This window comes from Amblyomma mixtum, chromosome 3 (genome assembly GCF_055824585.1).
Source record: "Amblyomma mixtum isolate Tamu chromosome 3, ASM5582458v1, whole genome shotgun sequence".
NCBI lineage: Eukaryota > Metazoa > Arthropoda > Arachnida > Ixodida > Ixodidae > Amblyomma > Amblyomma mixtum.
In genome coordinates this window covers 54,408,776-54,545,950 of record NC_143014.1, presented here as the reverse complement: position 1 = coordinate 54,545,950, position 137,175 = coordinate 54,408,776, and the positions used below count along the sequence as shown (strand labels likewise).

At 46.8% G+C, this 137,175-nt stretch overlaps 3 protein-coding genes and 1 pseudogene across 5 annotated transcripts; 1 reads left to right on the top strand and 3 right to left on the bottom strand.

The window, feature by feature from the left end:
* Positions 1-27,718: 27,718 nt before the first annotated feature.
* LOC149350233 (MPN domain-containing protein) lies at positions 27,719-49,173 on the bottom strand. 3 transcript variants are annotated; one of them, XM_089579214.1, is made up of 15 exons: positions 49,119-49,173; positions 48,917-49,014; positions 48,109-48,294; positions 46,416-46,562; positions 43,923-43,991; positions 43,437-43,495; positions 43,319-43,338; positions 42,964-43,051; positions 42,739-42,835; positions 41,285-41,357; positions 40,618-40,694; positions 40,323-40,494; positions 37,325-37,395; positions 34,524-34,613; positions 27,719-29,376 (listed from the first exon to the last, which is right to left on the bottom strand). In XM_089579214.1, exons 3-15 carry the CDS (start codon positions 48,289-48,291, stop codon positions 29,167-29,169), a joined length of 1,356 nt encoding a protein of 451 aa, XP_089435340.1. In that variant the 5' UTR covers positions 48,292-48,294; positions 48,917-49,014; positions 49,119-49,173; the 3' UTR covers positions 27,719-29,166. The 3 variants fall into 3 exon arrangements, with proteins under 3 accessions (XP_089435340.1, XP_089435339.1, XP_089435341.1); XM_089579213.1 differs by having other exon boundaries at positions 48,917-49,032; positions 49,119-49,170; XM_089579215.1 differs by lacking the exon at positions 49,119-49,173 and having other exon boundaries at positions 48,917-49,112.
* Positions 49,174-54,193: 5,020 nt separating this feature from the next.
* LOC149350232 (COP9 signalosome complex subunit 8-like) lies at positions 54,194-61,491 on the top strand. The gene is made up of 7 exons (XM_089579212.1): positions 54,194-54,487; positions 55,128-55,198; positions 55,272-55,320; positions 56,218-56,347; positions 59,468-59,575; positions 59,799-59,861; positions 60,214-61,491. Exons 1-7 carry the CDS (start codon positions 54,401-54,403, stop codon positions 60,291-60,293), a joined length of 588 nt encoding a protein of 195 aa, XP_089435338.1. The 5' UTR covers positions 54,194-54,400; the 3' UTR covers positions 60,294-61,491.
* LOC149350231 (uncharacterized) lies at positions 60,564-106,162 on the bottom strand. Its single transcript, XM_089575517.1, has 10 exons — positions 105,994-106,162; positions 103,993-104,120; positions 86,275-86,428; positions 84,375-84,916; positions 83,775-83,901; positions 82,954-83,072; positions 80,397-80,552; positions 74,040-74,337; positions 69,734-69,883; positions 60,564-60,682 (listed from the first exon to the last, which is right to left on the bottom strand). Exons 1-10 carry the CDS (start codon positions 106,160-106,162, stop codon positions 60,564-60,566), a joined length of 1,962 nt encoding a protein of 653 aa, XP_089431643.1.
* Positions 106,163-123,192: 17,030 nt separating this feature from the next.
* LOC149350230 (uncharacterized) lies at positions 123,193-135,736 on the bottom strand (annotated as a pseudogene).
* Between the last annotated feature and the right edge of the window lie 1,439 nt (positions 135,737-137,175).

Here is a 137,175-nt window from a genome sequence, read left to right as displayed (position 1 = left end):
CAGGTTCTGTAAGATCATGAATGGCAGTTTACCAATATCCCTCAAAAGAAAAGTATACAACAGCTGCATCTTACCGGTACTCACCTATGGGGCAGAAACGTGGAGGCTAACAAGAGGGTTCAGCTTAAGTTAAAGACAACGCAGCGAGCTATGGAACGAAAAATGATAGGTGCAACGTTAAGAGACCGGAAGCGGGCGGAGTGGGTGAGGGAACAAACGCGGGTTAATGACATCCTAGTCGAAATTAAGAGGAAGCAATGGGCTTGGGGCGGGCATGTAATGCGAGTGGATTCCAAGAGAAGGCAAGCGTAGCAGAGGGCGGCATAAAGTTAGTTGGGTGGATGGTTGTGGTGGTGGTGTGACATTTTTATTCGAACATCCTTTCTATTAGGCGTTCAGTACATCCTGGGATAGGCGGGGGACTGGAAGGCTGCGTGGATGAGATTAAGAAGTGTGCGGGGACACGGTGGGCGCAGCTGGCAAAGTACAGGGTGTAAAGATCGTAGTACACGGGCCTGGAAAGAATTACTACCAGACGTGGGTCGTCGTTAAGCAAGGTACGGCGAAGGCTAAGCAGCGGCGGAAGCAGCCAGCACACATATGTATCCTGGGTGGCTTCTACTCGGCGACCGTTGCCCCAAGCCTGCCGTCATGGACCACACACGGGACCCAGGTGACAGCTGATTCCATTTACCGAGCCCTTCCCGGTCGGAGTACAGAACCATAAAGAAGGGGTTGAAGTTTTAGCAAAAACAGACCGCCTTTCCGAAGTCTCTTCAAGTGTCGCCGCTAGAGCACTGCACGGGCCTCAATCTGAGGCCCTAGCCCGGCCCGGGCCCGAGACCTGGAGCCCGGGCCCGGCCCAGGCCCGCCAAATTATCGCTCTAGCGAGCCCGGCCCGGCCCGTGAATCTCTGAGTGAAGCCCAGCCCGGGCGCGGCCCGGCCCATTTCACAGTAACGCTTGAGGTATGCTGCTCACTCTGAGCAAGTAGACTGCTACTAGACCGATAAGAAACTGGCCGACAAAGGTTCTGAAACCACAGTTTGGCGTACAGAAAGATTGTTCTTTTTAACCCAGAAGGAAGTGATTAAGAGTAGTGCTCGCCAGGCCCGTCTTTTGGACAGTGACGTCGTGTAGGTGCGCAAAGATAAATTCTGAGAGGATTCTGGTGTGGGCTAGTTGGTTCATGCTTAATAAACAGATTCACAACAGCGCTACGGAACGAGGACAGAAGGAACACAAAAAACACAGGACAGCGCCCGTCCTGTGTTTTTCGTGTTCCTTCTGTCCTCGTTCCGTAGCGCTGTTGTGAATCTGTTTCTTAAATAAATTCTGAAGTTATAAGAGCCAAATAAAAAGGGGTGCATACGCGCGTAATAGACTACTTTGCATTCCCCTATGATTTTAATCAGTTATATTTTGCCGCCGGGAAGTATAAACATTAAAGCTGCCTAGCAAGCAGTGGGATGACACTTGCTTAGTGAACGCGATCTTACAGGTTGAACTCATAGACGAACTGGTCGCCTTTCAGTAGAAACGAAAAGCTAAAAGGCTTGAGTATTTAATGGTGTGTGTTTTGTAGACTATAACCGTCCTAAACTAATGTGTTCTTCGCGAATGCATTTCTAATGGTGTATGGGTATGTTTTCGGATGACGAACTATCAATGGCCAATTAAGACCGGTTGAATCTCACTCTTACTGAGGGAGCAGAAGATAACGCGCGAACCACGTGATAACTTACAGGGCAAAACACTTGTCATGACTACCAGGCTGAAGAAGCGAGGAAGGATAGATATGGTTATGAGATGAGATTTACAAACTCTCGCAAGCTTTCGTGGCTATTTCGTTTACGAGACGTTCCCGTCAGCTGATCAAAAAGAAAACCAAACGCGCTTTAGTTTGTGAATTTTCTGGCATGAGAAAAATATAGCTATAACATAAAAGCTAAGTTTTGGGGGCTTAAGGGCCCAAGGGGAGTCAGGCTGTGAGAGGCACCGAAGCAGAGGGCTCCGGATCATTTGAACCACATGGGTTTGTTCAACGAGCAATGATACTACAAAGTACATGGCTGTCATGCTTGCCGCCTAAACGGGAATGCGGCCGCCGAGGCTTGGGGCAAACCCTAGTTCCCCGGCTCAGTAATCAAGCGCCTTGACCACTAAGACACCGCGGCGTGGAAATAAGGAAATAAATAAGTCAATGAATAAAGCATAGTTTTTTTCTCAGCGCGTACTATAAGCCATAGCTAATCCGTGTCGCTGCTCCAATGCCGCAGTTGTGTACTTCACTCTGCAATAGTGAATGAATAGTCGGACACCAGCCGCTTCTGTGTGGACCCAACCCGACTCGGGTCCGCAGTTTTAAGCCCGAGCCCGGCCCGGGCCCGCAACTTCAGGCCCGGGCCCGGCCCAGGCCCGGCAAAACAGACCATGTCCCGGCCCGGCCCGGCCCGCGGGCCGGGCCGGGCCCGGGCTTTCGGGCCGGCCCGAGCCCGTGCAGTGCACTAGTCGCCGCCGCCGCCGCCGCCGCGGGGAGACCGACGTTATCTTCCCCAATTGCTGTGAGCGTGCCGGGGGAACAAAGGGCTTCGTTTGCTGTGGCTCTTTGGCGTGCCAAGCACCACGACGAGCTGGCGGGCATCGTTCGAACATCTCCAAGGACAAGGGACCACTTTCTGGCCTTTTCGTGACCTCTTTGTTCCGGCCCCGAGCGGCGGGTATCATTTGAGGAACAACAGATGTCGGGACCCACAGAACCTTCGGCTAGCCAGAAACCATCACCTACCGCAGTCGACGCTTCCTCGACGGCAACCTTCTTTCCCTCGGATTCAACATGTGATGGGGGCGTGACTCTAAGTGCGGGGCTGTGTTTGTGCGCACAAGTGAAAGCTCTAGGCCCCTCCCACTCCGGCGTGGGCGTCCTCAACCTAGGGAATTTGGGGAACCAGAAGTGTATACAAGTCGACAACGAATGCGGCAGAATCGTCTCTCACTTCTCTTCACTCGTCCTGTAAAAAAATGTAAATAAACCTTTTCTCCTCGCGCCACCCTTCGAGCCTCTTCGCACGGCGGCACTCCTGTCCTGAACCCTCGACTTCAACAAGGGTTAATTGGAGAGACATGGGATAGGCCTTTGCCCTGCAGTGGGCGTAGTCGGGCTGATGATGATGATGACCAAGGGCCTCAAAACACGGGACGTTCAATCCAAGTTGCCGCGTTTTTTTCATGACTATATCATCCTTTTAGCGCAAGAAATGACATTACTCTCTAGAGCGAGGAATTTTATTCAGTCTCTGCAGCGCGCTGTTTACAAGATTGGCAGCTAATAAGGCCCTCCTTGATAGCGTTCATCACGATAATAATAAGTTTGGGCGCTTGTAGGCGGCCAAAAACTGCAACGAACGACATCCATATGTGTCAGTGACAACGCTGTTTCATATCGACGCCGTGCGCCTCAAATTTTCTACGTCAGTCCAGGGGCAAGGCAGCACCCGAAAGATGCAGTCACAGCTAAATGTGCTGATTTTTTCAGTAGAATTCACAGTTCTGGATAATTTAAGAGCGGTTCCATTTGTTTGGTCGTGCTGCCTTGCCCAGAAGTCATGTCTGAGTCCATTGCAAAGTGTTTTTACTCATTTTGCCCATTTGCACTTTTGCTAAGTGGAGACGTGGCGCGGAATCCTGGCCCAGGGATAGCGTGCAGGGCAACTCGAAGAAATTATCAAAAATCGAAAACCTTACGCATGAAAACTAAAGCCTACCCAAGTGAAGTTAGGCTCGTACATTTCTGCGACGAAATAATCTGGTCATTTACGGCATTCATGAGTCGGAAATTGAGACGGTAAATTCTCTTAGGGAACCTTCAATTGAACTCAAAGTACTTGAGCTCTACTTGAGTGTTTGAACTCAAAGTAGGGAGCCTTGAGCGGATACACCGCTTAGGGAGATCAGAAAATAAAACGCGCCCCGTGAATATGAGAGGTTGTTCGATTTCAACTAAAATGCGAAAGTTGTCATAGATACCGTGAAGCTGAAGAGAACTAAACTGTTTGTTCCTGAAGACTTCTCGCCTTGGGTGCGAAAAATTATAAAGCTGGTATTAGGGATACTGTTAAATATAAGCTGTTAAATATAACCACGAGGAGTGTGTATGGGACGAAGGGAGAAGCCACTGGCGTAAATTTGTCGGTGTCGGTTTACGTGACAGAGATCGCGGCTCTCGGTAATGCAGCCCTCTCATCGAAGATAGAGTTCAAATCGTCCGCGAAGAAAATATGCTAGTGTTTCTAATAACTGACAGGCGACAAACTTTAAATCACTACAGTTGATTTCTTTCAATGCCCAGGGTACTGTGAATCAAAATGAAAAAAAAAAGGATATAAAATAAGATAAACGCACCAAGTTCTCGCGTTTGTGTGTCAAGACCAACGCAAGAACCGTGCCATTTACTCGTGAGATCCTTGAACACTAGAGGCACAGTGAATCAAATCGATAGCCTAGATATTGCCGCGAATGTTTGTAGTGTTTGATTGTTCATACTTCAAAGCTGCCGGCATGCCGCTTTATCGCTTCGTTTGTGATGCAAGACGCGCCTAGATTTATCTCGATTGATCGCATACAGGTGTAGCCGATCCTACGTTGTTCCAGGACGTTCTAGTAACTTTCCAACCTTTATCACGAAAGTTTGCTATCAGAGAGCATGGCCGTGAGCGGACGGCATTCTGTTCGACCACCGCCGAGCACCCTTGTTGCTACGCCGCCGCCGAGTGATTCAGTTCTTTGCGGGCACAAGTCAGCCCAAATAAAGAGTTTCGTTTAAAAGCCATTCTCGCTGTTTTCCTGTTCGCCGGGCTGCAGTCACCACTACGTGAAAATATATTGCGTTTTTCTTACTATCCGAATCTACTGATGATCGTCGAGACCTGGTTGCACAGCGGTAATGGTGACAGCAATCGTGCCATCAGGCTGTCATATAGAGGCGTGGTCGTGGCTCAATTGGTGGAGGCGTTGCTGTGATTGCGAAGCGACAGGTCAACGTAACACTGCTTCAGCAAAAACTGATCAGCATGGAAGTTTAGTTCAGTTTTGGTTTATGGGGGTTTAACGTCCCAAAGCGACTCAGGCTATGAGGGACGCCGTAGTGGAGGTCTCCGGTTTATCTCGACCGCCTGGGGTTCTTTAACGTGCACTGACATCGCACAGTACACGGGTCTTCAGCATTTCGCCTCCATTGAAATGCGACCGCCGCGGCCAGGAATGAAACCGCGTCTTTCGGGTTAGTATCCGAGCGCCGTAACCCCTGAGCCACCGTGGCTGCTGATAGCGTGAAAGCTCGTCGTTGTACATTGACAGCATGTGATTTTACTTTCCTTTGTGATGTTTATCGTGCACCTGATGCCGCAGGCTCTTCTGTGTTTAATCTGTGGTCGTTTACTAGTCTATTAGAATTTAATTTTTACCGCAGATTTTAACTTCCTTGCCATCGATTGTGATCAACCGTCTTACGGCTAGTGTGTCTCAGGGATATTATTTTCGACATGATGTTTTCTTGAAACATTAAGCAAGCTATTCTTGAGTCTTCGGTTTAGGTATTTTCGTTGTTAGCAGAGTATTCTATAATAGAGTGCTTAGTGCTGAAACCAAACTCTAAGATCATCTTGCTTTATATTGTAGTGCTTCGCCAGCTGTTGGTTCTGGAAAGCGTCCTATTAAAATGATAAAGGACTATGAACATGCTATTGATGCTACTAGAATCAAAGTTGACGAGTTGTAAATTGTAAATTCTGGGGGTTAATCTCCCGAAGCAACACATGGGCTATGAGGGACACCGTAGTGGAGGGCTCCAGATCAATTTAGACCACCTGGAGTTCTCTAACACGCGCTGACATCGCACAGCACACGGGCCTCTAGTATTTCGCCTCCATCGAAATGCGACCGCCGTAGCCGGGATCGAACCCGCGGCTTGGGACAGAGTTAATGCGCATCCAGATAGTTAACTTCATAGCTTATGGCAACACTTCAAGGATACCGTGAAATATTATACTGAACGCTTTATCCCCTTCAGAACGGTGCACATAAACTGTCACAGTCGTTCAGTGGGTAAGAGGTGAAATCGTTCGTATGAAACGCAAACTGAAGAGGTGTAGGAAGAAAACTAGGTATTTTGCAGCATTTATATGACTTAAAAGAAAAGCTTGCCACCTAGTTAAGGCTAGAGAAAGTTTCGTTATTTTAACGCGACGCTGTCCTAAATCATCAGAAGTGATGTCCAAGAATTTTGGCGTTTCTAAGTGGAAAGGCGGAACAGATGAATAAAATTCGAATTAATACAGAACAGATGAATAAAATTCTAATTATTAATGACATTAAAACCAATGAAACAATAATAGCACATTCTTTTAATCAGTACCTTTAAAGCTTGTTTCTCACGGTACGGGAAACCGAAGCTAGAATGACGATTGAAGACCCTCGTAATGTGGCGGTTATGATTTCAGTGGATCCCTATCCCTGCCCGTACTGAGTAAATTCGGTGATAAAAAAAAATTGTAGCGCTAAGTTTACCGGCTCGGCACATGAATCAGCGAAAGCTGTTATAGCTTTGGTTTAGCCATGTAGACCTGCATTCTTCCGTGAAACCACCCTCATGCTGTACATTCTTCCCCCTTCATCATGACAGCCTCTTTCCACGGTAGCCACCCACTGGGTTCTTCCAGTGACAGCCACCTTCCGGTTGCGCATTCCTCCACTCTCGCTCCCACCCTATCTCTCTCTTCCCCTCTCGCAGTCCAATCTTCCTCCTCTCCCCTCTTTCCACTTTTCGGTTGGCAGGTGGCAGTTGAACTGAGCTAAATTGAATTAAATTAAATCCCATTAAGCAAATAAAAACAAATTGTTTCACTAAGTAATTAATGACGTACGGCTTACGCTGTAGATTTCACGGCGGAATGCAGGACTATATGGCTAAACCACAGCTACAACAGCTGTTGTTGTAGTATACTGTCCTGTCCCAGATAGGCTTCCAGATCCCTTTCTGAATCGTTCTGCAGCACAGTTATCTGAACTCTTAACCAAGATCTTTCAAGTTTCCTTACTTTCGGGTGATATACCGCAGTAGGGGAAACTTCTAGCCTGTGCCGGAGCAAGGCATGTATAATGCGAAGGCAAGGTCATTAAGGGTAACGGAGTGGATTCCAAGAGAAGGCGAGCGTAGCAGGGGGTGGCAGAAAGTTAGGTGGGCGGACAAGATTAAGAAGTTTGCGGGGTTAAGTGGCCGCGGCTGGCACAGGGTAGGGACAGTTGGAGAGGTACAGTCTTTGTCAAAAGTTTAGAGCCCAGGGGGTTTGCTTCTAAGCCTTGTAGTGGGACCCCTGAAGCATTCGTGGCAGCCCTACCCATTGGAGGAGGCAGGACCAGAAATCATCTTACCTTCAGGAAATTTGGAGCGCTGGAGATGCATTACGAACCACACAGTGTGGCGCAGAAGCAAACCCCCTGGGCTCCAAACTTTTGACAAAGGCTGTACGTATGGGAGAGGCCTTTGTCCTGCCGTGGGTGGTAGTTAGGCTGATGGTGATGATGATGATGTACCAATCCGTAAAGAGGACAACATTACTATTAACGCGATAGCGTTAAAGGCCCCGTTGTCCAGAAAATCCGGTGTCGACGCTGTCGGCGAAAAATCACGAGCCCATGGCTTTGGCAGGTGGTCCCCAGAAAGCAACCTGGGAGGCAGGTGGCCCACCAATGTCCCGTGACCTTGCGACGTCATCATAACCTGCCCACCGGATAGTGATCAAACTGCCCACCGTGTCAGGTGGCAGTTAAATTAACGATTGGTCGCTCGTAAAGAGCAACCTGTGCCGCACAAGGCCCCCGGCCCGCTGGGAGCACCTGCCATCGCAGGGCTGTGGCGCATCGCTGAACCGCTGCACCACTGCGCCCTGCAGGAGGGTTATGAGGACTCCCAGGGATCTACGAATGTAAAGTAGAGAATGACCTTGTGCATATATGGGAACTAACCCATTACGCTACCGCGTCATACCCTTAAGGCGTGGCTTAAATGTTCCCTCCAATTCTTTTTTAATAACCGACCAATATCTATCACTCCGCTCTGTTGCAAATTTCTTGAACACACTGTCGTAGGCACAGTATCTTAATTACTTTCTTGCTGAAAAAAAAAATATAAGTGTCACCTGTGCGACAAGCGTTCCGGAAGGCAATGTCGGCAGTTACGCAATTATGACAATGAATTCACAATTGTGCTTGATTAATCTGGCCATGTTAATGTACTACTTGTTTTAGATTTTCGCAAGGCGTTTGCCAAAGCGCCCCACAGTAAACTTTCCTGTAAACTCTAATGCATGCGTATCTTGTTAAATGGATTAATGCCTCATTCAGTCACAGTATGTTAGTGGCTGCATACATGAGGAGTTTCCTCTTACCTCGGCTGTATGCCCGAAGGGAGCATCTTAGGACCGCTTTTTTTTTTTTTTGGTATACGGTGTTAATGATTTGCCGGCTACTGGTTCTGAGCATGTGTCAGTCAGACGCTTCGCACATGAGCGCATTCTTTTTAAGAGTTTAAGCGTTGAAACTGACACTAACTTCTCCTCTCGCTGTTCATCACTGGTGCTTTCAGTGCGATATGGAATTAAACCTAGAAAAAAAAAAAGACGTCCTTTTGTGAGTAGTTAGCAAATTTGTTGTATTACGGAGGTTGAACATCATAAGTATTTTTGGGCCCGTAATGGGGATATTTGTTCCTCGGTCAAGTGGGTCTGGCCGCGAACAAGTGAATTTTGCTAGTGTTGACTAATTATCTAAGATGCTTTAATCGCTTTCTAATTAACATGCAATGATCAAATAAAATTAGACACCCCATATACATTTCCTCAGCCGAATCAGCTTTCATTTTTTTTTCTTAGAATGTTAGCCAAGTTCGAAATTCGCACTTCCCCCTTGGAGGAAGGAAGGAAAGGAAGTGGACAAAAAATGTGCTTGAAGACTCGTGTTTCCGCAAGGACTACTGGGAGTCTGCAGCCGATGGCGCAGTCAGTAGCGACGTTGGGCATAGAGGCTTCGTCTGCTGCATGGTCTGCTGCGCAAGCGCGCTGAGGCGGCGGCCAACTAGAGAGGGGGAGCCCTAACGTCCAGCTTCAAACAATGTAACTTAACGGCCTCTCCTGAATTCTTTTCTTCCTCCATGGACTACCCCCCTATTCCCAAATTGGCCGAAACACTCCTTGAGAAGCTCGAATAGGCAGTGGCACTTCTCTCAAAGTTGTTTTTAGAAACTCTGATCCCATGGAAAGCAGGGAAAGAGCGTGATCTCGGACGCACGAGTGTTCGTAGTTCTTTTCATCGGAAGCGCGTCAAGCGTTACCAGCGCTGCGCAGGCGCTGGGAATAGTTTGTAATCACTTCCGTCATTTTCATAAACGCGTCGAGCGTTCGCCGAAGTTGTGTCTTGGGCCGGGTGGCAAATGGCGAGTGAAATTCCTGCAGATGTCTACCCTGTAGAGACTTGTGATAATGCATGGGCACTGGTATGTTCTCCGGCACCGCTGAAAACAAAGAAGAGCCAAGACACGTTCCCATGCGGTCCTATAAGAAGGGCTCAAAGGATGAAAGCCATTGCTCGCTCATCTGCCGCAGCTGTGCAGTGGGCGGCTATGTCGTTCGCCTCGTGAGCACGATGTCGCGGGATCGAATCCCGGCCACCAAAGCCGCATTTCGACGGAAAAGAATGAATAATTTTTGTGTGAGGCTAGCACATGGGCTCCGTGAGATTGCGCACTTGCTCCGTTGGGTTCCGATGGTGACCCGCCGAATCGGAATGGATCCGAGCACTCTAGGAGGAAGTGGGAGCGCATGAGAGATCATCATCATCAGCCTAACTACCGCACACTGCAGGACAAAAACCTCTCCCACATCCCTTCAGTTAACCCTGTTCTGTGCCAGATAGGCCACGTTATCCCCGCAAACTTTCTAATTTCATTTGCCCACCTGACTTTCTGCCGCCCCTTGCCACGCTTGCCTTCTCTTTGAATCCACTCCGTTGCCCTATGAGACCATCGGTTATCTTGCCTTTGTCTTACAAGCCTCGCTCGTGCACACTTCTCCTTCTTGATCTCGACTACTGTACTCACGTTTACTCCCTGACCCACTATGCTCTCTTCCTGTCTCTATAACCTTACCCCTACATTTTCCTCAGGAAGATAGACCATAGCTCGCTGCGTTGTATTCAGTTTAAAATCAACCCTTTTCTTTAGCCTCCAAGTTTCTGCTGCGCAGGTAAGAACTGGCAAAATATAATAATAATAATAATAATAATAATAATAATAATAATAATAATAATAATAATAATAATAATAATAATAATAATAATAATAATAATAATAATAATAATAATAATAATAATAACAGTTTATTTACAAGTAACTGTACATGATAATAACCAAACCACTACAGCAATAATGCTGAGCGCGGCTGGGCAGTAGAGCATTACTGCATCAGGGCAGAGCCATGCACAAAATAAACATAATATTGGAAGCACACAGCATTCAAAGCAGAAATAAACACAGATTATGAAGCAGAACACATGCATGTCACGAAGCAGCGAGGCTCGAAACAAGGTATTAGGACATAGCGTCATAGAGTATATGAACAAGATTATATTTTCAGCATTATACACAAAAAAAAAAAACAGCAGAGGGCACTTGTAAAGATTAATGATCTTTTTAACACTGCTATAAAACAAGAGCAATTTACCGATGCATATTTTATCAATTCGGCAGCATAGGAAAAGCATATGGTTTCGTTCATTTGACTGTACAAATAACCGTATAAATTGCTTAAACTTTCGAACAGAGGTGAGTGTGGTATCGATTTCAAATTCGTAAAACTAAGGTACATAAAATGCGCGGGTTCTCTTTCCGTAATTAGTGTACACACGAGGAATAATAAATTTGTCTGTGTGGAGTAAGGGCGGTGTTTTTAAGTTTTTTCAGTTTGAAGGAACCAGAGCAGTAATTTTTATATAAAATATCAAATAAAAACTGCTTCTCTATAAATAACATATGAAAACGATTCATGCTAAGTGATGCATGTTAACTATGAAACTGTGTTCTGTACAAGAGGCTAGAGGCAATTTTCTTAGAATACTATTTATTACATTTAATTTGTATGTGGATGCGGAACCATAAATGGCAAGACCATGTCTTAGTATTGATTCGCCTAAGCTCTTATGCAGCATTTTTCGTATAGGTGCGTCACATAACAACCTCACGGAGTATAGATATGCACATACCGTTCATAGCTACTTTGCAACTTCCGCGATATGAATATTCCAAGATAGTGCGTTGTCGAATGTCATTCCTAGGTATTTTGCGCTGTCTACTAGTTCCACTGGAACACGCGAACAAATTCCCAGACCGAGTGTTGCGTAAGTAAATTGGCTTAGAATTTATTATGACTTTATGTGGATCATGGAAACATAAGGTTTGTTTCGGCTTTGTTAATGAGTATTACATTCAATGAAAACCAAGACAACACGCGTTCTATATCTGTTTGAAGTATACTCAAAGTTCGTTATAAGATATCCCAGGCAGTACAAGGGCAATATACAATATATACTTTCCTCTTGAGGGATAGCGGTAACCTATTTTTGACCTGAGAGTTCCGAATTTACTCGCGTATAGGCCGACCTGCTATTCCAAAATCGCGCTCTCCACATTCGGAGGTTGACAAATACACGAACCGCGGACGGGGTTCAGGTGCAAATCTGGCTGCAGACGTAGATAAGGAAGGAAAAACGACACCAACGTTGTTACCGGCGACAGCGACAGAGGCCTCTCGTAAAAACGAAGATTATAAAGTCATTCAGCCGCGCGGCGATCCAAGCCTCTTGAACACTGGTGACCGTTCTCGGCAGCGTTTACGGTGGGGGCCCCACTCCGGCAGCGCGAATGCTCAAATTAGTTTATTTTCGCGCCAGCTGCACAAGAGGTGACATTGCAGATGACGGATTCGGTAGGTCCGTTGTAATGACCTGCCCAAAGAAGTTTTCTGCAGAAACTACTTCACTTAGGACAGTTCCGTTTGGCCGACTTATAGAGGATTCTTGCGACGCTAAACGCGCACCGCAAAATGCTTCTATCGGGTAAACCACTATGTTATTCGCGTTGGAATTTGAAGCAAAGATGGCATACATCAGTCTTGCTTTCCCAATATCAAATTTAGATTATGTACTTTCCTGATTTCATCATAATTAATTGTAAATCCGCGTCGTCTGCAGCACTAAGTGATCCCACATATATAGTGCGTCTTCGCATAGTGCGCGTTTAGTATTGCAACAGTCTGTAGATGTTTATCTAGTATAAAATGGTATCAGAATTTTCGTTCGTTGAGTTGTATTTGATCGGTGGCCTTTTAAATTTGGATATTTTGGGCGCGAATATCTGCTGTGCATCGAGTTGCACAGCAGCAATATTTTTACCACTTGGGCAGACAGTATACATGGTGCAGTGTGAGAAGTTTAATCAACTTATAGTTTGTTGTTACTGCCTTTCCGATTTGAAGAACTCTGATCGTGAGGCAGTACTACGGAAATCTTCAAATTGGAATTAAAAACGAAATAATGAAGATAAGTTGATTGAACTTCGTAAAAAAATGGCTGAGGCTTAACTTGGTTAAGCCTGGAGAATGCGAAGCATCATCGTGTCGCGTAATTTGGAGGCGCACAACCACAGCGACGGCGCGAGGTGGGCCCCCGTTTCTCCACTGTCGTGACGTCATCGTGTCACGTGGTGTGACGTCATGTATCACGTGATTTGGAGGCGCACAACCACCGCGACGGCGCGAGGTGGGCCCCCGTTTCTCCAGTGTCGTGACGTCATCGTGCCACGTGGTGTGACGTCATGTATCACGTGATTTGGAGGCGCACAACCACAGCGACGGCGCGAGGTGGGCTCCCGTTTCTCCACTGTCGTGACGTCATGTATCACGTGATTTGGAGGCGCACAACCACAGCGACGGCCCGAGGTGGGGCCCCGTTTCTCTACTGTCCTGACGTCATCGTGTCACGTGGTGTGACGTCATGTATCACGTGATTTGGAGGCGCATAACCACGGTGAAGGGCTGAAGTGGTAGCTAAAGTAGTATGCTTCGCATAAAAACATGATTTGACAGAGAGCTTCAATGAAACGGAGTTTAACGGAGAGGCATTCTGTGAACTGTTGCGGAGTCCGCCTTCGTCTTGCAACTTATGGTTTATTTTCTTCATAAGCTGCCGGGAGGTTCCATGATAACGTAAGATTCCTGATGCTCAGTAAACACCTAATATAATAATTTTATCACACAGCGGTGAAAATTTTCGTTTAGTGCGCCAGCACTTATAGCGGCCATTCCCTTCATTTAGCCTTGAGTGTTTGTTCGCTTGAAGCCAGTTTTGTGGCAGGCTTCTCACCTGCCCAGGTGTGTGTGTGTGTGTGTGTATATATATATATATATATATATATATATATATATATATATATATATATATATATATATATATTGTAGCGTGCAACGCCAAAAAGAACACCCGCGCAGAGACGAAAAACCTGCGGCAGTCCCCCAGTGGTTCGAGCGCGCGCGAGAGAGCCAACTAACTTCTTCCTCTTCTAGCGCATGCACTACTTCTGTCTCTTCTTCGAATGCATGTATCACTGCCCCCCTCTTCTGCAGCATCGACACGATGCGGCTGGGAGAGAAAAGTCTGCGAAAGGGTAGAAGACAGCTGCAGTGGACCGCAGTTCAGTCAGGTAGCCGGTCGTGGTAAGGCTTCATGCGAACAACGTGTACGACTTCTGTTCGGTGCGACCGGCGCGATGAACAAGCTGTCGGGGCGGGAGCAACTGCATAAGTCACATCACTGATGCGGCGCACTACTTCGTAAGGGCCGAAGTATCGGCGCAGCAGCTTTTCAGAGAGCCCGCGGCGACGAACAGGTATCCAAATCCACACAAGGTCGCCGGGAGCATAACTGACGAAACGGCGTCCACAGTTGTACTTAGTGGCGTCAGCCTCCTGTTGACGGTGGATGCGCAGGCGGGCCAGTAGACGCGCTTCCTCAGCACGCTGAACGAAGGTATCTACGTCGATGTCAGCGTCAGAGTCGCAGTAAGGGTCGACGGGCAACATAGCATCCAACGGAGTGGTCACCTGGCGACCGAAGACAAGCTGAAAGGGGGTCAGTCGGGTTGTTTCCTGCAGGGCGGTGTTGTACGCAAACGTTACGTACGGCAGAATGGCGTCCCAAGTTCGATGCTCGACGTCAACGTACATTGATAGCATGTCGGCTAGTGTGCGGTTGAGTCGCTCTACCAACCCGTTTGTCTGCGGGTGATACGCCGTAGCACGTCGGTGGCTCGTGTGCGTCAGAGTCATCACGGACTGGGTTAAGCGGGCCGTGAAAGCAGTTCCCCGGTCAGTAACAACAACGGCGGGTGCTCCATGACGCAAAACAATGTTGTGGACGAAGAACTGCGCCACTTCAGCAGCAGTGCCTTTGGCAAGAGACGTGGTCTCAGCGTACCGTGTGAGGTAGTCAGTCGCAACGACTATCCAACGCTTTCCAGACGAAGACTTCGGAAATGGGCCAAGGAGGTCCATGCCCACTTGATGGAAAGGGGTCTTCGGTGGATCGACGGGGTGAAGAAATCCGGCCGGTTTCAATGGAGGAGTCTTCCGACGTTGGCATTCACGGCATGTTTTGACGTAGGCCCGCACCGATGGGAGTAACCTGGGCCAATAATACTTTTGTCTAATCCGCGCGAGTGTACGGCTGACTCCAAGATGGCCGGCGGATGGTGCATCATGACAGGCACTCAAGATCTCAGACCGCAGCTGTGATGGTACGACAAGTAGGAACACTTCTTCGCTGTTGGCAAAGTTGCGCTTGTAGAGAACACCAGACCGTAAAGTGAAGGTGTGAAGCCCTCAAAGAAAAACACGCGGAATGGGAGCTTCACTGCCTTCGAGGTAATCGATGAGCGGCGCCAACTCCGTGTCCGCCCTCTGAAGCTGCGCCATTTGGGTGGTACTAACAGAGCCCAGGAAAGGAAAATCATCGGTGGTTTCTTCGGTATTGATTGGGATAGGCGCGCGCGACAGACAATCCGCATCCTGATGCTTGCGGCCAGACTTGTAAACTACTGTTAAGTCGTATTCTTGCAAGCGTAAGCTCCATCTAGCCAAGCGTCCTGAGGGGTCTTTGAGGCTCGCCAGCCAGCATAAGGAGTGGTGGTCGCTTACCACACGGAAGGGTCGTCCGTAGAGGTACGGTCGGAACTTGCAGATGGCCCATATCACTGCAAGACATTCTTTCTCCGTCGTAGAATAATTGGTCTCGGAGCGCGTAAGTGTCCGACTAGCATAACTGATGACCCGTTCTGCACCGTCTTGCCACTGGATCAGTACTGCACCAAGGCCAACATTGCTGGCGTCAGTGTGGATGTCCGTGGCAGCATGCTCGTCGAAATGGCCGAGTATCGGAGTGCTTTGCAGACGGCTGCGAAGCTCGACAAATGCAGCCTCTTCGTCGGTCCCCCAGAGGAAGGGCGTGTCGTCACGGGTCAGTGCGTTCAGCGGTTCCGCGATTTTCGAGAAATCTTGAATGAAGCGCCAATAATAGGAGCACAGGCCTAAAAACCGGCGAACGGCCTTCTTGTCAGTTGGGCGTGGAAAACCTGAGACGGCAGCGGTCTTGTCAGGGTCCGGGCGAACACCTTGTGCGCTGACAACGTGACCAAGAAAGCGAAGTTCCTCAAAGCCAAAATGGCATTTCTCGGCTTTGATGGTGAGTTGCGCGGATTTGAGCGCTTGTAGCACAATGCGCAACCGCTCCAAGTGTTGGTCAAAGGTGGGCGAAAATATAACGACATCGTCCAGGTACACCAGGCAGGACTGCCATTTCAAGCCGGAGAGGACAGTGTCCATCATGCGTTGGAAAGTGGCCGGTGCTGAGCACAGACCAAATGGGAGCACTTTAAACTCATAGAGGCCGTCAGGCGTCACGAAAGCCGTCTTCTCCCGGTCTCTCTCGTCCACTTCGATTTGCCAGTACCCGCTTTTAAGATCCAATGACGAGAAGTATCTGGCGTTCCGCAATCGGTCGAGCGCGTCATCTATCCTGGGCAGCGGGTAAACGTCCTTTTTGGTCACGTTGTTAAGTTTCCTGTAGTCCACGCAGAAACGCAGAGTATTGTCCTTCTTTTTGACAAGAACCACAGGCGATGCCCACGGACTGGTGGACGGCTGAATGACATCGTCTGCAAGCATCTCGGCAACCTGATTCTGAATGGCTTCTCTCTCCACCGGGGAAACACGATATGGGCGCTGGCAGACGGGTCGCGTAGTCTCGTCAGTGATGATACGATGCTTGGCGAGTGGAGTTCGGCCAACCTTCGAGCACGTAGCGAAACAGTCCGCAAATTCTGCCAAGAGGGCCGACAGAAGATCCCTCTGAACCGACGGCAAGGCAGGATTTATTCTGACTGACTGAAGAACGTGATGTGGGCCAGCATACTCCGGAGAGGGACCTCCCACGGTGTACAAACCTGGAACCTCAGCAACGTCGTGGAGGAAGGCAATAGCCATGCCTTTGGCCAGGTGCTGATATTCGTTGGCAAAGTTAGTCAGGAGGACGTGGGTGCGGCCGTCACGTAGTTGGACGAGACCTCTTGCAACGGCAAGTCCCCGCTTAAGCAGCAGTGGACTATGGCTGTCCGCTAGGCCCTCGTAGTCATGAAAGAGGTCGTTCCGCACGAGCACCAGAACACTGCACCGCGGCGGCACCGTGACGTCGTTCTCGACAATGCGCAGAGCGTTGCTGCAGGGATCGCGGGAGTCAAAGCGCGCCACGGCCTGTTTGGTCGAGAACGTGACACGTGCCTCCTGAAAGTCAATCACAGCGCCGTTCGACTGCAGGAAGTCGAGGAGGAAGTATATATATATATATATATATATATATATATATATATATATATATATATATATATATATATATATATATATTGTGTCTTATATAAAAGACACAACGCACTTCCTTTCTGACATCATCGACCTGACTATTCCTCCGGAATCATTGCTCGTCACGCTCGACGTCACATCGCTCTACACGAACATTCCGCATGAAGATGGTATCCGGGCCGTAGTGACTGTCTATAATGAAGCTAGCATAGAAAAAACACTAGATAGTTGTACTTTGGCCACCTTACTGAAACTTATATTGCAGTTAAATAATTTTGAATTCGAAGGCAAACATTATGTCCAGACGAGTGGTACTTCAATGGGTACCCGTATAGGCCCAAATTATGCCAACATATTTATGGGGATGCTTCAAAAAAAATTTTTGGAAAGCCGGTCTTTAGTACCATTTCGCGATAGGCGTTACATCGATGATATTTTTTTCATTTGGCCCCATGGCGAAGCCGAACTCCTATCATTTATTGCCGATTTCAACAGCGTGCATCCTTGGATATCATTTTCCCATACGTATTCTAGATCTACAATCAATTTTCTTGACGTCACAGTCTCACTTCACGAAGAGCGCTTAACTACAACTGTGTACCGTAAACCTACTGACCGCCAACAGTATCTGCACTTTGACAGTAGCCATGTCAAGCATGTTAAAACCAGCATCCCCTACAGTCAAGTGGTCCGCTTCAAACGCATCTGCTCGGAACAACCTGATTTTGAACGCAACTGCGCTACACTTCGTAACTCGCTGACTAAGCAGAATTACCCACCACAACTGATAGATGACGCCATTAAGCGTGCTGATACACTACACCGAACGAGTCTACTTGCCAAAGATAAACCAACAGTTCAGCACTTTCATACCAACCTTGTCTTGACCCATTCTGCGTCTGCTCCAAAAATTTCAACAATCCTAAATAAGCACTATAACATTCTTATGCAAAGTGATCGCCTGAAGAACATATTTTTAGAGCCACCCAAAGTAGTTTACAGAAGGTCAAAAAACCTACGCGATATACTAACATCGTCAAAGACCAATTCCCCCGAACCCGTAGGCTGCCATCCATGTAACAAGAGTCGCTGTAAAGTATGTCTGCACATGACCACATCTTGTAGCGTCAATAGCACCGGTTCCCTCTTTCGTTTAAGCATTCGCGGTGATTTCAACTGCGATACTGCAAATGTCATCTACCTGCTGCAGTGTACCGTATGTAATTTGCAATATATAGGTGAGACTGAAACCCCCTCTAGATTACGCTTCAACAACCACAAAGCCCACGTTCAAGCCCTACCGAACTTACCGCTATCAAGGCATGTCCAACTCACTGGCCACTCATTTGATCAGATTTCTGCTACCATTCTGGAATCAGGCTTTAAAACTAATCATGACCGGGAAATTAGGGAGTCTTACCTTATCTATAAGTTCAATACAGTGTCTTCCGGTTTAAATGAAAGCACAGGAAAATTGAGTTCCATACCCTCTTAATGCCCAAATATTTCGCTTTTAGGTCAGTGTATTCTGGTTCATCAGTTTCTTTTCTAGATTTAGTAGTAGATATTCTTTCTACTGATTATGCTGTTCATCGCCTCCATGTGTTTCGTTGATCATGTGTAACTTCTTCCTTCTTCATTCTCGCTGTTCAAGATGGTGACTTGTTATCTTAGGACTGATTATAAGCAAACTGATTATAACTGATTATAAGCATGTTCATTATATGTAGAGCAGATAGACTAAATTTCGCACAGTAGCTGTTGTGTATTGTGGTTCATTTATCGTCTTGTGATTGACACTGTGATTCATTTATCGTTTTGTAGCCATGCGCCTGATGCTTTTTTTATCGAATTTTTTTGGGTCCATTATCCTGTGCGTTGTTCTTACCTACATATATTGTGCCATCACTTTCGATCCAGACATTCTGACGAAGGCCGTTCCACGGTCGAAACGTCAATAAATTGTTTCAAGCGTTTCAAACGTTGGTCTACGTTCTTACTATTACATACCGTGCCAAGATTTTCCCTTTTTTTGCATGTATATATATATATATATATATATATATATATATATATATATATATATATATATATATATATATATATATATATATATATATATATATATGAGAGAAGCCAACAGCCACTGTGGCTGTAGGCTTCTTTCATATTTATGAGCCCCCAATCCCCTTCCCTTGCTTTATATATATATATATATATAAAATGCCGCCCGGTAAAAATATGTGTTAATAGGAGAAATATAACCATGCAAAATGGAAGGAGCATGGATGGCATAGGCTACGCACCGCGAACAGCCGTTCCCGTAGTCCCGATTCCGAATTTCCTCAGTGGGGACGGCCTGGAGAAGTGTAGGGATATGTCGCGAATGCCCAAGGTGCATGCTGCAGTGAGCTATGAGCGGCGCGTAGCCGAGAAACACACTAAAGCTGTACGCAAACATTGAACAGAGAACACTGAAACAATAAATTGTGCCACGAAAAGCGACTGCAGAAATTCCGAGAGCACGAATGTATAGTTCCATAATGTACCTATATGGGGATTTCCTGGTGTGGATGGCGCATCTGGGGCATTTGGGTGTGGCTTGGTGTGTGGTGGTCGTGCGACGGCCGGTGCGAGTGTGTGTCGTTACAGCCTTCACAAGGAACGTTCACCACTGCTCGGGTACGGTGAATGCACTGTGGCGCACATTAAGGAGGATGCTTGCACTATTAGAGGCAGAGTTGACTTCCAGCGTTTCTTGATAAGGCTTCATGACGTTGCGCGTATGGCGATTCTTTGAGGGCCGTCCATTCGCGCACTGTTGTCGCTAACAGTCACAGCTTTCCCACCAAATTATATGAACCAATATGTGCAGGTGAACAGGAACTCGCGAATGGGCATTACTCCAAGTCTCGATCCTTGTTTACGGCTGTTTCTGGTAAGGGTATACTGTTCCGCTCAAAATGTGTTGTTGTAGGCTAATGAGAAATTAGGCGCATGGTCACCCACTTCAAGATATTATTTCCTGTTTTTTTTTTTTTTTTACTTAGTATTGCACCTTCTTCGTAGGCTGGTATGGCAATAACACGGTTTGGCTTATTGGATTGAGGGATCCGTTATGGACGACTGTGCTTCATTGTAGATCTCTCATCTGCTTCTCTGAATCCTGATGGCCTAGACATTGAATGGTTCATGCGGCCGACTGTTTCACCAGCATGTTGGCTTTTTTTCTTTTGTAAAATCCATGGGGTAAGTGGACCTTGTTGTAACTGCCGTTTGTGCTGATCAGATATCTTGTGTAAAGTGCTCTTCAAGCAACATTAATGAAGTGATCCTACTTCACTAATTATTTTTACTAATTGATACTTTTTAAAACCAGGGAAGCTTGAAGAATTTTCGCACTGTGTAACGATGATGGTATTTTCTAACACTTTCACCCAAATTTTTGAGGCTGCCATTATGGTTCATCATTACATTATTTAATCAAGGTTTGAATTCTTACTTATACCCCGAACACAAATGGGCATGACATGCCTTTTCTGTGCCCCACAAGTTGGAGCAGTATGTGAGTAATGTACAAACAGTCAGCCCAGTACGTGAACTCTTCAGCTTTTCAGTGCAAGCTTTACTATACCTTTTGTTTAAAATAGTCGCAGTGCTCGCAAATGACAAAATCTATGTGGTTTTTAAAAAAGGCTACTAAAGGGAACGTTTTTGGATTGCACAATACTTGATCTGTACTGGAACAGGGCGTCCTCACCCAGTGCTCCCCTTCGTCATGAATGCGCTGTGCACTAAACCTACTCACTGCTGCTGTGGGCTGCTCGTACTGCGCTTTGTTCCCCTTTGGTCTGATGGTGTCTGACTTCAACAGAAGCCGTTATATGCCTGCAGTGTGAAAGTGAGGTGTGCCAAGGAAACAGCAAGTGCTGCACTGGAAGTCTGAAGCAAGAAGTATAATCACAGAGTGCAGTGCTACGCTGTGTACATTTGAGGTGTTGTGTGTTTGTGAATGGAACTTCTCAACTGCAAACGGTGAAAACACCTAGGCAGTCCGATGCTTTGCTGGGTGAAGTCCTGTGGCTCAGGGCAATACAGTTCTCTCACTGATCAGTGTGGAAATATTAGTTTTTCTTGGGTATTTCAGTGGTGTCCTAGAAATATCTTGTGCAATACCAAAGGTAAGAGAATAATAAGCATCTTTTGGTATGCTCACACGGGATGATAGTGCTGTTACGATAAGCCTCTCAGGTGCAAACTGGCACTGATCTAAATAGAAGCAGCACAGAAAGGCCTGTATTTTTCAGTGGCATAACATGAAGAAATATCCACACTTGGTAGCATGCATGAAACAAAAGATTACAATAGAAGAGAACAACTGCAATCAGATACAATGTTAACATGGTGTAATAATTGCAATGGTATTTCAAATACTACACAAAATATGACCCCCCAAATCCCGACACCTTAAAACCTCTTTCTTGTTAGTTAGTCAAGGTAGGTAGGAACTAAGTGCCCTTAGGCATGTTCTGCAGCTATAAATGGGTTTTGGTGCAGAAATCATACCTGCGTGCAGAAGCCCAATTGAGCTAAAACAGATGCTGAGGTTAACAAAAGGCTCTTGATTTTTGAGTATTTTGAGGCGCTATTTTCTTCGACTTTAAACTTCAGTTATTGAACCATTTCATAATTCGACCTTTTCTGGGTTGTTTTTTCTAGCAAAAACAACTTAATGTTAGTATGCGTGTTTGTGTGGAAAGTAAACTGCTCTAGTTTGAGCTCACTATTTTCATAAACAACCCAGTTATGGCAGCTGCACCAAAAAACTGTTCATAAGTGAGTTTTTTTCCCTCTCATTTATTAGTTACTTCACCATCATGTACATTACCATCCCTATGTGCAGCACTTCAGCATGTGCTTGCTAGAAGAACAGAAAAACTGGACTTTGTTGATGATGATTCATGTTCATACAGCGCAAAAAACACTGACAAGAGGCAGAGGTGAACACAGCTACAAGTACAAGACAGTGAAATTGAAAATTGGTTGTTGAAGAAAGGGAATGGCACTGTAAGGGAAGGGAGGAAGGTGGGAGTGAATTAAGAGAGAAAGAGGTGCCGTGGTGGAGGACTCCGGAATAAGTTCAACCACCTGAGTCCTTTCACTACCGCACCTCTTTCTCTCTTGCCCGTGTTTTCTATGTTGCTTGAACACGAGTCAGTGCTAGCCCTGCCTGCCTGCCTTCGTATACTGCAGAAACATTCAACATCACAGCAACCATTTAAAAGGCCCAAAAGCCTTGGAGCAGGATATCATTGGCATGGGTAGCGTTTGATGCAGCATAATGCCAATAAAGTGTCCCTTCAGTAGCTGTGTTCTGGCCTCTCGCTTCCAAAAATATTTATTTCAAACTTATTCACAGATATGACAGAAGCCAACAGCCACAGAAACCAAGGGGCACAGGGGATTTTTTTAAAATTTATTTATTTATTTTGTGCTGTTGATCACTTTAGAATATTACTGAATACTATATTATCGCTTAAAGCTAATTGATTAGAAAAGCAGAAGAAAAAACAACCACATGCCGCCGGTGGGATCCGAACCCACGACAGATACTTATCCATGCTATGGATAACGAGCATTAAAAGAGATTTAAAATCATCTACAGTTAACTGAAAATACCCCTCTAGAATAAGTGCCAGACATCCGCTAGTTTCAGTACGGTGCCTTCTGCTTCGTTCACTTGGAAAATACACTTTCAGGTAGAAATCAGGTTGGACCTAATTGTTGAGAAACCTGACTGCGGTGGAACAATTAGGTGAAAGCAGGTTTTACCTTAAAATGAAGGGTCATTTTTCATTAACGTCACAAATACAAGAAATTTGGTATCCCCCCAACAAAAGCACGCGCATTAACATTACTGTTAAAATCGCCGCTGGAAAACTTGGGATGTATGTACAATCACCCGATTATCTGCATAATAAAAACAGAATAGGAATAAGTATGAAACGCTGATGATGGAATGCAATTACAAAAGATGGAGATGTGGTTGCCCACAGTTATTGTACCTTTAAATACCGTGGTTCTAAAGCAACTTTTCATGCATCATGTATGTAACTGGTCATTTTTTAGAGCACTTTGATTCACTTGACTACACAACAGGGGCGGATGTAACCATGGGTGACTCTTAGAGGGGGTTAGAGGGGTGGAGGCTTATTTGCACAGTACATATTTAGGACCTTCTGTGTCTAAAGAAAAATTCCTGCAAGAAAATGAATCTTCTAGGAACTGCTCCCCCTACCAATGAAAAAGAAAAGATTATGTCTCTGTGCAAGCATATCCGTAGTGTAATGCCTTACATCACTGGTGCAAGTGCTCCAGTTAAAAGCACGAAATGCTTTAGCCACTGCTTCAATGTTTTCCTCCTAAATAAGCCAAATTCAAGCTATGTGCATGGAACTATAGCCAGTAATAATATGAGAAGGGAGTCGCAAAGGTACCTGAGAGAAACAGTTCTCTAGATAGTGGTGAACGACGAGCCATGACAAACTTATTGCTTTCATAGTAGATGAGAGTACCACAGTAAAAAATGGTGAACATGGATCATGTAGGACAAAAACTCAATGCAAGATCTGAGGGTGAATGAGCCATAGGTTTAGGCAGGAAAAATGCTGACATCTGCTCTCTATGGCAACAGAAAACGTGGTTACGTGTGCCCATATGGCTAGTGATCCTTAGCCCATATGCTTGTGACTGCAGTAGCAACCTGAAAGCAGTTTTTGAATGGCCTAGTTTACCTTTTACAATGTACTCGGCACAATAAGCTCCAAGAATTTGTTTAAATGAGATCTGTCTGAAAGACACATACACTGGAATTCATGTTAGCTTGCAATTTTACACAATTGGCTAGCAGAGGGCAATTTCTCTACAGCTATGTTAACGGTACAAGGACCCGTGCTTCTTTGTAAATTCAATAAGTACCACCCCTGAGTCAGGTACATGCCATCATAACATACATGCACTTCACGCTGACTCTTTTGTGAAAACTTGTCAGCACTGCACAGCAGCCACCTGAACAGTCCAAGCAGCAAATGATACTGAGGTATACAACTCATCTTTATTCTAAACTGGCAGCGACAAATTTTTACACTTGAGGACTTCTAAAACACACATTACCCAGGCACGCTTCAAACACAAAAAGAAACTTCTATAGAGGATGTTATTTGCTTGCATCAGGAGGGGCTTGGAGGCTGTGCACTGGCCATGGATGGAACTTCTTTTACATTTTTGTCGATAACCATGCAGGCACAGTCACGAAACAGAACCAAAGACATAAGTGTCCTCGTTGCTTTGTGCCCAGGATATAAAATGCTCGCTCACTTTGAACCGAAGGGGAAAACAGAACAAGAAAATAGTACCCAATTTCAAATAAGTATTTTGTGCACTGCAGCCTGTGCCAGTGTGCACCGCAACTTGCACTACTCAGCCAAGCTGTGCATTTCAGCCACTGCATTGCTAGCGATCTCTGATCCATCACCTTTTGGCCCAAGGACACAGCAATTTGCTACAGGACAGTGGGAAAAAGGAGCATTGCAAAGCAATTAAGGCAACAGCCATCACAAGAGAACTGAAGAGAGCTTCAGTGAACAAATACAAAAGGCTTGGCTGTCATTTCAAAACCACGAAGGGAATATTTGATTCAGGTGCTCAGTGATGAAAGTATCCATTTACGACCCAAAGTTTATGCCATAAGAAAATAAAGCCATTTTTTTCCAGTAAAAAAAAAAAAGAGAAAGCATTCATTTCCTTCCCATATAAGTCCATTTTGAAGTAGTTATAAATGACACACAAGATGATATGTCACATTATTAAAGGTGCACTGAAGAGGATTCTGAACTTGTGTTTTTGCCACGGGAACTCGATCTACACGTTCCTAGCATTCTCAGAAACTGCGACTTATTGCCCTGTGTGCCCGATTTCCCTAATTAAATCGAATTAACGTCCGGCTCCCGCCTTTATTTTTTTAATTCTCCCTCGTACGGTGGGCGGAGTCGACCAACGCATGGAATGCCTTTCAGCCGCTCTGTGGAGGCTTTGCGTTCGTTTTATTTTGTTTTTTAGGTTTCCATGAATAAATAGTTTCATTCGCAGAAATATAGCCGCAAAATAAGCCCGCAGAAATAAAAATACGCGCGGACTATTTGCTACTACGGACTACTACGTATTACTCCGCCGATGGCAGAGCGGCAAGCCGCCACGGGACTGGCTGAAAGGCACTCCACGTGTTGGTCGACTCCGCCCATCGTACGAGGGAGAATTAAAAAAAAAAGGCGGGAGCCAGGCGTTAATTTGATTTAATTAGGGAAATAGGCCACACAGGGCAATAAATCGAGGTTTCTAAGAAAGCTCGGAACGTGTAGATCGAGTTCCTGTGGCAAAAAGACAAGTTCAGATTCCTCTTCAGTGCACCTTTAAGGAGCACTGCAGAAAAATTTTGCCACATGCTGTTCCACCAAGCTCGTGATAGCCGAGTGCCATCCTGCACATTAAACTGATGTTCTTGCAGAGGTTATCATATCATGTGTATGAACCAAGTAGAGGAAGAAAGATACTCTCACTTTTTTCCCTTGTCCAGGGCAAAGAAATGACCGCGACAGCTATACTGCACCCCTCCGAGGCCCACGTCAATCATAGCCACAGATGACACAGGCCCACGCAAACAACATCCTTAAGGCTTTTTGACTATGAAACAAGACAGTGACACCATTTGAGGAAGTCCCCTATGTTACGCAGTTAACAAAATGATTTTGTTGACTGTGCAAGTTTATTGAATCTTTATAAAATGACACAGACTAACGAAAACCTTTGCAGGGCACAAAGCCATGCTTCAGCATGTCAGACCAAAATATGGCAGTTTTAGTCGCCTTGAAAGTTTCCCCAATTTCCAACTGAACAAAATACATCACCGTGCTTTGTATCCTTGTATCTACCTCCGAGTCTTTCTAAGCTTGTTAAACAAGTCAGCAAAAATGCGTACCCAGGAGAAGCGTGTATAAAAAAATAACTTTCTGCTTCCCAGCAAATATTGTGCATCCAAAAAAACAATGACCTGGGAAAAGCTGCTGTGTGGGCAAGCAACTGCTAGAGCTTAATGACTCAGTTCAAAACTTAATTTTGAGTCAGTGTAGGGCATGGTGAGTGGAAACATATTTTCAGCATATGCGTGCAGTGCTCAATCTTTATAAAATAGAACCTCGTTAATTCGGAAGCCTGGATAAATCAGACTGGCGGCGTAGTCCTGGCAAGGTCCTGGAGAACGTCATGTATGTCTGTGGAATGAGACACTCATTAATTCGGACTAAAGCCCTATGGAGCGGTTTTAATTCTAGCAGGCTCACAAGGGGGACCGTGTCATGGCACGACTGACACAGCAATCAATTGCCCAATTATTGCTCAAGTCTGAATCGCGCAGTGCACTGATGCTCATGCACCTCTGACGTGCGCACAATGGCAGTCATGGAGACTATCGGATGTACCCTACGGAAGGCTCTTTAAGCTATGCCTCGAGATAGTCCGACCTAGTAGTTTCACTTTCCGAGCGTCGCTGCCAGCCCGTGGCGATGATGGCTATCAGCAGCACATCAGCCAGCCAGTAGAGCTGAGCTGCGTGCCGTTTTGGACGCAGACTGCCACATCGCTGCTCTGTTATTTTAATTTATTGGAGGTGTCTCGCTATTTTTGCACCAACGCGCTTTTCCCCACTTCCGTCTGCAACGTTCTCTCATTCTTCCAGTAAGCCAAAAGTGCGCACTTGTCACATGCTAATCGCGGTTTGTGCAGTGAAGCCTCCAGATGTGCGACAACAGCGTTTGTGCAGAAGCTTCGCAGCTGCCACATCACGCCGTGAAAGAAGCCGCAAAGGCCTGCACCATTTCGAAGCATTTCTGCATTGACGTTCCCGACAGTGTGCACGCATAGGACAGTTAACGGAACTGCGAAAAATCGCGTTGCTGCACAGTTCTAGTCTCAAAAACAAATCCTTTGTCAAATCTTTTTACCAAATAAATTTACTATGATGCGGACGGTTTTCGAAGCTTTTTTAGGGACATCATGATAATTCGGCCTTCAGATAATTTGGACAGTTTTTTACAGTTCCTTGCAGTCTGAATTGACGAGGTTTTACTGTATTAAGGCGGAAGCCTTTTAATGCCTCATCGTTGTCGACAGAAGGTTGTCAACAGAGGTGTCACGCTTTTTCTAGTCAGACCAGAAAGAAAATCATTGTGCATGATGGGATTTGAACCACCATCCTTCCGTTCCGCAGCTGAGCGTTCTAATGGCTACGCTACTTCCTGCCAACTCATATGTAGTTCTCCTTGTCTAGGACGCTGGAGAGTGTTTGCAGAAAGGCGTCAAATCAGATGGATGCCTCCCAAACGCCCTCCAGTGTCTCCAGCATTTAAGATTCACAAACAATTGTGTACTTAATTAACATCTTAACCACACATCAGTGACACAAGCAGCAACACCGCGCTTAAGGCTTTCGCCTCATCGCACCCCCCTGAATTTTTTTTTTCCTGGGACAAGCTTCGCTTTGCACTCTTGCATCATATTGAGCATCACCAAAACTCGTCATTTTTCCCAAACAAGGCTTTTGGTTTTCTCAATGCATACACATTATCCAAAGACAAAGAAAAGAAAAGAAAAAGCTACGAGTACATGGTATTTATTTTATTTATTTCAAAATACGGCAGGCTTATGTGGCCCAAGCAGGAGGGGCAAACAACCTAACAACACACACAAAAAAAACGAAAAACAACACACAGCATCATTCGGCGATAACAAAGGGAAGATAAAAAGAATAGCATTAAAAAATACAAAATGAGACAACTTAACCAAGGAAACGTTCTTCCAATGCGTTGCTAAAATTGCTATTTTGAAAAAGGGATTCTGGGAGCATGTTCCAATCGGAGATGGTTCGGGGGAAGAAGCTATACTTGAATGAATTTGTTCGTGCAAAGATAGGCTGCAGTGTATGTTCCTTAGTGTGTCGTGTACGTCTGGTGGCAGAAGGTTGGACGTATTGACACATCACTGCTCGTACTTTCACTTATGTAAGGTGCAACAAGCTTCCTTGTCTGAAACGAAAGTTCCATTAGGGCAACCTTTCTCATCACGACCTTCTTTTAGACAATTTAACATGTGAAATGCAAGCACAACATGCCTACCATTGTCACCAGAAAGAAAGCTCAAGCGAAGGTATTGCAAACAGAGGTCTGGAAATATTGCTCTCAAATGAAGCACAGTTCAACACTACGAAAAAATGACATACATGTAGCAAGTCATAGGCACCGTGATATAGCCCTGTCAAAAATCTAAAATATTTCAGCAAAAGGTTCCCACAAAAAAGTCCTAAAAAGGTTTCTACAAAAGATTTTTACAAAAGGTCTGTACAAGATTAAAATAAAAATAGAGAAAAAAGTAGGCGCGAGATAAAATGCATGTAAAATGCAGATAAAACATATATAAATGTGCAGTAAAGCATATAAGCAGCATAAATGATAAAAAGCTACAATACTCATGTGTTACATTGAACAATGTGGAAAGCTTCCTGCTCCACTGCTAAAAACAGCTGTTGTGAAGATACGCTATGCGTCAGTCATTCCACGTGTCCTCATGGTATGTATACTGCAGCGATGCCACACCAGTGACAAATGAAATGGATATAAGCTAAATCAGCCCTTGAAAAGTATTTACACTGACCAGCAAAATGGTACTCGCCCCTAAGCCACCCGGAGCCCTCCTGAGCTTCAAGGCAAGTCTCTGCAGTGAACAGATAGCACGGCACCATCTTTGTACACTAGAGTGAAATCAGTGGCCCACAGAGCGATAGCAGTGCAGTTACAGTGTGGTCACTCAATAGCATCAGGCCCGCTGCCTTTCACAGCAACTGTAAAAATGAACTGACTTGTCCCGGATGGTTGCACGCCTCCTCTGTAAAAACCTAACTACTCAATGAAGTCTCAAAGACTAAAAAATTATAGCTGCAATAGGCAGCAGATGGCGTATACAGCAGCTCACTGAAGGCTAAAAGTTTCAGCAAGTCGCAACACAAAGATGCAAAAAGCCAGCTGAAAAGGTCCCAGGGCCCTATCTTGCTACACTGGCATGATGAGGCCCTTCACGAATTCCCAGAAGTGATCAACTGCTTGCCCCTGTGTGTCTCCACTTGTGACCTGCAGATCACGAGGAAGCTTGGATGTGAGTGAGCGTTTCAGCTTCTCCCAGTAGCTCAAGTTGTGGGGCTCAAAGTCCTTGCAGAAGTTCAGTGCATCCGGCGATCCACGATAATATTCAGACAGCAGGCGCTGGAAAATAGAGGGAAGTAACTAAGTCCAGCAATTTCCCTCAGTGACAATTTTAGCTCTAATACATCAGAAAAAAAAAAAAGTAGCATGTTGTGATATCAACACAGCCGGCACTTTTTTTTTTTTTTTTTTCAGTTACAGGCACCTGACGAGTGGCATCAGCCTCCCATTCTTTTCTTTTCTTCTTAAGGTCCAGTAATGATTTGTTAACATTCGCATAATTTGAAATGCATAAGCCATAGCTGGCCGCAGTTGGTGCTCGCCCTGTCCACTGTGTTTTCGTCCTTGTTTTCTCGTGCCATTGCATTTCATGAGCTATGTCTTACTACTAACTAGCTTAAACCAGTCGCACTAGAATGCAAGCCTTCTAATCCAAAACACATGGAAAAGCCAAATTTGCACAATGTATATGAGAAAAAAAAAAAGGTGGTTGATTTGCACAATTAGGCCAAATGCGAATTCGTTGTGCTAGCAGTTCGGTTTTATCTTAAGTTCCGGTGTTCAGATCCAGGGTTCACGAATGGCAGATGTCCGGGTAGCGATAATGGGTTAATGCCTATATATGTGGAATCCGTCATTCTCTATTCATAGATCCCTGGGAGCCTTCCCGCCACCGGTGGGACTTTGGTTGCTTGGGTTGAGTTGTGACCTAGGTTGCTCTTCCACAGCAGCCTCTCACGATTAAATGAGCTGCTACCTCGCATGGTGGGCAGGTTGCTAGGCACATATATATATATACATATACCTGGGCAGGCTGCCCACCACCCGATAGGCAGGTGAGCAGCCTGCCACAAAACCGGCTTCAGACAAGCACACAACGGCTCAATGCGGGGAATGATCACCATAAGTGCTAGCGCACTAACAATAAAAAAGTCGCAGAATGGTGCTAAAATCAAATCGCACTGAAGGCAGCAAGGAACTGGCATTTAGTAGCCCTTTTAAGCATGTAAGTGGTTTAAGTCAAACCATTTTTGTAAAGTAGATGAGTGTGGCGCTCACAAAAGCATCTAATGCCCAAGGCTTTTGACATACTCAACATTTACACTGCAGTGTGGCTAAAGGAATGAACGAACCTTCCACTGTACCGAAAAAGTAGGCAAATATGTCTTCCAAATAAATGAGTTGCTGCTTGAACTGGAGGGCAACAAAGGTCCAAAAGTTGTCTATTTTGATACAGCCAGAAGATCTACTTTGTGCTGAGTGCCATCCAAAGTCAGAAATGAAAACAAGCAGCATTCGTACGCATTATGGGCTAATACTGACCGGCTGCATTCTGCAAGCCTCTGCGAAGCAACAATGCAGATAAGATAAAAACAAATTGTGTTTTGCTATGACAGGACAAAGAAAACATAAGCACAGCTGTTTGTAAGGTGTCAGTGCCATGAGAGGTGGGTAAGAGAGGGATGGGCATAGTTGATGACAAGGAGGCTGGCAAGACGGGAGGGAGGCCCCAAGAATTAAAAGACAATGGCAGCAGTGAGCTCCTAAGATGGTGAAACAGCAAGAATGAGGCAGCAGGAAGGAGATCGAACAGCAGGAGCAAATCTACTGTAGGTGTCAGTGCGATAGTATTTAGGCTGTCATCTCGCAAAAAATTTTCGGCTTCTCCACAACGAAATTTTCCGATCAGTCAATCAAGGTCATGTGAGCCCAGTAACTTGAAATTCCCCACGAAATAACTTCATTGGTCGAGAGTGACGGGACCTTGTGATCTTATCACAACCTGTCCACCGTGGAAGATGGCAACCTGCCCACTGCTGCCAAATTCAACGCAGTTGCCCACAGTGACGCTGCGCATGACCCTTTCTGGAGCTCGGGAAAAACAAACCGGGTATCGCAAGCCTCAACGGTAGCTGTTTATAAAACAGCCATCTGTTGGAGCAGTGGCACATCACTTAACCGCTCCACCACTGCGGCAGCCAGTAGGGGTATGAGAACTCCCTGTGACCTATGAATGCGATTGAGAGGGTCGTGACGTCCATCAACACCCTGCGACCACCAGTGGACTGATCATAGGGCACCACCAAAGTTGAAAAATGTGCAGACCCTAAGTGTGGAAGTTGATCCACTCCCCAAAATTCCTAAGTACCCCCAAAATTTTGGAAGTAGGCCAACGCCAGATAGTGAATTAAGGTGGATTAGTGGATCAGATTAGTACAGTCAACGACCGAAAATTCAGACGCCTGATTTTTCGGACATGCTTGATTATTCGGAAATTTTCCGCGGCACCGCGACATGGCCCATAGAGCCAATGTATAAGAGCGCTTGAAACTTCGGACGCACCGCAACTGAACACTTGATTTTTTGGACCTCGTTCGCACTCACCGCCAGTACCCAAGCCGCCATGTGTACAGTGGAACCTCATTAATTCAAACTGCAGGAGAGGTCGAAAACTTGATCAAACAAAACGAAATCCAAGCTTAAAGGGAGCCTCTTAACTTGCAACGGTGAAATTCTGCGCGAGTAGGCACATTGCGCTCACGTGTTTTTGAATTCGTACTGTTCTTGAATGTCTTCCGCCGCATGAACTTGAACCGTAGTCTGAGTTTACGGAACTCATCTGTGCTGAGTCTTTCGTCCTGAGTACGGAACGCGAATACGATTGCGGTGCGCTTGATCGCGGAGGCTACGCACGTGCCATGGCCTCCGCGATCCAAGCGCGTTTTTGGCACGCCACCAGAGCAGAATGCAGTGGTCGCGGCGCGCGCACAGGAGCTTCCATGTGCCGTCTATAGATGGCGCCCAAGGCCGTGATCATCATCATTTTTTTTCTCCACCGCAATTTTCCATTATTCACATCGGCATCAGTATCACCAGCTCCAGCCTTTTTTTTTGCGGCGTGTTAGCGCGTTTGCCGTAATAGTTGCAATTGCGGCTTTCGCGTGCTGCCGCCGAGCTTTGCAGTTTTAGCACGATGGGCAAGCACCTTAAGCTACACGGCTGGGAGTTAGCTCTCGAACACGGTAAGCGTGCGGCGGGCAGAAAATTCGACATGGCCGAGAAGTGCGTCCGATGATGGTGCAACCAAAAGAGGAACACAAGCTGCAAAAAGCGCGCTTTCCGAGGCAAGCCGTGTGAGCTTCCCGAACTGGAAGAAGAGCTGATCCTTTATGTGATTGAAGTGCGGAACAACGGCTACGCATTGACAGCGGACATGCTGCGCGGCTTCTTTTGGGATGAGCCGCCGCGGTGGCTCAGTGGCTATGGTGCTCGGCTGCTGACCCAAAAGACGCGGGTTCGATCCAGGCCGCGGCGGCTAGAATTTCTTTGGAGGAGAAATTCTAGAGGCCCGTGTACTGTGCGATGTCAGTGCACGTTAAAGAACCCCAGGTGGTCGAAATTTCCGGAGCCCTTCACTACGGCGTCTCTCATAGCCTTAGTCGCTTTGGGACGTTAAACCCCACAAAACCAAAACCAATCTTTTGGGATGAGCGTGCACCAGAGCACAGCACCAGCTCAAGAGTCAAAATAATCCGTGAGTGACAACTGAACGTAGAATAAATGTTGCTCATTGCCTGGTTGGTGTGTTTTTACTTAAAAAAAAATTTGCACATCGCATGTATGGGCTGCACCCCGAAAATTGGCCCTCGAATCTGAAAAAAAAAAAAAAGTGCGGCCCTTATACGCGTTTATACGGTATGTTGCGCGGCGAAATATAGTCATGAGGAGCTTTAGAATGCGTGCAATACAACTGGCCGCCTCCCCCGGCATATTGGTAATAAGTTCGTGATTTTTTCGGTGAAATTAGATTTTCCGGATTGCCCGATTTTTTGGCCATTTCCGCGGTAACTAGAGAGTCCGAAAAATCGGTCGTTGACTGTATAATCCCACAAGAAAATCTAATGGAAGGCACTGGAGCATTCTAGAAGATGATTAATCCTGCATACAATATAAAAGCAACAGAACCTGTTCCAACTGGAGTTTTGGTGGGAAAATCACAAGAACATTAGACAATCATTGTAGCCCCTACAGCCAGCAACCTAAACACTATTGTATTTTCTTCTTCAAGAATGTGGCTAAGAAGGCCCCTAGGTTTTTAAGCTGTGTAATCAAACAAATTTCACATAAATTTGTGCAAGTGTTCGAATAATGCAATCAGTGCAGCTGTGCTGCCTCAGTAGCAGTGGCTCAGTGGTTAGGACACTCCGCTACTGAGCCGGAGTACCCAGGCTCGAACTCGCCTGCAGCGGCCATGTTTTGATGGAGGCAAAATGCAAAAGACGCCCGTGTGCTGTACGATGTCAGTGCATGTTAAAGATCCCCAGGTGGTCAAAATTATTCCAGAGACCTCCACTATGGCATCCCTTTCTCTCTTTCTTCCTCCATTACCTTACAGCACGGTTGAGGTGTCCACTAAGTAGTGAGACTGTTACTGCGCATTTCCTTTCCCCAAAAATCACTAATCAGAAGCACAGCAAGAGTAACACCCCTGTCAAGCGGGCAAGTTAAGTGCACTTAAGGAGAGTGTACTTCGCTGTAAGTACACTTTGCCGCATCTAAACGACGCAAGTGGATTGTCACTCGCAGAAGGGTGCACTCCGCTGAGAGTGCGTTCACGGACCACACTTTGCTGGTCGAGTGCGTAGCCTCGACGCCAGCGGTTCCAATGTACAAAATTTATAGTGCATAAAAAGTACTTACAACTTTATTTTACGTGCTATAACACTGTTTTCAGAAAAAAAGTTCCTTGGTTATAGCTATAAGCGAAGCAACGAAACAAGTAAACGTGAACAGATGCAGCATTGCTGCCCGCCGCCACCTTGTTTGTTGTCAAAATTCTGGATAGTCTTGGCTGGTCTTGGCTTTTCTTCTATTTTCATTTTTTTCATCGCTAAAAACTGTTGAACCTCGTTTTATTTGCGCTATCACGTTAAGCAATCAAATATTATGAGTCTTTTTTCTTTTCCATTGTCCTGTTCAGAAATTCCGCTCATTTTCTGTCGCCATTTTTTTTTACTATGCTTTTCCGTTTAGCACCGCGTAGCCCAAAGTGTCACTCGGGATGCCGAAGCGCACTTCCCGTAAGTGCACTTAACTTGCCCGCTTGACAGGGGTATAAGCTGCTAAAACACTGAACAGCTGGGGTCCAATTATCTGGTGAACAAATGTCAATTTGTGTTCCACTGAGATGACATTACATAACTTACCATTTCCATTAACAAATCTTGAGTCAGGAAGGAGTCTTGGGCAACATTGTACATCATCTGCATCGGCCTCCCATATTCATTTGGCCTGTGCTGTAACCAAAGAAGAGCAAGATGAGCAAGAACAAAATGAACTGCTATTGACTGCAGCAAACAGCAGTATTTAAAATGCTTCCCTATTTTATCCATAACAGTTCAAGCATTTCACACATTATTTTGAAGACCTCTAGCTATGGCTGAACATTCTGCGAACAGTTCACACCACAGTGTGCTTTGCAACCAGTAAATACGCAGTTACCCCCCAAAATTTCCTTCCTTAACATTGTGTGTAATGCACCTACATCCCTTGCTAGTTTTTGGCCAGCATGTAAGCCACTGTACAAAAGAAATTTATTATTCTCATCACCTCTGTTCTAAGTGAGAGAGAATTTTCTTGCACAGAAAGTATTATATTTATTAATGAAAAGTTCTTGCTAAGCAAACGCTGGAATGGCCAGTTTTTATTTAAGGGGGGACACTGGTTTTTGAGACCAAAAAACTGATTTTCAAGAAATGACATTTGTGGAATCTACTCCTATTATTTTCCAACTGTACCAATTTTCTCCTTCAAGAAATCATCATTTTGAGCATAATATTAAATTCAGATCATCGTGTGGGCTGAATTTATGCAGGAGCAGACAATTTAATGGCATGGAAATTGTGGACAGCTGGCTGTCTTAGTATGTCGATATTTCAACATCTAGGACAGATAGAGATGTCACATTGTTTGTTAAGGGAAGCTGAAGGCATAGTATGTGCATTAAACGAAGCAGATTTGTTCAACTGCACTTCAAAAATTTAAAATTTCGCAGAGTTTATCGGTTCATTACATTCATACCTTGAACAGTGATATCCCAAGTGCTGTGAAATTACTAATGAGGGTAAAACGGAAAAGTGGTTTTGATTATTGCACTCTCTACTCACCATACTACGTAGCCATAGATTAAAAATAATTTTTTATTGAGGAGTTTTTTTTGCACAGAGGTACTGATGAATGACTAATTAAAATTAATAATCTTGTGAACCAACCAATTTATGAGAAAGGTAATTTCATTGTTGAAATCGGTATAAAAAACTGAGCAAGGTGGCACAGTTTCATTAGGATTAGACTAAAAATAAGGAAAATAGGTCTAAGACCAGTGTCCCCCCTTAAGAATGTAATGCTGGCAGCATAGAATCTTGTCAGAATTTTAGTGCATATAGATGAATAATAATTAAATAAACATTCTTATCGTGAAAATAATAGCATGGTAAATTAATGGCACAGTATTATAGGGTTTAATGTTCTGGAGCTACATGTGGGCTACAGAAGATGCTAGAGTGGGCAACTTTGGATCAATTTTAACCACTGGGGGTTCTTCAACATGTGCTGACATTAAACAGAATGTGGGCCTCCACTAAAATCCGCTCACTGTGGCGAGGATTTTATCCTGAAACCTTGGACTTGGCCAATGCCAAGGCTGCTGAGCCACTACAGAGGACTCCCAGCAAATTGAAATTGGTTGTTTTGCACCCCTGACATTACAGACATTACATTTGCAAACCCTGCCATTACAGATGTGGTGGCGACTGCCCGCAGCTACCACCACCTAGGTGGTAGGCAGTGGCATTAATGAGTGTGACATTAACTGAGATGCACTGGTTACATTAAAACCAAAGTTTAAAGCATGAAAGTGGTTTAAAAAAACCTGTAAGGCCAATGGTATCAGCCACAGATAACAGCAACCATTTTTTGCCAGTTGCAATGTCACTGTCAGCACAGTGACAGTCTGGCTTTTCAAAACATTTTATGAAATAACAAAAAAGCAGGCATAAACCATGCAAGGAATGATGAATAGTTGCAAGAGGAAAAAAATTTTGACGTTTGGAGTTTCCTTCAGCATGTATAACTTTCTACACTGTGTGAGAGAAGCCAACAGCCACAGAAACCAAGGGACCGAGAGGATTTCTTTTTTAATTTATTTATTTTGTGCTGTTGTTCGATTTAGAATATTACTGAATATCTCATCGCTTAAAGCTAATTGATTAGAAAAGCAGAAGAAAAAACAACCAGATGCCGCCGGTGGAATCCGAACCCACGACTTCCAAATTACGCGTCCAGTGCTCTACCTCTGAGCTACGGCGACGGCTGTCAAATCTTCTGCTTTCGGGGGTATTTATGTTTACAGATAACAAATAAATAATAAGAGTGTTCATCAGCGCCACCCACGTTCTTAAGCGGCGGACGTAGCACGTCCCGAGTTACCGCTGATGTGACGTAGAACGTCATCGAACGACGAGGGTGGAAGCTGTGTGAGAACCCTCTTATGCTTCCTATGGCGTCAAGGCTGCCAGAACCGAGGCCCTCGCTACACTGTGCTCACTCCTACTCATAAAGTGTAGTACATATCTACTCCAGGCAGTGCAGCCGGACTACATGGAGAGCTATGAAGTTTGAATACAGCACAGCATTGTCTTCAGCTCTGTCCCAACTTTCTTTGCCAATTTAAAACAAATTCCAGTAAAAACCTCCGGTTTTGCCCTTGTTACTGTCATCACAAGGAAAGATCAAATGCGGCAATATTTTTATACACGTCTCTTTAGCAACAGTAATATATAAATGCCAGGCACGGAAGCTCATGTTAGACATCCTACCTCTTGGTAGCAACTGATAGGTGTCCCAGTTACCTGTGATTCACCTCAAGAGTGCTCTGAAAGCCCATTACCAGTTTTTTTTTTTTGACAACCATTTCGGAAGCTTTTTAGCACAAGTGGTGACAACTTACATCTGGTGGAGGCATGACCCAGTATGCCAGGTACTTCGCATCTACACAGGACTCATCTTTCACATAGGGCGCTGAAATAAAGAACAAAAACTTATCAGCTGCTGCCCATGTACTTACTCATAACTTGTGTTATCCTGTTTTGAATATCGTCATTTCTCACAAACTACTTTTGTGGTTCGGGCAATAAATTCCCAATGGTCCAAAATTGGCATCATCCAAAGTAAAGAAAAAGAACATGGTGAGTGACCACTGGTACTTGACACCCACACTACTTTCTCCTATGAACAAAAAGAGTTGTTTTGGGGGAGTACAGTCCTGTTTAAGATGAGTTCCTCAGGCATATGCAACTATTTCGGTGATTGTCTCAAGTGTAAACCATGTTGTGCGCTAAATGTGCTCTGCATAAATATGGACTGCATTTAAACGAAATTTCAGACCAGAAATAACTCTTACTTCGGCGTACTTTTGGTACAATATTATCCAATGTTCTCTTTTCCCTTCCATGTAGTCATTGCACTTTTTTCATTCTGAACAGAGGTTTCGGAAGATTCTTATGAAAGAGGATTAACCAATACCCCATTAGAACAATGAGGTCGCCTCTTCCAGTGCTGTGTTTCTTAAAACAGTTCACCAAGCCTTGTGTTTTGAGTTTATTTGTAAGTAGTGAATGAAATGCACGTAATGAGTATAAGGCCGTTATGATTGAATTTTTTTTAGTCAGATTCTATTCTATTCACACTGACCACACATCCGAATGACTGATTCCAATGACAGTGACATAGGCAATAAGGGCAGAAACAATCTGAATGAAATTGAATCTGAATGAATCAAAATCACTCCTCTGCTCTTTATGAATAACAAAGGAACAATATAATGCCACACACGTGTCGTAATAAGGTCTGCCATTATAGAAACAGCATTGTTCCAAACCCTTCGCGCTTGATATGCGGCCGTTAATCATGCGTGCTCAGCGATGTTCGTTAAAGGAGGATAGACACCTAACTTTTGGATTTGTGTTTTCTTCTTTGTAATGAAGCGTAAGGCATTATTATATTGTAGATTACCACGTGGTATCCTCTTACGACTGCGAATTAATTTACAATCGAATTTGTTTCTCCTGCTCTTTCGGTTTCGTTTTCAACAGACGAATGATGATTGTGACGTCAAAGAGAGGTTACAGGTCATCACGTGAGGCATGAAAAACTGCACTATAATCGGTGCTTCTACATACGATGTCATTCCGGCCTCTTAAGGAAGACTGGCTTCAGCACTGTAGTTAATTAAAATGATGAAGCAGTGATTAAATTGCAGTTTTTCTATGCCTCATGTGACCTATAACCTCTCTTTGATGTCACAGCCATTGTTTGGCTATTGAAACCAAAACCGAAACAGCATGACAGAAAAATTCGATTAGAAGTTGTTTAGCAGTCGTAGGCGAATACCACATGGTGATTCATGCATATTAGTGTCTTCCGCATCATTGTACAGAAGAAAACATGTCACCAAAATTAGGTGCCTATACTCCTTTAACAAAGAGCACATATTTACATAAGGCATTTTAAATTGGACAAATCAACTTATATAAACTCAGTGCCTGACGTCATGGTCCTGGCAGGCAGCCTACTACAGCTGAAAACCTTCCTGTTTAATGTGCACTGACATTGCACAGCACAACATGTGTGCTGTGCAATGTCAGTGCAGGTTAAAGATCCCCAGGTGGTTGAAATTATTCTGGAGCCCTCCGCTAAGGCACCTTTTTCTTCTTTTACTCCCACCTTCCTCCCTTCCCTTAAAGCGTGGTTTGGGTGTCCATGTAACACAGCTCCAAAGATATTGTATTTTACAGCAAAACTCTGACATCTGAATGTGCTGGCAAACCACTAAAGCAACAGAGCATACGAAAGGGTTCTGTGTGTGCCAATAATTCATAGACTAGCTCGTGCTGCCACTGCAGCAAGGCGTGAAAATCACCAATAGATGCTTTGTAGCAAAAATAACACATCCAGTATACTTTGAATGCCCTCACAAGTCCAGTTTAAGCGCGGTCACTGTATGCCAATCCACGAAATACGACTTCATCATTACAAGTGATTTAATTTAGTTTGAACTCTAATTTAACTGAAACAATTTTCTGCCCTGAAAGTTCAAATTAGCGTCACTCTACAGTAAAAACAAACCAAGAGCTCTAAAACTGACGACTATACTATAACGAACATGAGGTCCCTGAAACCCGTGAAATCGAGCTATCAATTGTAATAAGCATTAAACCTCACTTGCAGTAATACATTCACCCAATGGGATGCTCGAAGGTGCTGCACAAAAGCCTGATAAATCTAGCAGGACCAATATTTAGCAACATTTAAGCCTATGAAAAGCAATGTTCTTTTAGCGTGTGTACTCGTGTTTGTTTCAGACAATGCTGGCAGTGTCGCCGAGGCAGATGTTTAAAAAACATACACATTGTGTAATAACTTTAGTTGCTAAAAGGCTAGAAAGCAAAACAGGGCAGGGCAGGGTTCCATTGGTCTTCTTTTTCGCCACGCATCAAGTGAAGAAACAAGAGTAATGTTTATGCACATTAGGCTACAGCCTCCGCCTTCTCACATTCATCTCGCGGTTCTTGCCTGATGGAACAGTATTTTAGTGCAACACTGGCGCAATTTCATCAAAAACCACCCATTTATAGCAGCATGCAGAAGGTTTAACCCGATGGCAATTGGCGCAACAGGCGCAGCATTCCCACCACTGAATGCATTAAAACTGTAATGAAAAAGCCATCATCATTGAAAAAAGACATACAAAAGCATTCATGACTTGCAGAGATGCAGATTTTAACTGATAATTAAAATAAATTTGCAGAATTTGCAGGAACTACTCCATGTCAGACTGACGTAAAGAGAAAATTTGCTTACACAAAGGCTTCTTTCCCCACATGTAATTCTATTATTTCAAAATTGAATGCTAAAAAATGCGCTTCGGTTTTCATAGGCACACCTACAGCATATGAGGCCAACACAGGGTGTGTACGAAGAGTCACTCTCGCCCTTCATGGTGATTTGGTAGTCCAGCTGACAGTTGCAGTCTCGCAAGCTTGGCTGTGGAGGAGCCTTTGGGTGGCTGTGGTACCAACCCACCACTGAGAGGTGGCGCTGCTCCAGTGACTCACGAATCTGAAAGCAAGCACAAAATGATGTGATCACATCTGCTGCTCTAAAAGCACAAGCTCTGACAGTCTCTGAAATATACAGAGGCAGAGGACCACTGAATGTTAATGTAAGAAGCACTGAAGGTACCTCCTCCTCAATGGCTGGAGCAGCTTCCTTGTCACCGAGTCTTCCTCTGCATGGGAATGCTTGGAGTATGGACAGGTCTGCATGAATGACATCACATAACAGAAAAGCACACAGCTGAGAAACGAGAAGCGCTAATTCATAATGAAGAATATGCCCAAAATGCACCACCACAATAATAGTAGAAACCTATGCTTCACTACATGGCATGCAGACAGCATGCGCAGAGAAAATCACCAAGGAAGTTTTGAGGAGCATGCTACGTGCCTCATCATATGCTATGGGTTGGAACATCTGAACCTTAATAAAAAACACAGTGAGACACCAGCAGCAAGACTCCCTGCTACACAATCACTCATGCCAATTAAAACAAGGCAATATATGATATGACGTTTCAACCACACACAACATACACCATGGCTCTCAAGGCTTTGACAAAATAATTAGCAGCAATAACTTGTACATACATGCCATACTGTCCCCTTTTCAATGAAACCATGAATATTTCTTATATCCTGGTTTCAATGACCTGCCACAGCAGTCAAACACATGTACAAACCTTCTCTGCACATACAAACAGGCTCACCTATGTGCACAGAAGCTAGTTCCAAAAAAGAAGAGGACAGCAAGAAGTCTCTCCTCCATAAAATTCTAAGGAAGAAATACTCACTGTGTGCGGCGATGTCCCATGTTCCTCCAAGGTACCCAACCACTTCACTCTCTGTCAGGTGACAGTGAAAGTCCTGCCATGCAAGAAATAAAACTCAGCATTACTTGCAACAGAACCTTTTAACAGCCTCCTAGTCCCCAAGATGAAAAACAAAGTATGTATGACATTAAAAAAAAAAAAAAACTAAATTCAGGGAGAAAACACCTCCCATGGGTCAAATGTTCGAATGACGATGCATCCAAAATTTACAATCCTTTGAATGCCAAAATTAATATGCCTATAGAAAAAGTGTAAGTGGTACATGCAGACCCTAAACAGATGTAGTCAGAACGTGCTATGAAAAAAAAATTCGGTCGAGACACTTATGACTGCTTATGTATGGGAATGCAAATGCATTAGTTTTTGCACAGCCGAGTTTCTTCCACAAAAGTTCGATGGTTCGTCTGCGTAGTTTGTTGTGCACAAAGACCGGCATATGTTCTGAGCTGCACGCAGTGACTCTAGTCAAGGCCAAGCACATTGCAGCACATAGCATAGATGAGAGGCCACGGAGAGAGAGGCCTTGCACACAGACGATCCCATCCTGGCTCCAACTCAGGTTGATTGATCAGACGATGTCACTATGTGCATGCTGCTTTTCCTCCTCACCTGTCGGCCTCCCCCACGATTCGGAGGCGGAGTGGAATCGCCCGCATGCCGAGTCAGAGCCGCGATGTCACCCTAATGCATGTGCCATCTATCAGCGCAACGCGTGAGAGCCTCGCTTGGAGACGGCTTAATGACGTCATTTTTTTGGAACCATCTCTCGGCCACAACGACAATGCTGGTCAGAGACGGAATTTCGCCTAATGGGGCTAATAATGTTTTCACATTAATAAACTGACATAACTAACACAAAAAGCTCCTCGCCATCACAATATTCCTTAAAGGGACGAAACACTCAATTTTAAGGACCCAATGCTGCATTTCGCAACGTTTTTATAGTATAAGCTGTAAGGAAACTTTCAGTGACCGAAATTTTAGTAGACTGGCTGCTGCTCCATCCAAGAAATTCAAAACATTGTGGTGCCATCTAGTAACAAAAGCTAAAAGCGCATGGTCATCGATGGAACACTGGAGAGAGTGTAAACTAGAATAAAACATAACGAACAATTCCAAAAAAATAAGACACTGAGCACTTAATATAACTTAGCGATATTATACCAAGATGTACGTGGTCACGTAGCGGACTACTTTGATATAGGCAGGTTTCGCCACAAGACGGCTTTTTATGCGATTTTTCAATTCCAATTAAAATTATAAATACTCCTTTCTTTGATATTGCAGTGCTCAATTCTTACAGTTTGAGGCACGCTTTTATCATTTCCGCCATAATATTATGACAAGTTTTGGCCAACGTCTGGTCCCTTTAACTCTAACCACCATTTTAGTACAACAGTGCAAACTATACTAACAATAAGCAGCAAGCAGTTTGTAGATATAGTCAGAGTGAACGGCTGAATCCTGTCCAGAACGCTGAATGGTGTGGAGATAACCAGCGTGTTCAAATCACTGAAAAAAAAAAGAAAGAAACATACAGCAGCAGTGAGTGTATTTGTTACTTCACAGAACCATATTGGAAAAAAAAAAAGAGACAGAAGACAGTGGTGCAATTCTCATATGCTTGAAATGAAACATACCAATCGACATTGCGAGTCCCGAGAGCTCCATGACTTAGAATAAGTGTCTCCTTTGGCACTGGTTGCTCTGGTGTATTCTGGTAGGCCACTAATAATAAATCAACAAAGATTTTGTTAATAACATGCAATGAAATGAATATCTACGATGCTAACATGGTTGAAGGCATGATATATCAACAATGCCATTTTTGGTCAAGGAAATGCTTCTTTTGTATAACCGCATAAACGGCTACTCATACACTAACGCTAAGTAAATACAGTATTGCCAGATCTCTTTTGCCACAAACTTTCCAGACTGCATATTATACAGTAATTTTTTTTATTAAAGGCATAACATAGTGGTGCAGGAACTTACAAGGCTTCTTGATCACGATCCTACAGAACAAGAAAAAAAATATACATTAGCACAATTCTCTTTTGCTCCCTAGTGCTTCAAAAGCAGCATGCAAAAGAAAAGTAATATGCAAAATTACCCTGACTTCGTCTTCTCCCCAGTTGGAACCTTGGCCCCCACGTTATTTTCTCTGTCATCCTACACAAAACATGCAAATTTATTCCAGCTTAGTCGCAAACCAGGAGCATTCTAGGTGTTTTGCTCCAAAATGTCACAAACTCGCACACCTCCTCTCTTGTAATCAGAAATGTGCTTGAAAGTTTTTACAGAGAGAAACAACATTGAAAACCATGCCTGTGCAAGACAACTAAGGTTTTTGCGAACAGCCCTGCGCAAAACTTGTCGACCTTGTTTTAATCTTAACTTTTTGTGTGTGGATATGAAGCGCACAATTATATATGCTTACCCTGGTTTACACTTGCTAAGTTTGTTCTTGTAATCCAACAAAACTTGACATAACCAAGAAAGTCAACAGTAAAAATAAAGTTTACGCCATCGCAGCAAATATGAATGAGCCACCACAGCAGAAAACCAGAGAAAGAAAAACAAGCTCGGCTCATCACACCTTTTTTATCCTCTGCTTCCTGAACCAAGTTGCCTTGTACCAGTCCAGCTTTTTTCCTTTATACCGGATCTGAAAGGAACATGTAGCAAAGAAAAGTTAAGCTTGAACAAGTCATTTTAAAACAGTCACAGTCACAACTGGCAACATCTCTCTTGCCACATTTCAGCAGACTAAATTATTTTGCAAAAAAATATACTAATTCAAAATTACTACGGCAATTAAATGAAGATACCAGTGTGTTTTCTTTCGCAAAGAAACATGAAAGGGGGACAAAGCCTGCACAGTACAGATGCCGTACTTGACTGTGACTCTCAATTAAATTATGCTGCAGGCACAACACCGCGAAAATCTCATCATGTTAGCCTTGGGCATAACAATGCACGCTCTGAAGAATCGTGCATGAAGTACACCAAAAACTGTGAAGAAAAGGCACAAACAATGGCTAAAAAATTGTGCCTGTTTCAGGCCTCGCTTGAAGTTTTCGCTATTGAATCTCGTGCAATGTACAGTCATGAGTAGAAAGAATAGTACTAGTGACGTGTTACCAGAGCGGCAGATAGCAACGCTAGGCGATGCGGTCACGAACACGCCTAGAACAGTGCCAGGTGTGTTCACAAAGCACAGCGCCGCGCCAGACGCATGGTGCAATTTTCGCTGCTCTGATGACGTCAACGTACCAATATATTTAACTCGGGACTGTACAGTAAATATAAAATAAAAAAAAAAAGAATTTTACAGCCTGCTCAAGCCAGATGATCAAAATTTATTTTAAAACAGCAGGAATGGCACATATGCCACAGCTCAAGCAATTGAAAGTGACAATACCAGCCAAAACCTTGCCATTGCAAAAACCGAAAATGGGCGGTCAAAGAATGCACGCAGAAAGCACAATGGCTACTGGCACTTTTTGGATGCCCAGCTTCGGTTTCAAACACCCACAAAATTCTTTGTATTGTAGCAGAAACATACTTGCATGATGTAAAAACTGATATGCCATTTACTAAAGTTTAAAACACTGACATGGCAAACTGAAGTCCAATAGTGAACAAGTAGATTTTAGTTAACAAGTTTACTAATTAATATGATTTACCCGTTTCCTGATATCAGCCACAATAAAAAGCAACTGTTAACCTCAAAAACATCATTTATAAATATTATATAAATTCTTCCACTTTAACATCCAGTACTGTGTATGCATGCACATGCAAATACATACAATGTGAGCAAGGGTGCATGTCGTAGATATTGTGCTTGCGGTTTTTTTTGAACAATCAGACATGATTTTTCACTTCATATCACCTCAGTTAAGTACTGCAAATAAATTAATCAACTTTTATCCACCTCACATATGCTAAAAAAGTTGTAGGACATCAAAAGAAACTCCAAAATACATTAATTTCATGATTTCTTGCAAGTGTTCTCTGCACTCGAAAGAAAGCATGGAAAATATTAATGCGATAGTTTTAAGGCTCCCGTTTTGCAGAAAATCCACTGTCGATGCCGTCGTCGACACTGTGAGTGAAAAATGCCACGGTGGCCATTAATTAATGACTGGTCGCAAGAGGCTAATTGGGAAGAGCAGCCTGGGTCTCATAGGCCCCACCGGTGGCTTTATTTAAAAAAGGCGCCCCCTGGCACTGTGGCGCATTGCTTAACTCCTGCACTACTGTGCCGAGAGTGATATGAAGACTCCCCGTGATCTATGAATGTACAGCAGAGGACTACCAATTCCGCATATACGGGCATGCAGGCAGAACCTAGGTGACAAAGAAAGAGCGGGAGGGATCTCTGATGCTATCATATTGTACTCTTAAGGGTAAGTTAAGCATTAAGTGATAGCGAAAGAAAGAACAGTGTCCGTGTCTGCCCTGTGAACTGATATGCAAAGAGGACCCCAGGCCATTGAAGGGATCCATTAATGCTACCACGTCGTACCCTTAAGGCGGAGCATAAGTGTCCCCTCAAGTTTTCAATTTTTGCGAAAGGCCTCCGAGTCACCCTCCTGTGCTGGCTGCTGACACACCTTGTCTAAGTTGCCACAGTGACGTTCAGCATGTGCGAGCTCCTGAAGCCTTGTGTGCCAGTGAGGATTAAGGTGCTTACTTAAAGTGCGGAAAAAATATTTCAAATGAATTTATCTTTCAGGCAACTGATTTACTTGTGGCCTCTTTGGTGCCATAAAGAGGTGATACTGAAAACGTTTGTGTGTTTAAAATAGCTTAGAAGATGAATAAACCAGCTTCGTTCAGGCAACAAGAACCACCTGTTAAACTCTAGGCTCAAATCAGATGAAAGACCGTGCACATATTTGCAGTACCTGCCTACACGTGCATGCATTCAGACAAATGCAGTGTACCTCTTTTTTTACTGCCCTTTTTAGCAAACTAACCTTCTGTGTAAACCAACTCACTGGTACAACTATGAAAACAACGCTGAATACAAGTACGTCAAGTGCACAAATATTGTTCAGTACAAGGAAGCAAGAGACATCACCGTGGACCAGCCACACCCGGACTTTTTGTCTGGATTCAGCAACTTCTTGCAATGAACTGCCCAGGAACTAGGGGAAGAGTACACTTCTTGGGTCTCTCGCCACTTGATCTTGCCGTCCTTCAGCAGATCACCAGTGAACCTTGACCCCTGCAAAAGGACCCAAGTGAACAAAATGACATCAAGAATACTCCAAACGGAACTAGACGACAAATAAATGTGTACTATATCAGAGGCACACAACCTGGTGAAAAAGGAGACATGCAGCCATGCCCACTGCTGCATTCTTATTACTTCCCTTCGTCTCGCACAGTATGCTACAAGTAAATCAAGGCCAGATACACTTTTTCTAGCAAAAATGTCAAAATAACTGACCAGGCACGTAAGGAAAAGCTAAAGCATCTAGAAGTGTTTTATGCATGAACCAAGATGTGCTAACCTGAGAAAGTAGTTATGGTTGTTTAATGTTAAAAGGAATAAATTGTATTTTGTATAAATACCCTCTTTTATTACTATACTAGTAGACCTGTCTTGCCATGAAAATATTCATCCAAGATGACAATTTGCCACTAATATAGTGGAGGACAGAAAGGTATGTGTGACAGTGTCCCTGTCTTGTCCTCTTTGTCTAGTCTTGTTATAGCACAGTTAAGACAAAGGCGTACATTGCTGTGTAGGGTAAAGAAAAACTTTTATGTTGCATTCTGTTACTTTCTGCTACCTGTATAATGCAGAAAAAGAAGCCCCAGAAGGACATGCAAACATGGCAATAGCATGAAAGTAGAGCACAGAAGGGTTCTTGGGGCTGTAGGCTGTTTAGTTTCAACTGTAACACCCTCACCCTCACACCCTCTTCACTTGCAGCTACAATGAACTACCAACATGGTTTGTATACTTTGCTCTATATCTGCTCTTTATGGCTGATGAAATTCAGCTATTAGATTGTCAACACATTTTAAACATTCACAAACTGCAACCAGTTAATCAACAAATAAATCAATAAACAGACTGCCTTCTGCATTTCCTTGTGGTGCTAAAAGGAAATGAGAGAGAGATATGAGCAATGTCTTTTATGCAAGTGCTGTCGATTGCAGATACCACTGCACTTGGAGCAGGTCGTGGAAAATCAGTCGTGGCAAAGGCTTACTCATTTATGAGCAAGTTTAAGTATCAACTTCGAGTCAACCCGTATTGTTAGCCTCTTTAGAGTGCTGAAGCAGTAAGTGGCAGCACCAAGCTTATATGCATCACTAATGACCATACACTACATCCTCTGCTAGCCTGCCATCATTGTTCATTTGGCACCCTTAGCTGTTCTTGTCCTGTCACCTCATCGCATAGCTGTTTTCGTCACTCATATGGCAGTTCCTGCTGAATGTGCACAAATACATGCCAGCGACTGCACCAACCAGACCGTTTCCATAAAATGCAGCAAAGGCATTTCACATACATAGATTGGTTGCGCAAAAGGCAGACTACCATGAAATATTTGCATGCTATCCTAAAAAGTTTCTAACAACCATAAGCCAAATTGTGTAATTGCATTTTCCTCTTGCCACCATCAAAATTCAGCTGTTGAGACCATAACTGAAACCAAAGTCACTGCAATGAGCAGCAAACCAACTTGACAGCCTTAACAGCCAAGGACAGAAGCACAGAGCAAATGGCAAATTGTCAAACAATATTTTCCACTTACAAGATAGTCAATGGATAAGACATTTTCACCGTGTTGGAGGACGCCATCTGACATGAGCATACTCAATGTAACACTCCTGCCTGTGTGAGCGCCCCGGCGTTTGGACAGGTTGCCCTCTTCGTCGTCTTCATCTCCCGACTGCTCACCAGCATCCAAGTCTTCATCCTCTATTTTTGTTGACATTGCCTGTAAAGCACAATGACACAGTAACACGTGATGGCACTGTTGAGACCTGCGTACTTCACGTGTTAGAAGGCAGGTATGCACAAAATGTTGCAACTTGATTAAAAACATCCGCACCTTTTTTTAGATCCTCAAAAGTGACTTGAAAAATGCAAGGGGCACCACTGCACTTACAATGATGAAACACGGTCGTTAGCCGCGCTATCCCATCCCGCTGTTACAGGCTCGTCAGATGTTTCAAGGCGCTTAACTTATTAATAAGCAAAAACAAGGAACAAAAAATAGGGGAACACGCCTACTCCTCCTAAACACTTTTTCAAGTCGTCGTCTTGGCAAGCGTAAACCGCGAGGTCAACTTGGCAGTTGGTCTTTACAATACCCAGAACTTTCTGCTACTTCATGCTGTTGTGCGCGAGCTGTACTAAATTGGCAGAGGAGCTTCATGTTGCGCATCTGAGCGATCGGTACTGCGCAACACTCGAAATTAAGACAGCCAAATACACTGAGATGACACCACAAAATTAAATACCCTAGCTTCAGAGATAAACACAAAGCGATTGGTTGGGGCCACTCACGTCCAATACACGTACCTACGTAGCGAAAATACACCGAAACGTCTACTCACCTTACAACAAAGAAAACTACAGATGGATGTGGGCTAACCATTGGCACTGTTTCATTCAAGCTCCCAAGACGAATAAGACGGTCATCTCCCACTTTTCCCTGCGCCGATCAAGACGTCTAAATAAAGAACACAATCAGATGCCTGCTCAAATAAGCTTTGTTAAAATCAGACAACACGAGTACACGCTTCGAAGCAGCCTTACCGGCAACGACCGCCACGGCAACCCGCCGGCAACGTTACAGCGGGCAACGGCAACAGCGCCTCCTCCGCTTTGTTCACTGCCTGCTATACTGTTATCCTCTCCACTCTATCTTGACACCGCGCCGCGGCGCTGCCTTACATTGTTTTGCTGACGCTGTGTTGTGTACGCTGTACGCAGGAGCCTCCTGCGCATGCTCTATCGTTGACAAACTGCTGGAAGTGCTCTACAGAAACAATTACTCGAAGCAATATTGAAGAAAATATAAAAATCTTCCATCGTCCGAGTGCGTTAGAAACGTTAGGTGGGTGAGGTTGCACTTGGTAACTGACTCTTGCAACTAGCAACTAATGAAAGCAACATCGGGCAGTTGCTGACGTTATACTGATGTAACAACTCCTTCAGTTTGCTGTAAGTAACATTGTTTCTAATTTATTTCATTTTCTTTCAGAATGCGTAGCAAAGTCCAACTCGTCCAACCATCGCTCGTGGACAGGGGGCGCCCCGAACGTGAGACAGAGAGAAGGCGGGAATTTCACATGACGGTCTGTAGGCCGATGTCTCCTCGCGCGCATTTATCCAGATCTTTACAACCCAAACTGCAAACACTGTGGCCAACGTGCTACCTACGATCACATCCTGTGGGACTGCAAAATAGAGCCACCTCCGGGTGATCTAGTTACAGCTCCTTCTCTCGAGCGGTGGGAGACCGTGCTGGCTAGCTCTGACCCCAGAACGCAAGTTTTGGCGGTGGAGTGGGCTGACAAAGTCGTCGAGGGCTATGTACTCTCGACCACTTAACGCGACCTCTTGCCAAGCTCTTCCCGGCGAATAAAATGTTTTACAATCAATCGTTCGTCATTCAGAAGGGCTTTAGGCATCCGCCCCAACTCCTCGACAGAGAAGCTTCTAGCTATGGGAACGCATAATACCTGGGAAGAGACTGCCAGAGTGGTCAAGGGGGCGCAGACCTGGCGGCTCAACTCCACTGTAGCGGGCCGAAAAATAATACAAGAACTACGGCTTCCGTCAGGACATCCACCCTATGCTGCTGAAACCCTGGAGCTTGAGACGCGGAAACTATTCAGAATTGCGCCGATTCCTAAGACTATGCACCCGATCCATGACAAGGAACGAATGGGGCATAGCGCAATATTTATTCAAAGCAAACTAATGAAAGACCCTCCTGCGGAATCAGCCTATTGCGGTGCTGCCTGCGGGCTAGAAGGGGCCGCGGTCATAGCAGTGGTAGATGAGAACCACTCCCAGCAGGTCATTAGATCCGTTAATACGCTTCACGCTTTAATAGCTGAATAGGCTGCGATAGCGATAGCATGTACAGGTGCTGGAGCAAAAACTATTATCTCAGACAATAAGGCGACTGTAAGGAACTTCGGCAAAGGCCTAATTTCCAAGCAGGCGGCCAGCCTACTGAGGAAGCACCCGCTAAACCGGAAGGTTTCAGTCATCTGGGTTCCAGCTCATGAGGGTCTGCCAGGCAATGAGGCTGCCCATCGCCTCGCTCGAGATGTATGTGTACCCGAGCGGCCGTAGAGACCCCGCTACCCGGAGACAAAGACCCTCTCATCACCTAAAAGGAGCTCTCTGAGACTCCCAGACTAGGCAGAAAGATCTCCATCACCAGATAGGTCCCTAACACCCTCGGAATGTAGGGCCTGGCGAAAAATTCAGGCCAATCGTTTCTTCCTTTATGTTACTCTGCATAATGAGCTTACAGGCGACCCAGAGGTTTGTATATCTCTGCAACGCACCTCTGAGTCAAGATCATCTAATCTGGCAATGCCCCGAATCTCTGGGAGCTAAACAGACTGATCCCCTTGATCAATTTGCCTGTGAGTCCTACATCCGCAGCCCAAATGCGGATGTATGAAAGATCGTCCTACGCCTGGCGGAGGAGGCTTATTCCAAGACCTTCTCTGCGGTCACGGCGCAGGAGAGCCGTCAAGAGGGAGAAACTCCCCCTGGCTGAGCCCCTGCCCCGAGGTCCACGTCGGTGTGAATAATGTCTTCTCTCTCGCTCGTCGATATCGTCTGTTCGTTGATGCAAGCTTTGTTCCGTAAATTGGACGACGCTACTCCAGCTGGTAGAAGATATTACCGCGTGTTCCATATTTATCTGTCTGGGCTGTAAAAAAATCACCTGTGCAAGCTAATGGCCTATTTGTGCACAATCACACACAAGGTAGCTTATGATAGTCTGCGTTTTTCGATAACTAATTTAACATCGAAGCTCGCGGTGGCGAAGTTTTTAGGACGCTCGGCTGCTGAGCTGGAGTGTCCGGGTTCGAACCCGACATCGGCGGCCCCGTTTCGATGGAGGTGAAACGCAAAAGGTGCGCCCGTTAGCTGTGCGATCTCAGTGCACGTTAAAGAACCCCACGCGGTCGAAATTACCCGCAGCCCTCCACTACGGCGTCCCTCATAGCCTGAGCTGCTCTGGGACGTTAAACCGGATGAAACCTAAAAAATGCAGTGCATCTTGGAGCGCCTCGTCAGCCATAACACGCATGATGCATCGCGCTGACCTGCCGTTGTCTACGGAACTATGCGCGTTGAATCGGCGCCTGATTCCATATTTGTTGTTGCGTTCCAGCGGTATTGAAGCTGAGCTTCTTGCAATCGACTTCTTGCGCCGAGAAGCTGCCCATGTAGCAGCGCTCCGTGGTTCGACTGCACCAGCTTTCTGGGGCATTCTATAATCCTTGTGAGGGGGATGTCATCCATGCCCATGCGCACGTCCATCTGGTGCGTTAATTTTCCCGGGACTACCTGCGAATGAAAATTTGTTTTGGAGGAAAGGAAAGACACAACTGTCTCACTTCTTGAAATGAGCCACTGAGCCACCGCGGTGAACATAATTTCCGGCCTGATGAGTGATAGCGATGGCGGGTGTATGAAAGCGTCTTCGTCGGCAACTTAGAGCGCTTCCCGGATTTCACTAATCCTCGTGACATTTACCACGTGCCAAAACTCCGTTTTTAGAACATAAATGCGCACTTGCGCCTGTCACAAGGATCAGCTAGGCTCCCTGGGGCGCTTATCTGTTCACACTTGTTTTTGTGTTCGCGACAGCAGCATTTCGGCGTGCGTGCTCGAACTACATCTACAAGGCTTATTCCAATTCATCGAAGTTAAATTTGCAGGGCGTTGGCCCACGGTGGTCGGCTGTGCAGTGCCGACATTGAGCGATTTATGAACAGAAAACGTCGGCCTGGAGAAGCTGAGGCCAAGTTATTTCAGCCTTACTGTTTGGATTGACTGATATGATTGTTTTTGTTCCTTTGTGCTCAACGCCCGCCATGTCTTAAACGCGTGTAGCGTCGAGTTCCTGAGGCACCAGATTTTTCTTTTTCTTGCCTGAAAGTGAAGCCACCGTATATTAACCCTGCCAAGTATATTAACTCTATGGCGCCTGCACGCCTGAAAGTGAAGCCACCGGAAGAGGCCGCGTCCCGAAAGTCAGCCTTTGGCAGTGCACGAACTTGGGCATTAGCACGCGGTTTATCAGTTTCAGTTCCCGTTTTCACCTTAGCGTTTCGTATTTTCATCGTTCTCGCCTTTTCCTACGATAATGCCTATCTGTGGCGCTGTCAACTGCATGAGGAGACCCGCAAAGTATTCGGGAAAAACGTTTCAAAGAGAAGAGTCGTTTGCATTGCAATGGGACGATTCTAGCAGACGACAGGGTGTCGCTACGCGCAACACGCACGGAGCCTCGTCTGCTCAGCTCTGTGTAGTTCCGTTGCGCTAGCGTTGCTAACGCTTCGCTTTATTGTGATGCGTGTTCCCGCGCTCTGAGCCCCGAGATATGCCATCAACGAGGGGTAAATTTAAGAAAGTTGAGTTGAGTTGAATGGCGTGGAAACCTACACCAGGCAGTCGACTTTGCAGTGACCCCTTTGCCAAATTATGTTTTGATCGAACCGGAGCGAGGTCGCGACTGCTATCTGGTGAGATGCCGACGTTGTGGTTCACATAAGCGCGTCCAAAAGGTATGGTACTGCTTTTTCAACGGAGTGTATCAAGTATACTGTTTCATATTGTACCAAATTAAGTTTGAATAGGATTCGTGATGCTTGGTGCAGGCTTTTTGTTTGTTTGGCCTCAAGAAGAATGGCACATACCCACTACGGGGGAGTGGCCAAGACGCAGGCGGTGAACGCTTGTCCTCCGTTCCTCTTTCTCATCCACAATTCCCTCGCGCTGTGCACACCAAAAAAAAAAAAAAAAGGCGCACGCTGCAGCATTCGTCCTTCTCGTCAGTATTGTTTCTCTCGCGCTGTGGATCTCTAAATATGCTGACTATAGCCCGAAAATTGTTTCGCGTGCTTCCTGTAGGTGCAGCTGTACAAACGTGGTTGTACCATGGAGTTAGGTTAAAAGCACGTCTGGAAGGTACTAGCCGTCCTAAAGCGATAAACATCACCCGCCATCGATGAGGCGTGACATCGGCTTCCTGCAACTCCAATCTGAAACTACAACAGCGGTATAGCCAGCCTTTTCTTTGCTACGCTAAAATTCGGTTTTAAGATGACCTTAGCCTCGTTGTCATTCCAATGGTACTCCTTCACACTCGGAAGACAAGAACCCGATAAGAATGTAGTGTATTATACAGACTGTTCAGCGATTAAACGCGCGCCGTAGATTGCTCCTCACAGCTATACCGGTGAATCGTTCAAGCTCAGATTTCGCACAGAAATGACATTTTGTCGGTAGAATTGTTCTATGCCACATTTTCTTGAAGTACTTGCCTGAATCAATAAGAAAAAGTCGGATATTCGCACCGTCTGCGTCGACGATGAAACGAAATAGGCCGCTCTCTGAAGGTTGAAAAAAAAAAAAATGGCTGTGGCTTAGCTCAACTATGCCTAGATATACAAGCGAAAGCTTTATTATGCCGTGGTTATACTTGATTAACTGCTGTTTGGCTCCCTAGAATCCACCGCAGCTGCAGCCTCAATCGCCGTTGAGCCAGGCGATGCCCCCGCTCTTCGTCGGTCTCTGCCGCCAGCCTGGCACCCTCCATGATATCAACCGACTTTCTTGTAGGCTGGCGCCACGACGCGGTCACCCAACGAAGCAGATTGGCGATGGAAGCGGACGCGCGACGCGACAGGCACTGACTACCACGAAGAACGCGCTGTCCTAGCACACCATTGGTCCATTGGTGCGCTCTGCCATGCTGCCATGACGGACGCGGCGTGCTGGTGATCGAAGAGACAATAGGCGCAGTCTCTTTTCTCTGGTTATCTGTGGAGTCCAGAATGGCTCTTGGTGGTGATGGAAGTGGTGATGCTAGGATGCGAGAATATTCAAAGCTGGCGGCAGACCTTGAGCAGCAAGAGCTGCAGGTAGGCACGCAAAACGCCTGTGCACTTTTCCAGTGTAAACAGTGCCGCTGTTCGAATATCGCCTATTCGTATTCTCGTTGCACTCTGTAGTACGATGACAGCAAACTAAGTGACGTGTGCGAGCAGCCGTGTTTGTTTACTACGCTGGCAGGACTCTGAATATTACGTTCGAGAATGCCTGTTAAATTGCTGCTGAACGTTTTTCTGTGTGGTAGCTGTGCCGTATCTTATGGTTTACAGTTCGCACATTTGCTTTTGTCGCGCTATGTTCCGTGGTTGTCGCGATGGAATTGCCTTCATAAATCGACATTTGGGTGCTGTCATGGCCAGATTTACATGAACGGAAATGGCTCAATGAAACATTATCTGCATGTTTGCTGTCATCCACCATTATGCGCGAGCGGTAGCCAGTCTTTTGATTTTTCGTTGCATATTAAGTGGTTTGAATGAGGTTCCAGCGTATACTGTGGCGCTTGCAAGATTCGTCGTGTCAGTGCCATAGTGTCATCGGTAAAATGCTTGTGCTGGGCGATCATAGAGACCAATAAGTCCCTCTTACTTAAATGGCTGAAAATACATAACATGTTATCGTGTTGTGAATTTATCTTTGCTTACGACCACTTACCTCTGTTCATTCCAGGCTGCTGATGGCATTGCCAGTCCACAAACTTATGGCCAACTACTAGCAATCTACCTCCTTCAAAATGATCTGTTCGTATTGTTTCATTCTCCTTTCAAGTATCTGGCAAGGAATATCTTAAACTGCTTTTTTTCTTTTCCTCAGGCCCAATGCCAAATTTCTATGGAAGAGGATTCCTCAAGAAATCAAGCAGGTATGTAAATGAATTTTTGTGAGAAAAAGTATTGAATGTGTTTGTATGTTAATGGGAAGGCTGGACTAGCGTGAACCATGCATACTCCTGTTGTCAGTGTACAGGTAGAAGCAACATGAGAGAAAACCTGGGAGTGCGTGGCCTCCGCACTTCATGAAGCACTGCCACCAAGAGCTGACAAGAATTGGCGGCATCAGGTGCATGTGTAGGATGAGCAGCTGACCATGCTTACCGGGCATGGGCCTTTGCCGCAAATCCTTGCTGGCTCTCGGTGGCAGTGCTTCATGAAGCGCGGAGGCCACGTGCTCTCGTGTCCCCACTCATATTTCTTCTGCCTGTACAGCTTTGATGCACACGTTCTGTAAGAAACTTATCTGTATAAGAAGAAGCACCTTGTGTGTGTTTCTCAGTAATAGAAGTGCAACTTCTATTACTGAGAAGAGAGCTTTTATTTAGGACATTTCTGCCCAGCTGAAGAGCATGGGCAGAAAGTATGCTTGTGTCTTGTATGCTTTGTAGCATAACACATGGCTGTAGACAACCACATGGACTGCCGCTGTGGCTCGGTGGTTATGGTGCTTGGTTACTGACCCGAAGGACACGGGTTTGATCCTCGCTGCAGCATTCGCATTTCGATGGAGGCAAAATGCTGGAGGCCCATGTACTGTGTGATGTCAGTGCACGTTAAAAGATACCCAGGTGGTCGAAACTATCCAGAGGCCTCCACTACGGTGTCCCTCATAGCCTGAGTTGCTTTGAGACGTTAAACCCCATAAAACCAAACCAGAGTGACCTATTAATCTGCCGCTGTATTTGCAGACAGGTTATATTATTGTTATGTGGCAAATTTTATTTCATTTAGTGAGTATGTTAAGGCCTTTGTTTTCCTTTTCAAAGTCACACCCGGAACTGGGAAACATATGGAAAGTTGGTCAGGCCCTCTGGTATAAGGATTTTCCAGCAATTTACACTGGCTTAGCCCAAGAGTGGCCGGACGACATCAAACCTATCATGCAGGAACTTGGAGGTAAGTGTAATATTTTACAGGGACTTTTCTTGAATGTCTTTGCCCTTCGTGAACTGGATTATTTTGGCCCCCTTTGAATCATTCATTGTGAGGTTACCGCGGAGGTTACCACGACCGTTGCTGCGAAACTGCACATGCACTTGTTACCAGCACGTGCCCTCTGCAACCTCCGCAGTCGTGCTGCGCACGGTATAGTAAAAAGTGTTTTGAGGCATGTCATGCGCAGCCGGGAAAAAAAGCCATAATTTTGGCCTGCCGCTGCCTCTTCATGGAGTTGCAGATGCCTGTGCCTCACGAGCTTATCGTGGTATAATGAAAAAAAATTAATATGCCCTTGCATGAATTAGTGCACAGTAAATTGAGAAATAAATGACATACTGCCTGGAAATCCGTTCTCTTCCGAAACATCTCTGCCATCCAATTGTCACCAAGTGCGCATCTAAAAGATTATTCATCAACAAACCACATTCTATCAGGCCATTACTACTGCGCTTTGAAGTGCGAAGAGCTAACAGTGCTAGATGCCCTACCGAATATTGCACAAAGGAATGAATATTTGCCACCATGGTACAGCCTGCCTTCAGTATGTGACTTCACAATGACACATTTAGACAAAAAGCAAACACCAAACGAGTACATATTACAGGAATTCTTTGCACTACAAGAAAAGTATGACACCTACATTGAATTTTATACCGATGGCTCAAAAACAAAGTCATGTTGGAAGTGCAGTAATCCAAGAAAAAAATAAACAGATAATGCGACTACCAGAATGCGCATCAGTTTTTACTGCTGAGTGTTATGCCATCTTCGTAGCTCTAGAAAAAATAGTGAGAGAGAACATCAAAAATAGCATCATTTACACCGATTCCCTCAGTATGCTCAAAGTACTGCACTCCAGGAATGCTACTGAACCCATAATAGGAAACATCATACGTAACATAGTTAAAATCACAAAACAAAAGCATAACATTAAATTCTGCTGGGTTCCTAGCCATGTTGGAATTGTAGGTAATGAGAAAGCAGATGTATGCGCTGCACAAGCCCGGAATGACCAAATAAAGCAAGTGAACATACCGCACAGGGATTGCACAGTAAACTCAGAAATAAGTGGCAGGCAGCATGGGAAGAGCACGCAAACAACAAATTACATTCTGTTAAGCCCATTTTAGGGGAATGGCAATCATGTAGGCATCCAGAACGTTTTACCGAAGTTATTTTATGTCGGCTCCGCATTGGACACACCCACCTCACGCACAACTTTCTGCTAACCAAACAAAACAAACCTCTCTGTGAAATGTGTGGTGCTGAACTCACAGCGAACCACATTTTAATTTCATGTATAAAACTAGAAGAACTAAGAAAGAAATATTTTACATAAGTATAGAAAGCTTCACCTTTAACAAAAACTCTAACCTTGTGTTTGGTGCATCATAGCCTCAGTTGCTTTTGCGCCATTAAAATCAATATAACTAACTAACATACTGCCTGGGTTAATGCAGCGGACAGTAAACTACATCTTTTAAAGCCCATCTTGGTTGAATGAAAATCACGTGGACATCCAGAAGGTTTTATTCAAGTCATTTTTTGCCGCCTGGGCATTGGACACGTTTGCTAACAACTGCTTACTGGCAAAACATGATAAACCTCTGTGTAATTTTTGCCGCCTGGGCATTGGACTCGTTTACTAACAACTGCTTACTGGCAAAACATGATAAACCTCGGTGTAATTTTTTGCTGCCTGGGCATTGGACACGTTTACTAACAACTGCTTACTGGCAAAACATGATAAACCTCTGTGTGAAAAATGTGAACACACAGTCACAGTCAGCTACATTTTACTCTCATGCACAGAACTTGAACAACTCAGGAAAAAAAATGTAGTGTTGCTGTTCGGTGAAAATGCCCTTGGTAATGTTTCATGTGTTTTTAGGTTTCTCAAAGAAGCAAATGCTTTAAAGAAACTCTACATTTGAAAAAACTTATAGTTCATTGAACAGAATAAACAGACGTTTTAACCCTGTGTTTGGTGCATGGTAGCGTTAGCTGCTTATGTGTCATATAACTCAACATGACTAACTTAGCATTTCAAGGCATTCTGTTGGAGACTGTAAGTAATAAAAAATTTCAATTGCAGCAAAGCTCATAGCTGAGCTTGGATTAAAACATCCCAAGCAGAGTTGCTTGCTGCAGGACACAAAGGCCTTCGGACAGCATTCGTGTGTTATTGAACATATTAAAGCTGGCATGCAGCTTGACAAATTAAATTTCATCAATTCGAAGTGCCATTTTATTCATGTATCATCTCTAAGGGATGCATGAAGTGGCGGTGCTCTTGAAGGTGCAAAAAAGCATCTTGAAAGGTTTCTCATCTTTGGAACATTTGAAATTTACTGTGTGAGAACTCTAAAAGCTTCATGCTTGAGAGGGCTGGCTAGTTGGGGCCTGCCACGTTGGCTTTTAGAGCATATTAGCTGAGCTGGCTTCAGCCTAAGCTCAAGTTGGCTTGTCTCAAGGAGGTCGTTTTTGTGTCGATTCACAGCAGGTAATTATTTCCAGGCTCATTAGCTGCTTCTGCAGTGCAGTGCTGAGAATGCATTAATGAGTGTTGCTGTTATTATTTGGATTAGGCATATGTACCTATTTCTTGTCATGGAAGTGTGTGTGTGTGTGTGTGTGTGTGTGTGTGTGTGTGTGTGTGTGTGTGTGTTTGTGTGTTTATTTTTTTGCCTTTGAATTGCACAATATATGCATCTGAACGAATCTTCTCACTTTTCATGATTCCTTACTTGAATTTCTTCTCGCAGAAACTGCATTTTGGAGCAGCTTGGAGATAAATTAAACTAACAGAAATAGGACACAAAATGCTGTGGAAATATTAAAGCAGAACCGCTCAGTTTGAAGCTAACATATTGTGTCATGGTCACCTGTACAGAATGCAGAAAGCTGTGCTTCTTTACTATTGTCACTGCATTTTGTGTCTTATATCTGTTACCTTAATTTGGTCTGCACATAGCGTCCATGTGTGCTTCGTATCCCCTCCCACACTCCCCCTCCCCCCATTTTAAATGTACACTGAGCTGTCATGATATCTGAAATAAATAAATACATACCTTGCAGAGCGCACGAGACGGAGGGCCTTGACGCTGGTGGCCAAGGCATATTCTTCTATTTCCCTTGATGATGCCTCCGCTTTTCTGGGTGTTCCCAAAGTTGACCTAGCAGCCGGTAAGAATTGCAAACACATTTGCAGTAGAAAGCTGGGCCAGAACTCATGTACGGGCCGCCCTTTTATTAAAACTTTGGGCGCGAGGTTTGAGGCTGCTGCCCATAACACGAATAAAAAAAAAACGTGTAAATGTATTTTTTTCTTAATTATCTCGTTTAAAACGGGTTGCAACCCATACGCAAGGTTATACGATAATACTTACTTTTCTTATTTCCTTTCCAGTTGTGTGTCCATTGGGTTGGGTTGTTGATGTTGCAAGCGGTATGGTCTTACCAAAGTACACAGGTAAGAAATACTTTGGTATTGAGGACTGAGTGGCATTTCTTTCAGTGGGGAACGTGCCTTTTATGGAAAAAATCTGCACAACAGTTGTTTTGTTATGCATACAGCAGATTTTGTCTTGTTAACAATGCTAGCGAACTTACTAGGACGAAACCCTTGTAGAATAACCTTGGCGATAAATACCTAGTTTTGGCTTTTTGCCTCCTTCATCTCAGAAGTGCCAAGTTTGTTGTCTGTGTGTGCCTTTATTTTATCATTCATTAGATAGAAATACTTATTGGTTTATTAATCACTAGGTGCTAACCCTGAAATAATCCCTGCCCTCCTCCCACTCTTTTCTTTTTCTATTTTGCAGCTGCTAGGCATGAAGATTCAACACCAAGTGAAGAACAGTTGGCTAAGCTCACAGACTTTGTAGCTTTCCTTGAGAATTGATTAGCACCAGTGCTGATTTCTAACCTGTTGTGCTTGCAGAAGTTGAGCCAGGGAAAGTGAAATACCAATGCAAACTTAAAACCAACTGTACTTGCAGAAATGCAATAAATTAGGTTATGAAAAGTATTTGTACTACACAAGCGAGTGTGCTGAATGTGTGAAACTTTTACATGCATCCAAAGCAGTAGGCATTGTCCTTGAGTTTTTTTTTCTCAGGCCACAGAGTCTGACCACAGAGAAGTGTTTCTTTGGATAAAAGTTGAATTTTATTTACATTGTGAATGATACAAATACACACAGGATTATGACTGTCTGTGTCTGCAGTATGCTTCTTCTTGATGATGCATTGTTACCTTGTGACTGGTGTAGTTGAAGTGGGGAACTCTGTGCTGTGCAAAAGAGGTGACACTGTCAGTCAGCAAAACCAGCACACAATTTGCTTACCTTTATTTAGGAGCGAAAAGGCATGGTTCACTAAAATGTGGAAATACCTAGGCATCGGCTTGCAGAGTGTGCTACGAACAAGAAATAGCTTGCACTCATCAGTGCAAAACCTGGCATTTTGCAGTTGTTGAATCATTTCCTTGCTTACTATTATACAGCTGGTTGAAAAAGGTTGAGCTGAGTGCCTGCACCAATGCTTTTTTTTTTTTTTGCATCCTGATATTGGGTGGCAAGAAAGGTGGATAAGCTGAGTTTGAAAAGCATAGAAGGGCTCTGGTTTCATGTTGTGTTGGTCTATTCTTGAGACAAAAATTTGTGTTCATTTTCTTCTCCTGCTGTCCCAATGGGGAGACTACACTAAGTATAAAATATTGGCAAAGATAAATGTGAGCAGACGGTGGACCTAGATATCCTGGACTTGGACACACATTTGGATTGGCCACGTCTGGCACTTTAATGAATCCTTAAATTCAGTGCTAATGCACCGTTAAATAAACGAAGTGTATATTTAGAGTCATGACCAAAAAAGCACTTGTGTCAGTTACATTCATGCTAAATGTTTGACTATATTGAGTCATACATGTCTATCGTCATGGCCTATTTGACACTTTGCCTTCATAAGACTTCTGAACACTCTTCAGCTCTGCAGCTTGGAGATGTTGTGAGCCCCCACATACCACAACCTGTTCTGCTGTGTAATCGTAGCCTTTGCTGTTATGTGATATAAAATAAAAGCACTGTGATGAGATATGCATGCACCTGAGCCAAGCTTCAATAAAACATTGACAGTGTATGGTAGGTGGTAACTCCATTTTCGCAGGCATCTAATGCAGGTGTAATGTTATTAAATAGGTAGCCATGGTTAATTTTTCAGCACTCCACCTGCTTATGATTCAAGAAAGGTGACAGGTGAGTTGTGGAGCCTTAGAAAAAAGTTGTTTTTTTTCTCGTGTTAACACTAAGAGACGCGCGCGAAATTGAAACAGTCTGCAGCATGGTTTGTTCAGAGCTGCTGCACCTCTGCAGAATCGGACGCACGTAGGTGGCAATGATTTCATTCTCGACCGTGGTGCACGCTTGTTTAAGATATAATTAAAGGATAAGGAGGAAACCAAAAAAGCTTTTGCAGTTTCTTGTCTGTTGCATGTGGAGTGGCCAAAATAATTGTATTGATAATATACCCTATTAACAGTGCTGCATTAGTAAGTATGAAGCTTATCAATGAGAGCGGTAAGAGGGAAAGTGAAGTAATTCGGGATCTCTCTGCAGAACAGGCATTCGGCTTTAAGCGAGGATGACAGCATTAATGTTTAAGCAAGGAATGACAATCTCGTAGCTATCATTACGGTGTGTGCAGAAGTAGGTGGTAGGATGGTTAGACAGGATAATGACAAGCTCTGTCTGGAGACCTTTAGTCTCCAGGTAGAAACATAGATTAAGAAACATTTAAACATGGAAGCCTACAACCCCACAGACAGAATAGAATTGACAGAGCTATCAAAGCTAATGTGTGCTAGGTAACCGGTAAAGAAGTATAATATGGAGAAAATCGAGCATGCTGTAAAAAATGGAGGTAGCCTAAAAGTGGTCACGAGGAAACTAGGCATAGGCAAAAATCGGATGAATGTGCTAAGACAAGGAGGGCAACGTCATTGGAAATATGGATCAGTTAAGGTGGCCAAAGAGTTCTTCACAAATCTGTACGGTAGCCAGTGTAATCGGGACAGTAGTGCACAGCAATTGGACCTCTTACCAGTAACAAAAGGGGAAGTAAAGAAAGCTTTGGGAGCAGTGTAAAGGGGGAAAGCAGCTGGTGAGGATCGGGTAACAGCAGATCTGAAGGACGGTGGGGAGATAGTGCTAGAAAAACTAGCCATCCTGTATACACAGTGCCTTATGGCCTCGGGTGTACCGGAATCTTGGAAGAACGCTAACATCATAATCCTTAAGAAAGGGAACGTCAAGGACTTCAAAAATTACAGACCGATCAGGTTACTGTCCGTTGCCTACACAGTATTTACTAACGTAATCGCTAATAAAATGGGGACAACCTTAGACTTCAATCAGCCGAATGACCAGGCAGGCTTCGATAAAGGCTACTTGACAATAGATCATATTCACACTATCAATCAGGTGATGAAAAAATGAAAAAACAAGCACAATATAGCCCACCCTTATATATTGCCTTCCCTATATACTAGGTGTTTCATGGAAGCCAGCTACTAATTTTTCAAAATACGGTTTTAAGGTAGAAGCTTTTTGCAGCATAGTAATACCAGTGTTGGTGGACATAACAAAAAAGGCAAATCATGGTAACTTACTTAGTAAAGTGATTAAATTATAATTGTTAACATTTAAAAAAAAAGTCCAAAATTGTGTCTACCAATGAATGCGCCAACATTCTAAATGAGACCTTTTGCCGAAGCCTTTTCTCATCACCCTAATTCCCCTCTTCCCATATACAACAGTGCTTCTAAATTTCCGATGGATGCAATAATATTTGACTATGATGGTTTGTTGAGTGTAATAGACTGCTTAAAATTGTCTTCCTGTGGCCCAGACAATATCAGATTGCTAAAAAGCACAAAGACATATTCCGGGATCGCATTATCCTAAATATTTGAGCAGTCACTTCTGCTTGGGATGTTGCCTGATGACTGGAAGATTGGGAGCATTGTTCCACTTCATAAATCCGGTGATAAACACGTGGCAACTAACTATTGACCAATATCTTTAACTTCTGTATCATGCAAAATCATGGAACATGACGTCATCTCTCACTTAGCAAGCTTTCTAGAATCGATGTCATTTTTTTCTTCCTCTCAGCATGGTTTTGGAAAACATTTCTCATGTGAAACTCAATTAGTTGTGTTTACAAACGAGATTCATTATTTACTTGATGAGGGGTTCGAAATTGATTGCATATATTTGGATTTTCGGCGAGCTTTTGATAAAGTGTCCCATAGACTTCTTTATAAACTGAGTAAACTAAATATTGACCAGAATTTTCTAGCCTGGATTGAATGCTTTTTAACTAACCGCTCCTAGTTCGTGTGCACTAACGGTTACATGTCGTCATCACTTCCTGTAACCTCATGTGTCCCACAGGGGTCCATGCTCGGCCCTCTTTTATTTCTCATCTACATTGACGATCTACCAAACAATCTTAAATCTTCAGTCAGACTTTTTGCTGATGATTGTGTCGTCTACTGGGCAATAAAGACTACTAACGATATAGCTGTACTTCAAGGTGATCTTAATGTTATTTCCGATTGGTGCCGAACATGGAATATGACACATAACACGACAAAATGTAAACTAATTTGTTTTTCACGCCGCGGAATTGTACGCCCTCCCTCTTACTTTCTTAACTATGCTTCACTAGCATCAGTAAGATCTTATAAGTACTTCGGCGTTATTCTAACATCAAATCTGACCTGGAATGAGCACATTATTTCTATTATCGCAAACGCAAACCACATGCTAGGCTATATTAAACACAATTTTTCTATGGAACTATCATCTGTGAAACTAATTCTTTATAAAGCACTTGTTCGCTCTAAACTCAAATATGCCTCATCAGTATGGGACCCACATACCGACGGATTAACCAATGTCCTTGAAGCAGTCCAAAGTCGCTCCGCATGTTTTATTCCTGGTGACTATGGTCGTTTATCAAGCGTAACACTCATGAAGGAAACTTTATCAATAGCACCCTTGTCGCTGCGCAGAAAAATTTCCTGTTTGTGCCTTTTCTTCAAAATTTACCACACCAATCCAATTCTAAAAAATGCACTGATCACGTCACCCACATGTGTATTGTCGCACATCGATAATCCGTGCAAAGTAGGTATCCCCCACTTCCGCACTACATACTATCAATAGTCATTCATTCCTAAAACAGCAATAGAGTGGAATGGTTTGCCTGCCGTGCTAGTGCTTACAAACAATATCAAAGTATTTAAGAAAAACCTATGCTTGCATTATAACGCATAGGAATTTCTTTCTTCTAACTCTTTTATATAGTTTGCAAGTTTTCAGTTATATTGTTGTGTGTTTTATGTGGTTTCATATTGTGTTTACTTTCTTCTCCGTTTTTAACGACCAACATTAACGAGTATCGCCACTTATTAGCTATGTTTCCCATGCGATGTCAGTGCTTTTTGTTTTGTTTTTAGATTGTTACCCCACGTTACCGTGTGCTTTTCAGACGAGACCCGAGAATAATCCTCTGTTCACGCCTGTATTCAGTTTTGCCTGTCTTTTTTATTATTATTGTTTATCCCACTTTCCAGAAATACTGTACCATAGCATTAGCCTCTGTCACATTTTTGTCACACAGTTTATTATGTATGTTGCACTGTTCTTTTTTGTAGTACTGCGTCACTCCCCCTCTGTAATGCCCTCTGGGCCAAGAGGTATAACTTGAAATAAATAAATAATAAATAAACTGTTACCGATAGGCACCGATTGCAATTAGAGATTTGCAGCCGGCTGTTACTAATAGCCATATCAGTTTTTAGAATTTTGAAAACGCGATTACACTTGTCGCTGTGGCTCGACTAATTTGGGCCATTTCTCGCTCCATTCGAAAACCGCGCGGAAACCGCGCGGGAGGACACAGATCGATATCAACCAAGTCGCGACACTCCATGACACGCATACGTGACATTCCCTGACCCGCCCACGCTGGAGCGCCGAAGTGGCGAAGGGTGAGGAGCACTGCAGCACGGGCGGGGCTGAGATTGTCGCGTGATACGTACCTCACGGAGTGCCATATTTGATTGACGTCGCTTTGGGCCCGACCTCAAGCGCGCGTTTTTCGAGTGGCGCGCGAAATGGCCCAAATCAGTTGTGCCACAGCGGCGAGGGTAATTCCGTTTTAATTCTAGAAACTGATGGGGTTATTACTAACGGCCAGCTAGAAATTTATAATTGCAATCAGTTGTCTATCGGTAATAGTTATAAAGTTCGCAATTAGATCTCAGTTAATCACTGCACTATGGTCGGATACAACTTAAGTCTGCAGTGAAGCTCCGCCCATATTCAGCCTTCGCGCACAGAATTCCTCCACGACAAAAAAGTAGTTCGCTGCTTAAACGCTTCTTGTTACGTTAACAAGAAGCTTATGACAAGTAAAAAAATTATGACCTCTAGAATTTTTATTCACGAATAGTTTGATACAGTCAAACATTAAAAAGCTGATTTCGTTTACAGTTGCGATTGACCAGCGGAGTAATACAAGACGCCGCGGACCGCGGCCCAGTGTTAGCAACTGCTGTTTTTTTAAGCTGTATCCTACTATAGTTAACATTATTCGCCTGTTTTTGACGTCCGCCAACACTGGTATGGTTGGTTTGAAGGGGGAGGCGGACGAACAGAACCACAGAGAAACACTACAGAGGCTAGAACGGCGACGGGCACTCAGGACCGGGCACTATTGGGCCGCGGCGACCTTCAAGGCCCAGTCAGCCCAGCTCACGATGCGAGGCTGTAGCTCCGGTTGTGAGCTGCGCAGAGCAGCCTCCCATCGCTCATGTGATTCCATCCCTTGACAGGGAGGTTTTGGTTTGTTTGGGCAATTTTAAGGCGAAAGCCTTTAATGCCTCATACTGTCGTTAGCAGACGCGTCGGCAGGAGTGTCGACAGACGCTTCGGCAGATTCGTCCGCCTTTCGGCGTCACTCCAGAGTTCCAGCATGAATAAAGGCGCATCTAGTGAATACATGGGCTTCATAAATAAAATAAAAGGAGTAAAGTCAAGAAAAGGAAATAAAAATAAGAAAAACTAAAATAAAAATAAGTTGTGAAAATAAAAATAGAAACAAATTTAAGAAAAGGAGCAAAAATAGACAAAAACAAAATATGAAAAATAAAAAAGTAAAAACAAACAGTGGCCAGGAAACGCTTTCGCCTTGCAGCACTTTAGAGAGCCAAAGTGCCCCCTGATTTTTGACAAGTGTGTTTAAGATCCGCTATGGTGCTTGGGTGTAAATGACATGATGGAGATTTTCCTCTTTTATGAATGAGGGGGAGTAGGAAAGGGGATGGCATGGTGGCGGTTTGTACAGAGAACGCCATACCACTTGCTAGGTTTTGGTTAGGGAATGGTGAGGAGGGGTAGATTTGGCGGGAGTTTCTCTAATGCATAGTGAGGTGATAGAATGGAGGCAGTCCCTCGCACTTCAACGAAGGCTGGCTGTCCACTTCCCGATTGACGAGAGCTCGGGCTTGCGAGATTCGCATGGTGGCACAGGTGACTATGAGCATTCTCTGTCATTGCAATCGCGAATGCGTACTGCTGATGATATTGAGCGGCGTCCACATAGACGACAGGGGTGAATGGGGGGGGGGGGGGGGTAACACTTGCGAAATGCCTTATGGCTCTGGCAATGCGTCGCTCGTGATTGTACTCCGGATGAGTGTTTATCGGGAGTGGCAGGATGTAAATATTTGCACTGATGGTTTCGGGAGGGGAATACAGAGCGATGATTTGACCAGGCAGATGAATTTGCAGTCGATTCAAGAGTTGCTGCTTGGTTACCGTCCCTGAGAGTCGGTGGTATTGGCCCATTAAGTGCGCTTCGATTAGCTCTTGTAGGGTATTATGAAACCCCAGCTGGAGAAGTTTATCGGTAGCTGTGGCTTTGGGAAGAAGAGGGGCCGTTTTGTTCGTATTTCTATTCACCTTCTCGGTCTCTGAGCGGGAGAGGTAGGGGTGGGAATAGGTAATTCTGCATAGTGTTGTGACTCTGTCAATAGACAGAAGGCCTGAATGAGGCGGCGCGTGTCCATCTCTCTCATACTCCGGTGTCGGTTGTTGGAGATGCGTTTAATTGGTGTGGCAATGTTCTGCACAGATTTGCGCATATCTTTTATGGCACTGGTGTTAGTGCCACTGTTGGAAATGTAGATGCCTAGGACTTCGATGTTTTCGACCGTTTGGATGGGTGCTCCATCCAGGGTGATGTGAACTGCAGGAGGGTGATGTTCTTTAAGATTTATTACTAAAAGTTCCGATTTGGATGCCGAACAGCAGAGGCCTATACTTTGGGCGGGCGCGGACACAACGTCGGTCACTTGCTGCAAGTAGGATTCTATTTCACCGTGATTACCCGTGTTAGTCCAGACTGTGACGTCGTCGGCATACAGGGAGTGCTGCAGCGTCGGAAATGAGGTACTATTAAATATGCAGGGGAACAACCCGCTGGGGTTTCCTCTACTTCCCAGCGTGAAGGTTCGGGTTTGGGCCGTGCCTAGTTGCAGACAGCTAGGCGGTCCTTTCACGCAGGAAAACAGCTATATGTACCGATGCGTGCGGAAGCCCATGTTTAGGGTGCTCAGAAACTGAAGGATGGAGGTGTGGTAGACATTATCAAAGGCTTTGGTATGGTCCTGAGCCTGTATCACTCTGGCAAGGTGAGGGAAATCAGGGTTGAGCAGTTCCTCCTTTAGCTGGAGCATGACGTCCTGAGTCGAGAGCCCTGCTCGAAAGCCGAATGTGGTGGGGGAAGTAGGGATTCATGTTTCATGTAACGGTTTAGGCGATTCAGGACCACGTGCTGCTTAAGCTTCCCGCGCACGATGTCGGGGAAATGGGCCGCATATTTGAATAAGTTTATTTGGTTTAGGTATGAACGTCACTTTGGCCTATTTCCATTCAGGGGGTAGGGTACCGCTCTCCTAATGCTGGATTGCAAACTTGGCGGAGGATGCTATTGATCCTGCATCCAAACTGCGGAGTGCCTTATTGGTGATACCGTCCAAGCCTGGGGCAGAGGTGGTGCGTAGCTGCTGTTGAGCAGCCCACACCTCTGCCTCCGTTATGGGGGCATATAAGACTGGATTTGGAGTTCCGGTATATGATGGTAGGGGCTGGTATTACTATGCCGCAAAAAGCTTATTTCACTTAAAAACCCTATTTTTAAAAATTAGGGCCGGCTTCCCTGAAACACCTGATATAACGGCTGCAGAGCTACCATAATCCTACATAAAGACACCAATAAAATTCCAGTAAGGAAGGGTGTCAGGCAGGGAGACACGATCTCTCGAATGTTATTCACCGCCTGTGTACAGGAGATATTCAGAAACCTCGATTGGGAACGATTGGCGATAAGACTTAATGGAGAATACCTAAGTAATCTGCGATTCGCTGATGACATGGCGTTCCAAAGTCTCTCAGGGGATGAATTGCAAAGCATGATTAATGACCTAGACAGGCAGAGCAGAACGGTGGGTCTAAAAATTGCAGAAAACTAAAGTAATATTGAACAGTCTTGGAAAGGAGCAGCAGTTTACAATTGGCACCAAGGCGCTCTAAGTGTTAAGGGAATAGTCTACTTAGAGCAGGTAGTAGCCGCAGGTTCGGATCACGAGAGTGAAATAACTAGAATAAGAATGCGGAGGAGCACATTTGGCAGGTACTCTCAGATCATGAATGGCAGTTTACCGATATTCCAGAAGAAAGAATAATGCACCGGTACCGGCAGAAACGTGGAGGCTAACAAAAAGAGTTCAAAGTTAATATAGAACAACACAGTGATCTATGGAAAGGAAAATGATTGGTGTTACCTTAAAAGATAGGAAGAGGGCAGAGTGCGTGAGGGAACAAACGCGGGTTAACGACATCCTATCGTCGAAATCAAGAGGAAGAAATGGGCTTGGGCAGGGTATGTAATGCGAAGGCAAGATAACCGATGGGATAAGTTGGTCGCGGCTGTCACATGACAGGGTTGGTTGGAGAGGCATGGGAGGGGCCTTTGTCCTGCAGTAGGCGTAATCGGGCTGATGATGATGATGATGAAAAGTACTAGTTGCACAGGAAGATTGCCTGAGGTGTGTTTCATCCCGCACACAATGCCAGGTTGTTTGTTTTTTTCTCCACTTGGCTTACGTGTACATTAGGTCAGCGTGCCGTTTATTTACTTGATTTTGAATAGAGGATACCCCGCATTTTCACTTGCACGTGTCGCATGAATGAGCGTCCAGTCTTCTTACCTGCGTCGCAAGATCCTTTAGCCAAGTTGACAATCGTCGAAATGAGCGAGTCTGTAGTCTTCTGGACAAACTGCAGATTGATGTCCGTCAGTGCCGTGACGTCATCACATACGTCGTGGTAGCATTCACGCATCGTTCCACGGAATGGCCCTGGGTTTGAGAACGAGTAACAGCAGCTGAAAAATTTATCTTGAGGAAAGGGAAGACACAGTATACTGTCTCACTTGTCGGTGGTCACCGCAACGGCGCTGAAAGGGAAGGAATGAAAGGTGACGAAGCGCGGCTACGGCCGCTTATCTGTTTTTTCAGCTAGCGTCCGCTTCGGCGGACGCGGTTGTTGCTGCGACGCGCGTCTTTCTTTCCTCTTTCTCTGTCATCTGATCTTTTAACTCTCCTCTATCTGCACGTGGCAGCGGTGGTGGCTCGGCTGGAGCCAGTTGGCAGGCCCGTGCACTTTCATTTTCATTCTTCTCTCAGTCACAACAACAACAACAGGGGAAGCTTAAGAAGGAAGAAAGATACAGACGCCGTAGTGGAGGGCTCCGGAGTAATTTCGGCCATCTGGGGTTCTTTAACGTGCACTGACATCGCCGGACGGCACACGGGCACATTTTGCGTTTCGCCTCCATCTAAACGCGGCCACCGTGGCAGGCGGCAGCTGAACTGAGCACCAGCTCTGCAGCCACGGAAGGGACGGCAGAGGGAGGGAAAGAGAGAGAGGGGGGGGGGCTGTAGTGGAGGGCTTTGGAATAATTTCAGCCATCTGAAGTTCTTTAAATGCACTAATAACGCACAGCACACCAGTGTTTTCGCACTTCTTCTACTACCGCCGTGTCCGGGATTCGATGCGGTGACATCGCGCCCAGCAGCCGAACGCCGTATACCTACGGAGCTACCACGGGCGCCGAGCATTTACGAGCTTCGTCTGAGCCGCTTTAATTAACCCGAGGTTCAAAAGAAAATACACGTCCTTGTACGCGCCTATTCAAGTACGCAGCACTGTTGGCGGTCGCCTAGCGCACGGAGCAATTGTTTACGATTAATATTATTATTATTAGGGCTTTATTTTAATAAAATAAAAACGGAAGTAGAAAGATGTTGCTAGGCGCGGCATCTGCTATCGATTCGTGAAGCACCTGAGCTGCGGCTAGAGTGAGTAAAAGGAAACGGAGAAGAGAGTGAAGGAGGTATCACTGTCCTGTATTGGAGCTCCGGAAATAATTCGCTGACAGCGATTTTTACAAAATGACCGCAGCGCCTGCGGGATCTGTTCGCCAAGAACATATTTTGGTCTCAGCCATTTGCTCAGGATAGACCGTTACAGTGTGCTCGAGACAGCCATTCACTGGTACGCTGGCGCGCAAGAGGGCATCGTGAAGCGACGGAGCGCATCCGATGACAACAAGGGCTTACGAGCCCGTGAACCGAGTCGACGCAACATTTCAGGCGTTCGTGGATGAGGGCGTATACGACTCCTTGCAATGCCTTACAAGTTCCAATCTATTCGGCCATGAACAGTCCTCAGCAGTTCATTTAACTGCCGCAAGGGGCGGTACAGTCAGCTAACCTCCGTAGAGTTGACATGTGTGTAACCTCCAAAGATACTCCAAAGTAAATGGAACCGAAAAAAAGTGCTGCAACTGTTTACTCTTCGCTGCCGCGCCGTACATTGGATAGTCCTTGTCACATGACCACATTTTCACTCAGAGGGTCCACTCTATATAGAAAACCTCCTGCGAAACCCGTTCTGGACAAAAGCATTTTTAAACGGGAAAGAGTTTATGAACGCAATTTTTTCACATACTGTAAGATTTCACTATAGCAATCAATATATCCGCAGATCTCCCATCGACAGGCTTGCGTTTTTTTTTTTTTCACTATAAATGTTTTTGCTATCGTCCAAATCGCTCCCCACAGATCTTCTATATGGCACTCTTAACTGCTAGGTGCGAGCGATGGAAACACTTAAAAAAAAAAAGATTTTACTGCATGTAGGAAGAAAGAATGTACCATTACCGTCAATATTTTCATAAATGTAGTTTATGATGTTCCGATAATCAAAATTTTTGCCCAAGAATGATGTACATGGTGCGCCCCTGTTCATGTCGACCTCTCGCGTTTCAACAGCGCTGAGCTGGGCTTTGCGGAGTTTGAATATGCTTCTGGCGTTTCCAGAGTCTAGTGAAGCCCCGGTGTGCTTCGCATAGATTGAGGAGGTGTCGGTCCACCTCCGGAGCCTCGTCGCTCGCCACGATGTGTGTATAGTGTGTCGGTCGTATTTGTCCTTCATGCAGCAATATCCATTCTTGTACTTCCTGAGCAGCGTCTACGGTGTCCTCTTGTCGGAATTTTACCAATACGTGATTTTAGATCGTTTGAGATTTCGTTTATAGATGCCCGTTCCGGTGGAGATTTCGCGGACGTAGTGGTCACTGCCGAAGCTCAGTTCTATGTAGGAACAGGTCGCTTCCAGACCCTCCGTAGCGTACGCCAGGTCGGGGGAAGTATCTCTGCTGACGATTGTATAGTGGGTTGCTTGATTGCCGTAACCAATTTGGAGATTTCGAAAATTATCCATGTATCTTTACATTCCCAGAAACATTTGTAAATGCCCGTATTAATCTATGCCGCGACACCGTGAATGCATCGAGGGCGGGACAGGGGAGTACAGAAAAATTGCAGGCGACCACCCAAAGTGTGCAACGAATGACAACAGCAGCTGCGCCCTCACAGAGGGTTTTGATAGCTGCTTTTAACGACGTTATCGTGCCGTCGCTTCACTGCACTTCTTTTGGTTGGCGCGTAGCCCTCGCTCTTGCCGGTTCTCCGACAGCGTGTGAACCTCGCGTGACCCGGTCATGCCTGGCGAGAAATGAACGGACTATAGGCTCCCACCGCGTCGGCTGTGCCTACAGGGTACCTGAAGGGCGTGTGCACCGAGGCATCTGCAGCTGCCCCTCGAGTCTCTCTTGGCACTGCAGTCAAGGCTGGCGGATCGAAGCGCGAGTGTCATTATACGGCAGGATATAGTTTTGAAGACGATGTTGACGAGGCTTAAGCTACAAATTATACCGCTGTTTCGCGCCCAACAACACCACGGCCCCGCGAGCCGCCTCTAGAAATTATAGCAATTATAGCAAAGCATTCGATAAAGTTCCTCATAAACGCCTACTCTTAAAGCTTTCTCGGCTTAACGTGCACTCAGACATTATTTCATGGATAAACGAATTCCTCGCACATCGCTCACAGTCCGTTATCCTTAATACCAGTCACATCAGGAGTTCCACAAGGAAGTGTCCTTGGCCCACTCTTATTCCTAATTTATATTAATGACTTACCGCAAAGCCTATTGTGTCGAGTGCATCTATTCGCCGACGATTGCGCTATTTATACCACAGTTACTAATATAAACGATCAAGAATTCCTTCAGGAGAACCTTAACCGCATTCAAGCGTGGTGTAATTTCTGGTTGATGACCCTAACCCCCCCCCCCCCCCCCCCTAAATTCAAGCTCATGTCTTTTCATGCCGTCTCAACGCGTATTTATCGACGTATACAATTTTTTTTTATCTTCCTGTCCCACGTGTTCTATCATATACATACCTAGACGTCACTATCAGCAGTGATCTGTCATGCAGCGAGCATGTAACAAGTCTAATCTCATTTGCGAATAAAAAACTAGGCTTCCTTAAACGTCACCTTCACCACGCTCCTCAAGATGTAAAGTTACTTGCTTAAAAATCATTAATCCGGAAGAAACTTGAGTATGCATACGCCATTTGGAACCCACAGCAAGCATACCTCGTTGACTCTTTAGAAGCCGTGCAAAACAGAGCTGTCCGTTTCATCCATCGCTCATACTCTTACGATATCAGCGTCTCATCTCTCAAACAGCAGTCCCAATTACCAAGCCTTTCCGTCCGTCGCCACATTTCTCGCCTGTGCCTGTTTCACAAATTTTATTATTCCCATCTCAAACAGGAACCATACATCTGCGCACCTCCATAACGCACGTCTCACCGCATCGGTATCCGTTTAATGTTTCACGCCAACGTGCACGTACGACTACTTTTTCGAAGTCATTTTTCCTCCTAACAGCAAGTCACTGGAACGACCTTCCCCACGAAAGTGCAGCCACCACCTGTCCATCCACCTTCCTAGACGAAGTCACGTCGCACTTGTCATCATGAAAATATGTTATATGCACTTATGTTAACCCCACCCCTTATGTAATACCCCCAGAAGGAAAAATGAAATGAAACAGGCTCGTGTTCTGGACGCAGTACTACACGGGCACGCTCCTCACCGGTGTCCGTAAGCAGGATGGCGCTGAGGCTGTCCTTGTACACTGGGTGACTGTGGTACCAGAACATCACGTGGTCGCTCCGCAGGAAGTTGAGGTGCTTAGCCAAGTTGGCGGCCAGTGGCTGCGGCCCCAGCGGGATGGCCAGGCTGTGTAGGCCGAAATGCGGTCCGCCCTGCTGGCGCCAGGCGCGGCTGAATGATCGCGCCAGCCGCTCGTCCATACGCCAACGCGACATGCTGGCCAGGAAGTTGCCGCGAAAGCCATCCGCAACGATCGCCTGTGCCACTAGGGGGCTAGCCTGCGAAAGCATGTGGCCAATACAGTGCTGCAGTGCCGGCGCAAGGACGTCCAGTGGACGGAATTGTTTTTGGTATGCGTATACATACATTGTACTCTGGTTAGCAGCGCCACAAAGCAGTTACCCTAAGCACCCATGACATTGAATAAAATTACCCATTAACTCCGAGGTAAATAGTGCTAACCATGCAGGGACGGCGTCAGGAATTAGTGGGGTGGCACAGAAACGGGGGAAGGGGGAGTAATTAAATTAAACTTTTTAAATGAATTAAATTTTCGTCAGGCATGACGTTTGTGGCTATGGCGTGGACCCACTATTTTGGTGTTGTCTAGTAAATTTCAGAGTGGCGGCCGCCAACCTTCGCTTCCCCTTGGCGCCGTCACCGATGCCAACGAAGACGGTCGTAGTTTTTGAGCGAACACGCTGCAGTCATCTAGGGAAATGGAAGTGGCACGTTTTACGCTGTCACCTCGCTGATAAAATGTGCCTTGATACACACGCTCTGGCTTAGGCATTTGCAAAGCAGTTTTCTGCCACTTTCGTTGTACTCCGAATTGCGTGTCGTGTTCTGGCCCCTAGTCTCGCATTCATCTACGCGAGAAATTGCACAGCGAGGCGCGTCGAGGAGGGCGCCCTGTTATGGCTGTTGCTAGACCCGGAGCTTCAGGATATTCGTTTCAGCTTCCCGCTGTTAAGCAGCAATACGTGACATTGTCGCACCTTTCAATAGGAATGAATCCATTCCCATGGGCCTTCTTGTCGGCAAAGTTTAAACTTTGGAGGCAATGGCCCAAATATGACCAATAATCAAACTTTTAGACCGCTGTTGATACCATGTGTGCCTTATAACTTGCCAAAAAGTGGCATCAACAGTTTTATAAACGCTTGTGAGGCTGTGTACTGTAGTGTGGAGGGTGGACATGATGACTGCAACTTCTATGTCTCTAGAGTTTCTGCCGCAGGTGGATTCAGTGTCTGTCTTGGAAATTCCAAGTATTTGAAGGGGCTCACTGATTTACGCGCGCGAACTTCCTTTCCTCGTGAGCCAGGGAAACAGCCTGTGCTTTCAACCGCTGCTCTGTGAAGGGGACGCTGGCTTAGCTAAACTGTTGCCGTGATGTGGCTTGTAAGATCATGCGGCGCCGCTCTGCCACGGTGACAGCAGACACGGCTGTGACTGAGCCGTCTAATGACGTGGTTGTGACGATTTGTTTACTTCTTTGTTTTTGCCAAGGGACACTAGCCGTTTCCTGGCTGTGGCTAATGGTGGTATTTCCGGTCACAACCCAATGGGCACTGAAAAGCCCTTGGATGTCCTGTAAACGTTTTAGACGTCCTGTGGACGTCCAATGGAGCTTCAGTGTTCACTGGGCAAGAGGTCTCTTGAAAGTTTGAAGCGCTCGTTTCTGTGAAACGAATCAGCGCCGAGTGAGCAATCAAGTTGATCCGTCGTCTCCGAGTGCATTTATCGCTGCAATCAGTGCAGCGAGCCGCAGTTAATTGGTTTATGGTTTATGCGGTTTAACGGCCCAAAGCGGCTCAGGCTATGAGGAACTCCATAGTGGAGGGTTGCGGGTAATTTCGACCACTTGGAGGTCTTTGACGTGCATTGACATCGCATAGGACAAGGGCCTCTAGCATTTCGTCTCCATCGAAATGCGACCGCTGCGGCCGGGATCGAACCGGCGTCTTTCGGGTCAGCAGCCGAGCTACGGCCGTCGCGCGAATTTAAGGCCGTCAACATGGCAGGCGAGCACAGTTTCTAAATTTTCTGAATTGGCGCTGTGGTTCGAATTCATCATCATCATCAGCCTGAATACGCCCACTGCAGGGCAAAGGCGCCGCTCATGTCTCCCCAGTTAACCCTATCCTTTGCCAGTTGCGCCCATCGTATCCCCGCAAACTTCTTAATCTCATCCGCCCACCTAACTTTCTGTCGCCCCTGCCACGCTTGCCGTCTCTTGGAATCTACTCCGTTACCCTTAAAGGCCCCCTGCCCACCCGCGGCCAGCAGACACTCTCTACCTCACTTTGAGCGAGCCTCCTCTCCTTCCATTCCCTCCTCGAAATTTTTCTCTCCCGCTCCTCGTCGAGTAGGCTTGGCAAGGCAAAATCACCCCTTCCTTCTCCGGTGTAAGCCGGAGGCGTGGTGTCTGTGGAGTGCGTCACAGGGCGACGTCATGGCCCCGCCTTCAATAGAATTCTTTTCTTGGTTTTTGCATTTTCTCCGAAAACTGAACGATCGAGAGGCGCGATCGGCTCGACCACCTAGACTTGTTAGCGAGCGCATCCTTTCATACATCTGTTTGTCATTCCCAGTTAACGAGCCACCTTTTCATTTTCTTTTAGGCCTCCCCACCGTTTCACGAGCGGAGGGGCGGAAGTCGGTTGTGTTCGAAACACACGGCGAAGCGCGGACCCGGCAACCGCCCGTTTGCTTTTCTCCATGCGTGTTTGTGTTCTGTGTGTTTGTGTCTTTTCTCCGCTCCAAAGCATATGTCATTCATTGGAGTCAAGGCGTACGCAAGATGCACGAAAGATAAGCGGTATGTGTGCGGAGCGATCAAGTGGGCGAGCGAGGGAAAGGCTCTGCTGCACTACTAATTAAAACCTTGTTTTGGGGGGCTCGCATAGAAGAAAAGAAACTGAGAAGGGAGCGCGCACGCAGAGCGTCTCGTGACGGGATCACGGCGGGGGGGGGGGGGGGGGGGGGGGCGAGCCAACTCCCTCAGTTTTACTGTTTTTTTACTTTTTATGGCTAGGGTTCAAGGCTGTCGCCGCACGCTCCCTCCGCAGTTTTTTTTTTTTGTTCCTTCATGCGGGTTTGTAGGCATGAGCCAGAACAGAAGGCGCTGCGGAAAGCGTTGTGCAGACGACGCGACGCCAAGGCTACGCCCAACCTTCTCCCGTCAGTCAGAACGATGCACCAATGGAGTGCCTTTAGCGAAAGTAGCCCCCCTTGACGTCAGCGGGGTGCAGAGTAGTGGGCCGGGCCCGTTTTTGAAGGAAGGAAAGAACGAACGGGCTTTGATTTGAATTTTCGCAGCTTTTCGGGGCGCGCATGGCTCTAGTATTTTGCAGAGGTTATCTTCGATGCCTCATCTATGCAGTGGGCTTGTTTTTCAAAAATGTCCGGACCCTGGTCAGTGGCCCTTTAAGGACCAGCGGTTATCTTGCCTTCGCATTACATGCCCTGCGCAAGCCCATTTCTTCCTCTTGATTTCAACTAGGATGTCATTAACCCGCGTTTGTTCCGTAGCTCGCTGCGTTGTCCTTAACTTAAGTTGAACTCTTTTCGTAAGCCTCCACGTTCCTGCCCCATAGGTGAGTACCGGCAATATACGGCTGTTGTATACTTTTCTCTTGAGGGATATTAGTAAACTGCCATCCATGATCCGAGAGAACCTGCCAAATGCATTCCACCCGAATCTTATTCTTCTAGTGATTTCTCTCTCGTGATTCAGATTTGCGGTCACTACCTGCCCTAAGTAGACGTATTCTCTTACCACTTCCACCACTTCGCCACCAATTGTGAACTGCTGTTCCTTTTCAAAATATGCCTTTGAAAGCCCGTTGAGTTGGCTTTCCCACCTTGCATGTTTATGGAAATGCGTAACTCGCATTTTTGATGCAGAATATACGGACGCAGTTTGTGCATTTCATGATGTACAAAGAAGTAATCGTTATTTCGGCGGCAATACCACGCGCAGCGGTACCATTTTACAAATGTGTAAGGCGGGAAAGCCAATTCAACGAGCTTTCGAAATCGTGTTTTTGACGCTCGATAGTTGGAACCCTGAGCCGATTCAAAAAGTTTAAAAACTTGCCTCGCCTTCGATATTTACGGCCTTCAATTTCGCATGTCATCTTGCGCCCTAAAACCAAACCTGAAAAAATTTAAAGTTAATTAGTTAATTTCAATTATTTCAGCATATATGATTTGAAATCTGGCGTGTACACAATGTCCGCCTTGAGGTGCAATCCACATGCACAGATCGCATCGCCGTATGTCTCACGGTTTTTAAAATAAAAGCCTGGAGAGATTAAGAAGGATCACCCGGTATGTACTGCGAACCATTCGTTTTTTTTTTTTTTTTAACGGTTGTCGGCTATGCGTTCGAACAGTTTTGTAGCCCTATCCGGGGAAGTACGAGTAAAATATTCGATAGGTCAGCGCTCAGAGAAAGCTAATTCAGTTTTTATGACACAGCAGAAAGAATCCATATTCAAACCGAGAGTAGATATCGTGTAAAAGTAGTGGATAAAACAACGGTAATTGAATGCCTGTAACAAGGAATGTGAAACGCCAAGCACTGCTGATGCAGACACACTCAAATGGCGCTCGATATTGCTTGCTAGGCTTGTAAGCTTGTCAGAAGGCAAGATTTTGCGCCGAGTGGTCAATCCTATCCCCGAGCTAAAAAGGTTCGGGCACAGTGCACCGCCTCTATGGAAGCCACCGTGAATACTCCCACTAATCATTTATATCCAACTCCCTCCTGAGCGCTCTCTTCGTGCGGACGCTGTTGTCAAGAGCAGCATTCAGAACAGGAGCATGTTTGCTTCGCTCCTGTTTCGTCGATTTTGTTATACTCTGACAGGGAGCCACGATTCCCCTCTAGCACTTCTTTACAGCGCCAGGATCGGTCCTTTCTGCCAACCACCTGTAATAGCTCTGTTCACGGCACCTAAACCGCATGGCTCGGACCACACCTGTCTCCGCTATACAGCGAGAACCGCGTCGCCGCATGATTGTGTACTTTCGCCATCTCCCGAGTTCGTCTAAAACTGCGACGAACTCCGTCTCCGAGATCAGGCAGCATCTCCTGAAGGGAACGGTTGCGCAACGCATCTGCACGAATGACCGAAGATGTTCGTCACGTGCCCGCTATACCAATCCTAAGGCTTTTTCCTCGCTTTGTCGCGTTGGACTAGGCGTTTAACGATTATTGATTTTTGATTTGATTTAACGATTATACTAGAAGGGAAGCCTAAGGGTGGAACACGGTTATGGGCTTATTTGATTTGCTTCCCTGCAACCAGAGTATTTCTGACGTTGGCTTGTTTTTGTAATTTTTTTCAGAACAAATTATTATTCGTTTATATTAGCTACAGTAAACTCTTGATGATGCAGATTCCGAAAGCCTGGAAAATACCTATAATCTAAAATTCGCATGATCGAAAACACCAAAACATGAGCACCAAACGATTAAGGAAGATTGATATAGCTTATTCCTGTTCCTTACTAGCTAGAGATAAGAATTCGAAGATGTTTAACTGAAGCTTTCGACGTACAATTTCATCTGCAAGACTTTTTCGAACGGCTAATCATATTGGCCCCATTGCCACGGGTTCACAGCGCGTCGTTGAACGTCTGGGCACGCAGCGTTCCGACGGAAAAACATGACTGTGCGAATATGGCAAAGACAAGAGGCAAATAAATCAATACGACACCATAGGGCGCAGTGCCATGTACGCGCAGTCTTATTTCTCCTCGAAATGAATCAACTATCCCGCAAATATACATTCTACTGAAGCGTTCCGACCATAGCACATTTCGCCATTTCTGTCGTCTCGGTTAGATTCCTTCAATGCTTTCACCTCATCCACAATGCCGTCCTAATTTCGAGGATAGCAGCGCGACAGAGTAGTGCGGCAGTACGTTAACCCGTATGCTTCCTTCTTTTCAATGGTCAGGGATTTTCTGGACACTTCATCCCATGGAGGAAGGTTTTCCTTCCTCCATGCTTCATCCCTTACGGAAGTGCGAGTAGTTTGAAACGGTGGACGTGGATACGCAATTTCAGGACAAGACCGGCGCGCAGGTGTCGCACTGCTTTCAGCTCTGAATTGACCCGACTGCCAGCCGGTTCTTGCAGGAGATAGAGCCTTCTTATCCCGAAACACAACACGCTGCACGTATAGATACCAACCGTGATCATATTATCGGAACTCTACATTTAAAGTGCATTGGGACGAAAAAGAGGGAGCAGTTTATAAATGCCAAAAATGTAACGGCACAGTATTTTTGTAACGCAAAGTCGAGTAAGCCAACTCACGTGCTGAAAATCCTCAGGAATGTCTTGAGAGTACATCGTGTGGTTGTAATGAAGTATGGTGTCCAAAATAATGGCGCCTTGAAATTTGGATTCGTCTTGAAGCAGCTCGCTCGTGATGAGGAAGTCGTTGACGAAGTAGTAACTGCCGACGCAGCCCTGCGCACCGAAAACTGCATGCTGAGCCGGTTACACGTTTAGCATCCGCGCTGTTAGCAACAATACGCGACATTGTTGAAATGTTTCCCAGATTTTATCGCGTGCATATACCTAAGATGATATTAGCAAAACTTGCTTGCTTGGTTGCATTTAGTAGCTTTATTCATTTACTCTAGTAAAAAAAAATCACAGGGACACATAATTCTACTAATGGTGTCTTCGGCTGACACGCACGGCCTCCGTGCCAGTGCGCAGGAAGTGACGTCAAATACTACACGAGTGGCACGTCTCCTTGCACATCAGCCGAACGTGCGAAACACTCGCAGAGCGCCGTTGCTCTTTCTGCCGTCTGTTAACCGAGGCCTCCGAGACTACTAATGATCTCAGAGGCTATTCCTACGAGCGACCGACGCCAACGAGCGCAGTTTGTACAATTAGCAACAGCCTCTTCAGAACAGTGCAGTACCGTGCTTGTAACAGGCGTTGATAGAATCGGCGGGAAACGAGGGACCCACGAGCCTGCTCGTGAGATACTGCGATTAATTATGGGGACGCAGGTTTGTAAGACCCCACACCACCTCGCCGGTTTCGATGCATACGCCTTTAGAGCTTCAGCAGAGTAACTTCTGAAAATGTCAGCGGGTGATTCTTAATCCACTAAGCGCCCCATATTGTCGCTTTATTGATATCCTTTAACCTGCGCATACGTTGGCAAAAAGTGCGATGTTATAAAGTGCAGGCATGCCGGATGAACAGCATATGCCGTTCGCTGCAAGAGCTAAGGCAGAACTTGCAAGACTAAAAATATTGACAAACCTTTAATTTCCTCATAATGGAAGGCACACGGCTCGCCGACCGGTGGCTGCGTGATTGTAGCGCGAATAAATGTATTGCAGCTGCTATAATATTCAACATTTCTTTAAAGTGTGCCCACTTGTTATGCTTCGTCCGTTTTTCCACTTCGTCGATGCTGCCTCAACCAACGAGTGTGAACAGCGTCGTCTGCTAGCGCGCGCTGCACGACGGGATTGCACCGCGCTCCACCGTCGGTCTCCACGGTGGCGCGGTGGCGCGCACGCGTGTCGTGCTCGTCCAACACCACCTAGAAGACTTCTTCTAGGTGGTGTTCATAGAGTTTCTTACTATTACCTAGAGGGAAAGCTGGCGGCCCGTCTATGGGAGTTTGCATGGCGACCCCTCGAGACCACTTCAGCCACCATGGGCGCTCAAAGCATCATGGGGCGGTGAGCTACTTGTTGCGGAACTGCAACTTTTGGCCAAAAAATAATGCAAAAATAAGCGCTATTTGATAATCAAGAATGTTCTAACATTCAATATCTTGTCTAATGATTGCAACAAACGAGCAGAAAAGCATTTAAGTGCAAAGTTTGCCCAAAATAAGAGACGACTCGCTCTCCTATTGGCCAAGTAATGAACACTATAAAAACGAATATTTCGTAATTAACAGGCGCATTTTTAAAAGTAAATATGTTTAAAAAAAATGTTGTTGCTTAGGTACTTCAAGAAGTTTTTTAATGGCATTTCGGAAAAGTGAAACCTTTTATTGGCGTCGTGTGTCTATGCGTTTTTACTACTATGGTTTTTGCACTCTGCGTTCGCGCGAAAGTCGTCTGCGCACACACGAACAGCGTTTTAGGAATGAAACATCTCAGTAGTGCCACTCCGTGTTCCCGAAAAACTACGACTGTTCCGCAACAAGTAGCTCACCGCCCCATGATGCTTTGAGCGTCCATGGCGGCTGAAGGGCAGCGCCGCCAGCTTTCCCTCTAGGTAATAGTAAGAAACTCTATGGTGGTGTTGGCTCGTCCCACCCGAATGTACGGCACTGCACTAGTGGCATCCAGCCGAACGTGGGGCACCGCACGAGTGCGTAGAAAACTCCACGAGTGTCGTCAGCCGAAGATACCATAAGTGTCGGCAGTGCGATAGCATCAGCAGCTGTTGATGCCTTTACCGGCAGTCAAGTCACTTCCGTTTAGTGAGGTCACTTTCCTCCAGCCAATGGGATTGCTGCCGTCCGATGATGTCACTTCCCTCCAGCCAATGGGAGAATTTTATGACCGACGACGCATTTTAAAACGGTGTCTTTTACGCTGCACTCGTTAAAAAAGTCCTTGAGCACACCGAAAAAAAAGAAGAAAAACAGCTAAAAGAAAACCCGAATGCCGAATGGTGCAAGCCGCATGCAGTGACCATTAACATTCGCAAGCTAATACTGTGGAGTGAATGGGATTTTTTTTTGTGACATTTTGGTGGTGAAATGTACTAATTTTTTTACTTTGCACTTGTGATAAAGTAATATTTTTTTCCTGTCATCAACGGCATACTGGTGATAAACACAATCAGCCGATGGCGATGCATGCTCGCGGCTGGCACTCACGATTTCTTCCATGTCCAGAGCGACAAAGATGACCGTGTAATCGAGGTCGCATCGATGCGCCGTCAGCACCCGTGCCGCTTCGAGCAAGGCGGCGATGCCGGACCCGTTGTCGTTGACACCTGCGGCTCGTCAGTGTTTCGTTGACATCAGGAAAGATGCACGCTTAGCCAGAAGTAAACCACTATCAAATATTTAAACAGGGAGCGTCGAGTGCATGCGTAAGATCTGTCTTTGCTCTCGATGACCGCCTGGCGTGACCGTACAAGAACGTGAACGATAGTCAACAAAATAAGAAGTGGAATTTACGTTAAGCAAGTTTTCATGGTAATTTTCTTTTAGTTTTAGCTTTCTTCAAGAATATGCGGTCTATTACCGCACAGTCTTCCCGTCCGTCGCGTGTGCGCCGACAGACAGACCGAAATAAAAGCCGACTTTCCAAAGGCTGTACAACCTGATAGGAATAAAAATAATAATAATAAAAAAAACGCGCGACCGACCTATTGCTTAGAGTTATTTCACTTGGCCAAGGTAGTTACAATAAAAAGCGAGACACTCGCTCTGAAGTGCAGAGTCTCTGGAGAGTAAGAAAAAAAACACGCAATTTATTATGCTAAACCAAAACTTTTTTCTCCTAACATTAATCCCGGTCTGGAATTTAGTTGCATCGTAATTTGCACAGTTGCATTACACAGAACGATGCTTATTGTTCAGAGCGTTTTTATATGGAAACTCAGAATATCTGCAATAAGGAAAGACAGCACGATCAGCGAAAATTTCACCGATAATTTTCTACTTGAGCATTATGGCAACATAAGTCGCACCTTTCGTTTTCTTAAATGTGTCGTAGTGTGCTCCCAAAACGATGAGGTGGTCGTCAGGCGTTCTTCTGTGCTTCCCAGAGAGGACGCCTATGATGTTCACGCCCGATGTTGGCTGGCTGTGGTCCATCTGCGATATGGCGCGAAAAGTTTAGTTCAACCGTGTCGCGCAGTAATTATGCACTGAGTGTGTGCACAGAACGCCCCCGTAAGAGTTGTTATAAAAGCAGGGCAGCCACACATACAATGACAACATCCTGGAACCGCTAAGGACTTAGGCGGTGCGATGACGAAAGTGCATACTTCTAGCATATTTTCTGGCGCAGTTATACTGCCTAAAATTTCAGCTGTTATAATGACGTCTTCTCTCGTTTCTTTTGCCAGTCCGCGTTAATTAAATCAAAAACGCAAGCCTAACACGCTCTGAATAAAGTCTAAAATGCACCTTATTTATTTCCCTTCCTTTTCGGCCGCGACCGGCTCCGCTGAGCCAGCCGTAACAGCTGAGGATGAACTTCCACAAGAACTTGGCTGGCCTGGAAATACGAACAGTACAGCCCAAAAGTTTAGGGAGCTTTCAACAAATCAAGCAGGCATAGTTACCAACTCCCTGTAAAGCTCTCCGCTGAAGTTTTGGTACCGGGTCTCCAGTCCATAGTCGAGGAACTCATTGAATATTCGAAACCTGGCCCTTTCCTTCAGGTTGGGTTCGAGATCGTTTCTCATGTCACTCAAAAAGCCTTCCAAGTGACCCCTGAGGATATCGGCGCTTGATTTTAAGGTCTCGGTCCCTGAGTCTCGCTCTAGGTCTGTGGTCGGAGGCTCCTCAGCTGGTTCGGCATCGCCAGCCCCTCGCAGTCTACCGTAGGGATAGCCGTCAAAGAAAGGTTTCTGGTCGGCGGCCTCGGGACTATTCTGTGACTCAGCGGGATGCAGCGAGGCGAAGTACTCCTCGTCGGTCAGGACCACGGTGGTCCTGAAGGCTTGCGATGGCCTGCGTCCAGAGCGGCCTTCCGGCAGTCTCCACTGCCGAGATCGCGGCCACGCATGGTCCGGAGAATGCACGATGGGGCTGGCGACAGACCTCTTGGGCATCTTCAGGAGGTGTGTAAGGCCGGTGGGCACCGCACATCCGTAGATACTCCCTGCGAAGAAGAAATAAAAGAGAAGAAGCACTTCATCTTCCTTCGCGTCATGTGATGGAGGTAGGCAGCAATGCGATTTTCTTGTGCAAAAGAGAAAGAATACGTGACCGTCTTATGTCAATTATCAAAATACTCCATTCCTTGTACATGTGTGCGTTTGTATCCGCTATGCACCCTGGCCAATCCCCGCCGTAGGTATATGCCATTAAGCTTGAGGACATCATCATCATCATCATCATCATTCCTTTCGCAGTCACACCAACCTTCTGCGGAGGGACCGATAAGAGTCTGAAAAATAATCACATTTTTTTTCTGGGAGATTGAAACTTTCCGTGTCTTTTTCACATTGAGAGCATTGCGGCTGCGCACAGTTTGGTTCCTCGATGCCTCGTGTACGGGGCTTTATTTCTCGTTGCATCACGTCATGTTCCATGTTATTTAGTTGAACACACTGCAAAACAGTAAGTGTAAACCTTTACACGGCTAGGCACTCTATCAAGCCTGAACAGCCAAATTTCTTTCCCCCTTACAGAAAGCGATAAAGTTAAGTTTATGCTTGCAATCCGCTCAAAATGTCGTTGACATGCCAGTATATAATTATTGCCACATAGAATTACGTGATCTACAATTAAAGACTGTGCATGCCGGTAATTATGTATGCGTTGAGTAAGAGTCACGAGGACACACGAAGAAAGGCAGATATCATCCCCTCGCATCTTAATGACGGGTGACCTTAACCGCACCGCTGTCCAAACGCGCGTACTATGTTGACATCGCACGGACTAAGCAGCCGCCGGAAACGGCGTCATTGTTCTTGCGCCGTCTTCATTCGCAACCGCGTGGCTTCACGCTTGGTTTGCCCCTTACAGCCTGTGACTTCGCTGCCAAGTAGAAGCATGGAGAGGAGCGTACTTTCAAAATAACTTTAGGGCTTTTCACCCGTGTGCTCATTTCTGAGTCTTTTGCAGGCTCTATGTACAGGGATGCTCTTCGATATTTATAGTTGTACTTCCCTTTCTTCCGTGTAGAATGCTTGTTTCAGCCTACCCCAGGAGGAGTGCACATACATGTCGTTTGAAAAGATGACACTTTTCAGACCATATTTCCAAAGACAGTTATCGAGTTAGGAGCATTCCTTTTCGATTAGGTGTCTGTTAAAACCTTAACCTCTGGGTAATATCCTAAGTCTCGGCACTGTTTTGAGCTCATACGTTGCCCAGTGGCACTACTCGAGACCAGAACGCCGACTGTGCTTAGCAGCCGCAAGAGCAGTACATATCTGCATCCAACAACGCCAGAACATGCGGTGTGTATGCGTATTGCGTATGTAGGTCCCGTAGACAGCCGGCGCTTCTTGCCAAAAGGGCCCACTGTTAAGACGCTGTCCAACGCGTACGAGGGTGGTCTTTCCGAGCGGCCACGGAGAGGAGGAAGGCTCTCCGTGTCCGGCCGCTCACGAAAGAACACGCCCTCGCCCTCCGTGTCCAGCCGTGTCCGGCAGGAGCGACTGTCCTGCGCCAGGGTGGCCGTTGTCACGCTGCAACAAGTGCAGGGGACGCGGAACCGCGAATGATCCCCTCCCTCCTTTATTGCCGCCGTCGGGCCTTTCGAAGGAGGACCTGAAAAGGCGCCTCGGCCTAGATTCGAATCACTTCCATCGCAGCGTGAAGACGTGCTCGAGCTGGGAGGCGGTACGGACGCAACCTTGGCCACGAACGTTAATTGTAATTCGGCGGGCGTTATCTCGCCCCTGGCGCGCTGCAAAGCCGCTCGTCCGTGCACAGAGGCAGGCTGGGCGGGGGCCCCCCCTCTTTAGGCGTTCGTTTTGTCCTCGCCGAGCCTCGAACCGGGCGCGCGTGCTGAGACGGACCCAGCCTGGCCCGGCTTGACCGCTGAAAGGAGCGCATCCGAAAGCACCACAAAGGAAGCGTGTCACGATATCGAGCTCGCGCGTACGTGCCTCCGGCCAAGGTTACGTCACAGTGAGGCTGTTTATGTAAAGCTCAGCTGGAAGCCGCAAAGAAAACATATGCGGTCTGTGCTGCTGCCCCAGCGTTGCTTTTTTAAGGCCTCCCCTGGCTTATATTTTTGGACTTTTGATGGTGGCGTGGCCTGAAGTCGTTCTTACTGCATTGGTTTGGTTTTTCGCGTCATTTGCGAGATATTTATATTTACGAGCCAGGCTTTAAAGTACTGAAGAATTATGTTTGGGAACAGCGAATTTGCGATTGATGTGGGTGATTTCACGTGGCGCAACTGCAATATTTTCCTCCGGCAGGTTAACGCAGTACACAGGATAACGCCGTTGAACGGTGACAATGCATTGTCAGGTAGTTTGAGGCACTCCCCCAGGAGCTTCTTGGGAAAGGGTGAACATATTATCAAACCCCAGTGTTCGACGTTCGGCGTAATCCGACCTCACAGCTGAAGCAAACATCGCATCAGCCGACCCTATAGCGACTGCATGCAGTTATCGTTGCCTAGATGGCTTTTCAGGGTGTGATGGTCAGTGCTCCTACGCGTTATTCCTCTAGTGCGTAGCGCGACATCGATTCGTAACTAGCCGATGAATATGCACTTACATGGATTCTTAACGTAAAAACATGAATCATGCTAACTGTTCACTCCAGCTGAAAGTATGCATTATATGCGGAGTTCGCGTTTCACTACTGCTCGGTAGTACAAGCAGTCCAGCCAGCGAAAAGCACTGAAACAGCTCTTCTGATCCACTACTTGGAGCTTACCGTAGCAAAAAGAGAACTTTCAATTACCTTGACAAGAACAGTTATCCGACAGAAACAGTTAATTACATGACAGAAACTTTACCTGCAGTTTCCGGACTCGACCTCACGTAAAGACAGCTTGATGATATAGCGGAGGCGTGGCAATATCAAAAACTCTCTCGTGAGTGCGAGGTGAGATTTTTCAAGCTGTATCACCCAAACCATCTGGTCGCACTGAAAAGGCGTGGGGCACAGACTGACAACTTGCTTACGAATCAGGACAGCATGCTGCGTTTTTTCTGGGGTCCCTGCTGCCGCACTACGTTTCAAACTACTTCCCTCGCTCTGCCCCCCCCCCCCCCCCCCCCTTTATTTTCTAGTTACTCTTCCTACTCGAATCTCTTCTCACCTTTTTTTATGAGTGGCGAAATATGTGAACAGCAAAAAATTCAAGCAATATACGTTCACTGGCATAAATCGTTGCCTGCCTTTTGCTGCGCGTGTTAAGTTTTATTCTTTCTTTATTTTTTACAACGCTTGTCTTCACAATGAACATCGGCATTATCACGGCGCAGTCTATGGCTTCCAGCGAAGCAGGGCGGTGTTAGTAAAGAAAGCGCAGTGGGAGCGTCGAGGCAGCGCAACAAAAGTGAGGCAGAGTGCACTACACAGATCTGAAATTTGCAAGCACTGCGACTCGAGAGACAGCTAAGCAAGCTGTACGCATGAAATTCAAATACAGCCACTATAGCAATCATATAATAAGCCGAAAGCGTCGTCCTATTACTCTAGCCTCGGATGTTAAAAGTGAGGCATTCCCACTTACAATGCGCCCGTACTCGCAACACGAGTGCCACAAACGGCACATCCTTACATCGTCATGTTCCTCGGACTGAGAAATGGGTCAGAGAATACGTTGGAATACATTTAGGACGGCATATCAAAGGGCGACGGAACGGCATTGAGATGGAATGGCCGGCCGTGCATACCTTGCAGCTCTGCTCGCCGCTAACTTGCCGCTCGACAGCCGCGACGCATGCTGCAGCTGCGGTAGAGGTCTTGGGGCGCAGGTTCAGTTCAGGTTTGGTTTGGTTTGTTTGGTTTGGTTTGGTTTATGGGGTTTAACGTCCCAAAGCGACTAAGGCTATGAGAGACGCCGTAGTGAAGGGCTCCGGAAATTTCTACCACCTGGGCTTCTTTAACGTGCCCTGACATCGCACAGTACACGGGCCTCTAAAATTTCTCCTCCAAAGAAATTCAAGCCGCCGCGGCCGGGATCGAACCCGCGTCTTTTGGGTCAGCAGCCGAGCACCATAACCACTGAGCCACCGCGGCGGCGCAGGTTCAGTTCAGAACCACTGCAGCCTCAGGTTCAGTTCAGAACCACTGCAGCCGTATTTCAATGGTAAAGTGGCGAAATGTACCAGTGAAACTGGAAAAACTCTAAACTGACTCAAAGTGTCGGCAATAGGCGTCATGCACTGATTATCCATCTATAGAAAGCGCTGCGCCTGGAATAAATTCAGATTTTGTTTAGAGTTACTCATAAAACGAGCATGACAGTCATACCCAGGAATTCTGGACAAGCACATTTTTCAACGGGAAGTTGTTTATGAATGCAGTTTCTTCACATACCGTAAGATTCCACTGTAACAATCAATATATCCGCAGATCTCCCCTCGGAACGCTTGCAGCTTTTGCTATTAACGTTTTTGCTATCGTCAAAAACGTTCCCGATTGGTTTTCTACGGCAGCCTTAACTACTCGATGCGAGCGATGAACGAACGTTAAAAGAAATATTTTGATACGCATCGGAAGCATAGACAATTATCTTCAATATTTCCGTAACAGTATATCGCAACATTTCACAGTGGCCTCGCAATTCAAATTGATGTCCAAGAACTTGGAATCCTGGACTTGAGAGGGAAAAAAATTGTGCGAGAGTTTGCGCTTTGAGAGCGTATACACGGCGCGTTCATCTCCGGCTCGCCTCCGTGCGTGCGTGCGCCGAGCCTTTCGCTTCGATGACCACGTTAGAGTTTTCACGATTCCAGGAACGAGTAAAACTGCACTCCTCGGAACGCGATACGTCCAGGCTTTCAGCCCTGCTGTTCAAAATTTATTCTGGGGAATGATAAACCGCAATAATCGGATGAAGATAGTTCGCCAAGAACGGGTGAGGGGGGTAGGCATATCCAAATGGATTGGCAAGCTTTTTTTTTTTTTTTTTGTAGCGTGCCCTTTCTGTTCGTCGCATAAATCAAAAGCCAGTCTTTTGGAAATTTGCAGGCTGAAAAAAATAATGCCGATAAGTTCAGTCTCCATCCCCTGCTACCTAACTTCTTTCTGGAAGTGCACTGCGACTAAGCGTTATAGCTTTCGTGCAACATCGCGGGGGAGAGGATAAAGGTGATCACACAAAGCTTATCAAGGCAGGCGTGCTCCCCAGTATGGCAAGACCAACGTTCACGTGGCCAAAGCCCTACGACCATCTAACATTTAAGCTCATGGGAACCTTCACAGGCTCATGCTCTATCAGAGGTATGTTGATTAACTTTATTTATTCATTTTTGTTTGTTAATTAATTAATTAGCTAGTTGGTTAGTTAGTTAATTAATGCTGTCAGCTAATTCCAAGACAAGAGTTGCGGTTAGATGAAAACATAGCAAGAATACAAGTGAGAGAGACATTGCAGCTGTGCACACAATTTTCCACATGGTTAAACAGTGCAATGCATACCACTCAGAGTAAAAAGGCACAGTGTATCAAAATACAAACAAAAGTATATTTCACGTCAGTAAAAAATAGCAAGTTCAAGTTCACCTTATTCTGGCAACAACACAGTTGTCAGGTTAGAGAACATCACTGTATTACTCAAATATAACGCGTGGAGTAACGACAACCGACAAAGAAAAACCCAAAAGAGCAATACATGTGAAATAGCAAATATAATTCCAATAAATCACAAATATTCCGTAAGAGACTTTTCAAAAGTTTGTATATCAGAACATCCTACGACATCTTTTGGTAAGGTGTTCCACTTATCTATGCTTCGAACAAGAAATGAGTGTTTGAAAGAGTCTGTTCTAGAATTCAGCGGTGTTATGTGTTCCGAATGTTTTGTACGGTGGCAGCAGAATTCTGAAATGTGATCTTCTTAGATCGACCTTATAATCACCATTCAAAACACAGAAAAAGAATTGGAGCCTATTAAGTTGCATTTTACGTTTCACCGTCCTGAATCCAGCTCAACTTCTAAGCTCGGTCCACGGTTCAGTCACTGACTGATTGGATTCTTGCATGTGAAGCAGCCGTGGTGGCTCAGTGGTTATGGCGCTCGGCTGCAGACCCAATAGACGTGGGCTCGATACCGGCCGTGGCGGTCGAATTTCGATGGAGGCGAAATTCCAGAGGCCCGTGTACTGTGCGATGTCCGTGCACATTAAAGAACCCCAAGTGGTCGAAATTTCCAGAGACTTTCACTACGGCGTCCCTCATAGTCTGAGTCGCTTTGGGAGGTTAAAACCCCCATAAACCCTCTTGCATATGAGCTAAAAAGAAACCAGAGGGTTTTATTTTGTACCCGTTCACATTTCAGTATGTTTTTTTTTTAGTGTACGGCTGCCAAATATGACTTGCGTAAGTCATCATTAGAAGTACACTCATTTTGTAAGCCATTATTTTTACCTCCGGAGTGGCACCTTGGAATTTTCGTTGCAATAACTAAAGCTTATTGCAGATGTTGTCGACATGCACTTAACAGTTCAAGTCTCGTCTAAGATGCATTCCTAGGCATTTAAATTCCGCCTGCACCGTTCATGCTGTAGGAGAAAATTAATGGATTTGTTTCGCGTGTCATACACATGAAGAATGTTTTGAAGCGTTTATTTCCATTTGCTACTCGTCGCACCAGAGGCGAATTTTTTCAAGTGATCACTAAGAATCCGTTTGTTGGTAGTTAGAGGAGTTTATTTCAGCGTACAAAATGGTGCCGTCTGCATAATGCTGTTAAGATACTTGCGAGGAAAAACCTGAGCCCATATAGTTGCCTAATATATATGGAGAAAAGTAAAGGACTTATTACTGATCCTCGCGGTTCACCGGATCGGTTTGTTGATACTACAAACTGAGTTTATTGAAACAAATTGTACTCTGTGACAAATATCTTTCCACCCTTTTAGCTGAGTGTTAACGGACAACTTTACAACTTAGTGGTAATTCCAGAAACACCGTATTGCGCATGGATGTTGACCGGTTTGTTTGTGTGACAATTTCGCATTTATGCCATGATGCGCCGCATTTGGTACTCTCCTTGACGATTAACGCCTTCGAATGGTCCTTGCAGTGACCGGTTTAAATGAGGGCAGATCAGCGCCTGGGTTTTGGGCGCCCCGATTGCCAGCACTGACGCCGATGCTATGCACATATAAGTGCCCTTTCGAGCACTTATATGTGCATAGCAACGTTATATGTGCAGCAAAACGTTGCTGCCGCACACAACTCGCAATCTGTGCACAGCACCGTATCCTCCTGATCTCGTGCCACTTATCCCCCCTCCCTTTCCCGCTTCCTTTCGCCGCTTTCCGCCCACGAGCTTATTTTTTCGGGCATGCTATTCTCTGATGATGGTGGCAGGACAGAGTCACGGCTCAAGGATCACCCCGAGAACTTCTACAAAAGTCGATGCCTCAGCTGTACAAAACGACGGGAGAAGTGTGTGGCTCTGAGTGGCGGCTATGTGTTGCAAAAGACTGATAACCGCAAACTCCCATTCCTTCCAACGCCTTCAGGGGGAATATATTTAGTGAAAGACCCTAATATAAGCCAAGTCTTGATAGATGTTTCCACTCTGGCCATCTTTATCTTCTCTTCGAAGACACGTTTTTTTTTTTGCGTTGTAAATCTCTGCGTTATATTGTAATCTCTCTGAAGTTTCTACTCTCTGCATGCGCATTTTTGTGTGAAGCGTAATTGATGTGTGCTGCCACTCTCTCTCTACTGTATAAACGATCGTTTCTCTGTGAATGCTATGAGTCAGACTCTTTCTTTGCCACGCCACCTCCCTCCCGTGTCACTCGGTAGTTAAGTTGCGGCAGAAGTTGTCACGTTAAATCGTGGACACATCCCGTGCGTGGCCGGAACAGCTGCCAACCACGCACTTAAAGGGTATCGGCAACTGTGACGACAGTTGCGTACTATTCCAATGTCTCAACGTAACAATCTTTGTTTCTCCTACACCCTTTCTCTTCCCGCTCCTTTCTGGAGTAGGCACGCGTCGGTTCCTTCGGGACAGTTTCTAGCTTGTTTCGGTTCCATTTCCTATTTTCCTGTGTCCGCGTTCATGACTGCAAACCAAACAACGACAACAATAATAATAGTAGTAGTAGTATTAGCATCAGTAACAATAGTAGTAGTAATTCCCGAGCCCGGCGCTAGGATCAGTCGCCGCTAGGAAGTCCAGTCATCACACCAGCTCACCGCGTTTCTGATCACATTAATCACGACAGAGCCGTTTACCCACCATCCGCACATACTACTGCGCATCTTAATCGCTTTCCTGCCGACGCAGTTCACCACACTAATGAAGCTCACTTCAAGGCGTTCATTGAAAAAACAATAGACATGCTGTAACGACCCACTCCTCGCATAATATCCCAATAGGGCATTTGAGGTATGCCCTTGGCGCTGTGGCTCGACAAAATTTGGCTTTCTTGACTAGATACGTGCACTGGAAAGGTTGCTTTGCCTGCATGCTTTTCGAAAGCGCATGTATTTTGGCACGATATGGCCACATTTTGTCGAGCCACAGCGCCGAAGGTAATCGTGTTTTCTTAATTCTAAAAACTGATATGACTGTTACTAACGACCGGCTACAAATCTCTACAATCTCAACTTAGAACTAGGCGCCTAACTCTACTAGTTAAAAAGTTAATGATTCAAAATTAGTTAAACATCTTACTACTTAAGGCGGTTCACCGGTTTTCTGGTGTCCGCCAACACAGGTAATACTATGCTGAAAAAGCCATATATTTACCTCAAAAAACCTATTTTTTGAGAATTATTGAAAGTCTTCCCTGAAACATCGCCGAAGTCAGATCACCCAGTCGCCTGAAATGCCTGCCTCCATTTTTCTGGAGTTAACACTGGGTGACTGAGTCGCGTGGCAGCGCTACAATAAATTTGTGCCCGAGCGCACTCATGCCAAAAGCTTTTGCTGTCAAGTGTGCACTGATGGGTAAAAGGCGCTATAGGCGCTCGTGTTCGTCCCGCTCTGTTCACATCAAGGAGCTGGGTGAAAGCCGACAGCGTGTGGGGCGTCTCCTTTGCGCTCGAGGCGTTCACGCAAACGCCGCACGTGTACGGAGCACACTCGACGGCTCGCTCCACTTAGTTCGTGCGGGACTCGGGGGCGTACGGAGGCCCTGCATCGCGTGCTTGCGTGATCGGGGGTTATCTCGCGTGATCTTGGAACACCCACCTTGCTTACGTTTGTAAAATACTTCGCGCCGTATCATGTCTACTGTACAATATAAGATATTTCATGCCCTTATCGGCAAAGAAGATGATAGCGCACGCTTTAGGCTGCAGTGTATTGGATATGGAATAACAGTCCACGGGCACTGTGCTGCTCGCTGGAGCAACCGAATAAACGCTATAATGCAATCCCTCTTAAAGAGCATCTCTTATGATCTCAGCCTGAATGCTGACGCAGACCGTTTCAAAACACTTTCGATGCCGAATCTCAATGACCTTTTGATGCACACGGTCGTTTTAAAACTCTTTTGGTCAAGTGATTTCTTCTTTCCATACCTTTCCCGTTGCCCAAAAACCGTTTTGGAGTCCTCGTTGTTCCACAAGATACGGCACTAGAACCCGCGCTAATTATGTTCCAACTTTAATAAATTACCTCCAAGCACTTTTCATATGAAAACGAAATACAAGTTGAAAAGACTGCTGAGGCGTATCTGTTTGTAAATGCGTATTTGGCTTCCTTGGTTACATGCACTGGTTGTGTTTGTCCATGCTCAATCCCTTTGAACCAGGAAAGCCTGATTGGTGTACGATTACCTGTATCACAGTCATTTTGCTGGCACACATTTGCTCTGTTCTGTGCTACATTATGCTCATTGGAAGTTTCTCTTCATAGACATTGTATAATTTTAATTATCTTTATACTCGCGTTTCTCTGCTTTATATTTATGTCAATTACCGTGGTTTTGCTGCCTGCCAGGCACTGCCGATCAAGCCATCAATGACTTTGGCAGTCTTGAATATATGTACTGTTTTTTCATAGCAACAAAGTATCATTATTATTATCATTAACCTTTTTGCAGACAGCGGTTCCAAAGGAGGCGCGGGTAACCGCGCATGACGCCCTGTCAGCATGCTGAGCTGCGTACTGTCTTAGCCCTCTTGGACATAAGTGCGACTTCGAGCTCCCGCAGATACCCAACGGGTAAATACCGTCTCGCTTTTGTATCATCATTTAGACGCGCTGGTTAAGGTCAAGTTCGAAATTCCAGTGCTGTCTAGAACGTCCCGATGAGCTAAAAGCTAAGCTTTGGGCTCCCTTGGCAAGCTCTGCTGCCATGCTGAAACCTTTAGCCACAGGACATGCGCAATGCTCCCTGTCCATACCGGTCTGTGTTTTCGGCCTTCTTACAGAATCATGCACAGCTCAACTCAGATGACCGAGCATTGCAGTTACAACAGCTCCTCACAGTGACGTGTTTGTACAGTCCCAGCCGTTCCGAAATCAAAGACAAACAACCATCTTAGCCGTGTTCCCGCTATTACCACTTTTCTTTTCTTTTTTTTCCGATCCTGTCCGCTTTCTGTACCATGAATATTCTTTTAACGGGTTTACACTACAAGAAGGGCATATTTTACCTGGTAATTTAGCCTGGAAATGAGAGCGTTAATACTCCATCGAAGTTCGCTACCCAAATACTGTTAAAGCTGAAAAAGTTGTCATTCTATAAAAAACTGCCGTCAGCGCGAACTGCTTTATGAGCTACTTTAAGCGCTTAGAAATAACTTCGCTGTCTCTGACTTAAAATGCGCCATGCTTTAAACGATGTTCTATACCGTGCAGTCAAAGTCTAATTACTTCATATATTGCGCCATAACACCATGCTAACCATGCTTTCTTACGACGCATCAACAAATGACTGCCTTATATCCCTGCGGGAGAAGAGGCTCTATTACTTGGCTGTGGACTTTGTGAACAGCGATTCGCGCTTACGCTGAAGGCTCCCAGATGGCCCACCGACGGGCTCAGCTGTCTGCGGCCGCCCAAAGCGCATAAGACATTGGGAAAAAAGAAACATCCGCGTGGAGCGTACCCGACTGAGACGGAGCACACTTACAGCGCCACAGAACTCTATTGCTACCACAACTTGGACAGCGAGTCTTCACGAGAGTGCCTGTCGTTGCGACTCTGCCTTGTTTTGAAATGCATGCGAGACATGCAGTTCTAGAATGTAAGCGCACTCAGAGATGGACGATTACCTCTGGCAACGCCAGTGAAAACTTTGTTACAAAAGACCACACCACGCACCCTGATCTTCCGTTCAGAAATCGTGCAGCAATTTTGAAAGCAACATGCTCTTCGGCCTGTCGCACTCAATTTTACTGCGCCGAATAACTGCGAGAGAAAGGTATCGCGCGCACCCACCAAGGAACATCAAGCACGCGCTTTGTGCGTGCACCCTGAAAGTGTGTATCTTCCGTGACCTGAACGATCAGGTCCGTGTTTCTCACAGAGACCCGGCTGGAAATACAGGAAACGGTGAACGCGCAAGCGCCCTGTCAATGGGATTTTTCAACCTCGAGGCGTTCCGGCGACCCACTGCTTTGCAAGACCCGTTCGAACGAGGGGCGCCAAGAACGCGCTCGTGGTCTCGTCCCACTCGCTCGCGAAGAGAGGCCCCAAAGGGTAAGCAGCATGCGTCTCACCAGCGAGGCGCAGGAGCAGCAGCAGCGCCCAGCATCCCATCCTGCAGGGGGCGACGGAGTGCCGCGGGGGACCCGGCCACCCCGCGCATGGCATGCACACGAGCGGCGAGGAGGTCGCCGGCAGCCCTCTCCCGTGGTGCGACCGCCGCCCACCACATGCAACGCCGAGCATCAGGGGCAATGACGCAAACGAGACCGCTGCTCACGCAAAGAGAGCGCGGCAGCGCAAAGAGGAATCTTTCAGATGACCGCCGTGCAAAATGGGTGCGGATCATAATTGAAGCGGTATACAGTCGCCCGCAAAAGTCTACGAGATGCGTGTGCTCAGGAACAAATTAACTGCAGCGCTTCCTCGCGAACAAGTAGCCTGGTATTGACGCCAGCGGACAGAACATGCACATACCTTCATATACAGACGCTTCCGGCGACAACTTGCGTGGCTGCGCCAACAGAATTTTTCTGCCGCACATCTGCATCCCGTGTGTAAACCTTTGCTGCAAAATGTTCATGCACGAGCGGTGGATGATACGTAGACTTCCTGTCGACGTTTTTGAGAGAGAGAGCTAGAGAAAAAATATGTCTTCATTCCTCACCGTGTACGGCTTGCCAGGGCGCCAAACATTATGGCAGCACTCTTATTTTTGAGCACAGTGCTCCATACAGCTGTCACTTCGAAGAGCGGGCTGGCTCCGGTGTATAAGTGTATAGGCTCCTTGGCTAAATATGCCTTTTTAAAGCATGCTTGTTTTTGTACCGCTCTGTTTGCTACCATCCAAAATAGTTAAGCGCACATCTGCTCTAATGTCGCCGCTATTGCAGCGGTAAGTAAGCGACGATCCGTTCAGAAGTGAACGTGCGATAAGGTATTGTTTCGAGCTATGAGCCAGTGCATCCACAGTGCCCCGTTCGTGACCCTTAGGCAAGGTTGTGTAGTACTATGCCAACCTTTGAAGGTTGAAAGTTGAAGATTTATTTCCGCAACTAGGTGTTGCGAGGACAGCCAGGGGAAAAGCTGTATAGACAGCTTGAGAGGTCCTGGCTTCCTCTTACAGTGCAGCATTGACGGCGGCGGAGTACGACATCAAACTAAATGTAAGGATAAAAAATCACGTATGTTCGGTACAGAGAATGAGACATGTACGTTAGTATGCAGTGCCTTGTGCTTGTAAAGGAAAAAAAAAGCTGCATTAGATCAAAGAGGCTATAAAGGCAAAGACGGGGAGGAGAAAATAAGGAACAGCAAAATTGACAGGAGCGCTCAAAATGGTAATTGCAAGAAAAAAAAAACTTGAACATTTGGGGCAATTCTTTCAGAGAAGTATTGGATACATCAAGATTCTTGTGGCAGTACAACTGGTTCAGAAGTGTCGGTAAGGTATACTGAAACATTTGTTTACCATAGTTTGTGCTGCAATTATTAACATTCCAAGGCTCTGCTGCGCGGGTATGATACACAGTTCTGCTTTGCTCTAACCCAGCAAGTGTAAGTAAGGAGTCATCATTTTGCATTATTGCGAGTTTATATTTATAGCAGAGCCTAGAGTTATACAGGGATTTCATCTGTATAACGTTGTGTTTTTTGGAAAAGGCTCCCAGTGTGGAAGAAATAAGGCACTTTACATGCAATGCGTATAATACATTTTTGTAGGATAGTGAGTTATATTTTCAGCTGTGGTTGTTGCTGTTTCAGTTTCAGTGTTTCAGTTTCGCCCTCTCGTACATGATGGACACTATTTCTAGGTTATGTATACAGTTGGCCAAATCTTTAGCTAGCTATCGTGAGGGCCGCTTTTTCTGCGTTTCTGCGCTTCGCGAAGAAGCAAACTTGCAGAAAGCTTAATATTAAGCAAGGGCTTAGTGAGTCTGTGCTTAGATTTGATATTTTCGCTAGTTTACTCCGCCATAAGCTGCAGGAGTACCGAAAATGCGGCCGTCAAGCACTGCAGCTAAAGATATGGCCGACTGTAATCTTAAAATGGAACGAAAGGAATCGGTGAACGTCAACCGCTCAAAAAAAAGGGGGAGGGGGGCGTCTAGTGTTTGGGATGCACAGGTACCGTGGTAGGGGTCGGAGCAGGAACGAGTAGGCCGGATACGTGGTTACGCAGAGGAAACACAGATAAAGGAGTTTCTGTACACAGAATAAATGTTCACAGATGGTTAGACATCATCGCAAAAGCTTGACTGAGTATTCTGCTTCACGCAAGCAAGTTTGTTCCCTCCGTCGCTGGAATACAAAGAAGTCCAGCTTTGACACACACAGACCATTTTTTACATCCGTTACACAGAAGCCTGGTCGAAGTCTCTCTGAATGCTGAAAAGTCTTGCTCGGTGCGATAAAGAACAGAAGAAACGTTCAAGTGAGAATAAAAAAAAAACAGCAATTCAGGCAGCGACGCTGATTAACGGCCACCGACCTGGCCGTGAAGCTTGCGGCTGTACACAGACAATGTTCGAAGTGCCAGATGCTAACGATGAGTAGCGACGATCAGCACCAGCGGCTGCCAGGACTCCAGGTACGTAGCTGGACACCCCGTCTAGAAGAGTCTCGGGAGCTGTTGCCTACCTCGTAGCAATACCAGACGCAAGGCTTCAGAGCAGCTTTGGCCCGATCCCAGGGCGAGGAACTCCGGCTGCGGCCAGGGCAAGGGACGGCCACGGCCTCGTCTCATGTATATGGTCAGTCAGACTTAGGGGAACACGGCTCCGCGTGGCTGCGCACACGTGGAGATCCATTGCGCCCAAGCCGGTGGCAAACCCGTGCAAAGGGGCAGATGACACGAAGCACCACGTCGAGGCCCCTCTTCTCGTGCGCCACTCTGCATTGATTCATGAACGGGTTAGAGGCAGTGCACCCACAGGTACGTGGCCACGCGGAGCCGTGTTCCCTCTAAGTGTGATTGACCCTGTACGTCATGCTGAGGCCTACGAGCGCCGTGCCGTCGGCTTCCAGCTGCTGCTCTCCCCGTGGCTTCTGTTGATTCGTGGCGCAGGGTCGGAAATTCGCAGTCTTCGCTTTCAAAGATCAAGCGAGGGCTAGATAGAGAGCACTCGCGCTGAAACTTCGAATATGGCGAACGGCGAAAATGGAGCGTGGCACGTGATGAGCAGATAAGGAGCCCTAGAGCGTGCATTAGCTTGAAGCCGATGATGATGATGATGAATTTTAATGGCGCAAGAACACCTTGGCCAAAGAGTGTCATGGCACAACGTGTCTTTTGTCTGCAATAGAGGGGGTGTGAGGAGGTAACGACATTTTCCCAAGCCGAGCACCAGCCCAGGGGAAAGCTGGTACCCGTTGTACCACCGGTGCCTACCCGGCGAAACTCGGGATCAAACCCCGCACCTCTCGCTTAATTCCAGTATGTCTTTTTAATGCCCTAGCCTAAAGGCTTCCACTCCGCCGAAAAGCCGTCGTCTTTCTATCTAAAGCCTGCTTCTGGGAGGTGGCAACCTTCCCACCGTTGTCCCATTGTCCCGTTGTCTGCTTGTCTGTGGGGTCCTTCTGCGACTTGGAAAAGCTGGGTGCCAAACACCTGGCTGGCAGGTCGCGTTACCTTGTGACGTCACCAGATTGTGAGCAAACTGCTCACCGTGGCTAAATTAACGATTAGCCATAAGAAATTCTTCGGGAAAGTTGGCCTGGGTCTCACAAGCCCCACCGATGAAAGCACAGGGCAGTGCACCACTGCGCCAGGAGTGCATGGTATGAGGATTCCCAGGGATCTATATGAATGTAGACAATCACCAATTCTACTGCTGTACAAGTCTAAAATGATGCAGTATGACGCAGATTTACATCACATGATATATCCTCCAAGGTAATCCTGTTCAAATCAAGCAGAGCCATAGGAAGTCAAGATAAACAATGCAAAACCAGGGCGAACTGTGCTGGCACACGATAATTAGTGATCAGCCGCAAACTAAACATTCCATGATTTACTTTTTTGAAGCGATAGCTTCACTACGCCATGTAATGCCAAAGTAACTGGGCCGAGCTGAAGCCGCTACTTCGCATGCGCCGCTCAACAGATGCGCCGCGCGTGACGTCACAGGTGTTCTGCCGCCGCCAGCTTCTCCTCTGCGACGCCGCCGCCGCCACCGACTCCGCAGCCTCGCTGCGCGCTCCACGCGTGCGCAGTAGCTACATATGAGCATCATTGCTCGGCCACTTTATAAACGGAGGGTGCGAAGCGCTCGTTCTTCATATGGACAATGGGTGAAGAAGCGGAAAGTCCGCGTGTATACTGCAACCGACATCAATGGCGACAGCGGGAACCCACGTCGACGGACGCCAAAGTTGTGGCGCGGTATAAGGCGAGTCGACATTTTCCGAAAAGCTGAGTACCGTGGCCTCGTGAAATACCTAGAATGGAGTGACCAAGCACCCCACTGTTTCGTCCGAGAAGTGATGAGGCTTTCGCCGCAGCGCGCTTGTTCGATGCTAAGGCAAGCTATTCCATGATCGAGGATCTGAGGGAGGCCTGTTTAAGCAGAATATTTAAAGGTACACTACGTGCAGCTCCAACCAATTTTTGTTCTTAGTAGAAATGCATCCTTTGCCTGCTTTTGGCTATGTTGATGTGTGTTCGGCACCAAAAGGCGCATTTATTGAATTAAAAAATGAAGTATTTTTTCCCACCTCTAGATTAATTATCAAATCGAGGCCATAAAGAACATCTACAACAAGCTTCTGTGTCACAATGGCGCCGCTCCTGCCATATACGGCGTGCCAAAAGTGCACAAGGAGGGCACACCGCTCCGTCCAATTGTGGACTTTACACGGACCCCGTTGAACAAGCTCTCTGGTTACCTTCATCGGGTGCTGGCCCCTTTAGCGGGAAAAACTGCTACGCACGTCCGGGATGCAAGCGACTTCGTCGAGAAGCTGGAGAATGTGCCCATTGACGACACCCAAGTAATGGCTTCTTTCGATGTGAAGTCTCCGTTCACACCTGTGCCTGTGGATTTTGCGGTGGAGTGTTGCAAGAAAGCCCTGAACGAAGACACGACTTTGCCTGAACGAACCCCGATTGAAGCCGACGACCTCTGCCGACTCCTAAGATTCTGCCTCTCCAATACTTACTTCACCTTCAACAAGAACTTCTACAGACAGACTTTCCGAACAGCCATGGGTGCCTCTGTAGTATGTGCTAACTTTGCCTTAGAATCAATAGAATCCGCAGCACTTGCCTCATTCGACCCCCACCGCATTTTTTTGTACGCTATGTCGATGACTGCTTCTGTGTCATCAACCAGCCAGACGTACACAGGTTTCTAGCGCACCTCAACACGTTCCAGCAAAGCATTCGGTTCACCCTAGAGGAGGAGGTGGATGGCCACATCGCTTTCCTCGACGTCCTCGTGGAACGCTCACCGCATTCTCTGCAAACCACCGTCTATCGTAAGCCCACTCACACCGGGAGGTACCTAAACTTTCAGTCATCTCATCCCATCGGGCACAAGCGCTCAGTCGCTGCGTCTCTGTTCAACCGCACATATAGGATATGCTCAAGTCCTAAGCGCAGATCAGCAGAAGTGAAACAGGTCAGGCAAGACCTGATACGGAACGGTTATCCAGCCAGAATACTACGATCACAGGAATGACGTGCCTCTGCTCCGACTATCCGAACTGAGGCATGCGCAAAGAAGCGGGTGCCGATTCCGTATGCCCACGGCGTGAGTGAGAACCTCGCTCGCATGTTTTCAGATTATGACGTTCATGTGGCCCACGTTCCTTCGTGCAAACTTCGGCAACGACTCTTGCGAGTCAAGGACCCTCTTGACCTCGATATCTTTCCAGGTGTGGTCTACAAGATCCCCTGTCGTGATTGTGACGCTTCCTATATCGGAGAAACAGGAAAATTCAAGACAAGGCTCAAACAGCACCAAAATGAAGTCGCCAAAGGAAAATCTAACTCAAATGCTTTAGCGCAACATCATCAAGAATCTGGCCATACCATCGACTGGGACCAGAACGTGTAATTGCAAAGGAAAAATCATTACCAAAACGCCTTCTCATAGAATCATTTTGCACTCAATCCACGGCAAACACGATTAACCGGACCCGTGGCAATCTCCCAGAGATACACCTGCGCACCCTTCAAAAAATCGCCCATATATAGCTCACCTGTCCGTCCTTCGCTTCTTTGTGATCAAGGCACCCTTACGGGCGCCGAAAAGTCAAATCTTTTTATTTTCTTTGAACCTGGGAGAGTGTATGTTTTCTTCGACAAATCAGTATGAATTTTCCTCGCCAGACAGAATTCCGTCGAACCCTAGACTTCATCACTAGCTCTCCCAAGTTTCGCCTGTATCGACGTTGTACCTTAGGCGGTGCAGGCTGGGCAGCATTATTTTCGTTTCTTTTTTTTTTTTTTGCCCAGAATAATATTCGTATCGACATTGAAAACAGAAAAGCCTACAGTCGGGTACAACTCAAGAGCGAAGCGGCACATACCCTCAAAGGAGGCCCTCCAGACAGTAACGTCGACCGTACAGCTTTCTGTGGCTATGCAGCTAAGGCTAAACAACACAGAGAAGTAAACGGTCCTTTGTTCCCGTGCCGCGCATCCTAATCCCGAAAAAAGATCACCCCACCTCTGATGCTGTTTACACTAAGACAGTACCCTCTTTGTTCCGGCTCTCCAACTTTTTCCTTTCACCCATCCACAACTATATTACGAATAAAGGAAGCCCCACTCGGGACTACAAGGACACAAAGGGTCTTCTTCCCTCTATAGCTTAGCCTTGGCTGCATAGCGGCAGAAAGCTGTTCGGTCGACGCGCTTGGCTGGTGGGCCGCCTCTAAAGGGAATATGCTGCTTTGTTCTTGATTTGTACCCGACTATAGTAGGTGGGCTACGTCCTTTATTTGTATCACGCGCATAAGGCAAGCTAGCAAGCCGCAGTACAGCTACCGTGTGTGGTTGCGGAAAAACGAGCAAGGGGCAGGCAGAGAAAGAAGCATGCCGAACCACCCCAGCAAACACCTCCCCCCACGCACGACGGACACAAGCAGCCGGGTTTGCCATGCTTCGTTTTAAATCCTCTGAAGGCAGTCGCAGCAACAAAGCAAAAGCCTTCAGGCAGCGCGGGTCAAGAAAGGACCGGACAAATATCTCAACATCTCAACCAAAACCAATCTCGGGTCACTCGGGGACAAGACGGGTAGACACTTTATCAGGCATGAATCAGTGTCGTAGCCTGGAGGCAGAATCTGTACTCGCAAGATGGCGGCAGTGGAACCGACACCTTAAATGCATTCCCGCGCTTAAAAAGAGCAAGCACTACGAGCTCACGAACTCATGGAGAAAAACGGAGGGAGCATTCCTGGGTGTAATGTGCTTGGATGTCTGTTGGCAGTCGGTAGAAATCGTTGGCCCGAGGGCTTACGGCCACCGACATCCGGCGCTTTTTCTCGCTGGCATGAACGCGAAGCGCACCTAGTTCCAAGCCATAGCCGATGATGGTTTGATTGCGCAGTGGCAGCTTGACCAACGAGAACTGCGAGCGTGTTTCGTCTGCATGAGATTAGGCAAAAATCCTCTGACAAACGGTGAGCAGGCACATGCGGGAGGAACCTTAGCTTCTTCCTCAAGAACACGTACCCGGACATGTTTTCATCTATTCCAAACAGGATGGCTGCTAATCCTAATCTAGCTTAGCACCAATCCTGTCTGGACAAAATTCTGAAGTTGTCGTTTCTCATACTAACACCCTTCCCACCTCACACCGTCCTCCCCCTCATCGGAGCTTTCTCCTAAGACTGAAGGCTCTGTTTAACCAGAAACGCGTGTCCCTTTCTTCTCGAGTAAGGATGCTGGCCATTGATGGCGTCTTGTTCTAGTGGTGTCTGTGACGCAACCAGCGAGTATGGTATGATACTGACTACTGTGAGTGTTCAAACGGACGTAGATCTAGCGAAGGTAGGTCTGGGACCGTTTACCGTGGCGTCAGCTTCTTATAGTTAATAGTAGAGAGAGGGCAGGAAGGCCGGTATCTTGACAACACAAAACGAAGCAAAGTGAACAAGGGGGGGGGGGGGGGGGTAGCCTCGGGGTGCTTAGCCAACGTTTCGACAAGACGACTTAGCTTCGTCTGGGCGAACCGTTCTTTGATGGCGGGGTTAAACATTAGCGGATTGATGTGGGGATGGTGTTAGTATTAGGAGCGTCAACTTCAAAATTTTCTCCAGGTAGGTTGGTTTGGTTTATGGGGTTTAACGTCCCAAAGCGACTTAGGCTATGAGAGACGCCGTAGTGAAGGGCTCCGGAAATTTCGACCACCTGGGGTTCTTTAACGTGCACTGAAATCGCACAGTACACGGGCCTCTAGAATTTCTCCTCCAAAGAAATTCTAGCCGCCGCGGCCGGGATCGAACCCGCGTCTTTTGGGTCAGCAGCCGAGCACCATAACCGCTGAGCCACCGCGGCGGCTTTCTCCAGGTAGGATTGCTACTAAACTGGATTGGGATTAGCAACCATCCTGCCTTGAAGAGATTTTCAAGTTCACTCTCCTCATCCACACTTCCCACATCACTCCCTCCTCCTTCTCACTGCTGATTCTTCCTCGGAGTGAGTTCCTTATTTAACATGCGCAAATGATGAACGCTTTGCGCAGACGAAGACAACTTGCCTAAACGTTGACTAAGCACCCTGAGGCTCCCCCTCTTCTGTTCACTTTGTTTTGTGTTGCCGGTAAACCCATTGTGGTGTTACTGTTGGGCCATAACCACAATTTTTAGCAATATTTTCCGAAAAAAAGAAAACAGCGATGCTATGTTTTTGCTCGCGCTATGATCAATGGCGTGGAAGCTTGTTACACTAATCCAACATTACGTAAAAAGGTGACAACTATAGGCTTGATGAAAACGCGATTTCACGCTACTGAACACGAAATATTGAGAAATCGAGTAGGCTGCCTGGAACATTTTATTTTGAGCGAAGAGAGTTTAGAACACACAAGTGCACGCTGACCACACAAGGAAAAATCGCAGGTTCACAGACTAAGGAAGTCTCGTGACATAGCATTATACTTCATGCTTGCAGGTTGGTTGACTCCGCCGTTGGAACCCGAACATTGGCGCACACCCCACGAGTACTGTTCCCCGACCAGCTTGGACAGAGTGTCTTGATGAATGCGAAAAAAAAAATGCTGGAGGATAAAAGTCAACGTGTCAGTCTGCATCGCGGTTGACCACCACCGACCTGCTCCTGAAGTATCCGGTTGTTCCAAGACGTTGTTAGAAGTTCCAGTTGTCATCGACCGGAAGCTGCGATCCGGTCGAGCGGCAGCCAAGACGTGAGGAAGTGGCGGGACAGGCCGTCTAGCCGCCCATCAGTGGAAGGCGGTGAGCGTTAAGGAGAATGAGGCGCAAGCCGTATTCCGGATCGCCTCGGCCCAGGCCGATGGCTGGGACGTAGGGATCCTCCCTGGGCACGATCCCGGCCAAGGGCTGGCCGCGCCCCATGCCACGTCCCATGCCCGACGCCAAGCGGACACGTACAACCGGTTCTCGGTGGGCCTTCAGCGACCGTTTTCCTGATGGCTGCCCAGCGTCCATAGCGGGAGAGCAGGAACCGGGAGGCTTCGTCCTGAGGTGTCGTGCAGAGCGAGGGCCGGCAAGCACTCGCGTTACAGCCTGGAATATGGCGAACGGCGTAGATGGAACGTGGCACGTGATGAGCTGGCTCAGAGCCCTAGCGCGTACCTTCGCATGATGCTGATCACGAGACCATCACTTGACTGCGATGCCAATACGCGAGATGAAAAAAATTAGTACATGAAAAAAAAAAGAAGCCCAGTTCCTCGTAGGAGAGGCAGAGCACTGCTAGACAGACTCAAACTGCCATAAACAGGGTGCTTTATGCAAGGCTTTACAGTTCGAAGAGCGCTTTTTTTAGTCTTAGCATTGTCAGTGGTATAGTATAGTGCCAGCAAATAGTGCCAGTATAGTTACTGTGGCATCGGAACACAGCTAAGAAGTGCGAACTAGCAGAGTGGCTCACTGATATTGAATACTTAACTTTTAACTATTACTGTTAGCCTCCATAATTATTGAAAAACGTGTCGCCCACCGTTGGTAATATCCATAACAGTTTTTACAATTTCAAAGACGCGCTTACCCTCGGCACTGTGCACCAACAAATTTTTGCAATTTCAACGAGTTACATGCACTGGAGAGGTTTCGTTGCTTAGAAACTTCTCGAAAGGGTGTATATTTTGGCCCGATGTAGCCAAAATTTGGCGGGCAACAGCGCCGAGGGTAAGCGAGTCTTTGAAATTATATACACTGATATGGATATTACTAACGGTTGGCTACGTGCCTCTCAATAATTTAGAAGCCTAACTGTAATAGTACAAAAATTAAGTGTTCATCAATATGTGACGATTTGTGCGCGTACATCAGTGCCCGCACAAACCCGGTCAGTGACTTTCCCTGGAAGCGGCTGACCGCGCCATCCTGGCGCCGTGTTGCAACGTAGAGACATGGACACATAACACATAAGATGGCCGTCGACGATTCCTACGGTGGGGGTTAACACTGTCACGAGGATTCCAAGGAAGAGCTGCGCGGAGTGAACCCGGTCAGCGACTTTCCCTGGAAGCGGCTGAACGCGCCACCCTGCATGGAGTAGTGTCGCAACGGAGGGTGGTCAACTCTGTCACGAGGATACCACTCCTTGTGCTGAGAGGAGTGAACAAAAGGAAGCGAGCAGGCGGCGCCGCGGGGGCGGCGAGAAGCAGCCAGCGGCTACGGCGAAGGGGAGGCGGCAGAGGTCACGATCTCGTGGAGAAAAACTGAGGCAACATCCTTGGGTGTCATGTGCTTGGATGTCTACTGGCAGCCGGAAGAAATCGTTGGCCCAAGGCCTTACGGCCACCGATAGCCGCCGCTTTTTCTAGCAGGTATGAACGCGAAGCGGAACTAGTCCCAAGCCATAGCCGATGATGGTTTGATTGCGCAGTGGCAGCTTGATCGACCAGAACTGTGAGCGTGTTTCGTCTGCACGAGATTAGGCAAAAATTCTCCGACAAATGATGAGCGATGGGCAGGTGCTTTGAGGAGGAAACTTGGCTTCCTCCTCAAGAACACGTACCCGGACATGTTTTCATCTCTTCCAGACAGGATGGCTCCTAATCCTAATCCAGCATAGAAGCAATACTGGCTGAGCAAAATTCTGAAGTTGACGCTCCTCATACTAACACCACTCCTACGTTACACCGTCCTCCCCCTCACCGGAGCTTTCTCCTCAGAGTGAAGGCCCTGTTTGACCTGAGACGCGTGTCCCTTTCCTCTCGAGTAAGGATGCTGGCCATTCATGGCGTCTTATTCTACTGGTGTCTGTGACGTAACCAGCGAGTATGGTATGGTACTGACTACTGTGAGTGTTCAAATGGAGGCAGATCTAGCGAAGGTAGGTCAGGGACCGTTTACCGTGGCGTCAGCTTCTTCTCAGTAGCCAAAAGTAGAGAGAGGGCAGGAAGATGGGTTTCTTGACAACACAAAACAAAGCAAAGTGAACAAGGGAGGGGGTACCCTCGGGGTGCTTAGCCAACGTTTCGACAAGACGACTTGGCTTCGTCTGGGCAAACCGTTCTCTAATGGCGGGGGTTAAAGCTTGGCGGATTGGTGTGGGGATGGCGTTAGTATTAGGAGCGTCAACTTCAAAATTTTCTCCAGGCAGGATTGCTACTAAACTGGATTAGGATTAGCAGCCATCCTGCCTTGAAGAGATTTTCAAGTTCACTCTCCTCATCCACACTTCCCACATCACTCCCTCCTCCCTCTCACCGCTGCTTCTTCCTCGGAGTGAGGTCCTTATTTAATATGCGCAAATGATGAACTCTTTGCACAGACGAAGCCAACTTGCCTAAACTTTGACTAAGCACCCTGAGGCTCGCCCTCTTCTGTTCACTTTGTTTTTTGTTGTCAGTTAACACATTTTGGTGTATACCATGAGCTTGGCGCATGATAGCCTTAGTCACTTATGCGCCATTAAACACAACGCAACAACAACAACAACATTTTGGTGTTACTGTTGGGGCATAACCACAATTTTAGCAATATATACCGAAAAAATAAATTAAACAGCGATGCTACGTTTTTGCTTGCGCTATGATCAATGGCGTGGAAGCCTGTTACACAAATGCAACCTTACGTAAAAATCTGACAACTATAGGCTTCATGAAAAGGTGATTTCAGGCTACTGAACACGAACTATTGAGAAATCGTGTAGGCTGCCTGGAACATTTTATTTGGAGCGAAGAGAGCTTAGAACACACCAGTGCACGCTGACCACACAAGGGAAAATCGCAAGTTCAGAGACTGAGGAAGTCTCGTGACACAGCATTATATTTCATGCATGCAGGTTGTTCGACTCCGCCGCTGGAACCCGAATATTGACGCACACCACACCAGTACTGTTCCACGACCAACTTGGACGGAGTGTCCTGCTGAATGCGAAAAAAAAAAATGCTGGAGGATAAAAGTCAGCGTGTCAGTCTGCATCGCGGTTCACCACCACCGACCTGCTCCTGAAGCATCCGGTTGTTCCAAGACGTTGTTAGCAGTTCCAGTTGTCATCGAACGGAAGCTGCGATCCGGTCGAGCGGCAGCCAAGACGTGAGGAAGTGGCGGGACAGGCCGTCTAGCCGCCCATCAGTGGAAGGCGGTGAGCGTTAAGGAGAATGAGGCGCAAGCCGTATTCCGGATCGCCTCGGCCCAGGCCGATGGCTGGGACGTAGGGATCCTCCCTGGGCACGATCCCGGCCAAGGGCTGGCCGCGCCCCATGCCACGTCCCATGCCCGACGCCAAGCGGACACGTACAACCGGTTCTCGGTGGGCCTTCAGCGACCGTTTTCCTGATGGCTGCCCAGCGTCCATAGCGGGAGAGCAGGAACCGGGAGGCTTCGTCCTGAGGTGTCGTGCAGAGCGAGGGCCGGCAAGCACTCGCGTTACAGCCTGGAATATGGCGAACGGCGTAGATGGAACGTGGCACGTGATGAGCTGGCTCAGAGCCCTAGCGCGTACCTTCGCATGATGCTGATCACGAGACCATCACTTGACTGCGATGCCAATACGCGAGATGAAAAAAATTAGTACATGAAAAAAAAAAGAAGCCCAGTTCCTCGTAGGAGAGGCAGAGCACTGCTAGACAGACTCAAACTGCCATAAACAGGGTGCTTTATGCAAGGCTTTACAGTTCGAAGAGCGCTTTTTTTAGTCTTAGCATTGTCAGTGGTATAGTATAGTGCCAGCAAATAGTGCCAGTATAGTTACTGTGGCATCGGAACACAGCTAAGAAGTGCGAACTAGCAGAGTGGCTCACTGATATTGAATACTTAACTTTTAACTATTACTGTTAGCCTCCATAATTATTGAAAAACGTGTCGCCCACCGTTGGTAATATCCATAACAGTTTTTACAATTTCAAAGACGCGCTTACCCTCGGCACTGTGCACCAACAAATTTTTGCAATTTCAACGAGTTACATGCACTGGAGAGGTTTCGTTGCTTAGAAACTTCTCGAAAGGGTGTATATTTTGGCCCGATGTAGCCAAAATTTGGCGGGCAACAGCGCCGAGGGTAAGCGAGTCTTTGAAATTATATACACTGATATGGATATTACTAACGGTTGGCTACGTGCCTCTCAATAATTTAGAAGCCTAACTGTAATAGTACAAAAATTAAGTGTTCATCAATATGTGACGATTTGTGCGCGTACATCAGTGCCCGCACAAACCCGGTCAGTGACTTTCCCTGGAAGCGGCTGACCGCGCCATCCTGGCGCCGTGTTGCAACGTAGAGACATGGACACATAACACATAAGATGGCCGTCGACGATTCCTACGGTGGGGGTTAACACTGTCACGAGGATTCCAAGGAAGAGCTGCGCGGAGTGAACCCGGTCAGCGACTTTCCCTGGAAGCGGCTGAACGCGCCACCCTGCATGGAGTAGTGTCGCAACGGAGGGTGGTCAACTCTGTCACGAGGATACCACTCCTTGTGCTGAGAGGAGTGAACAAAAGGAAGCGAGCAGGCGGCGCCGCGGGGGCGGCGAGAAGCAGCCAGCGGCTACGGCGAAGGGGAGGCGGCAGAGGTCACGATCTCGTGGAGAAAAACTGAGGCAACATCCTTGGGTGTCATGTGCTTGGATGTCTACTGGCAGCCGGAAGAAATCGTTGGCCCAAGGCCTTACGGCCACCGATAGCCGCCGCTTTTTCTAGCAGGTATGAACGCGAAGCGGAACTAGTCCCAAGCCATAGCCGATGATGGTTTGATTGCGCAGTGGCAGCTTGATCGACCAGAACTGTGAGCGTGTTTCGTCTGCACGAGATTAGGCAAAAATTCTCCGACAAATGATGAGCGATGGGCAGGTGCTTTGAGGAGGAAACTTGGCTTCCTCCTCAAGAACACGTACCCGGACATGTTTTCATCTCTTCCAGACAGGATGGCTCCTAATCCTAATCCAGCATAGAAGCAATACTGGCTGAGCAAAATTCTGAAGTTGACGCTCCTCATACTAACACCACTCCTACGTTACACCGTCCTCCCCCTCACCGGAGCTTTCTCCTCAGAGTGAAGGCCCTGTTTGACCTGAGACGCGTGTCCCTTTCCTCTCGAGTAAGGATGCTGGCCATTCATGGCGTCTTATTCTACTGGTGTCTGTGACGTAACCAGCGAGTATGGTATGGTACTGACTACTGTGAGTGTTCAAATGGAGGCAGATCTAGCGAAGGTAGGTCAGGGACCGTTTACCGTGGCGTCAGCTTCTTCTCAGTAGCCAAAAGTAGAGAGAGGGCAGGAAGATGGGTTTCTTGACAACACAAAACAAAGCAAAGTGAACAAGGGAGGGGGTACCCTCGGGGTGCTTAGCCAACGTTTCGACAAGACGACTTGGCTTCGTCTGGGCAAACCGTTCTCTAATGGCGGGGGTTAAAGCTTGGCGGATTGGTGTGGGGATGGCGTTAGTATTAGGAGCGTCAACTTCAAAATTTTCTCCAGGCAGGATTGCTACTAAACTGGATTAGGATTAGCAGCCATCCTGCCTTGAAGAGATTTTCAAGTTCACTCTCCTCATCCACACTTCCCACATCACTCCCTCCTCCCTCTCACCGCTGCTTCTTCCTCGGAGTGAGGTCCTTATTTAATATGCGCAAATGATGAACTCTTTGCACAGACGAAGCCAACTTGCCTAAACTTTGACTAAGCACCCTGAGGCTCGCCCTCTTCTGTTCACTTTGTTTTTTGTTGTCAGTTAACACATTTTGGTGTATACCATGAGCTTGGCGCATGATAGCCTTAGTCACTTATGCGCCATTAAACACAACGCAACAACAACAACAACATTTTGGTGTTACTGTTGGGGCATAACCACAATTTTAGCAATATATACCGAAAAAATAAATTAAACAGCGATGCTACGTTTTTGCTTGCGCTATGATCAATGGCGTGGAAGCCTGTTACACAAATGCAACCTTACGTAAAAATCTGACAACTATAGGCTTCATGAAAAGGTGATTTCAGGCTACTGAACACGAACTATTGAGAAATCGTGTAGGCTGCCTGGAACATTTTATTTGGAGCGAAGAGAGCTTAGAACACACCAGTGCACGCTGACCACACAAGGGAAAATCGCAAGTTCAGAGACTGAGGAAGTCTCGTGACACAGCATTATATTTCATGCATGCAGGTTGTTCGACTCCGCCGCTGGAACCCGAATATTGACGCACACCACACCAGTACTGTTCCACGACCAACTTGGACGGAGTGTCCTGCTGAATGCGAAAAAAAAAAATGCTGGAGGATAAAAGTCAGCGTGTCAGTCTGCATCGCGGTTCACCACCACCGACCTGCTCCTGAAGCATCCGGTTGTTCCAAGACGTTGTTAGCAGTTCCAGTTGTCATCGAACGGAAGCTGCGATCCGGTCGAGCGGCAGCCAAGACGTGAGGAAGTGGCGGGACAGGCCGTCTAGCCGCCCATCAGTGGAAGGCGGTGAGCGTTAAGGAGAATGAGGCGCAAGCCGTATTCCGGATCGCCTCGGCCCAGGCCGATGGCTGGGACGTAGGGATCCTCCCTGGGCACGATCCCGGCCAAGGGCTGGCCGCGCCCCATGCCACGTCCCATGCCCGACGCCAAGCGGACACGTACAACCGGTTCTCGGTGGGCCTTCAGCGACCGTTTTCCTGATGGCTGCCCAGCGTCCATAGCGGGAGAGCAGGAACCGGGAGGCTTCGTCCTGAGGTGTCGTGCAGAGCGAGGGCCGGCAAGCGTGCACTCGCGTTACAGCCTGGAATATGGCGAACGGCGTAGATGGAACGTGGCACGTGATGAGCTGGCTCAGAGCCCTAGCGCGTACCTTCGCATGATGCTGATCACGAGACCATCCCTTGACTGCGATGCCAATACGAGAGATGAAAAAAATTAGTACATGAAAAAAAAAAGAAGCCCAGTTCCTCGTAGGAGAGGCAGAGCACTGCTAGACAGACTCAAACTGCCGTAAACAGGGTGCTTTATGCAAGGCTTTACAGTTCGAAGAGCGCTTTTTTTAGTCTTAGCATTGTCAGTGGTATAGTATAGTGCCAGCAAATAGTGCCAGTATAGTTACTGTGGCATCGGAACACAGCTAAGAAGTGCGAACTAGCAGAGTGGCTCACTGATATTGAATACTTAACTTTTAACTATTACTGTTAGCCTCCATAATTATTGAAAAACGTGTCGCCCACCGTTGGTAATATCCATAACAGTTTTTACAATTTCAAAGACGCGCTTACCCTCGGCACTGTGCACCAACAAATTTTTGCAATTTCAACGAGTTACATGCACTGGAGAGGTTTCGTTGCTTAGAAACTCCTCGAAAGGGCGTATATTTTGGCCCGATGTAGCCAAAATTTGGCGGGCAACAGCGCCGAGGGTAAGCGAGTCTTTGAAATTATATACACTGGTATGGATATTACTAACGGTTGGCTACGTGCCTCTCAATAATTTAGAAGCCTAACTGTAATAGTACAAAAATTAAGTGTTCATCAACATGTGACGATTTGTGCGCGTACATCAGTGCCCGCACAAACCCGGTCAGTGACTTTCCCTGGAAGCGGCTGACCGCGCCATCCTGGCGCCGTGTCGCAACGTAGAGACATGGACACATAACACATAAGATGGCCGTCGACGATTCCTACGGTGGGGGTTAACACTGTCACGAGGATTCCAAGGAAGAGCTGCGCGGAGTGAACCCGGTCAGCGACTTTCCCTGGAAGCGGCTGACCGCGCCACCCTGGAGTAGTGTCGCAACGGAGGGGGGTCAACCCTGTCACGAGGATACCACTCCTTGTGCTGAGCGCAGTGAACAAAAGGAAGCGAGCAGGCGGCGCCGTGGGGGCGGCGAGAAGCAGCCAGCGGCTACGGCGAAGGGGAGGCGGCAGAGGTCACGATCTCGTGGAGAAAAACAGAGGCAACATCCTTGGGTGTCATGTGCTTGGATATCTACTGGCAGCCGGAAGAAATCGTTGGCCCAAGGGCTTACGGCCACCGATATCCGCAGCTTTTTCTCGCAGGTATGAACGCGAAGCGGAACTAGTTCCAAGCCATAGCCGATGGTGGTTTGATTGCGCAGTGGCAGCTTGACCAACGAGAACTGTGAGCGTGTTTCGTCTTCACGAGATTAGGCAAAAATCCTCCGACAAATGATGAGCGATGAGCAGGTGCTTCGAGGAGGAACCTTAGCTTCTTCCTCAAGAACACGTACCCGGACATGTTTTCATCTCTTCCAGGCAGGATGGCTGCTAATCCTAATCCAGCTTAGAAGCAATACTGCCTGGACAAAATTCTGAAGTTGACGCTCCTCATACTAACACCCTTCCCACATCACACCGTCCTCCCCCTCACCGGAGCTTTCTCCTCAGAGTGAAGGCCCTGTTTAACCTGAGACGCGTGTCCCTTTCCTCTCGAGTAAGGATGCTGGCCATTGATGGCGCCGTATTCTAGCGGTGTCTATGACGTAACCAGCGAGTATGGTATTGTACTGACTACTGTGTGTGTTCAAATGGAGGCAGATCTAGCGAAGGTAGGTCAGGGACCGTTTACCGTGGCGTCCGCTTCTTCTCAATAGTCAATAGTAGAGAGAGGGCAGGAAGATGGGTTTCTTGACAACACAAAACAAAGCAAAGTGAACAAAACAAGGGAAGGGGTAGCCTCGGAGTGCTTAGCCAACGTTTCGACAAGACGACTTGGCTTCGTCTGGGCAAACCGTTCTCTAATGGCGGGGGTTAAAGATTGGCGGATTGGTGTGGGGATGGTGTTAGTATTAGGAGCGTCAACTTCAAAATTTTTCTCCAGGCAGGATTGCTACTAAACTGGATTAGGATTAGCAGCCATCCTGCCTTGAAGAGAATTTCAAGTTCACTCTCCTCATCCACACTTCCCACATCACTCCCTCCTCCCTCTTACCGCTGCTTCTTCCTCGGAGTGAGGTCCTTATTTAATATGCGCAAATGATGAACGCTTTGCACAGACGAAGCTAACTTGCCTAAACTTTGACTAAGCACCTTGAGGCTCCTCCTCTTCTGTTCACTTTGTTTTTTGTTGTCAGTTAACACATTTTGGTGTATACCATGAGCTTGGCGCATGATAGCCTTAGTCGCTTATGCGCCATTAAACACAACGCAACAACAACAACAACATTTTGGTGTTACTGTTGGGGCATAACCACAATGTTTAGCAATATATACCGAAAAAAAATTGCTCAGCAATGCTATGTTTTTGCTTGCGCTATGATCAATGGCGTGAAGCCTGTTACACAAATCCATTCTTACGTAAAAAGCTGACAACTATAGGCTTCATGAAAAGGTGATTTCACGCTACTGAACACGAACTATTGAGAAATCGAGTAGGCTGCCTGGAACATTTTATTTTGAGCGAAGAGAGCTTAGAACACACCAGTGCACGCTGACCACACAAGGGAAAATCGCAAGTTCAGAGACTGAGGAAGTCTCGTGACACAGCATTATATTTCATGCATGCAGGTTGTTCGACTCCGCCGCTGGAACCCGAATATTGACGCACACCACACCAGTACTGTTCCACGACCAACTTGGACGGAGTGTCCTGCTGAATGCGAAAAAAAAATGCTGGAGGATAAAAGTCAGCGTGTCAGTCTGCATCGCGGTTCACCACCACCGACCTGCTCCTGAAGTATCCGGTTGTTCCAAGACGTTGTTAGAAGTTCCAGTTGTCATCGACCGGAAGCTGCGATCCGGTCGAGCGGCAGCCAAGACGTGAGGAAGTGGCGGGACAGGCCGTCTAGCCGCCCATCAGTGGAAGGCGGTGAGCGTTAAGGAGAATGAGGCGCAAGCCGTATTCCGGATCGCCTCGGCCCAGGCCGATGGCTGGGACGTAGGGATCCTCCCTGGGCACGATCCCGGCCAAGGGCTGGCCGCGCCCCATGCCACGTCCCATGCCCGACGCCAAGCGGACACGTACAACCGGTTCTCGGTGGGCCTTCAGCGACCGTTTTCCTGATGGCTGCCCAGCGTCCATAGCGGGAGAGCAGGAACCTGGAGGCTTCGTCCTGTTGTGTCGTGCAGAGCGAGGGCCGGCAAGCACTCGCGTTACAGCCTGGAATATGGCGAACGGCGTAGATGGAACGTGGCACGTGATGAGCTGGCTCAGAGCACTAGCGCGTACTTTCGCATGATGCTGATCACGAGACCATCACTTGACTGCGATGCCAATACGCGAGATGAAAAAAAAATAGTACATGAAAAAAAAAGAAGCCCAGTTCCTCGTAGGAGAGGCAGAGCACTGCTAGACAGACTCAAACTGCCATAAACAGGGTGCTTTATGCAAGGCTTTACAGTTCGAAGAGCGCTTTTTTTAGTCTTAGCATTGTCAATGGTATTGTATAGTGCCAGTAAATAGTGCCAGTATAGTTACTGTGGCATCGGAATACAGCTAAGAAGTGCGAACTAGCAGAGTGGCTCACTAATATTGAATACTTAACTTTTAACTATTACTGTTAGCCTCCATAATTATTGAAAAACGTGTCGCCCACCGTTGGTAATATCCATAACAGTTTTCACAATTTCAAAGACGCTCTTACCCTCGGCACTGTGCCCCAAAAATTTTTTTGCCAAATTTCAACGAGTTACATGCACTGGAGAGGTTTATTTGCGTAGAAACTTCTCGAAAGCGCGTATGTTTGGCGCGATGTAGCCAAAATTTGTCGTGCAAGAGCGCCGAGGGTAAGCGCGTCTTTGAAATTATATTGAAATTTGCTCGTTGGGCGTTGCGCTTACAAGAATACGACATTGAAGTCATCTATCGATCTGGCCGTAAGCATTCTGATGCCGACGCACTATCGCGGTCCCCGCTACCTTGTGACTTAGACTCCACATCTTTCGCCACCGCTGATGCGTCCTCCCTTGATATTGCCGACATGCCGTTTGAACAACAACGGGACCCCTGGATCGCTTCCCTCCTCGCTCTCCTGTCTACACCATCTCAGCGACCTGCGACCCGCACTCTCCGTCGTCAAGCCCGCCACTTCGCAATACGGGATGGCCTCCTTTACCGCCGCAACTACCTTCCCGACGGTCGCAAATGGCTCCTTGTCATTCCTCGCCACCTGCGTTCCGACGTCTGCGCCTCTTTTCACGCCGACCCCCAGTGCGCTCACGCCGGTGTGGTGAAGACCTACACGCGCCTTCGACTCCGCTTCTACTGGCGGGGAATGTACCGTTTCATTCGACAGTACGTTCGCTCCTGCCCGGAATGCCAACGCCACAAAGCCCCTTCTCGCCGTTCCATTGCTCCGATGCAGCCCTTGCCTTGCCCCATGCGCCCATTCGACCGCGTTGGCATCGATCTCTACGGGCCCCTTCCCATAACTCCGGCTGGACACCGCTGGGTCATAGTGGCAGTCGATCACCTTACCCGCTACGTCGAAACGTCATCTTTGCCATCCGCGTCTGCGCCCGACGTTGCGTCTTTCATCCTGCATCATCTCGTTCTACGCCATGGTTCTCCTAAGGAGCTTCTGAGTGACCGCGGCCGTGTCTTCCTCTCAGACACCGTCGAAGCCCTACTTCGCCAATGCCGCATTGTTCACCGCTCTACTACGGCCTACCACCCTCAAACGAACGGCGTTACTGAACGTTTCAATCGCACATTGACCGACATGATCGCCAAGTATGTTGCCTCGGACCACTCAAACTGGGACCGCATTCTCCCATTTGTAACATATGCGTACAACACTGCCACACAGAGCACAACTGGCTTCTCTCCGTTCTTTCTTCTTTACGGCCGCGAGCCTTCCTGTACCATGGATACCGTGCTTCCGTATCGCCCTGATATCTCCGAGTCTCTTACCCTTTCTCAAGCAGCGACCTATGCTGAAGAATGCCGCCAGCTTGCCCGCTCTTTTACAACGCAAGATCAGAATCGCCAGAAGCACCTTCGCGCCCCTACCAGTCCGCTTCCGTCCTATACCCCAGACTCGCTCGTGTGGCTTTGGGTTCCCTCCACCAGTCCCGGTCTCTCCACAAAACTCATTTCAAAGTACCACGGCCCGTACCGTGTCGTATGCCAGACCTCTCCAGTCAACTACATCATTGAACCGCTTTCGCCGCCGCAAGATGCGCGCCGTCGTGGCCGTGAAACAGTGCACGTTGACCGTCTCAAGCCGTACTACGATCCGCCTACCATCTGTGCGCCCTAAGTCGGCAGGATGCCTCCTTTTTCGCCGGGGCGTAATTGTAGTGTAGCAGCCGTGCTCGCTCACTGTGGTGAACTGTGGTAGTGAAAGAAGACGACGATCCTGAGGTGTGACGCTCGCTCGCAGCCCGAACGCTTGGCCTGCACCTTTGCTGAACGTTGCAAAGCGACCTAGGTTCTGCTCAGACACAACCCCATCCTACAACACAGATATGGATATTACTAACGGTTGGCTGCATGCCTCTCAATAATTAAGGAGCCTAATAGGAATAGCACAAAAATTAACTGTTCATCATTAGTTTACCAGCCTGCTGGGAAACGGGCGATTACTAAAATTAACTAATCGTTATTTAAAACTTTGCTTTTTGGGCGCAAGATCCAGTTGTTGTTAGAATGTCCAGTTGTCATCGACCGGAAGCTGCGATCCGGTCCAGCGGCAGCCAAGACGTGAGGAAAGTGGCGGGACAGGCCGTCTATCCGCCCATCAGTGGAAGGCGATGGGCGTTAAGGAGAATGAGGCGCAAGCCGTATTCGGGATCGCCTCGGCCCAGGCCAATGGCTGGGACGTCAGGATCCTTCCTGGGCACGATCCCGGCCAAGGGCTGGCCGCGCCCCATGCCACGTCCCATGCCCGACGCCAAGCGGACACGTACAACCGGTTCTCGGTGGGCCTTCAGCATGGAGGAAGAAAAAAACTAGGAGGGAGCATGACGTCACAATCTTGAAGCCTAGTCATAAAAAATATAATGGAAAGCATCATGGGAAATAGGCCCTCACGTGACAAGGCAGCGGTAGCTCTTAGCCGGATTTCGGTTTCGGCTTCGCTCTCTCGCTCTATACGAGCAACTGCGCGACTATCTGCTTGCGTTCACTGACGGCTCCGTGGTGAGCGCAAACTGCTCGCTCGCTGCAGCGGCCACCACCCCCGAGCGACGCGTGCGATGACTGCGGCGCCGTGGAGACCACATGCTCCTTCGCTGTGCCGCTTCTGCAGTGCCGCGTCGCGAGATGCTCGCGGCCTACAGGGCGCTGGGAATCATACCGGACAGCCTCGAAGCGCTCCTGTGGCCGCGCGGCAGTGCGCGCACCCGTCACAGAACAATGGTGAGCCTCTGTGCGTTCATCGAGCAGGCGGGCTTGACTTCCCGCTTGCTCTTCGCCAGGTAGTGCGCGCGTGCACGAACGCTCCGTGGGTGCTACCTTGGACGGTATACGCGGCCGGGCGCCCCACCCCGGCCGCTAGTGCAGTGTGCCGCGCGCGCGATTAGTCGAGACAGGACGCTACGTGCGCGCGGCTATGTAGTACATACAGTTTACTTCTTTTTGTAAGTGATTGTACGCAGTGGCCGGGAGAGCCCGTGCAGGGGCCGACGTAAAGCCGCCGGCACTCTCTCTCGACAGCGAGAGAGAGAAATACTGCACTGCTGCATTTCACGTCGGAACCGCGTATGTGCGCGAGCGTATTCGGCGCGACTTATGCCTCGAGAACAGCGGAGAACGGCGGGCCCATGGGCAAGCCGAAGTCCGCCTGCCCGAGAAACAGAATCGTGCGCAGCGCGCCGGAGCGCTCGTTAAACACGTCCGTCCGCCGCGAGCGCTCTGGCTTTGCCCTTTTTTAGAGGCTAGTTTTCTTTGCCTTCTCTCGAGTTCTCCGCTTATAGCATGCGCTGAAATAAACGCTCCGTATGTGTGTATAACGACGAAAGGAATTCCTCTCCATTCTCTTTATGAACCACAGTTGAGCAGTGACGATCGAGGCCGCAGCCGCAACCTGTGATGAAAAGTTTACCTGCAGTTTTCTACAGTGCACACAAAAACTCGAGTGTAATCAACAGAAGTGTTGAGACGCGGAGCCTTCAGACAACCTCGAGCTCGGTACGCATTCCGCCAAAGCTGCAACACAGGCGCTGCGCTTCCTGCGCTACCATGGGCGTCCGGAAGGGGGGGCAAGGGGGGGCGGTTGCCCCCCCTTGGAATTACGGATATTATTTATGCACTAGTAGAAAACAACTACATAGCTGCCGCCTCCCCCATAACCGGCCATCGGGTGCACCCCCCTGGAAAAAGTTCTGCGGACGCCCTTGTGCGCTACATCGGAGCACGGACGTTCACTAAAAAACACCGCTGATTGACAGTCTGGTAACTGTGGAGGGCCCATTTCCCAAGAGCCAGTGCGTAAAAGGGCCCTCGGCAGCGGCGTCAGAGGAGGATGGCTTGCAGAGGCTGAGCGCACTCTCTCCTAGTTTTTTTTCCTCCATGGCCTTCAGCGACCGTTTTCCTGATGGCTGCCCAGCGTCCATAGCGGGAGAGCAGGAACCGGGAGGCTTCGTCCTGAGGTGTCGTGCAGAGCGAGGGCCGGCAAGCACTCGCGTTACAGCCTGGAATATGGCGAACGGCGTAGACGGAACGTGGCGCGTGATGCGCTGGCGTAGGGCCCTAGCGCCTGAAAAAAAAAAAAAAAAAAGAAGCCCAGATTCTCGTAGGACAGGCAGACCACTGCTAGACAGACTGAAACTGAGATAAAAAGGGTGCTTTATTCAAGGCTTTACAGTTCGAAGAACCCTTTTTTTAGTCTAAGCATTGTCAGCGGCATAGTACAATGCCAGCAAATAGTGCCAGTATATTTACTCTGCCACCAGAATAGAGCTAAGACGTGCGAACTAGCAGAGTGGCTTACTAATATTGAATACTTAACTCTTAACTATTACTGTTAGCCTCCTTAAATACGGAGAAACGTGTAGCCCACCTTTGGTAATATCCATATCAGTTTTTACAATTGCAAAGACGCGCTTACCCTCGGCACTGTGCACCAACAAATTTTTGCCATTTCAACGAGTTACATGCACTGGAGAGGTTTCGTTGCGTACAAGCTTCTCGAAAGCGCGTATAGTTTGGCGCGATGTAGCCAGAATTTGTCGGGCCACAGCGCCGCGGGTAAGCGCGACGCGCGTCTTTGAAATTCTATAAACTGATATGGATATTATTTACGGTTGGCTACATGCCTCTCAATAATTAAGGAGCCTAACAGTAATAGTACAAAAATTAACTGTTCATAATTAGTTTACCAGCCTGCTGGGAAACGGGTGATTACTAAAATTAACTAATCGTTATTTAAAACTTTGCTTTTTGGGCGCAAGATGCTTTTGATTGAAGGCCGTCAACATCGAAGGCGAGTACAGTTTCTAAATGTTCTGAATCGGCATCGTGGTTCGAAATATTGAAGGTGAAAAATGCGGCTTTGAAAGCCCATTAAAGGGAAACTGCATAGGTTTTAGAAATCAGCGAGCTTAAGAGGGTCGAATGTGTGAAACTTGCAGGTAAAGCATGCGAAGTCTTTTTGGGTTAGCACTTGAAATAGTGAAGTAATCGTCGATTAAAACCAGGATGCCCTTCACGCTTCTCCGCAGCGCACAACGCCAAGTGGGGGGCACATGATCACGTCATCGAAGGTATCAGTACATTTCCAACGCACAAACGTCTGCTTTGAAGGAAAAAAAACCACCACCACCGAAGGTAAACCCTGCCGAGAGTTGTTTGGCAGCGAGTCAGGGTAGGGTGTGGCTGACGACAGCGCTAATTTGAAATTATACCTTCCGGAGGAGAAGCGCAAAATTCAATCGTCGATTACGTCACTATTTTTAATGCTAGTGTAGAAGCACTTGACATGTTTTACCTACAGCCTATATAGATTTGAATCCTTGAATATCGCGAAATTCTCAAAAAAGTGCTGCAGTTGCCCTTTAAGTTGGCTCTCCCACGATGCACATTCATAAAATGGCGCAATTCGCATTTATACTGCATCAAATACTGATGCAGTTTGTGTATTTCATGATGTAGAATGAGACCCTACCTAGTCCAATTAACATGCCGGCCACTACTACCACGTCGCTCATAGCCCATGTGTTGCTTCAGGACATGAAACTTCAAATGTTACAACTTCCAGAAAAAATTGATAACAAAGCCACTATAAATAGCACTTTATAACGGTTAGAGCATGCTTGTTTTCCACACTAGCGTACATGTCAACCAAGTCGCGCCTTTGCATACATCTTCGAAAAACGTAGCGCGAAACACAAGACACAGGTAAGGTGAAGACAGGACACGAGCGTGTCCTGTCTCGTGTCCTGTCTTCACCTTACCTGTGTCTTGTGTTTCGCGCTACGTTTTTCGAAGATGCAATTGCTCCGACTAGCCCAGTTCAGCTTACTTGTGCTTTGCATACACCCTTCTTAATTGTTACAGAGCCGAACACCTGAGCCAGTCTGTTCTTGCTGCCTGTGGATTCCAGACATTAATAATTTTTCCAACAGCACAATAGAGTGCAACAGTCATGACCAGGAATTGGTAAATTATATACCAGAAAACCCTTGGGTTGTGCAGAGTACTTCTCGGATTGCATGTCTCAACAATAAGTTTCACAACTTCATTTTTGCACTAATCAGGCTATAACTGCTCAGAGAGCCTGATTTCAACAGACAGCCGGTCATTATTAACTGAATTCTGGCATTTCTTGGGGAGCTGTATTGCTATGTTCTTGTTGAACAGCAAGAGAAAGAAGACACGTACAGTACGGGGTTCCCTGGCGCCTTTTTTGACCTGTTAGCATTCACCAATAGTAAGTGAATTCAAAGCCCCTGGTCATAACAATGCTCAGACTAACAAGATACACAGGGCTTCCAGAAATCAACCTTGCATTTTGTAAAAGAAAACGCAGCAAGAGCAAAAGCAATCAGTACAGTATATGTGCAGCCAAAGCAGAATTATTAACAAACAAATACGTGAACACTTATAAACATAAAAAATAATTAGTGCAATAAAAGTTCAAGAGAGGGCACATAAGCGGGAGGCAGCAATAAAACCAAATATTTTAGTCATATATTAACGCAATGCATCATGAATATAAACAGTTAATTTGTGCTTATATCTGGTAGGAGCACTGTGTTTCGACTTTGTATCTGTGCTTCTGTTGATGAATGAGACGTACCCATGCAGCCTTGTGTGGCATCCTTTCAACCAGATCCTTACACTCATTTGATATGCGGGCACGCTACATGATTTCCTCTCTGAAGGCTGAATCTAATTCCTTTATATAATATAGACATTCTTCAGAGGCTGCGGCAGCTGACTTGAAAAGGCGCTCAGAATCACCATATTCCTTGAGTAGTGTGAAAAGTCGATGTCGCTCAAGCAGACAACCACCGTCTGCAGCAAGCAGTGTTCTCTCACACGTGCACACTGTAGTTCTCAGACCAAGAAAGCTCTGCAAAAGAGTGCTAGCGAAATGGTATACAACATTTCCATATACTATGTGAGGAGCATGTTGTGAAGGCCCTTGCACGTCAGATGAATCTCAGCCTTGCGGCTTGCTGTGGCTAGTGGTTTGTGTGCTGCTTTGTGACAGCAATGCGGAAACACCTTACAAGTTGGTGAGGAGTGCATTTTTTGTCACTTCGCGGTATCCTTGAGAAAGTTTGAAAACTTTGCCAATCCTGATATCTTTTAGAGAGTGGCAACGAAGTGGTGCGGATTGCCTGATTACAGCGTTTTTTTTTTTTACCAGTAAGTGAGAAAAAGGTTTGCAAAGGGTCTTGCAGCAATCGACGAGAGAAAAGGTGAATAAATTCAAAATCTTCTTTTAGATAGTCCACAGCAGGAGCAAGGCTTTGATCGTAATCTGCCAACCTTTGATAGAGCGTGGTTGCTTGCCCCGAGGGCAACGAAAATGCCAACGGGCAATCCTAATTATATGCGACTCAAGGAAGACATGGTGTACCGAGCCCTCAAACATTGCTTTGCCTTGCTTGTTCAGGGTTGAACTGCCCAGGCTGTCAAAAAGCTTGTCTGCCCTTTACGCAAAGCCTGCTGTAATTAACAGGAAGACCCTGATTGGTGATGAGAGTGAGGAGTGCCAAAGACGCGGATTTGCTGAACACTTGTGTGGCATACCTAACTCGCATGTCATCGAAGGGCGTCCTGCAGATGTGTTGTTCTTTAGTTTCTTTGCCAGCCTGCTTTTGAGATGTTCATCTGATGACTACAAATACGACTCATAGATAGGATGGATGAGCATTCTCGACAGGCTGACATATTGTTCGACTCTTGATCACAGATGACTGCTGTCGCCAAATGACCTTTGGTTTGAAGCCGCTGGTGTGCTTGGGGATAGGGACCATGGGCTTCCCCGCATGACGAGGAAGTGGGCAGACTACGCAGGGAAGTCTTTTGGAGAAGCAGTAAACTTGAAGAATTAATTAGGTATTTACAACATAAACAGGGAGACCAAAAGTCAGGAAAGAAGCTCAATGACACACGACACATTGCGGATTAAGTACCGATGATATTCCCCAGGCCCCCAGCTAGGCAATCCGATCTCTGGCCAAGTGTCCAATGGGCCTTGGGCCTCTACATAGGCTCCGCCTTCACCACGTGACCGCGCACACATCACAGAAACACCACAGGCATGGAGCAATCTTGGCGCCTTGCAGTCGCGGACTGCGGTCTGCCGCGGGCCGACCAGGCCCACAGGGTCGCTGGCTCGTTATGCGGCGACCCTGATCGTGGGAGACACGAGTGCTGACAGCTCACACCGATGAACTCTTCACTGAAGGTGGGAAGGACGAATTAGCCCCCCCCCCCCCCTTGTCGGGCTGCTCAGGGGCAAGCGGGCGATGGGTTGGCACCGCCGCCGCCCCCGCTCGCTGTCTCCTCTGCCGATCTACGGGAGAGCGCAGTTCGGTAGAAACGCCGCTGTCAGCATCTTCGGCGAAGTGAATTAGCTGCTTTTGTTCACAGTGACTCCGTCACCAGAAGCGCCCCCACGCCAGCGTCTCTTGCGTATTCTCCAAAAAAAAAAAAAAGAGCGCCTTTGGTCAACGTACCCCGATAGCGCCTGCCTGGCTCGTCTCTCACCGCTGGTCGGGCCTGCGATCATAACACCGCTAAATTAAACCAAATAGCAGCTTGCATACTGCAAGAGCTGATGATGCTTTGTGGGCCGCCGCAAAGGCTACTCGCTGAATCCAACTTCTTGATATGCCAGACACCGCCATAACAAGAGCTATGTTTGCCATACGCGAAGTCCTTGTATTTCCATCACGTAGAAGCCAATTAGAATACCTCCTGATCGATTATACATAAAATTTCTTTTCAAAGATATTTCATTGAGTGAAAGACAACGTGCTTTGTCTTGCAGCGGCCAATCTTTTGGTTTTGATTCTATTGCATTCATGCCACCTGGATTGATACTAAGATTCGTTTGAATGTCTGCAAGCCAACGCCTCAGCGTCTTTGCATGCGACAAATGAATCATTTCTCTGAAGAAGCGATAAGATTCTGGGGAGTGCAAGAACAAATTGAGAGTGAATTGTTTAATTTGTTTTCACCAGTGCTTTTTGGACTATGCAAAAGAGCAGAGCCTGATCTGAAAAAAGGTCTTGCAGGAAATGTGGTTCAAGCTTGTTTAGAGCCTCTTGGTGGGTTACTCGCCTTGTCTCGTGTCTTTTTTTTTTTAATCCGGCCCAGTGCTTTCCTGTATTTGTCGCTTCGAGGATGCAGTTTCCCAATCTGCTTTAGGATTTGGTGCGTGTATGCAGTTGTGCGTCTCCTCCCTTTTCTTTTTGGTGTCCGGTGCAGATGTCACCGTTGCATGTCCAACCCTGGCCTGTCTGGCACCACTGAAGCCACTAGGCCAGCTTCAGCTGAACAAATGTGAAAGAACACAAAGACTTTTTTGTCAGCCTCATAGAGCAACCTATAGATCCCACACAAATTACTATTAGGGTGCAAGCACAGGGCGACTAATTGTCCACCATACAATGCCATGTCAATTTTTGTTTGAAGTGATCAGTATGCTCAGGCAGAAATGAGCATGCATAGGTGAAGTTTATCATGTGGTGGTCCGAAGATTTTCCCATGAAAGGACCACAAATTCACAACCACAGGAATTCACTGTGGCAAGAAAGCATTCCATCAAAGAACATGCAAAATTTCATGAACCATTGAAAAAAGCAACAACCCTTGCAAAGTAATGGTTTCTGTAATAGTTCACACTCCAAAAGTTACAAAAATGCGATTTCCTGGCACATTTCTCTCATCCGATATGCCAGAAAGTTGAGACGAGTCACATTCGTGTAAACGTGCGTGTGACACAACTGGCATCACCAGTGCTCTATATATGTTGCAATATCAGTAAATTAAAAACATTGTGAACAAAGTGGCTGGAATGGACGGGCAACTTGCAACATGCCACGGCCTCTGCGCGTAAGTTGGTAAATTGGTTTTAGAGGAAAGGAAATGCGCAGTATCTATCGCGCATATCTCGGTTGGCACCTTAACCGCGCCGTAAGGCAAGGGATAAAGAAGTGAGTGAGAGAAGAAAGGAAGGAAGAGGTGCCGTAGTGGAGGGCTCCGGAACAATTTCTACCACCTGACGATCTTTTACGTGCACTGACATCGCACAGCACAAGGGCACCTTTTGCATATCGCCTCCATCGAAACGCTGCCGCCCCGAACGGGTTCGAACCCGGGTATTGAACCCGTACGGGGCGGCAGCGTTTCGATGGAGGCGAAACTCAAAAGGCGCCCATGTGCTGTGCGATGTCAGTGCGCGTTAAAGATCCCCAGGTGGTCGAAATTATTCCGGAGCCCTCCACTACGGCACCGCTTTCTTCCGCAATTACATTTTCGTTAATCTAACGTCGGATATCGGGTTGATTGATGATCATTTACAATTTATTCTTTACCAACAGACTCCTAAATCAATATGTCTTTTCCACAGACTGTATCACCATAACCCCCTGTTAAAGGATCATCTTTTTTCGAGCCCTTCATACATTTCATCCCGTTCCGATCATATATTTAAAGTCGGTGTTCCATTTTCGAGAACCAAATTGTGTCATGATTCTTTTATTCCTAAAACCAGCGTTGACTGGAACGACCTTCCGCCCTCCATCGCTGCCATTACCGATGTTGAGAACTTCAAGAAAACTGTGTTTTCTGCCATCATATAACTTGTTTTGTATAACTATGCACTGTATTTTTTTTGTTGTTGTACCACTCCTTTCTGTAATGCCTTCGGGCCCTGAAAGTATGTGAAATAAATAAATAAATAAATAAATAAATAAATAAATAAATAAATAAACTAAAAAGTTAATTGACGAATTTTAGTTAATTCTTCCCCTGATCAGTACTTTGAACCCGTTTTATAGTGCCTCCTATGACCCTGATCTATTCGCCCAAGAAAAACAAATTTACCTCCTAAAGCCTATTTTTGAAATTTGCTTTAAGTCTTGCCTATAACGCCTTGTATATGTAGCCTTTGCGAATGTATATATCGATAGAATGAATTAAAGATGCATAAGCTTTATTTCTGTTAAGGAAGAACAAAAATAAAAGACGGGGATCGTTGGTAAATGCCCCCACAGCCTCCAAGAAGTGGTGCACGATAAATTCAAATTCAAAAAAAAAAAAACGAAGGCTATTCGTTACATGAATAATGGAGGTTTTGTCGCAAGAATGCATGCTCTTTAGCTGATTCGTGCTGCTGCTATTTCTCCCTATTCGGTTACGCCTCATGCGTTTGAAGCGTCGAGTGGGGAAGGTAAACATTTCCGATGACGGCGGTTTCGGTTGGGCCACTTAAAACGCTGAACGCGCTGTCCTCCAGCACCAGAGACGAATGAAAAATAATGAATTACGCGATGAGCCACGCTGTAATCACAAACACGTATGTGCCGTGCAGTTGCCTACCGCCACCTCTTTCGACTTCAGCATGAAAACATGCCTGCAGACACAGCACCTGGGAACAGCACAGCTACGCAATAGTCTTTTCATTAGTCAAACGTAGCGTTTGTTCGTGAACGCTCTATCGTCGAGTGCTTTGCATAGTGCTTTTTCATGAGCGTCATGCGGTCGGGTGTTTTCGTCGACGAAAGGCATGCAGCAATGCTGGCAGTTTGAAAATGGTTTTAAAATCCCGGCGTTATGGTTGCTTACTATTTTAACTCCATATAAAATTCCACCGCATGTCCAAAAACGTATTTTATTTTATTCCTGCTATATCTAATTTGTTTAATTTATTTAAAAATTTCAACAATTGATATATTTTCTGATTTCAGTCATTCTACTATTCTACTTAGTTTTTTTTTTTTTTTTACCCGCACATATACCTCTTTAGCATTCACCACCGTACCTTGGTCCATCGTCTCGCGTGGGTATGTGCCGTGTTTACTGTGGAGAAGAAGAAGAAGAAAACCATGAAGAGCATGAGTATTACCGAATTCCTGCTTCGAATCGTGAACAGCTTACGATCAATGGGTTCATCTCGAAGCCCTCCATCGACTAAGACCACTGGTGGCTCAGTGAGTCCTGCATTGCCACTTTCTCACCCACTTTACCGGCCAACGCCACGGGGCTGGCAGCTAGGCCTAGCACCTTCGCAGCGGAGACGCTGCTCCGCCGAGCCGCCGATGCGGCTGCGCAGCAGCGTTCGAGCGGTAGCATTCGCTACGCCGCGTCGACGCCAGCCTGACCATGGCAGTTAACGCATCGCAAGCATCAGCAGTGAGAGGATACGACCCCGCGGAAATGGAATACACCACCGTTGCAGCAACTCAAATGAAGCCACCTCCGCCAGTTATTCCAGGGGAGCCACCGACCTCTGGATGGAACACCCTAACCCGCAAGAACCTCGCAGATGCGACGCGACCACCACTATGACCGATTCAAGAACCAGCCACACAACAGAACGCACCTGCTTCCAGGGCGACCAGACTCCCCCGGCTGCCCAACCTGAGTAACTTCACATACAAGATAGCGATGAAGCCTCGAATAGCGTTTGACCTACAAGCAATTGCCACTCGCTCCTTCGACCTTGAAGAGCGCATGCAGGCATCCCTCACCACTCGGCTGCAAGAACAGCCTAGGCTTAGAATCCTGAGTCAGCAGAATATCATCATGGTGTGTACGAACGAGACAGACGCGCACCGCCCCGCCGCACTTACTCACATCCAAATGAACGGCAGAACTCTTGCAATTACCGCATACATCACCCTCCACAAAGATGTCTGTAAAGGGGTAATTCTCAACATCAAGCCCGACGCGAGCGATGACTCCACCTTTCAAGCACTGTATTCGCCTGACCACCACATCCTAGGTGCGCGTCGACTCGGCAAATCATCCTCTGCAGTAGTAGTGTTCGCTGGACACCGAGTCCCGCGTTCACCATCAACTACGGCTGGTGCGAGCGCCGTTGCCATATCTACCGCAAGACCAGACCAGCATGCCTCAACTGCGGCACGCCAGGGCATAGACTCGACGTCTGCCCTCAACCCAGAAGAACACTATGCCAACTGTGCGGCAACCCGCCCACCGAGGGAGCACATGAGTGTAAACCCATGTGCGCCCTCTGCAAGGGTCCCCACAAGACCTATTCCAAGGACTGCGGAGAGAAGTTTTACTCTCCCAAACCGAAAGCCGCAACCTCATCAACCACCACAACACTCTTGGAAGTCCACAGCCAAGACTCAGAAGACAACCAATCTTCTCGAGGGAGACCACGGACAAGGGAACAGCCACCCAGCAAAAGAGGCACGTCGTCGTCAAAGTCCCTCCGGCGTTCCGGCTCCTCGAGCAGAAAGCGATCCAACTGGAGGCCACGAGATGCAGCTGGGGGCCGAGAGCGCCAGGAAGGGCAACAACCTCAGTACAGCTGGAGCACAAAGAAACAGACGTCCTCGGGCCACCGTGCTGGTTCCAGAGGCCAATCCCAGCGACCCATGAACCGAGCTACAGACACCAAGGTGAGCTGGGCAGAATGGCCTCCCCTTCCCAATTCCTCGCCCCCCTCACAGAAAGACAACGTTATAGAGTCACTCCAGCAAGAAAACAAATAATTACAGGCAATGATGACGACACTCACCACACGCCTCAACGCCATAGAGCAGAACATGCGCCCAAACACAAACCCGAATCCACAACCCGATTCTCAACCTCTAAACGCACCCGCAACACAACCCTTGCTCGGGTAGATATACCAACAAATCATTCAAGAACTAACATCATTCAGAGAAGAGTTCCGAGCCTGCCAACAATACGTAGAACACCAAACTGCTGAAAGCCGCGAGAACATTGCAAACACCAAACACCACATGGAAACTGCAATTTCAGCCAACCGCGACGAACTACCGGAAGAAAGACACAAATATCGGCTCACTTGACCTGTGATCTCGGACGATCCATCAGAATGTGGTCAAACATGTCAGCTGATTCAAGAGTAACGCTGTGGCAGTGGGACTGCCGGGGATTCAAGCGGAAAAAAAGCGGCCCTTTGCCTCTACATCTCTCAAGAAAAAAGAGCCCCCGGTGGCCATGCTTCTAAAAGAACTACTTGCGACAGGATTAAAACTCATGGGTTAGAGAGCGTACCAACACGACCAATTATCTGCCATACTAAGTTCACAAATCATACACAGCCTTAATGCACGAACATAACGACATAACGCATTGCTACATCACCCTCCTGCCGCTATGGAGAGGCGAGGAAGGCATTCATATAATGAACGTCTACACCCCACCTAAGGACCGACAGCCCAGGCTAGGCCATCTCGTTAAAAGGTTCCTGGCGCTGACGGACAAGGCTCCCTGTGTGATTGGGGGGGGGGGGGGGGAATTCTGGACTCGACTCATCTGGACTCGAGACATCAGGAACAGCCTAACTAGGTTCACAAAAGTGGTCCAGACGACCGAATATTGTCCCGCGGTCGACCCATATCTCCTACATTTGTGGAAGGCGCGGTGCTGTCTCACCAAGAGATAGAGAAAACAGCGGCATAATCTCAAGTTACGGCTCCGTATTCAGCACATCAACACCCAAGGTGAAAAGTACGCATGTATCCTTGTCCAACAAAACTGGAATTCGCTATGCGACAGTATCCAAGGCACTCTCGGAGTGTCTAAAACGTGGCACTTATTAAGATCCCTCATCGACCCTAGAAAGAGCAAATCCGAAACCTATGATCGGATGAGCAAGGTCGTTCACTCACCAATCTAAGGTCCAATCCAAGGGCGGATGACCATCGCCATAACGAATCCCGTGGGCAAACTGATCAACTGCGCATCAGTGCGCACGTCCAACCCCACTCACGCAGAGGAGGCAGCCATTGCGCTAGCGCTAGCTACCAACCCAAACGATAATGTTCTCACAGATTCCCAAAATCCCTGCAGAAATTTAAACAAAGGGCTAATCCATCGATCAGGTCTCGAATTCTTAGCCAAACATCCTCCTAATCACGCCTCAGTCATATGATTTCCAGGGCACACGGAATACACAGGAGGGAATGATGCCGCCCACCGGCACGGCCGAGCTCTCTTATACCGGGATTCCCCCTTAGCCGACGACGCAGAGGAACACGTTATACAGCCCATAATCAGCTTCACCGAACACCTACAGGCCTACAGACAGGCCAGAGAGACATACCCCACACCTCACAAAACTCTAGACAATGCAGAAGAACACACCCCTCGCCGACTACAAACAGACACTCTCGTAACTCCACTTAAACTCCACCAATGGTACCCCTCACTCTACACACCAGAGTGCCCACACTGTGGAGAAATAGCGACAGCTTTTCACATGGTGTGGGCACGCCAGTTCAATCCTGCCACAGAGAGACTTCCGAATCCCAATTTGGAGCAGTGGGAGGCCATTCTGCACAGCGAGGACAACGACCAGCAACGAGGACTGGTTTTCAGGGCCCACGCTGGGGCGCAGGCCAGTGGGCTGCCGGAATAGGCGGACCACCCAAGGCTCCAGTAATTGCTATTGTTTAAATGAAGTTTTAAATCAATCATGAAGAGCATTGACGAGCGGTGGAGGAAATTGGAGAGGAGGAAAGCGCAGCGCCCAATCCGATGGTAGTGGAGAGGAGGATAGTGTAGAGAGGAGGTAACAGGAGAGAGTAGAGAGGGGACAGTGAGCTCGCAGCCAAGTATATGAGTTTCGCGAAGGTTGCCACTGACTGATACTCGGTTATACGTACTGCATTCGCAATGCTAGCGCATACCACACTGCATGAATCGAAATGATCACACGTGAATTTGTTTTTATTTTAGACTTCGTGATTGGCTGCCATATTGGCTTCGTGATTGGCTGACAGGAGATGTACTTTTTGACTTGTATTAGACTATAAATATAGGATTCTTCTAATGGTCGATGAAGTACAGCGCAGTGCAAACACAACTAGTGCACACAGAGGACGTCACTGTACATGTCCTTTTCGACGATTATATGACTTGGACAAGACCGATTCGTCGGCATTGCTCTTGTGAAGCCACACAGCAGATGCATAACGAGGTCTCTAGGCACAAATTCGATTAACCACATTTACTGAAGTATAGTATATGTTGACATTGAACTCACCGATGCTGAGAGGCGGCAGGTTTAAGGACGGCGGAAGTGTAAATGGGTAAAATAGATACACTTCTACGTCTCTGCGACGTGTCATGTGTTATATTATTTACTGGTGCGACTGCTATTCCTCTGGTCGTTTAGGGTGCGTACACGTGCCCACAATTCATTCGTGGCAACGCCGCGTGCTCGTACTGCTCCACGGAGCCACCATCACCAGTGCTCTCATTCTCTCGCAGGGTCTCAGCGCAGGGTCTTCACGCTAACCGTGGCGGTTAACGGGTTAGTGCGGCGCGCGCACGAGAGGGTTGGCGTACCGTGGTTTTTCGTCTGGTCTTGCGTTGGCACAGTCTCTGGCACACGAACATGCCCGTGCAGCATGGAGGAGTTCAACAGCTCCGCGGAGTCCTCTTCCCACCGTAGTGCAGAGTATCTCAGCCCCGTCATCTCCCGCTGCTGTGCGGGCTGTCGGCTGCAACGTGCACAAGTATCTGCGCCACCTCACGCTGCGGGTCGCAGCCCTTGCCCCAGAGTACGGAGAGAAGAAGCGCCTTCTTTTCACATTCCTCCACTTTTCGCACATTACGGCACTTCTCTGCGAACATGTACGTTACCTTTTAGGGAAAACTGACTTGCACCCCCAACAAAGCAGGTCCAACGAATTTCAAATTAGCCGCTCCCACATGGGAGAAAAGTGGTAGAAAGCATGCTTAGAGCGCCAGACTGCCTGAAGAAAATAAAAATCTCTCTGCATTGTGAGAGCGGACTTCAGCCCGTGTAATCCCTCCTTCAGTCTTCGGCTTGTTTCGGCTGCCGTAACAAGAACCGCGAACAAGGGCCATCGTAACTAGGAATGGTGTGTGTCCTGGTATACGTTCAGATCATCTCATAAACATATATACAATCACATACAGGTCGTTGGACCTAACAACTGTGTTAACCTTTTAGAAAAACCTTTTATTTTTCTTAGATACACATTTAGAAATGTTAGTCTGGTAACTCAGTTTCTTTCATTTAAACTTCTTTTTAGGCGAGTTAGGGCATTATGATTTAGTAAAAAGTTATTGCGCAAAAACAGACAACTACAGAGAGACAGCACACATACACACGCGTTTGCGTATGTTTGCCGCCTCCCTATGGTTGTCTGTTTTTGCGCTATAACTATTTAATAAATCATCACATGGGGACCGTAGCAACGCTTGCTGTACGCTGCATCTTCACGAGAAACCATAACTCATAACTTCAGCATGCGCAATTGCTTATTCCTGGTACGCCTTTGTTCAAAACAGAAAAGAAATAAAAGCACAGATTTCGCACTGCCTCGTATTTGTGGAGCACGAAAACGTTTTGATCTCGTTCAGTGTTACATATTTCGGAGCTTTTTTTTTTAATACTTCGCTCAGGAAACCTTCATAGCATTATACCAGAGTGATACCATCGAGGCTCTGATCGCGCCACTGTACTCCCGTCCCCCCGCGATGGCAGTGATATAGGATGACGGCTTCAGATTTTTCAGGGCGTTCGCACCCGCGATGCATCGGAGTTCTCAGGAGGACCAGGGGCATATTAGAACTCACATTTCGCTATTATTAATACTGTACTGCCTTAGTGTGAGCAACCGCATTATACACATTTACGAAGTGCGGAATGCAGTGCATAACTGGAGCCTTCGCGACAGTTTCTGCATGCACGCTCGAAGTCAAAAGTTTACGAAAGGCGACACCGTCGAAAAAAAAAATCATTTCTTAGCATCCTAGGCGTATTGCTTGGGATTTAATGGTGAGCTGTGTAATTCGCACAGTCAGAGTTAGGCTGCCTGCATGTATTCCAGGATACATGTCAAGCGGCGATGAAGTTTTTTTTTTTTTGCCCTAATATTACATTGCATTTCCTTTTGACCGCGGTTGTACAGGGGCGGCCGTATACAGTGCACGCTTAAGCGACCAAACTCCGCTGTTGCTGTCGCGCATATACGGTAAATACATTTCGTATTTTCTTTTTCTCGTAACGCGTGAGGTGGCATAGAGCACCGAAGAGTGCTTTATATTACTGCGGCTGCGACTGTACGCGGACGGCCCTGTCCAGCCAGCACGGTGACCAGATTTAGTGCTGCTATTGGTGTCGCAGTGACTTCATTTATCTTTATTTGTTTGGGGCAACGACGATGCATATTTTATTGCTCCACACAAGTTTGCGGATGTGAAGCTTCGCAAGACCAATCTAACTCTCTTAAACCAGCCCTGACGACTATGCGCCACATTAAAACGTGATTTCACGCTCTTGTAGTCAATGCCGAGGACACAGTACTTTTTTTTATAAAGGAAAGATACAATATACTCGAAAACAGCGCAGCAGTGCCTGGTAAAACACTGTTTAATTTGTACAAAGGAGCAGTTCAAAACACACAGGCGCACACTGGAGAGAAGAAATCAATGTTCAGAGACGGTGAGGCATCATCGCATAAGCTTGACTAAGTATTCTACTTCACACAAGCAACTTTGTCCACTCCGTCGCCGGAATACGAAGAATTCCAGCTTTGACACACACGGACCATTTCTTACATGCGTTACACAAAAGCCTGGTCGAAGTCTCTCTGAATGCTGAAACGTCTTGCTCAGTGCGATAAAGAACAGAAGAAACGTTCAAATGAGAGAAGAAAAAAACAGCAATTCAGGCAGCGACGCTGATGAACGCCCACCGAGCTGGCCATGAAGCTTGCGGCTGTACACAGGCAGTGTCCGAAGTGTCAGATGGGTAGCGACGATCAGCACCAGCGGCTGCAATGACTCCAGGTAAGTGGCGGGTCTCGGGAGCTGTTGCCTACCTCGTAGCAATGCCAGACGCAAGTGAGGCTTCAGAGAAGCTTTGGCCCGATCCCAGGGCGAGGAGCTCCGGCTGCGGCCAGGGCAAGGGGCGGCTGCGGCCGCGGCCCCGTCCCATGTACGTCATGCTGAGGCCTACAAGACCCGTGCCGTCGGCTTCCAGCTGCTGCTCTCCCGATGGCTTCTGTTGATTCATGCCGCAGGGTCAGAAATTCGCAGTCTTCGCTTGGAAAGATACAGCGAGGGCTAGAGAGCACTCGTGCTGAAGCCTGGAATATGGCGAAAGGCGAAAATGGAGCGTGGCACGTGAAGAGCAGACGCGGAGCCCTAGAGCATGCAATAGTTAATGCCGATGATGATGATGATGAATTTTAATGGGGCAAGAGCACCTTGGCCAAAAAGTGTCATGACACAATGTGCCTTTTGTCTGTAATAAAGGACCAGGGGGGGGGGGGGGGGGTAACGACAATTTTCCCAAGCACTTTGAATTGAAGCCGGGCACCAGCCCAGGGGAAAGCTTGTAACCAGTTACCACCGGTGGCTACCCGGAGAAACTCGGGATCAAACCCCGCACCTCTCGTATAATTCGCACGATGCTGATCACACGAGCACTTCTTGGCGCTGCCAGGACTTGAGAACGAGAGAATAAATCGGTGCAAGGAAAGTTTGAGAGCCTGAGGCAGACTGGTCCTTGTGGTGGAGCTTGGGGAACGGGAAAGGCAGCCAATATATGCGTGAAGTGAAAGGGATATATGGCAATGGGTGAAGTTTTGATTCGTGAGAAAAAGTCATAAAGCAGGGAACTCTCCCGTATAAAGTCGTCTCTTATGGTCATGTTCGGAATCAGGCTTCGTCTGCATGGTCTAATTGTTGCGCAAAGGCTCGTGTGCCGCTTGCGCCGCAGTACTTGATGGTGCGGGGAGTACGCCTGGCGGAATAGAACAGTGACTGCGGCCGATAGGTTTCTCTCAGGTTTTATGTATATAATTCGTTTTATTTATTTCTTAATTTCCGTTATTTCTTCATTAAATTTGCAAGAAAATTATGCAAGAATGTCCAGCTATCTAGCCACGTCTTTTTAATGCCCTAGCCTAAAGGCTTCCACTCCGTCGAAGAGCCGTCGTCTGTCTGTCCAAAGCCTGCTTCTGACAGGTGGCAACCTTCCCATCGTTGTCTCATTGTCCCGTTGTCTGCTTGCCTTTCGGTCCTTCGGCGACCTGGAAAAGCTGGGTGCCAATCACCTGGCTGGCAGGTGGGCCACCTAGGTCGCGTGACCTTGTGACGTCATCGGATTGTGAGCAAACTGCTCACCGTGGCTTAATTAACGATTAGCCACAAGAAATTCTTCAGGAAGAGCAACTTGGGTCTCACAAGCCTCACCATTGAAAGCACTTGCCATTACAGGGCAGTGCACCACTGCGCCAGGAGTAGTATGAGGATTCCCAGGGATCTATATGAATGTAGAGAATTACCAATTCTGCTGCTGTGCAAGTCTAAAATGATGCAGTATCACGCATGCTTACATCACATGATATATCAGCCAAGGTAATTCTGTTCAAATCAAGCAAAACCATATAAAGTCAAGGTAATTAAATCACGCAAAACCAGGGCTAACTGTGCTAGCGCACGATAATT

Coding starts and splice junctions, on each gene's coding strand:
- LOC149350233 (XM_089579214.1), bottom strand. CDS start 48,291: ATGTCAACAAAAATAGAGGATGAAGACTTGGATGCTGGTGAGCAGTCG. Junction 43,496..43,922: donor GGAAGCAGAGGATAAAAAAG/GTGTGATGAGCC, acceptor TGTTTTGTGTAG/GATGACAGAGAAAATAACGT. Junction 29,377..34,523: donor AAGATTTGTTAATGGAAATG/GTAAGTTATGTA, acceptor TCTATTTTCCAG/CGCCTGCTGTCTGAATATTA.
- LOC149350232 (XM_089579212.1), top strand. CDS start 54,401: ATGGCTCTTGGTGGTGATGGAAGTGGTGATGCTAGGATGCGAGAATAT. Junction 56,348..59,467: donor TATCATGCAGGAACTTGGAG/GTAAGTGTAATA, acceptor CATACCTTGCAG/AGCGCACGAGACGGAGGGCC. Junction 59,576..59,798: donor CAAAGTTGACCTAGCAGCCG/GTAAGAATTGCA, acceptor TTTCCTTTCCAG/TTGTGTGTCCATTGGGTTGG.
- LOC149350231 (XM_089575517.1), bottom strand. CDS start 106,162: ATGGACGCTGGGCAGCCATCAGGAAAACGGTCGCTGAAGGCCCACCGA. Junction 80,553..82,953: donor CTCTGGACATGGAAGAAATC/GTGAGTGCCAGC, acceptor TTCGGTGCGCAG/GGCTGCGTCGGCAGTTACTA. Junction 69,884..74,039: donor CATCCTGCTTACGGACACCG/GTGAGGAGCGTG, acceptor TCTCAAACCCAG/GGCCATTCCGTGGAACGATG.